Raw genomic sequence first — 144,179 nt, 5'->3', positions numbered from 1 at the left:
CTCTGCCCTTGAGCGGTTCCTGCTCCTCTGCCCACAGCAGCAGTCAGGTGTCCGTGAAGGAAATGTTTGAGCGGAAGAAGCCAATTTCGGCCAGTCACCCCCTTGCCCGGTGTCTGACAGCTGGCGTGGCGGAACTGTTAGCTCGGCAGCTGTTACCATACCAGCTGGTGGACTCTGAGGCCTTCCGTAAATTTGTGGCCATCGGAACACCGCAGTGGAAGATGCCAGGCCGCACTTATTTTTCGAGAAAGGCCATACCCCAACTGCACCGTGAAGTTGAGAGGCAAGTGGTGTCATCTCTTGCGAAGAGCGATGGGTCAAGGGTACACCTGACCACGGATGCCTGGTCTGCCAAGCACGGGCAGGGCCGCTACATTACGTACACAGCCCATTGGGTGAACCTGGTGGTGAACGATGGCAAGCAGGGCGCAGCGGACCAAATTGTGACACCTCCACGGCTTGCAGGCAGGCCTCCTGCCACCTCCTCTCCTCCTGCTACATGCTCTTCGCTGTCCTCCTCCTCCTTGGCTGAGTGGCAGTTCTCCTCTCCAGCTACACAGCCCCAGCTCCGCAGGGCCTATGCTGCATGCCAGGTACGACGCTGTCACGCCATCTTAGACATGTCTTGTCTCAAAGCGGAGAGTCACACTGGAGCAGCTCTCCTGGCTGCTCTTAAAAAACAGGTGGATGAGTGGCTGACCCCGCACCACCTGGAGATAGGCAACGTGGTGTGCGACAACGGCAGCAATCTGCTTGCCGCTTTGCATATGGGGAAGCTGACACACATACCCTGCATGGCACATGTCATGAATCTAGTTGTTCAAAGATTTGTGGCAAAGTACCCTGGCTTAGCATATGTCCTGAAGCAGGCCAGGAAGTTCTGTGGGCATTTGAGGTGGTCTTACACAGCCATGGCACGATTTGCAGAAATTCAGCGGAAAAACAACATGCCGGTGAGACGCCTCATTTGCGATAGCCCGACTCGCTGGAATTCGACCCTGCTCATGTTCTCCCGCCTGCTAGAACAGAAGAAAGCCGTCACCCACTACCTCTACAACTACAGTAGAATGAAACAGTCTGGGAAGATGGGGATGTTCTGGCCCGACAACTGGACACTGATGAAAAATGCATGCAGGCTCATGCGGCCGTTTGAGGAGGTGACCAACCTGGTGAGCTGCAGTGAGGGCACCATCAGCGACTTAATTCCCTACGCTTACTTCTTGGAGCGTGCTGTGCGTAGAGTGGCGGATGAAGCTGTGAATGAGCGTGACCAGGAACCGTTACGGCAGGAACAGGCATGGGACCAATTTTCATCAGACCCAGCTGTTTCCTCAACACCTGCGGCAGCACAGAGGGGGGAGGAGTTGGAAGAAGAGAAGTCGTGTGCAGAAGACGAGTCAGACTCAGAGGATGATGAGCAAGGTGTTTCTTTGGGGGGGGGAGGAGGAGGAGGAGGAGGAGGGGACGGCGGCAGGGGGCTTGTGCTGCTCAACCTTCCCGTGGTATTGTTCGCGGCTGGGGGGAGGAGGTTGACTTACGTGACGTCACTGAGGAAGAGCAAGAGGAGATGGAGGGTACTGGATCCGACTTCGTGCAGATGTCGTCTTTTATGCTGTCCTGCCTGTTGAGGGACCCCCGTATAAAAAACCTCAAGGGGAATGAGCTGTACTGGGTGGCCACACTACTAGACCCTCGGTACAGGCACAAAGTGGCGGACCTGTTACCAACTCACCGGAAGGTGGAAAGGATGCAGCACATGCAGAACCAGCTGTCAACTATGCTTTACAATGCCTTTAAGGGTGATGTGACAGCACAACGCCAGCAAGGTACCACTGCCACTAATCCTCCTCCCGTGTCCACGCAGTCAAAGACAGGACGCTCCAGCGATCTCATGGTGATGTCGGACATGCGGACGTTCTTTAGTCCAACGCCTCGCCGTAGCCCTTCCGGATCCACCCTCCACCAACGCCTGGAACGGCAGGTAGCCGACTACCTGGCCTTAAGTGTGGATGTAGACACTGCTGTGAACAGCGATGAGGAACCCTTGAACTACTGGGTGCGCAGGCTTGACCTGTGGCCAGAGCTGTCCCAATTTGCCATCCAACTTCTCTCCTGCCCTGCCGCAAGCGTCCTGTCAGAAAGGACCTTCAGCGCAGCTGGAGGCATTGTCATAGAGAAGAGAAGTCGCCTAAATCACAAAAGTGTTAAGTACCTCACCTTTATCAAAATGAATGAGGCATGGATCCCGGAGGGCTGCTGCCCGCCCCAAGACTAAGTCAGTCCCCGCACACACAGCATCTCTGCCTGCACGCCGTGTGACTGGCTGCCTGGGCTGCCCCAAGAAGACTAAGTCGCTCCCAGTCCCTCCACACAGCATGTCTGCCTGCAGGCCGCTTGACTACCTTCTCCGCCACCACCAACAGGGTCCGGGACTCCAGGCGGATTGCTGAATTTTTTAGGCCGCTGCTAGCAGCGGCCGCTGTAATAATTTTTCTGGTGCGTGTACATGACTGCCTAATTTTTCTGGCTGCACTGCGGGCAGCTGCAACAACAAAAGAAAAGGCATGTACATGCGCCCATTCCCCTTCGTGATCATTACCTTGCCGTGGTGAAGGGGCTTGCGTATCACAATGAAGCAATGACCGGCGCCTAGATGAGTGTCTCGGGGGGCACACAAAAGATAATAAGGTCGTTGCTTCATTCTGGTCAGACCAAATTTGATCAGCTGGACAGTCACTGTTCTGTCATTCAGCTACATCAGCCAGGCGACCATATGGGCTGTGAAGCCACCAAAACCTGCACTCTCGCCATGGTGCGCACCAGTCCAGCACGGCCATCACTACACAAACAGCTGTTTGCGGTGCGTTACACGGTGAGTTTGGTGTGTCAGTGTGAAGCAGTACCTTAATTACACTACCTGATTGATGTATACACATGCAAGATGTTTTAAAGCACTTTAGGCCTGTCATTTAGCATTCAATGTGATTTCTGCCCTTAAAACGCTGCTTTGCGTCAAATCCAGATTTTTCCCCAGGACTTTTGGCATGTATCCCACTCCGCCATGCCCCCCTCCAGGTGTTAGACCCCTTGAAACATCTTTTCCATCAGTTTTGTGGCCAGCATAATTATTATTTTTTTTCAAAGTTCGCATCCCCATTGAAGTCTATTGTGGTTCGCGAACTTTAACGCGAACCGAACGTTATGCTAAAAGTTCGCGAACCCGGTTCGCGAACCTAAAATCGGAGGTTCGGCCCATCTCTAGCTGTGGTTGATTCCTGTGCGAATCCTGAAGGATTCGCTCCTGACAGTGTGCAGTTTGAATCTGTGTGATCTGATGCCTGTTTCTCGGATGTTCCTGCAGATTGTGATCGGCATGAGTCTGCCGGTTTCCTCAAGGATGTGTGGGATCCTTTGTCATTTAGAAACAGATCTTCCGTCTGTGACCCTGCTATGGGGAAAATTTCTCGACTATGCAGCGTCAAAAGTAAAATTAATATGCCTAATAAAGTTTATCCTGTTGATGTCGCTATTTCTTCTGCAGATGAGTCTCTGTCTCACACTGTTCACACCTGTAAGGGCCCGTTGCCTGGTGACAGTTGCCCCAGTGTTTCTGTCCTGAACACCTTACAGTCTGCCCCGCAGATCGCGGAGGTTTGCGCTATGGAAGCATCAGTTTCACAACCTAAGGTGATTTTTGATTCCCAGTTTTTGCTTTCTGACTCCTCGGATTCTACATTGTTAGGCGAATCTAAGAGTGAGACAGCGCTTCGGTTTTGCGAATCTGATGCTGAACCTTCTTTGCCTTGTTCAGAGACGCTTTCTCTGAACCTGCCCTGTACCATGAATGAAAACATGTTTTCCTTTCACACTGACGTTTGTGAGCCCCTTTCTTGCTTTGAGGGAAGTGCTGATTCTGCACCCTGTGCTCTGGACAGGGGAGGAGTGGGACCATTCGGCCTGGGGGGAAATCCCAACCTAGAGGCCCGGTCACGGAATCCCCAGCCAAAATACATTTGCATGCAATAAAGATATGTTTTTAATGGTAGTTTAAAGCAACGATACATTTTGCAGTTACGTTAAGCATTTCAGGCTGGGGGTGTAATTGCGTGGGGGACATTTACTTGGTGCACTTTGGGCCTTTGAGGGTACAATCTGGATTAAGTTTGTATGTTCTTCTTTTGTCTACGTGGGTTTCCTCTGGGCACTTCAGTTTCCTCCCACATTACAAAAAAAATACAGATAATAAATTGGCTCTAGACTACAATGGACATATGTCTATGGTAGTTATTAGCTTGTGATCTCCTCTAAGGACAGTCAGTGACATGACTATGTACTCTATAATGTGCTGCAGAAGATGTCTGTTCTATATTAATACATAATAATAATAATATGGTAGGACATTATACTATGTTGATGGTAGGATTAGATTGTGAGCTCCTCTGAGGACAGCCAGTGACATGACTATACTGTATATTCTGTAAAGTGCTGCAGAAGATGTCAGTGCTATATAAATACAGAATAATAATACGAGAGGACAATGGACAGGCTATGGTAGGGATTAGATTGTTAGCTCATCTGAGGAGTCAGTAATATGACTATGTACTCTATAAAGTGCTGCAGAAGATGTCAGTGCTGTATAAATGCATTATAATATAGTAGGACATTAGACTATGACTATGGTAGGATTAGATTGTGAGCTCCTCTGAGGGCAGTCAGTGACATGACTATGTACTCTGTAGAATGGTGCTGCAAAAAATGATGACACTTTATAAATACTAAAAAAATCTCCCTCAAAGTATTCCCTGGGAGTACATTTGAAATCGGCGCTGGTAGACTTGGGCGCAGGATACAGCGATATATGGCTGATCCTGCTTCTGCACAAGTCCGGGCCGATTTAATTACTATTCCCCCTCCAGGCCGCCATGGATAGTGGGGGAATGAAATAATTCGGCTTCCAGCGATTGCTGGAGGCCGAATTATTATGTTCTTAAGCAACCTCGGCTCCGTCTTCAGACGGAGCCGACTTTACTCACTGAACGCTGCAATAGGAATGATTCCTATTGTAGTCTATGGAGGCGTCGGCTGCGCCCACATCTAGCAGCGCTGAAAAGCACTGCTCCGTTCCCTGGTGGTCTTATGGTCCCTCAATCTCCATATAGCATTCCCTAGTGATCTTGAGGCCCCCCCCTCCCATTTACAGCAAACCCTGGTTTGGTTGTTTAGTGGTCCCCTATCCTTATTTAGCTCCTTTAGTGGTCACCCTCCTACTCTCCTCCAGTATAAACAGAGTAGTGGTGCAGTGGTTGTGCTTGACAGTCTTACCTCCTCCAGCAATGTGTCCATCCTCCACAGCCAGTGGCCACCTGCTTTCTGCCTATCTCCATCTCCAACACATCACGTGCAATCAGGCGAGATGCAGGATAACCAGGTCAGAGAGCAGGTGTATAGCTGGATGAGCTGAGACTGCTGTGCTGCTACACTGCATACAGGGGAGCACAGTGGTATAGCATTGAGTGTCTCCTCCTCTGCTCAGTGTAGTGTTGGGTGCAGCCGGGGTCCCCTCACTCATGGTGCAAAATGCAGCCATCACCAGCTGTGCCCCTTAAGTCCCTAAATGAAGCAGGTGCCACAAGCTTTATAATGCCTGGTACACACAATGCTATTTTCCGTCAGATTGATGGATCAAATTGATAATTTACAAAATGTCTGATCTCTTCCCGATAAAAAAAAAAAAATCGATTGGGAGCATATCAGACATGCCAGACATTATTAATTCGACCCGTGGATCTGATGGGAAATAGCATTGTGTGCCAGCCTTAATGTAGCCACACTGCCTGTCCCCTCCCTTCAGTATTTCACAATACCCATCTGACAGCAATGACCGTACAGGGAAATGGTTGCATTGGTTTCTTCAGTGCACAAGCTTGACCGTATGCAAGCGTGTCCATACTGGTAATGGGCAAATTAGATCCACACATGCCCAGTAGAACTAAGGTACTTGTACATGGCTCTTTTCCTTCATGCAAAAGCACTTCATTTGACTGGGCATGTGTGGATGTTACTTGCGCATGCCCAGTACAGATACACTCGCCCACATACTACTCGTATACTGAAGGAACCTATTCAACCAAAGATAGACCCAACACCAGACTAGCTACGGCCAGTGTTACCATAGGGGCAAACTGCGAACAGCTCCTAGCATGCCCCCCATGCTCTGTATAGAGGCAGTACAGCTGCCAGCATGCCCCTCCGCTTCTCTAGAGGCACTACAGCTCCTAGCATGCCTCTTCCACACCATTGAGGCACTTCAGCTCCTATCATGCTCCTCCCCTTCCATAGCGGTGCCACAGCTTCCAGCATGCTTCTCTTCCTCCATATAGTATTAAATTGTCCCCTAGGGCTCCCCAGGCTTTTTTCAATGTGAATAAATGGTCCCCTGGTGCCCCTGTATTTTCAGTGGAGCGCACTCACCTGTCCTCCCTCCATCTGTGTGCTTCATCCTCATAGGCCCCTCATCTCCGTGACCTGGTGACATGTACACACCCATGTGCTGCTGGGTCACTGTGATGAGACGCCTGTGAGGATGGAGACGTTAGCACGCAGATGAGTGTGCCAGCTGGACCAGTGAGTGCCTCTGCTATATACACTGCAGAGGCTCCGGAGGTCCACTATTCAATTTGGGGAGACCAAGGGGGGCCCAGCAACCAGCTGTGAGGCCCTGGGGACAACCCAACAATATATGGAGGAGCGGTATGCTGGGACTTGTAGTGCCTCTTTGGAAGGGAAGGAGCACAATGGGAGCTGTATTGCTTCTAGGGAGGGGCTTGCTGGGAGCTGTGGTCCCTCTATTGAGGGAAAGGAGCATGCTGGGGCTGTGGTGCCTCTATGTAGAGGTATGGGTATGCTGGGAGCAGTAGTGCCTCTATGGTGGAGAAGGGCATGCTGGTAGCTTTAATGTCTCCATAGGGGAGGGCGGGACCTTTTTGGGGCTGTGGTGTCTCTATGGAGGGGGATGGCATGCTCGGAACATTAGTGCCTCTATGGAGAAGAAGGGCCTGCTGGGAACAGTAGTGGCTCTTAGGGGGAAGACTTGCTGGGGCTGTGGTGACTCTATAGAAGGGGGGAGGGGCATGATCGGAGCAGAAGTGCCTCTATGGAGAATGGTATGCTGGCAGCTTTAGTGCCTCTAAAGTGGAGGGGGAGACTTCCTGGGAGCTTTGGTGCATCTATTGAGGGAAAGGGGCATGCTTGGACTTGTGGTACCTCTATGGAGGGGAAGGACATGCTGGGAGCAGTTGTGCCTCTATAGAGGAAAAGGGCATGCTGGCAGCTATACTGCTTCTATTGGGGAAAGAGACCTGCTGGGTCTCACTCTATAGAGAGTGAGGGGAAAACGGGCTACCTAATGCTGTGGAGTGGGGAAGGGGTGTCAAACTCACAGGCATGCAGCAGAAGGAATTCCCAGCCAGGCACCTGATCCTCTTCTCTGCACTGGGGAACTGGCTGCACTGAGAGCCCTGGCTGCCTCTCCTCATGTGTGCATACAGAACAGCCAGGCATCTGATCCTCTCCTGCAGCCAGTGCAGTGTGGTGTCTCTCTGCACTGGGGAACTGGCTGCACTGAGAGCCCTGGCTGCTTCTCCCCATGAGTGTATACAGAGCAGCCAGGCAAGTGCGTCTCAGCGTGGTCTCCACAGGCCGGGGGCGGAGCCTACACACAGTACCAGAGAGGATGCCGGGAGGAGCAGGAGCCCTCAGCCAATGCCCTGCTCCCTGGCCCTACAGGAAAGAGCTGAGCTTAGCCCATCAGAACAGCTGTGGGCGGGGCTGAATCCAGTGGCTGTGGAGCTGCTGATTTTTAAAGTAACTAATTCACCACCGCAGCGGCCCTGATTGTTTGAGGTGGCGGCGGCCCGGGGGGAGAATGCCTCCCGTCCCCCCGGGCCAGTCCGCCTATGACTCTGGATGAGTCAATGTGGCCTTGCTTAGAATCCCCTGCAGTGTCCCTAGAGGCTCGTCTAGGTATTCCCACTATACTCACGTGTTTTTCTGAAGTTTTGGAGTTACAAGCTAGTTTGACTGCCACACAGAATTCTGGGTACAGTGAGAATGAAGTTAGGGAGTCAGTGTGTGTTCCAGTAAATATTCCTGTACATCCCGCTAATTATGATGACGTTCAGTCTCAGGTTATGGTGGAACCATTCCTGGGACATCTGTCCTGCCTGCAGGAGGTATTTAATGTTCAGCCCTGTAACATGGATAGTTCAGAATCCTTCTTAGAAAACCTGGAAAATGATGTTCCTGAGGTCTTGTTTGATGTTCTGGAGGTCTCCGAGTTCCTCCCAAAGGGTGCAGAACTTGTAGGAGATGTCTCCTGCCCCCCAAGTCTTTCTGAGGTGTTGCCCTCTTCCGTAGGCATTGCTGCCTTGCTGGCTACCTTTTTTAGCTCTGGTGGAGCTTCAGTCATGGGTAGTCAATGATTTGAATTTCTGTCAGATACCATTACAGTCATTGAGATCTCTAAGCCTGAGACCGAGTCTTCTTTTGAAATACCAGTACCTGTGACCTCTACTCGTGATGATTTTCTGCCCGGTCCTGGTTTTGGTCTGGTCGTGCCGGACTCTGAGGTTGGCAGTTCCCCGACGTGTCCTGAGGTTTCTCCTGTGCTGGTGTACCCCAGTGTGCTCTGTGACCCAGAAAGACCAAGTGTGCCTCGGTTGCCAGCGTACTCAGATGCTTCCTCGGTGGAGACATGTTCTGATTTAGCCTGCCTGCTTGCATGCCCAGAAGTAGTCCCTGAAAGTCCTGATCTTGATGGGTGTCCTGCTAATTCTGAATCTGGAACTGTCATAGGTTCCATGGGGGTGCTTGGTAGCTCTCCATGTGAGCCTGGTGAGCGTTCTGGCTTCTTGGAATCTCTGCGGAGCTTCAAGGCGTTCTGGGAGATTCCGAGAGAAGTTTTGCTTGGTACTAGTGTTGGGCGAACGGTGTTCGCCACTGTTCGGGTTCTGCAGAACATCACCCTGTTCGGGTGATGTTCGAGTTCGGCGGAACACCTGATGGTGTTCGGCCAAACCGTTCGGCCACATGGCCGAACTAAGAGCGCATGGCCGAACGTTCCCCGAACGTTCGGCTAGCGCTGTGATTGGCCGAACGGGTCACGTGGTTCAGACCCGAACGCGCTCTGATTGGCCGAACTGTCACGTGGTTCGGGTAAATAAATACCCGAACCACGTCATATCTCCGCCATTTGTCTGTGGGTTTAGGTTTGGGTAGGCAGGCAGGGTAGTTCGCGCTCCAGCCACGCTAGCCAGGGTCCCCCCAGTCATTGTGTCGCTGCTGGGAATAGTAGTACACCGCTCGCTCAGCCACACTATATAGCATTCTGTTTACTGCCACTCTGTGTACCTCGCTCAGCCACACTATATAGCATTCTGTTTACTGTTCTGTGTCTGCTGGGAATAGTAGTACACCGCTCGCTCAGCCACACTATATAGCATTCTGTTTACTGCCACTCTGTGTACCTCGCTCAGCCACACTATATAGCATTCTGTTTACTGCCACTCTGTGTCTGCTGGGAATAGTAGTACACCGCTCGCTCAGCCACACTATATAGCATTCTGTTTACTGCCACTCTGTGTACCTCGCTCAGCCACACTATATAGCATTCTGTTTACTGCCACTCTGTGTCTGCTGGGAATAGTAGTACACCGCTCACCCGCCACTGTATAGCATTGTGCTCTGTGTCGCTGCTGGGAATAGTGGTACACCGCTCAGCCACACTATATAGCATTCTGTTTACTGTTCTGTGTCTGCTGGGAATAGTAGTACACCGCTCGCTCAGCCACACTATATAGCATTCTGTTTACTGCCACTCTGTGTGACTGTGTACCTCGCTCAGCCACACTATATAGCATTCTGTTTACTGCCACTCTGTGTCTGCTGGGAATAGTAGTACACCGCTCACCCGCCACTGTATAGTATTGTGCTCTGTGTCGCTGCTGAGAATAGTGGTACACCGCTCACCCGCCACTGTATAGCATTGTGCTCTGTGTCGCTGCTGGGAATAGTGGTACACCGCTCAGCCACACTATATAGCATTCTGTTTACTGTTCTGTGTCTGCTGGGAATAGTAGTACACCGCTCGCTCAGCCACACTATATAGCATTCTGTTTACTGCCACTCTGTGTACCTCGCTCAGCCACACTATATAGCATTCTGTTTACTGCCACTCTGTGTCTGCTGGGAATAGTAGTACACCGCTCACCCACCACTGTATAGCATTGTGCTCTGTGTCGCTTCTGGGAATAGTGGTACACCGCTCACCCGCCACTGTATAGCATTGTGCTCTGTGTCTGCTGGGAATAGTGGTACACCGCTCAGCCACACTATATAGCATTCTGTTTACTGTTCTGTGTCTGCTGGGAATAGTAGTACACCGCTCGCTCAGCCACACTATATAGCATTCTGTTTACTGCCACTCTGTGTGACTGTGTACCTCGCTCAGCCACACTATATAGCATTCTGTTTACTGCCACTCTGTGTCTGCTGGGAATAGTAGTACACCGCTCACCCGCCACTGTATAGCATTGTGCTCTGTGTCGCTGCTGGGAATAGTGGTACACCGCTCACCCGCCACTGTATAGCATTGTGCTCTGTGTCGCTGCTGGGAATAGTGGTACACCGCTCAGCCACACTATATAGCATTCTGTTTACTGTTCTGTGTCTGCTGGGAATAGTAGTACACCGCTCGCTCAGCCACACTATATAGCATTCTGTTTACTGCCACTCTGTGTACCTCGCTCAGCCACACTATATAGCATTCTGTTTACTGCCACTCTGTGTCTGCTGGGAATAGTAGTACACCGCTCACCCGCCACTGTATAGCATTGTGCTCTGTGTTGCTGCTGGGAATAGTGGTACACCGCTCACCCGCCACTGTATAGCATTGTGCTCTGTGTCGCTGCTGGGAATAGTGGTACACCGCTCAGCCACACTATATAGCATTCTGTTTACTGTTCTGTGTCTGCTGGGAATAGTAGTACACCGCTCGCTCAGCCACACTATATAGCATTCTGTTTACTGCCACTCTGCGTACCTCGCTCAGCCACACTATATAGCATTCTGTTTACTGCCACTCTGTGTCTGCTGGGAATAGTAGTACACCGCTCGCTCAGCCACACTATATAGCATTGTGTTTACTGCCACTCTGTGTCTGCTGGGAACAGTAGTACACCGCTCGCTCAGCCACACTATATAGCATTGTGTTTACTGCCACTCTGTGTCTGCTGGGAACAGTAGTACACTGCCGCTCACTCAGTCACCCCATTACTATATAGCATTGCTGGGATCTGTAGTACTCTGCTCACCCACCCATACCATTGTACTGCCAGTCACTGTGTATATTGCTGGGATCTGTAGTACTTCACTCACCGTCAACCACTATATAGCATTGCGTACTCTGCCAGTCAGTGTGTATATTGCTGGGATCAGTAATACTCCACTCAACGTCAACCACTATATGAGCTCACCATGAGTTCCTCAGAGACCTCCGCTGTGAGCAGCACTCCCAACAACAGCAACAGCCAACGCCCCACGCAAGCTATAACATCCACCCCAGCAGCCAGTGGTCAGCAGCAGCCCTCCCCGGAGGAGAACGTTGTGTCCATCGGTCTGGCGCCAGAGCGATTATTGAGGGCTGCCATTGAGGAGATGATGGGGCCTGATGTGGAGGAGGAGGTCGGGCTCAGGCCAGCATCCCAAGTTAATGTTGAGGACGATGAGGGGTCTGTGTCTGGGGATGTTGGGGTGGCAGAGGTGGTGGGTGGGTCAGACTCAGGAGAAGAGTTGTATGATGAGGATGATGATCGGGACCATCTGTATGTGCCTCAGAGTCCGACCCCGGAAAACATGTTGTATCGTGTGTTTAGGTACTAAAATCTGCGTTCCCACTTCCCAGTACTGCCCGGGTCCACGGATCCATATAATTTTTTGGGCAGCACTATCAAACTGTGGTACTATGAGTGAGTTGCCATGGTCCTTCTGTGCTGTCACACTCACAGTCTGTCTGCAGATGGATTGTTCAACACAGCTACGCCATCTGACATGTAGTCCTTGACCATCTTCTCCAGGCGATTGGTGTTGGAGGACGTGGAACTGCCCGATTGCTGTTCTGTGGGCTGCTGCATGGGTGTCAGAAAATGTTCCCACTCCAAGGACACTGCCAATACCATTCCCTTTTGGGCACTAGCAGCAGCTTGTGTTCTTTGCTGCCCTCCTGGTCCTCCTGGGTTTGCTGAAGTCAGTCTGTCGGCGTACAACTGGCTAGAGAAGGAGGAGGATGTCAATCTCCTCTCTAAAGTCTCCATCCTCAAGGGCCTGCTGGAATTGTTCCATTTTTGACCTGTCTGACACTTTCTTCAATCAGTTTTTTAACATTGTGTTTGTATAAACTGGGTATAAACCCAGTAATTGGTGTTGTCCAGAATAATGAATAATAATGAATAGTGAATAATGCGCGGGCCGCGTTCAATGCAGTCTAGCATGAATTGAGCCATGTGTGCCAGAGAATCCTGCCAGACTCCTCTGTCTTCATGTTCTTGTGAGCGTTGTGATTGTTGTGATGCACCATATTCGTCACCAGCATCACTTTCTTCCTCTTCTGCTGCCCATTCCCGCTAAATTGTGGAAGTCCAACGTGCACCGCTCTGTCCCTCGGCAGTGGGGGCATCCAATTCCTGCTCCAACTCCAGCTGTTCCTCGTCCTGTTCTTTGTCATAGCTGGGACCAGCGTTTCCTGAGGCAGGTTGCCTGATGTTGGTATCATCACGCTGATCGTTTTCATCTTCAGATTCCCCCACTTGCATCATGCCAGCGGTTTCCATCTTCAACATTGATTTCTTCAGTAAACACAGCAGTGGTATTGTAATGCTGACTGTCACTGCTCAGTCACAAGCAACGTGGATTGCTCAAAATTTTGGAGGACTTGGCAGAGATCCAACATGGTGGCCCAATCAGATCCACAGAAGCTTGGTAGCTAGCTGCTGGAATGCGCCTCGGCACTGCGCAAAAGCGTGCTAGCATGTGCAGCGTAGAATTCCAGCGCGTAGGGAGGGACATCACCCAGCGAGCGATGGTGCGCTAGATTGAAGCGCTCCTGCATCTCTTGGTGAGTCCTTCAGAAGCGGTACTGGACTTTTAAAAATGTTTTTTTTTTCCTTCAACAGAAGATCTGCCACGTTGGAGTGAGGAGGACGCCGCCGACCCCGACACCAAGCTGAACCCCGGCGAACTCCAAGCAGAGGATCTTCAGGAACCCTCAAGGCTTTGAGCAAGCTGAGGAGGATCAGCAGTCCCGATGAGACCTCTCCTCATATGTGACTGTGTGCAGTGGAGTAGAGCTCCCCAGAACAACCTCTCACTTGTCACTTTGTCACTGGTCACTTTGTCACTTTGTCACTTTGTCATTTTGTCACTTTGTCACTTTGTCACTTGTCACTTTGTCATTTTGTCACTTTGTCATTTTGTCACTTTGTCAGTCACTTTGTCACTTTGTCACTTTGTCACTGGTCACTTTGTCATTTTTCACTTTGTCACTTGTCACTTGGTCACTTGTCACTTGGTCACTTGGTCACTTGTCCAGATGATCTCGGTACACCTCCTGCGATTCAAATTCCTGCACATATTGCTCTGGGATTTGGGGGTGATGAATGATGCATCTAACTGGCCACCGGAGGCAATTAAGGCCTTCAAAACATTGAAAGCAGCTTTCTGTTCCGCCCCCATTTTGCGTCATGTTGAGTTGTTGACGTCATGTTCATCCTCGGCCTCGCCTTGCATTTCAGTGCGAGGTGCATTTTCCACAGAAAAAGGTTGAGAATCCGGGCACAACATTTGTGGCTGTTCCATTGACCTTTCACAGGTAGAAGATTGTGGGGGTGGGAATAGCTCCTCCGAATAGCCCATTGTGTCCTGAAAACTACTCATTGCATTGCTTTGCGCACGCATTTTTTTGTCCTCATGCAAGGCCTGAGTTGCGCCTGAAAGCGTGGCCTTCTCCTCCTGCGCCTCCTCCTGTTCCATCACGTCTGCTGCTGCTGGGTTAGCGTTGCCGCCCGGTCCCTGTTTATTGAACCTCTTATCTTTATTACATTTATGACTGCATGGCGGTACAAAGCATGCTATCTGCACGCTTCTTGTCCTCATGCAAGGCCTGGGTTGTTGTGTCTCAAAGCGTGGCCTTCTCCTCCTGCGCCTCCTCCTGTTCCATCACGTGTGCTGCTGCTGCTGCTGGGTTAGCGTTGCCGGTCCCTGTTTATGGAACCTCTCATCTTTATTACATTTATGACTGCATGGCGGTAAAAAGCATGCTATCTGCACGCTTCTTGTCCTCATGCAAGGCCTGGGTTGTTGTGTCTCAAAAAGCGTGGCCTTCTCCTCCTGCGCCTCCTCCTCCTGTTCCATCACGTGTGCTGCTGCTGGTGCTGGGTTAGCGTTACCGGTCCCTTTTCCTGGAACCTCTTCTCTGTATTACATTTATGACTGCATGGCGACAAAAAGCATGTTACCTGTGCAAAGAAACATGACATTTTCCACATTTAAAAGACAGTTTTTCCTTTGAAACTTTACAATCAATTTTCTCAAAAACTATAAGCTCTTTTTCAAATATTTTTTTTCCTCTTGTACCCACTCCCAAGGTGCACATACCCTGCAAATTTGGGGTATGTAGCATGTAAGGAAGCTTTACAAAGCACGAAAGTTCGGGTCCCCATTGACTTCCATTATGTTCGAAGTTTGGCGCGAACACCCGAACATCGCGGCGATGTTCGGCGAACGGTCGCGAACCCGAACATCTAGGTGTTCGCCCAACACTACTTGGTACTCTGAATACGATCAACAGCGGCTTTTGTTTTGAAAGAGACACTTCGAACAGGTTTTGTGGCGAATTTGGTATTTTCGGACGCTCCTTGGAAGGTGGTGGGTATTGTCTGGAGGGTGTCGGTGGCTTCTTCTCTGGTATCTACAGTCCTGATGGGTGTTACGCTGAGACTTGTAGTGCTGATGGGCATGTTTCGGTGGCTTCTGTTTCCGATGAGGTCGGTTTCGGGTGGACTGACTCTGGAATTGGACCTTGTCGGGCTGTCCCGACCTTCATGAGTCTTCGGTTGGAGTCTTTTGCTAATAGCAGTTTTGAGGGTTCGTCTGGAATTCGACCCTGGGGGGGGGGGTACTGTAATGATCTGCTCAGCTGCCTGTGCAAGCAGGCAGCTTTTTGACCATTGTTTAGGTTTGCATGCTGCAGGACTCTGGGAAGGAGAGCTTCTGTCAGTTTTGCAGCTTGTGTTTGCTGAGGAATTTGCATACGTTGTCATGCAAATTGCCTGGCCACATTCATTGGAGGCGTGTACTATAAGTACTATGTGTTTCCCACAATGCTTGGCTGGTCATAAGGATTCCTTCCTGTGAAACACTCCTGGAGGAGTGTCAGCCTTTCTCTTTGTTTGAAGTTCAGCTTAGAGTAATTCCTGAAACTGCGCTAGGCAGGTTCCCCTAGTGCAGTTAGGATTGCTTATCTGTTTTGTTTGTTTTGTTGCGATTGTCCTGTCCCAGCGGTGGCCGACAGGAAATCGTTCTGATCTCTGTTCTTGGAGTATAGCTGGTGCAGCGGTTGCTACCAGCTATCTCTTCTGATCTGTCTCCTTGGATCGCGCTAGTCTCTTTTCGCTAGTGCTGTGGATCCTTCTGTTCTGCCTCCCTGGATCGCACTAGCATCCTGCGCTAGTGCTGTGGATCCTTCTGTTCTGCTACTCTGTACCTGGATCGCACTAGCATCCTGCGCTAGTACTGTGGATCCTTCTGTTCTGTCTTCCTGGATCGCGCTAGCCACTTTCGCTAGTGCTGTGGATCCTATCTCTCGCTTGTCCCTGTTTTCGTGTGTCTGTCTTGTCTGCTGCGAACGCTTGCTGGAGGCTCGGTGAGGTAACCGTTAAGCAAGCGCTCGCGTCCTCTGTTTCATGTTCGTCTGTCGACGATTAGTTAGGCGTGCTTGTCTCTATTGTGCTTATCACGTGGAGACCGTGCATGAACGTGTGCACTGTTGCGAATGAGTGCGGTGTTCGCGTTCAGTTAGCGTTTGTTATTTTCCGTATCTCCTCATTGTATGATTTGCTGTGCCTTTGCTATCCTCGTATTCTGTTCTGATCTGCCTTGTGTCACTTCTGGCAATCGCCTTTCTTGCGGTTGCGTTTCTGTTTCGCATCTGCTGTTGTGTGTGCGCTGTCGCGGGGTGGCGACTAGATTGGCGCACACACATACAACCTGTCCCTTTGCTCGTTCTCATTCGCAATCGCTTCTCTTGCGATTGCGTTCTGCGTTTCGTACAATTCCTGTTTGGCATTTGTGGAGGTACAGAGGATTGGTTCCTCTGCACTCCCCAGCGCCATCTGCCGACAGGAATTTCCCTCTACGGGTGCGTAGCACCTTTTGCTGGGTTCCTGCAATTATACTCTTGTGGAGGATTTCCGCCGTATCAGCGCACGCGTTGTGCGCTGATCACGGAAAAAGTTCCACAATCGTTACAGTACCTTACAGAATTGATACTGTTCTAAAGATAAACAGTTCTGTACCTGTGTAAAGCAAGCATTGCTAAGATAATGCATGTCTTGCATTTTGCAATTACGGTGTTGCACAATTTGCTACCTCTGGCTGCCGGTGCTCCAACACTTCGTCGGTACACCGGGAACGGAAGAGAGAGTTACCACTGAGGCTGCGGAGGGGAGGGGGGATGGGAGAGAGGAGACTGCGTGTTCGATTAAATACAAAAAGGTTGGTCTCCCCCCTTCCCTTTACACATGGTGCAGGCTGAGTCAGTAGTACAAGTACACTACAGTGACAGGCAAGGGGGGAGTCACAGAGCGCTGCCTGTGACATATGGCCTCCTCAGGAAGATAGCTGCACAGCGTGTGGGCTACAGCTCTGCCCCTCCGTGAGTCAATTGGTGCAGCCTGAGCAGATCTTTTGCAGATGGCAGTGCTGATCCTCTACATTGCACTTGCACAATTAACTTGCAGCGACAGTCACACAAACTACTTGCCATTCTACAGAGTAAGTGACTGAGTGATGCAGAGGCTTGGGACCCTTTTGATCCACCCCCTCCTAGCAGAGACTACAAGGCTCCCCCTCCCCTTCTTTTGAACAGTGTCCCTACTCAGGCACTCCTGAGAACATGCTTTGCAGTGTTTCCATGGGGCAATACTTCAGCTCTGTCCAGCTGTCACCTGACCTGATCAGATGTTATTACTGCTCTGATCAGGTCAGGTGACAGCTGGTCAGTGCTGAGGTATTGCCCTATGAAAACACTGCTGGAAGCCAGGCCATAGGTGTCAAATCGGGAGGGGAACCACTTGAAGAATAAAGGGAAGGATAATAGGATTACCTCAGCAGGGAATACTGTTCAGGAGAGGGGGGGGGGGGGCAGTATTGTAGTCTCAGCTAGAGAAGTGGGGAGATCCAGGGGCGCCTCTAGGCATAGACAGTACAGGCCATTGCCTGGAGTGCCATTGGTCCTGGGGGGTGCCATGTTGCAGAATTAAGCCCCGCCCCCAAATTAAGCCCCACCCAAGATTAAGCCACACTCCTGTGGCTGTTCTATTACTTGCTTCTGCTGAATCTACTTGGCGTAAGTTGCAGGCAGCTGACACCTCTGTGCCCTGTGCATCCTTCTTTCCTCCTTCTGTGCCCTTTGTGCCTCCTTATGTCCCCTTTGCCTTTATTTGTCCCCTTGTGCTACCTCTGCCCCCTATTCCTTCTTCAGTCCCACTCTGCCTCCTCCTGTCCTCCTGTGCCTCCTTCTGTGTCCCTTTGTGCCTCCTTCGGCCTCCATGTGCCTCTTCAGTCCCCATGTGCCACCTCTGTCCCCTGCACCTTCCTCTGTCCCCATGTGCCTCTTTTAGTCCCCCTGTGACTCCTTCTGTCCCCCTTTGTGCCTCCTTCTGACCCATTGTAGAGGGTGCCAGGCTGACCAGGCGGGCATGAGTGCTGTGAAGGGGGGACCGTGATCACCCTCTGCCAGATGTTGTGTCCCCAGGTGGTGAACAGGCTTGTGGCGTCAAATAGTCAGTTCACTGGCCCACAGCCCGTAAGCTCACTTCTGCAGCCTTACATTACGTGTATTTTCTGGTGTCACTAACTGTCCCTCACAATCTAATCCCTGCCATAGTCCTATATCTATGTATGTATGTATCATAGTCTAGGGCGAATTTTAGGGGGAAGCCAATTAACTTCTCCGTATGTTTTTGGGATGTGGGAGGAAACCCGAGTGCCCAGAGGAAACCCACACAGACACGGGGAGAATATACAAACTCCATGCAGATAGTGCCCTGGCTGGGATTTGAACCAGGGACCCAGCGCAGCAAAGCATGAGCTGTAACCACTATGCCACTATTCTGCCCACTACTCCACCATGTCAGTGTCAACAGTAAGGATCAAGCCAAACACACACCATACAATCGTTGTACAGATTTATCAAATCTAATTAGTATAAAGTCCAATCTACACGCTACGATTCTTTGTGTATTGATTCTATTTACGATCCGATTAGATCCAACATGTTGAATCACACAAATAATCGTATCGTTTAGATGGGGCTTAAGGGCCAACAGATTGGGCAGATAAGGGCCAAAAATAAACTCTTGCTTAGCTGAGCTACAGGCATGGATGAATGATAACTGGTTGAAACTGAATGCTGACAAAACTGAGGTCCTCTTTGTCCAAAGCCAGTGCTCGCCATCAAAACAGCTCTATCCTAAAGCAACACCAATCAGGATTGGGAATTCGGACATAAACAGCTCCAACCTTGTGCGCAGCCTTGGCGTACTAATCGATGGGGATTTAAGTTTCAGAAACCAAATTTCATCTGTAGTTAAATCTTCCTACTTTCATCTGAAGAACATTGCAAAGATTAATTATCTGATTCCCCCAGAGGATCTTCCAACCCTAGTTCACGCCTTCATCACATCACGGCTGGATTACTGCAATGCCCTTTATGCTGGCCTCCCCAAAAAGGACCTGCGTCGCCTGCAATTAGTGCAGAATGCTGCTGCCAGATTGCTAACAAACCAGCCTCGCCACTGTCACATTACACCGATCCTTCGCTCACTGCACTGGCTACCAGTAGAATGGAGAATACTCTTCAAGATTGGACTGCTGACATTCAAATCCCTGCACAATCTGGGCCCTGGATACATGAAGGACTTACTGAAGCTGCACCACACCTCTCACAACCTCAGATCAGCTAGTTCTATAAACTTGGTCACTCCCAGAGTGCACTTCAAAAAATCTGGAGATAGAGCCTTCTGTCATGCTGCCCCTACTCTTTGGAACTCCCTGCCACACCCAGTAAAGACAGCACCATCCCTGGAGCTATTCAAATCCAGACTGAAAAGCCACCTGTTTAGCCTGGCATTTCCGGACTTATAAAATTCTTCCTCTGTACCACAATGGTCTGAGCCATGCTTATGCGCTTTGAGTCCTATGGGAGAAAAGCGCTCTACAAATGTTATTTGTTGTTGTTGTTGTTGTTGATTGATTGATTGGATAAGCTCTTATACTACATGAAAGTGGTAAGATTGAACAACCAAGATTGTATGGTGTGTGTTGAGCATTAGTGTGACATCAGTTGGGTATACCCAAACAGTTTGCTGTTTCTATGGAGTTGGGGGGAGGCAAGACACGAGTAGCTTCCCACTGGCTGGGAGGAAGGGAACAATGCATCAATGTAATGCCTACCTGCTGCTAGATTCAACCGATTACTGCCTGCTAGTCACTTGAATCAACCAATCACTACCTGTCTGCCACTAGGATTGACCGATCACTACCTGTTTGCCACTAGGATTGACCGATCACTACCTGTCTGCCACTAGGATTGACCGATCACTACCTGTCTGCCACTAGGATTGACTGATCACTACCTGTCTGCCACTAGGATTGACCGATCACTACCTGTCTGCCACTAGGATTGACTGATCACTACCTGTCTGCCACTAGGATTGACCGATCACTACCTGTCTGCCACTAGGATTGACCGATCACTACCTGTCTGCCACTAGGATTGACCGATCACTACCTGTCTGCCACTAGGATTGACCGATCACTACCTGTCTGCCACTAGGATTGACTGATCACTACCTGTCTGCCACTAGGATTGACCGATCACTACCTGTCTGCTACTAGGATTGACTGATCACTACCTGTCTGCCACTAGGATTGACCGATCACTACCTGTCTGCCACTAGGATTGACCAATCACTACCTGTCTGCTACTAGGATTGACCGATCACTACCTGTCTGCCACTAGGATTGACCGATCACTACCTGTCTGCCACTAGGATTGACCGATCACTACCTGTCTGTCACTAGGATTGACCGATCACTACCTGTCTGCTTCTAGGATTGACTGATCACTACCTGTCTGCCACTAGGATTGACCGATCACTACCTGTCTGCCACTAGGATTGACCGATCACTACCTGTCTGCTACTAGGATTGACCGATCACTACCTGTCTGCCACTAGGATTGACCGATCACTACCTGTCTGCTACTAGGATTGACCGATCACTACCTGTCTGCCACTAGGATTGACCGATCACTACCTGTCTGCCACTAGGATTGACCGATCACTACCTGTCTGCCACTAGGATTGGCCGATCACTACCTGTCTGCCACTAGGATTGGCCAATCACTACCTGTCTGCCACTAGGATTGACCGATCACTACCTGTCTGCCACTAGGATTGACCGATCACTACTTGTCTGCCACTAGGATTGACCGATCACTACCTGTCTGCCACTAAGATTTACCGATCACTACTTGTCTGCCACTAGGATTGACCGATCACTACCTGTCTGCCACTAGGATTGACCGATCACTACCTGTCTGCCACTAGGATTGACCGATCACTACCTGTCTGCCACTAGGATTGACTGATCACTACCTGTCTGCCACTAGGATTGACTGATTACTACCTGTCTGCTACTAGGATTGACCGATCACTACCTGTCTGCCACTAGGATTGACTGATCCCTACCTGTCTGCCACTAGGATTTACCGATCACTACCTGTCTGCTACTAGGATTGACTGATCACTACCTGTCTGCCACTAGGATTGACCGATCACTACCTGTCTGCTACTAGGATTGACCGATCACTACCTGTCTGCCACTAGGATTGACCGATCACTACCTGTCTGCCACTAGGATTGACTGATCACTACCTGTCTGCCACTAGGATTGACTGATCACTACCTGTCTGTCACTAGGATTGACTGATCACTATCTGTCTGCCAGTAGGATTGACTGATTACTACCTGTCTGCCACTAGGATTGACTGATCACTACCTGTCTGCCTGTCTGCCACTAGGATTGACCGATCACTACCTGTCTGCTACTAGGATTGAATCAACTGAATAGAATCAACTGATCGGGACCAGCTGGCCATTAGAATAGCTGATCAATCAAGGTAATCGGGTCACGTAAGTAGTTCTGAAGCTGTCTGAATCTGATTAGCCACATGGAAAGTAGTGGTATAGCCCCAAAACTACACGTGGCTTTGAGTTTTCTCACCTGAAATGATCTTTGGTATATGGTCGCCTCTCCTCCAATAAGGTCTCTTTCAGATCGGCAGCTGACAGGCAGTGAATTTACCGCCTGCCATCTGCTCTCCTGCACCGGCTAGGTGCTTGCTTAAAACCTGCCTGTAATTAGAAACTGTCACAATTTTTGTGTTATTAGGATTACTTTCTTGTGATTTGTATTTTCTGCTTGTTGGTCAATTCGACATGTCATTGGTAATATCTGTATATTGTTGTTGGTATTCTCTATTTGTCTTAGGTAATATCTACAGTAACTTGCGTAAGAAAAGGAGGCGTGGCCTGGGGTGTGGCCTTTGCTGATGGGTGGGGCTTAGGGCGCCAGAATGTCTATGCCTATAGGCTCCTGAGCTGTAAATCCGGCCCTGCCAGCTACTCTGCTGCAGTAGCTACTGATGAAAATGCACTGAGCTATCTGCATACAGCAATTTTGCTGACTTTTAGCAACTCAGCCCCAATGTTGCCATTGAATCTGACTCTGATCTGTTGAAAATAAATAATAGTGCACGATGGCTCTTAGATTGGGAACTTCTCTAAGGACAGTAAACTGTATGTATACATGAATTGATCTATGTATTTTGTAAAGTTCTGCAGAAAATGTCAGAAAAATAATAATAATAAAAATTTTTCAGAACAACTGAAAAGTAGGGATGGTCAATTACCGTATTGTTCAGACTACAAGACGCTCTTGGCCACAAGACGCACTTATGTTTGGAGGAAAAAAAAACAGGGAAAAAAATTCTAAATCTGGTGCATCCATGGTACAGGGGCATCTTGTGTTGAGCCAATTTTAAACAAATCCATCGAACACAATAACATCAGAATAAATGCAGTTGGCATTGAACATAGTACAGCTTTCTGTTGTTGCAATTCTTTGCTTAGAATGCACACGCTCTTTTTGCAGCTGAATGATATAACAGCAAAATAGCAGAATACTGCATATAAACATGCAAAGCATGTAAATTAAAATCCATATGTAACATGCAATTAAGATCAGACATGTCATAAGCTCCATAGTGATCGAATTATCTATAAGTGTGGTAGAGCTGGAGGGACATTTAATATTGACCTGGTCAGGGTCCCCAGCAGCAGCTGATAGCAGTTAGCACCCAGGCATAATCTCTGATGGCTAAATGAGGCCCAGCCAAAGCAGGAAGGGTATAGCATACACCGCAGGTCCGACCACAGAGTTGCAGCCTACTTCGGGTTCAGAAGCCGGGACCTAAATTAGGAGCCGCAGGATGCCTGTGTGTGGGGTCCAGTGTATGGTAGCCACCGCTGCTATGTGCCTGGGATCGGTCCTCAGCAGTGGGAAGGTAGGGGACCCCCGTAGACTTACTGTATACCAGGAGGAGGGCAACAGAAGAGCTCTGAAACGTGTTGCTGTTCAGACCTCATTACTAACCATGCCTCCTTACGCATTAGCAGCACTTGCTGCCTTGATTGAGACCACCAGGAAGGGAGTGGGACACAAGACACGGAGTGCACTGGCTTTGCTCTTGCTGCATTCTGCGACACACACCTGGCCCCACATTTGGACCATAAGATGCAGTGACTTTTTCACCTCACTTTTGGGGGAGAAAAAGTGCATCTTATGGTCTGAAAAATACGGTAATTCTTAATTATGTTAAGTTGATGTAAAGTTTATACTAATGCCATAAAAATGTATGCAGATTGGAAATGGATAAACTGCATGAATGTGCATACAATTAGCATAGACATCTTCTTGGAATTATTAGCATCTTATTGACCATCCCTTCTAGTAAGAATGGTTTAGGAGGTACACAATAGAAGACTGTCGTTCTCATTTGTTTGCCGTTATACATGGCATTTGTTTCACTATAGCTGTTTTATGTCATCTGTAATGAAATATTTTGTATATTTTCATATTTTCAGGGAAAGGTGAAATACAATGAACATATCACTAATGGATTCGATAACATGCCAGCAGGCTTCATTGGAATGTTGAGTGGAGAAAACATTGGGAAGGCAGTTATAAAGGCATGAGACCTTATGAGCACCTGTATAAGGATTGGTGTGTTCCAGTATATTGTTGGACAGTCTTTAACAAGCTACCATAAATGTTGTTTGGTTTGTGAAAAATATTTTTTTTTGTTCCAAAAAAAACACAAAAACAAATAAATTCCTTGGATATTTTTAAATATTTTATTTGTATACCAGCCTAGTGGTGTTACTTGTCCAGTTTTACAGCCATGGCTACAAAGGATTGAAAGTTTGGGGATATCTACTGTAAATAAAAGGTGTCATAACATGAAGACCAGGCAATCCTACCTAATAATTTCCCTGGGTATCCGTGCCCACAAGCTGTGTCTGTGTTAGCTGAGTTTGCTGGGGTCATGGCACTGCACGCTGGGTCACAGGCACATGCGCGCTCTGGTTTGCAGATGTGCGCGCAAGGGTTGGGCTACAGAGGGAAATTGAGTTCTCTAAAGAGAACCCGAGGTGGGGATATGGGGGGCAGATGGGACACAGAGCCATGTTTTCTGCCTAATGACATGGCTCTGTGTCCCCTAACCGCTGCACTCTACCCACCCCCCCACCGCTGCGCTATAGCCCCCGAGTTTAGTGACAAGATTTGTCGCTAACGCTAAGGTAAACAGAGGGGAGAGGAATTGCCTATTTAAAACATAACATTTTGCATGCTAACGTGAATTTTGGCACACAAAAATGGCCGCGTTTTCATGCCAAATTTTGCGTTCTGCGTGCTACAATTCGTGTTAGCGCGTGGAAAATGTTATGTGAGTTATAATGCGCGCAACACGCTAGCGTGACCATGATATCAGTGATATAGTCAGTTCTTGAATCCGGGTCACAACAGGAACAACCGATCCACAACAGTCTAAATAATCTTAACAGTTATACAAGCAGAACAGTGCCATCTATTGGCCAGATGTATGGACACCACAATAAGGTAACCATAGAACCCTTACCCCACTGATGCAGTGAAACTTTAGCACCCTGCTCCACCACAGCGTCTTAATGAGCCAACACTGAAACAGATGTCGTATCTCTTGCTGCCAATTCACATATCCTAAAAGCTACAAAACAACTAACAAAAAATAAGGGGAAACAACAAACATCTCTTAAAGCGGAATATAACCCTGCATTTCATCTTTGCTCTAAAACATTATTTACAGTATATTATATGCAACCAGCATTTTTTTTTTACTAGACCAGCATTGGAAGGGTTACACACAGCTTTAAAGTTCCTGGAGATTTCTGCAGACGCATCCGAAGCTGACAAAGATACATTTTGTTTACATAAATGTATCTAAGTGTTGAATGTGACTCACTCTCTCAGGAGCTGGAGGACAGCCAAAGAGTGTGTAACATTTCTCAATAGATACGTATAACTAAATAGAATGTAACAATCTGAACTTCTGCATATCTCTCCCGGAACCTTCTGTGTTTAACCCTTCCAATGCTGGTCTAGTAAAAAAAAATGCTTTTTGCATATAATATGCTGTAAATAATGTTTTAGAGCAAAGTTGAAATGCAGGGTTATATTCCGCTTTAAAACCAAAACCAAGTGACCCAAAGAAATAGGCTCATAATAGCCACTGCCTCTAAGGAATCCTTTTTTGTAACCCTTAGACTATGTTCATAATGGTCCTTTGTAGTGCGGCATAAAGGCCACTTAACATGGCTTGCCGAACCACCTATGCAACGTTCACCGTGTGGTGGGTGCATTGTAGTATGCCGTGCGTTACCGGAAAACTTGCGCGTTAATAGGCACAGTGAAACATACTTTTCATTGACTGTATGCTTCACTGTATACGACGCAACACGATTGTGTTCTCCTGGCCGAGAATGTTTATGCTTGTGCAGGTGGTCAATCACTCACCAATCACTGCCCAATCACTCACCAATTGTACCACTCCCATGTAGTATGAGGGTCAATAGATTTTGTATACTATGGCCTTGATTCATAAAGCATTACCGCATATGATAATGCAGAAAACAGCTGACTTACCGACCTTAAAATGTCAATTCATCAAGGCTGTTACTGCATTGAAAACTGAAATTACCGAGCAGTGAGGTAAATTACTGAATTGTTCGGTAAATACCTCAACAAATGTCAGTAAATGTCAATTTATCAAGGTTATAGCATGTTCGATCAGTACCGGCAAAAACCAGCTTCGAATGTCTTCCATGTGGATATTCCAATGATTGACAGGAGCAGGGAGCCAATAGAAACAGCCCCTGTCTCCTGCAAGTCCCAATTATTGGATCTGATAAGACCCGTAGGCTTTTCCGGCGGGTCTAAATTTTCTACCCCCCAGGCAGTGAGCAGAGAGATCACGGAACAAAAGAGGCTTCCCCTGTTTAGCCGTTTATCCTCTTAGGTTCCTGTTTGAAGATGCGGAGGAGCTAGTGGGGAAATCACCTAAGCATGGCATGTGTAATTTCACCTGGAAGTTCTTCTAAGCTGTGGCAAGTGGCAACTAAATAAAATGCTAAGAAAAACTGATGGACAGATTCAAAATGAGCAGTGGCAGTATAACAAACAGTATAACAAACATGTAGATCTAAAGGGATGTCGGGATGCCTCTTACTATTGTAATTCTGTCTTTGCACAGAGAACAGCTTGTAACAGAGACTTTTCTGCTGTTACTGAACAGGTTTTTGTCAATGGGCTTTGGCAAATTACCGAACTTCCACCGCACCTGTGAAAATCTTGATGAATTATCAAAAAAAGTCTAAAATACCGAATGCGGTATTTTAAGGACTTTTTTTTATTTTTTATTGAACAGCCTTTGATGAATTGTAGCATATGGACAGATTGTGTAGGTAAAAACTATCATATTACATGAAGGTGCTAAAATTGGTCAATCAAAACTGAAGGTGTGTACCCAGGGCCGGCCCTAGACTTTTTGCCGCCTGAGGCAAACTTAGAAAAAATCCCCCCCCTCCTCAAGCCATGGGTGGGGGGTCGCCGAGCTGGAGGGGGTAGCGGGCAGGAAGGGGATATTGGGCAAAGCGGCGGGGAGGGGAGTCGGACCACCCCCTCCTTCACCTGGGTCCCCCGATCTGCGCTCCCCCTCCAGATTTAAAAAGTTAAGTAGCAGCTTCTACTAGTAAGGGGCAACGGGCGGGGATCACTCACCTCTTCCGCTTTCCAGCGTGCGCTCCACTGTCGTCACTTCCTGCAATGCCGTCCACTTACTATACAGTGGGCGGCGTTGCAGGAAGTGACGACAGTGGAACGCGGAAGAGGTGAGAGATCCCCACCCGTTGCCTCTTACTAGTAGCGGCTGCTACTTCACTTTTTAAAACCTGGAGGGGGAGCGCAGATCAGGGGACCCAGGCTTCGCCAAATACCCCCTTCCTGGTTTTATTCTTTATTGAATCATCAATATTGTGATTATTATTATACCTAATGTTGAATAAAGATTTTTGTTATACTTTTTCAAATTTTGCTGTGGGAGGTGCTATTTTTTAAGGGCTTTCTTCTTCTACCATATAATTGCTCTTGTTTTAAGCCCTAGCACACACGGTTGTTTGGTTGAGGTGTTGCAGACACTTCCAGAAACAATACCCCCTACCTGCCCGCTACCCCCTCCAGCTCGGCGGCACACACCCATGGACAGGCGGGTGCCGCCCCCCCAGAAGTGCCGCCTGAGGCATTTGTTTCACCCCGCCTCATGGGCGGACCGGCCTTGTGGTCACTGTGTGTACCAGTAAAATTTTGCATGCCAACTCATTGCCCAAATAATTCTCTAGACCTGTTCACACTTCTGTGCAGTGCAATGGAGACTGGACATATACTTTCATTCAAAGCTTGCATGTAGTGAATTAGAATAACGCATCAGATCACCAGAGCCAGGACAAGGTCCTCCAGCACCCAAGGCTGAGACACCAAAGTGGGTCCCTCCATCCCTCCCACCCCAGCCATCACTCCAATGAATGTCTATGGGAACATCTGCATCAGAAAAATCAAGTTTAGTGGAAACAGGCCCATAGGCATTCATTCTGCATCCAATCTGCGTGTAGTGGAAAAAGGCCCTAAAAGGCGCCCCAGGGCCCCCAACCTCCCCAACACCTTAATCTCTAGTTATCTGGCTTGCAGTCACTGCCATGTATCCCCTTTTCTTATTTCTCTCTGCTTCAAACACAATAGGGGATTGATAGCTGAGTGAGTTTTGCGCCCCATCCTACACTGCATCCTGAGGCTGGAGCCTCTCTTGCTTCTGCCTCGGCCGGCCCTGCAGATCGCATCGCTATGCGTTTTTTTTCATGATTTAGCAATTCAAAATATTTTCCCACCCTATTTTTGTTCTCCCATTGCAAGCGTACTGCAATTTTGCTGTACACCCGAATAATCTGACGAAAATTGAGGTGGAATCATTGAAGTTAAAAACGGGAGAAACACAATTGAATCGCAGCGCAATTGCAAGTTTCATTCTAGAGATGGAGATTTTCTGTCTGTACCCCATATTCTAGTCAGACTTCAATTAGAGCCCCTGATATATATGCTCGTTCAGGGTGTATGGCTAACAGTATATAGCCTGGTACACCCTTTTCATTATGATTGGCCAATCACTTTTACCACCTCCATGTTGTATGAGGGTTTGCATACACAAGTCAGAGGATCAGCAGGACAGCCAGGCAATGGTGGTGTAACTATAGCCTCCAGCGTCACTGCAGCGGCGGGATACCCGTGAGCTGGGAGGGGCCCCAGAGGCAACCCTGGGGATGGTCCTGTACTTATCTTTATGCAGAATACACAGCAGAAGCCTTATTATACATTACCTGCTCCCCGCAATCACATCTCCTCCACTTCCTGGTTAGTTAGCAAGTGCTGTGCAGACAGCCAATCACCATGCGGCTTCAGTCCCTGCATGGTGATTGGCTGGTTGGATGGCACTTGGTAACTAACCAGGAAGTGGAGAGAACACGATGATAGCGAGGAGCAGGTAATGCATAATAAGGCTTTCACTGCACATCTGCATAATGACATTAGGTATAAAACCGCCCCCCCCCCCCCCCTCCCAGCTCTAGGTCCTGCTGCCTTCCCCCCCATTCCTTGGAGGGCATGCGACACATCTTTGTGGGGCGACCAGCCAACTATAGGTAGACCCTTGTCAGACAATTTACATTGTTTAAAAGGAAGTAAATGCCGGACTCCATATTTCTCTCACTTCAGGTGTGCTTTTATACAGAAAAAGGGGACTCACAATAGTATAGTATTTTAATGCTAAAATCACTCCTTTAGGGCCCTTCTCCCCTTCCACACAAAGTCCGTTATGTTAGGCCCGGTTCACATCTGCGTTTTTGGCCAAACGGATCCGGTGAGCGGATTCGGTCTCCGCTCAGTCCGTGGCCCGTTCACATAGTGAAAACAGATCTGATCAATGATTGATCGGATCCGTTTTCACACAGCACATACATACCTTATCTTCATAGGCAGCCGGCGGTAGAGGCTTCCTCTTCTTCCGCTGTGACTACACAGCGCGCCATGTGACTAGTCACATGATGCGTCATGTAGTCACATAACGCGGAAGAAGACGAAAGCCTCTACCGCCGGCTGCCTATGAAGATAAGGTATGTATAAAGCCTCCCTAGCCCACACGCCCGGCTGCTGCACCCTCCCGTCGCTCAGGATCGCGTCGGCCCTTGGCCCCATCCCTCGTGGAACGGTCCGTTTCTTTACTAGAGTGAAGAAATGTTCCGTTTCTCATTGCCCCCAATGTTGCAGTATTTTTTGTCCGGATCTAGGCAGAACGGTCCGGAAAATTAGGGCCTGCGGCATTTTTTGGATCCGTACCAACGGACGCATGTGAATGGATCCATAGGTTAACATTGGATTCATTCACATCCGTTCCGTTTGTACAGTATACGTTCCACTTACGTTCCAGAAAAAAAAACGCAGATGTGAACGGGCCTTAAACAGAGTCTGAAGCCAAAATAATTTCCCATTTTTATTGCCCACTTATGTTAAGCAATAAGACCATAGCTGATTCGCCGCAACAGCGTGTCAGAACAAGGTTTTATCTCCGGGGCAAAATTCCATGACTTTCCAGGTGGTGGATTTTGCTGCCCGGGGGAGGCAGAGCTTCGCGCTGTACCTCTGCCTCCAGTCCAATCAATCTCAGCCGATTTCCACCTCTCTCAGTCTTCTTTCACTGAGAGGGGCAGAGAAAGACAGCGATCAGCGGAGATAGACTAGACTGGAGGTAGAGCTACAGAGCAAAGCTCTGTCTCCTCCAAGAAGCGAGGAGAGAATTTTGCCCCAGGGATTTCGGGGGGATAAAACCTCATTCTGCTGTGCTGTTGCAGTGAATTAGCTATAGTCTTATTGCTTAACATAAGTGGATAAACTATAAATACATAAAAACAGGAAATTATTTTGGCTTCAGACTCTCTTTAAAGAGACACTGAAGCGAAAAAAAATAATGATATAATGAATAGGTTGTGTAGTAAAGCTAAGAAATAAAGCATTAGGAGCAGAGACATAAGTCTAATATTTTTATTATTGTTTCCAGTACATGAAGAGTTAAACAGGAATTGAACTAAAAAAAGTCACTAAATTTAGACTCTTTATCCCTTAGTAATTAATTATTAGATAAAAAAAAAAACACTTGTCACATGCAATATAAAAATATATATATTTGCGCAATTCAACTTTGAGTAAAAGGTTTTTTGGAGACTGGCAGGATCCATCTTGCAGCTCTCACTCCATGGGAGGTGCAGTCAGATTCCCTGGGCGGTGTTAGTTGTCCCATTCACGCCCACTGAACGAGATTAACAGCCCTGTGTCATGATGTCATCAGCAGTCGCCCAGGCTGTCACAGGACACTGACACTGTAAGGCTGCTGCACTGTACTGTCACACGACTTCACATGTAAAGTAAGCTGTTTCAGCTGATTTTCTCAAGCTTCCAGCTGCCCTGGTCTACCCTAGTTAGCGAATCCTGTCTCATGTCAACCATCTCTTGCCCCCCCCCCCCCCCTCCTCCTGTAGTTAGCATGGTAGGCAGGGGCAATCCCCTTATGTGATCCAGCTGCCATAGTCTCCCCTATAGGTAGTGCTGCAGAGGGAATCCCCTAAATTGACACTCTGAAGCTCTGACCTGTGAAGCTGCAGCGTGATGTATGATAGTCATACATCACTGTTGTGTCCTCTATAGCTGCTGCACTCTGCTCCAGGAAGTAGAGACATCCTGATACAGCCACTGGGTCTTTAAACTGATGTCACCTCTGAAGCTGCAGCACATCATTGTGCGTCTGATAAAAGTGTACACTGTGTACAATGCTCTATTTCCTGGAGCAGAAAGCATGCAGCAGCTACTGAGGACACAACAGTGATGTATGACTGTCATACGTCACTGTGCTGCAGCTATACAGGTCAAAGCTTCAGAGTTTTAATTTAGGGGATTCCCTCTGCAGTGCTATCTATAGGGGAGACCAGGGCAGCTGGATGATGCCAGAGGGGATTCCCCCTGCCTGCTGCAACCTACCTATGGGAGAGTGCTGACTGTAGTGCTGAGTCTGACAGCACAGCTCTTCGCTGTATTAGCTGATGCAGGCCCCTTCTCCCCCTTCCTTCGTCTGCTGGGCTCTGTGCTGTGAAGGGGGGGAGGAGGGGGGATCCTCCTCTGTGCACTCAGGCGTGAGTCTGCTGGGTGAGTGCTTTGTTGAGCACTGTCCCTCTACTGCGCTTCCCAGTCTCTCCTCCCCCTCCACCATCTACTCTGCTAGGCTCTCCCCTGTATCCTTCCCTGTGATGTCTGTGGTCGCTCCTCCAAAAGCTCTCTCGCCCTCCTCTCCACTCCTCTAATCTCCTCTCTCTTCCCTCCGCTGTCTGCTTCACTGAGTCCGCTCTGCCTGTCATTTCCCCTTCTGCCTTCCGAGGAGACGCCAGCTGAGGACGTCACGTAAATAGTAAACAAAACATGCCTGCAAGAACTCTCGCGAGCACAATACATAGGTGGCATTTACAAGATTTCCCAGCATTCTCTGCAAGCCTGCCGGGAAGTTATCAAGTGATTGCCGCAGCATCCAACATCACAGGTGGGAGGGGATGAATTCAATTGTTTATATTATGAGTTTTATTCACGTTTTTATCATATATTGCACAGTTTTTTGACTATGATTTTTAAAAAGGATTCCAAAGTTGTTGTTTTTTAAATTACAGTTCAGGTCCACTTTAAGAAACTCCAGTTGTTATCTATGCAAATAGCCATTGAGCTCTGTGACTTTGAAAGTCTGGAGAGCTCTGACTTATGATTAGGTTATCTCAGCTGTATTGTGTTTTCCTTTTGCAGAAAACAGTTCAGGACATGTCAAAAGTTCACTGCCTGTTCTGCAAAAACTTTTAGAATGCTGAGTAATGTGTAAACTGCAAGGATTAGAGAATGATGTAATGTTATAAAAAAAAGCTGTATAACTGAAAATAAAAATATGAGAATATTTTTTTTTGCTACCAATGTTCTAGTAATTATCCTTACTACACAACCAATTCATGATATCATAATTTTTTTTTCGCTTCAGTGTCTCTTTAAGTCGCGTCGGACAGTATCACCGCATCACTACACAATGCAATATTATTCCTATGGGGCTTTATACATCAAGTGCAGTGTGGCGGGTTCCGATACAGCAACGCACAGCATGCTGTGAGTTAACTGGGTAACGCATGCGTTTACTGTGGCAGTGAGGTGTACTTCCATTGTACTGTATCCCTCACTCTATAGTGGTACTGCAGCAGTAATGAGCTGTGAATTTTCAGTTAGGGCTGGTGCACACCAAAAGCACTTTTGAGCGCTTTTAAAAACGCTAGCGCTTTGAAAAGCACTTGGCTAATGTATTTGAATGGGATGTATCACACATAAGCGATGTGCTTTTCTCCCAAGCACACACCCGGGTCCTGCAGCATTTCTGAGGCAATTCAGCCTCAATGTTAAGTATAGGAAAGTGAAAAATCTCTCTCTAGAACAGAGCGATTTTCCAAACGTTTTTGTTACAGACGCTGTTTAGTGCCAGCTCTACTGTAACAAAAATAAAAAACGCTACACCAAAACGCTCCAAAAATCACTAGGCATGATTAGAAAATTGCTAGGCACATGCCTAGAATCGCTCTAAAAAATCACCTTTTTTTGCGATTATGCTAGCGCTTTTTAGTTCGCACTGGCCCTTACATTGCATTTTGGTCACACTATAGACTCGGTGCGAAAGGGGCATCCTTAGTCTCTTCTAGGCTGCATATTTATTCAGCGTCACTTCAGGCAGTGCTGACAACATCATAATTACATTTCATAGTTTATTATTTGTTCCTGCCTTGTTCTGGACTTTAATAATCAGTTTGAATGAAAAGTAAAAGAGCTATTGCATAATGGAGAGACTGCATTCCTATCACATCACCATGAGTTTGCTGCTTATGAGAGGAGGGGACAGAGAAGGGGGAAGCTGCTGTGAGAAGGAGGAGGAAAGGGCACAGAACGACGTTCCTCTCGAGGTGACAGAGATCTGATACATTTGCAGAAAAGGAAGCTCAGTACTACACAGGAGTGTTCAGCAAGTAAGTTTCACCTGTTACATTTACTATGCTAAAGTGGCAGGAGTGTGCATACAGTGCCAGTGCTGCAACAATAGGCAGAATTTAACTATCACTACTAGAATACAATGGCATAGAGATTGCAAGAGACTGCACTGGGGCACACATGGGCCAAGGCTTTCTCAAGCTATAGTCCACAACAAGCAAACTGCAGTGAGTCCCTGTGGAATAGGCCTAGTCAGGTCTATGTTGCCGATGCACAATCCCTCTGTGGGTCACCACTCCACACACAGTTCAATGTAGTAAATACGAAGGATGCACTCAATTGGCTTCAAACTTGCGTTTTATCAAATGTTGTATTACTGTAGGTGTATTACCGGGATTTGATAAAATGCAAGTTTGAAGCCAATTGAGTGCCTCCTTCGTATTTACTACATTGCTCAAGCTATACTCTAGAATTAAAGTGATTTAAACACTGGCGTAACAATAGGGGATGCGACCCCTGCCTCCGCAGGGGGGCCCAGGGCCCTCGGGCCATTTTGGGGGGCTGGAGGGGTCGCAGCCTGAGGTACCCTGACCGGACGTCCCATTTTACCTGGGACATGTCCCAGGTTCAGGGTCCCCTGTCCCAGGCTGCAATGTGTCCCAGGTTATGTCCCACTTTTATCAGTCATATGGGGGCTGTCATATTTACAGTATATCCTTTTAAACAATACCAGTTGCTTGGCCGCCCTGACGATCTATGTGGCTACAATAGTGTCTGAATAACAGCAGAAACAAGCACACAGCTAATCTTGTCAGATCTGACAATAATGTCAAAAACACCTTATCTGCTGCATGCTTGTTCAGGGTCTATTGCTAAATGTATTAGAGGCAGAGGATCATCAGGATAGCCAGGTAACTGGTATTGTTTAAAAAGAAATAAATATGGCAGCCTCCATATCCCTCCCATTATAGATACCTTTGATGTAGGGTTTGAGCATTTGATTAGGGTTTGAATTCCAGCTCAAGTTAGTACATACAACAATGAGGCCTGGAACCCACTACATATCGCTAGCGCAATTGCTAGCATTTTTAATGAGTTTTGTAAGCGACTTCATGAGCGTTTACTGGCGATTTTGGTAGCGTTTGGTGGTTACAGTAGCCAAATTGTGATTGCTCTGGGAAACCCTGTGAAACCAGGAAAACCTTTGAAGTTGTGTCGGTTTACCAAAACGTGAGTGCTATACGATTGCTGCAAAGCAACTGTAGTGGATCCCAGCCCTTATCAAGTTTTGAAGTTGCTGATAGTAGTTGGACCTCCCAAATCTAATTTGCAAATACCAAAATAAGAGTGTGTTGATGTATCATACCCACATGTAGTTGCCCTTGTTGATGAAATGCTGAGTGTGACTTTGGAGGGGCATTGTTTGGGCCCCAGCTGCATGCAACCAGAACAAGATCCTCCTTTGTGAGAGCTGCATTAGCTTCAAATCCAGTGAATATACTGTATGTCGCAGCTAATGGCCTATGTGGTCAGTGGTGACAACAAACAGGGCTTTTTGTTAATATTGCTTCAGATATACTTTGATAATACATGCTTTGTATATCAAATCTATCTCACGTTTTATAGGTGAATAAACATGGTGTTGTCTAAGTCATGGATCATGGTGAAGCACTTTGTTGGTGCCCCAAAACCAGAGGACTTTAAGATAGTTGAAAAGGAGCTGCCACCACTCAATGATGGAGGTAAGGAACTTATAATAATGATGTCTGACTGCATAAGGTTTTGTGTTTTTTTCAGTAATTTCCTACAACCATTGGCTTTACTGTACAGTATGTTCTGCCAGCTCCATACCACTGTTTTTAGTTGGCATTTTTTAAAGTGGATATGTCTCCTAATAAAGATGATTGCCCTTTATTGAGTTTCATTTATTGACATTTTTTCTTAGCCAAACATGGATGTCTTTGTTGAGTATTTGTAATGATAGCTATCCATGGTGTCACACATTTTGGTGCCACCCTTCTCAATTGCACACTGTTCTGGCATTTGCACTGAGCAACTGCCATTCAGTATGTGATTTTGAAAATAAGGAAAACCATGAGAATTCTCAATGAGAATTTCCAATAGGACTACTCAGAAACCTGTTAGATCTGTCAGATATTTTACTGCATATTGTTAGCTTCAGGAACTTAGGGCCTGTTCACACACAGCGCTAGTGTGATCCGCACGGACATCAGGCAGTGTATAGACAGCATGTCTGATGTCTCCACCCATATGCTGCATAGCAGAGTGTTCCTGCATTTGGTGTGCTGAGAAGTTTGAATGAGATCAGCACTGCAATGGCCAGCAACACAAGTACCATGCATTTCTGTAAAATAAGCGGCCACCTGCATTACAAGCTGTGCCCTTAGGAAAAAAATAATTTATTGTGCATTTTAATCTGGGCAAAATGCACTTAATATACTGTAAGTATGTATACACGTGTATTTTAATTGTTTTGTTTTACGATAGTGGTCCTTCAAGCCAAGTAAGCGGTAGTTAAAAAGTAAAACGGAGAGAGAGAGAGAGAGAGAGAGAGAGAGAGAGGCGTTAGAGCAAGGCATATAATAGTACTTCTTCATTAATTTACAGTAAGTCATGGTAAGTCACCACCTGAAAGAAATATGTGTTTTACAGGCCTTGAAATATGGTTGTTATGGGCAACAAAGGGACTTTTTTAACAATTTGAGAGCCAACAGAAATCTCTAATAATGGTGGAATCTACTGTTACTGACCTGTCTTCTTGTCTAATACTGATTGTACATTTAATATCTCATGAAACATTTTTATATCTATTTTTAGAATTGTTGCTGGAATCTGTGTTTCTGAGTGTGGATCCGTACATGAGGTAAAAAATACAAATGAAAAGCAAGTCAAGATTTTATTTCTTACATTTTTCAGCAAGTGATGCAGGGTTTCGGACGACTTTACTCATGTTTGGTTGCCCATGACAATACAGGAAGTGAAAAAATATAACAACCTTACACAGGAGGGAAAATGTACCTCTAAAATTAAAAATTGTAACTTTCCTCATGCTACATAAAGTGCGAGCGTTCTGCACAGGCATCTGCAAAGAAGGGGACACCGGAGCTGGCAGGGGCATGAAGAGCCCTCGGGTAAGTAGAACTTGTTTTTTTCTTACCTCGGACATTCCCTTCAAGGTAGGCTTGGCTTACTAAAGCCATCACCAGGCTGGAGATCATCAGGTATTTTAAGTTGTCCTACAAGCTATTCTGGAGTTATCCTCTATAATAAAACCCCTTTGTCTCTGCGTCCCATTCCTGTGTGTGTGTGTGTCCCGTGTTTTGTGCTACTGCGCATGTGCAGGGAGGGACTCATACACTGAGGAGAGCTGAGGGATGACAGGACCAGAAGGGGCGGGCGCGCAGTGACTGTGCGGCAGTCACGGGGGAGGATGAGAGGGAGGGGAGGAGAGGGAGGTGGGGTTTCAACACAGACCTAGAGCCCGTTTTGAAACGGGCTTAGGTCTACTAGTTAGAAATAATTCATTATTAGGTAGCAAGGGTTGCATTCATCCTGGGTCATATTAGATTCTGCATACAAAAGAATCTAAGCAATATGCTGTGTTAGTTTGCTGAAAAAACTTTATTTTTTTTACTCTTCATACTCTCTTGTGTTTTAGTGTTGTATTTTATTTTGAATTAAAGATGAGATTTTAATTATGCAATGTTTATGCAGTGTCTTTCTGAACTGTGTTTCACAGACCATACAGCGGTAGAATGATGAAGGAAGGGGATGTCATGATAGGATCCCAAGTTGGCAGGTAAGGCTGATTTGTAAAAGTAGATTCATTTTAAAGGGAACCTGAAATAAACTGAATAAAAAGTTTCACTCACCCTGCAGCTGCACTGTGTTCCCACCATCTTGAAACGATCCTATGGTCCCCCGGAGTGGCTTTCAATTTCGGTGACAGCTTCCAGCTCCGGGAGCGTGATCGAGGATGCCTGGCCAGGGCCACGTAGGTGCAGTGGCCGGGGACTAGCTTTGTCGCCAAAATCGACATTCAGCCACTGCAGGGAACCTGAGGATCATTCCAGGACGTCGTGGGCACAGGGTGGTCTTTTTTTCAGTTCAGTTTAGGTTCCCTTAAAAAAAATTCAAATGTAAAAAACTCTTGCAGAATAGGAGTTGAGGATGAGGAGATTTGTGAGAATGAAAGAGTGGCCTTCTTCCCCTGCAAAGTTTAGACGTAGTTCATATCTAGGTTCCTGACACTGTGTTTAAGTAGTTCATATCTGGGTTCCTGACACTGATTCCTTATAATGTGTGATATAACATGTTGTTAAAAATCTGTCTTCCATCTACTACTTGCCTTTATAGTTAACCCCCCGATGTTTTGCCCAAAATATTGTCATCGGTGTGGTAATCACAACTGTTTACCTAGTCACAGATAGCTAGTCCTATAAACATCCTGAATAATAATGTAATACCCAGTTCAAAACAGTTTTCAGTCAGTAATATAACAATATAACAGTGTGCTGTTTACACCAGCTTGCATACAGAAGGTTCATGGTATAGATCAAGCCCTATCTCCTGTATAGGTCAGTACAGTATGGAGAGCTCAGTAACAGTAACTGGTAAGGCTCTTGCAGTAAAATAAAACTATACCTATAAACCCTTTTCAGGCACTGTTGGTGTGAATAATCTATTGGAGCAGAGGTGACATTTTACCTTATTGGTAAGGGGCAAGGAAGTAATTGCCAAACATCTCTGCCCCCTAAAAAAAGATGTTGGGATAAATTATTGCATCACTTTTACCTAGTCTAAACACGCACGCACGCACGCACGCACGCACGCATATACAGTATATATCACCTTTAGGATTAATGGCACATATTATGTCAAATGCTTTTGTGAAATCAACTGTCCAGTCACTTCCTGCTAGTCACTCAGTTTATACAGGTGTGGAAAAGAATCCACAATTGTTGCCAATTTTTCAGCACTGCAAACTATTGCTGCACAAAGTGCAAATTCCAGACTAGAAAAGAAATGCAAATTTTGTTTGTTTAGAAAGTTCATATTTGTCTGAAAATTAGCGTACTGCAACTTGCATTTTGCGATCTGCAAGCGATTGGAATCGGATCTCAAAAATGCTGCTAGTGAAAAACATCCATGAGCTAGGCTCTAGTACCAGTGCTAACTACATACAGTGTATCCATGTGATCCACTACCCAACCTATTTTGCCCTCTAACATAACTTATTGCAGCAGCACCGCTTCAGTTTGGCGCTGGCATAAGCCAATATGAGTAAAATATCGACCTACCCAGCACCTATCCTTACCTTAACCCTCTGGTTAAGGTGCCTAACCTTAAACCCCCCCCTAGAGAGAACTAACCTTAACCACCCTCCCCCGCATCCCGTGCCCAGAGGTACCTTACCCTAACTCCCTCCTTAAAGTGGAATGAAACCCAGCATTTCTACTTTACTAAAACTGCATTCAATAGGTTAACACAGGCTTTAGAAGCTTCCCTTCCAGCAGAGCTGGCTGCTTCCGAACTTTACATAATGTTATCTTGTGTTTAATTGTATCAAGTGAGAAATGTAAACAAAGCCTTCTCTCACACTGCCGGGTCCCCTGTACAAAGTCAGACAAGCATAAATGCTTTCTGATGCTTTCTGATTAACTCTCCTGGCGGTCTATTAAAAACTGCCAGGGGGCAGCGCAGCAGTGGTTTTTTTAATTATTTTTTTTTAAATCATGTAGCGAGCCCAGGGCTCGCTACATGATAGCCGCTGTCCAGCGGCATCCCCCCACCCGCTTCGATCGCCTCCGGCGATCTGCGATCAGGAAATCCCGTCCAAAGAACAAGATTTCCTGGAGGGCTTCCCCTGTCGCCATGGTGACGTCATGACGTCAAAGGGAGTCCCGATCCACCCGTAAGCGCTGCCTGGCACTGATTGGTCAGGCAGCGCATGGGGTGGGGGGGGATGGGACGGGGCGGCGAGCAGCGGCTAATCGGCGCGTAGCAGTGGCGATCGGAGTACACACACAGCTAGCAAAGTGCTAGCTGCGTGTTGCAAAAAAAATTATGCAAATCGGCCCAGCAGGGCCTGAGAAATCCTCCTGCCCGGCGTACCCCGAACTACGTTCGGGGTTACCGCCAGAAGGGTTAAGTTAGAGGATGAATAAAGCAGTTATAAATAAAATTAGGGATGGTACGAATCCACAATTTCTTCGAATCCGAATCCGGATCCGAATCTAAAAAGGTTCTCGAATATCTCGAACCTTTCGAATCCCGAATCTAACGAATCCTGCACATAAGAATTGTGCGATCCGTGGTATAGTTGCCCGCAGTATAGGTACCTAGGCATAGGTAGCGAGGTAAAGGTGCCTTCAGTATAGCTAGCTAGGTATGGGTGCCTTCAATATTGGTAGCTTTCAGTATAGGTAGCAAGGTATAGGGGCCTGCAGTATAGTTAGCAAGGTATATGGGCCTTCAGTATAGGTAGCAGGGTATATGGGCCTTCAGTATAGGTAGCAGGGTATATGGGCCTTCAGTATAGGTAGCAGGGTATATGGCCCTTTAGTATAGGTAGCAGGGTATATGGGCCTTTAGTATAGGTAGCAGGGTATATGGGCCTTCAGTATAGGTAGCAGGGTATATGGGCCTTCAGTATAGGTAGCAGGGTATATGGGCCTTCAGTATAGGTAGCAGGGTATATGGGCCTTCAGTATAGGTAGCAGGGTATAGAGGCCTTCAGTATAGGTAGCAGGGTATATGGGCCTTCAGTATAGGTAGCAGGGTATAGAGGCCTTCAGTATCGGTAGCAAGGTACATGTGCCTTCAGTATCGGTAGTAAGGTACATGTGTCTTCAGTATCTGTAGCAAGGTACGTGTGCCTTCAGTATAGGTAGCAAGGTATAGGGGCCTTCAGTATAGGTAGCACGGTACATGTGCTTTCAGTATTGGTAGGTAACTAGGTATAGGGGCCTTCAGTATAGGTAGCAGGGTATATGTGCCTTCAGTATAGGTAGGTAGCAGGGTATAGAGGCCTTCAGTATCGGTAGCAAGGTACGTCTGCCTTCAGTATCGGTAGCAAGGTACGTGTGCCTTCAGTATAGGTAGCAAGGTATAGGGGCCTTCAGTATAGGTAGCACAGTACATGTGCTTTCAGTATTGGTAGGTAACTAGGTATAGGGGCCTTCAGTATAGGTAGCAGGGTATATGTGCCGTCAGTATAGGTAGGTAGGTAGGTAAAGGGACCTTCAGTATAGGTAGCAGGGTAAAGGGCCTTAAGTATAGGTAGGTGGTAGGTAGGTAGGTATAGGGGCCTTTAGGTAGGTAGGTAGGTAGGTAAAGGGACCTTCAGTATAGGTAGCAGGGTATAGGGCCTTAAGTATAGGTAGGTATGCAGGTAGGTAGGTATAGGGGCCTTTAGGTAGGTAGGTAGGTAAAGGGACCTTCACTATAGGTAGCAGGGTATAGGGCCTTAAGTATAGGTAGGTATGTAGGTAGGTAGGTATAGAGGCCTGTAGGTAGGTATAGGGCCTTTAGGTAGGTAGGTAGGTACGTATAGGGGGCCTTTAGGTAGGTATAGGGGGCCTGTAGGTAGGTAGGTATAGTGGACGGTAGGTAGGTAGGTATAGTGTCCTGTAGGTAGGTAGGTAGTTAAAGGGACCTTCAGTATAGGTAGCAGGGTATAAGGCCTTAAGTATAGGTAGGTATGTAGGTAGGTAGGTAGGTATAGAGGCCTGTAGGTAGGTATAGGGGCCTTTAGGTAGGTAGGTAGGTACGTATAGGGGGCCTTTAGGTAGGTATAGGGGGCCTGTAGGTAGGTAGGTATAGTGGCCGGTAGGTAGGTAGGTACATATAGGGGGCCTTTAGGTAGGTAGGTATAGTGGCCGGTAGGTAGGTAGGTAGGTAGGCGTCGCTCCCCACCCCCCCCCCCCCCCCCCCCCCGTGCCTCCTCCGCTCACCCGCACGGCCTCCTCCATCCCCGTGCCTCCTCCGCTCACCCCTGCATAAGTATCATCTCACCTGTCCAGTGGAGCGCAGAGCGGCAGACCTCGTCGTTACTTCTCGGTTCCCTCTAGTGGCCGGACCGGCTTTTACTGATGACGTCATTGTAAAAGCCGTCACTAGAGGGAACCAGGAAGTCAGCGAGAGGTCTGCCGCTCTGCGCTCCACTGGACAGCTGAGTTGATACAAAGTATGCGGGCGGGCGGAGGAGGCGTGGGGCGGGCGGAGGAGACGCAGGGGGGGGGGTCGGAGGAGGACGAGTGCGAGCAGCGGATGCGCGGCGATGCAGCGTCGGGATTCGGCGGATTCGTAAAGTGGAAAATGGCGTCGGGATTCGAATCCACGAATCTCGAATATTTCCCAATATTCGAGGGATTCGTGGATTCGCCGGATTCGTCGTCCCATGCCTAAATAAAATGCAAAGTCAGCTCTCAGAGTAAAATAAGTGTACTTTAGGAACGTATAATTTCTAAATGAATAATAATACTTATGCACAAAAGCAAATATGATAACCGTATGGCGTATCAAAAGTAGGAAAACATGTTTTTATTGAATATTATGTCAGGGTGTTATACCGCTTTAAGGTGCCTAATCCTAATTACTTTCGGGCGCCGAAATTAATGATGGGCTACTGCTATTTCCATGAGGTAGCCTATAGGCTACTACTCACATTGGCCGCCCGAATGACCAGCTGGGTACCCGATTGCCGATAATTAACATTGGCATCTATATTGGCATCTATAAGATGCCTGCTGATAGTGGCCCCAAAAGACCTGATCCACTTCCACACGGGGTTCAGAAAAGTGTTCCATTAAATATGCATATCTTTCATTAACACATTATACCGACAATTTGTTGAAGGATTATTCCTCAGCCAATGTCATGTATAAATTTCAGGAGCTGCGGCAGCGAAACACTGTTATCATAGCTGACTGTTGGGAATCACTTAATGAATTACTGTACAGATTTGTCAGGCCGCATACATGGTGCACACCAGTTTGCTGCTTAGTAAATGAGTCATTGCAAGTGGCGATCATGCTTTTACTGCAACACTGTTTGTTGTACTGTATAACCCAGGTATACTCATATTGTGAAGTCTGGCCACATGCTTTGGACACGTAGCTACTGTGAACTAGGAAGTACTATCCTCAAAGTTATTATGCATTCACTAACTGGAATGTGTATTATCCTGCATATTTGTCAGTCTGGAGTCTCAGTATTGTATAAAAGCTCTTGACATCACCAGAAGTTGGATGTAATTTAACCACATGGCTTAATTTGAATCAAACTCCTAATCAGTTTTAGTTTTAAGGTTGTTTATTGAGAAAAAAACACAACATGACACTCAAGGTTAAAGCATACGTGTACTAACCCCCACAGGAGGGATCAGAGATGGTAACAACACTCACTACATTTAAGACATTGGCTGACATCGATGTAACAAATTTTAATATAACTGGGGCGGGGGGGGTATGATAGGAAAGGGAGTGAAAATGGTTCATGGACGTTATCTATTGCATTCCAACTGGCCCGGGGAAGGTTGGGAGGAAAGGGAAGGAAAAAGGAGAGGGGTACAGTTGGTATATATATTACTAATCACATAATAACATAATAGATGATAAGAGGCATCATAGAACATGGTACAGTTTTTGGTCACAATATCACAATATAGGCAAGGAAGGCCTGAAAGGAAAGTAGAACATATGTTAGCCCCGCATTGTCTTGCCAGTCCATCCACAAAGACCACTTCTTAAAAGAATGAGGCAGGGTGTCTTTAATTTTATTCAGGATATGTTCAGAGAGAATCATCTGGTTTAAATTTCGAAGACTATATCAGGGGACAAATTAGGAGGCTTCCAAATTGGCGGCCAAATGTTTTTTTGGTGGTAGCCATGACATGCTGGATGAAGCGTTGGGTGGGATATTTCACACCTGGTGGTTTATTGCCTGATAAAATGACAAATTGGTCCATAGATAAAATAGGCATATATGACGCCATATGGAGTCCCACAAAGATTGGGCTTTAGGGCATGACCATAAGATGTGCCACAAGTCACCAATGGCTTGGCAACCTCTGAAACACAGCTTAGATGTTGAGGGTTGAAAGGAGTGAACCCGGGCTGGCATATAATCGCACCTCTCCTTATCAGTTTTGTAGTGCGCTCTTTAATGTGTACTGTACATCGTTGTTATTCTTTATTTTATAGGGTAATAGAAAGTAAAAATTCTGAATTCCCAGTGGGAGGATACTATGTTGCCCAGGCTGGCTGGAGAACACACTTCATATCAGATGGCAAAGGACTAGTGCCACTACCTTCCAGCTGGCCTGAATCTTTACCAAGATCCCTGGCCCTTGGAGCAGTGGGCATGCCTGGGTAAGTTGCAAAATGTAACTAGAATCGCAACTAATTGCTTCAAAATGTTCTCATGGCACAAAACTCTATAAAAATAAAAGGAAACTCATTTTTAGCAGAGTAAGTATAAGACAACAAAACAACTATAATAATAATTCTAACATCTGTATAGTGTTTTTGGACTTAAAGCACATGAAACCTGCAGCCACTAAGGGCGCACTCAGTAGGCCACCCTGTAATGTTAGGTCTTGTCTGGTCCAAGGCTATGAAAACCGCATATGCAATTCTGCCTAGTGTGTTCCTACCCTGCATAGGTACTGGCTTTTTGAATAGGAAGAGACTAGATTTGAACCCTGGTCTTGTGTAAATAAAACACATACTTAAAGGAATACTATCGATTCACATATTTTTTCAATTGACACAGGAATTGTTTGGGAAGTGCTGCTAAGTACTGGTGTGTACATTTTAGTAGCAACTTCTTTATTTACTGTTAGCAAAATACTTTCAGAGTTTACTGACGCCAAAACTGACGGCTGACTGAGCCATGAGGAGAGGGGAAATTCCCCTCACACTTGATCAGTTAACTCTATGTGTAGCTCTGTGTGTGACAGAGAAGAGAGCTCCCAACAGCTGCAGATCCTGTGTCCTGTGTTTCTGACTGACGTGTCTGAAGAGAGCAGAGCAAATGTAACTAATTGTCACAGCTTTTCATACTGTTTTTGCTTTCAGAGTTTGATATGTTTGATATTTGCTTTCTGTAGTCTGATATGCAACTCTGGCTGTGCATTGAAGCAGACACCCCTTCTGCAATTGATTTGTCCCAATATAGCTAAATCCTACCCTCAATAAATAACAGTTTTTGCCTCTGATATTTAACATGAAAAGTAGGAAAATGTTTACACAGCTACTTAGACATTATTTGCACACTGTCATTTTAGAACACTTGGGCATCGATAGTATTCCTTTAATAATGTGTTGGCTTATTTATTAAACATTCATCTAAAACATAGGGATATGAATCTGTCATCACAACCTAACAATTAAATGTAGACCAGCACAAAGGCCTTAAATAAGCAAATCACCATACTTCAGAAGGGGCTCCTTCAAAATTATTACACACATAGGTAACTACTGACTACTAATATGTAAACAATCATGCAGCATCTTAGAAGTGTTCATAGCACTGAAGTATAATGAACCATAAATGGTACTGAGAGAGGAAGTGTACAAAACACAGTGTAAAGAACGCTAGAGAAATGATGTCTGATGCAGCTGGGGAAAGAGAGAGAGAGAGAAGAGCAGAGTACTGAGAGGGTAGAAAGGAGTATCTTTATTTACAGCAATATTTTATTGAGACACTTTTCAGTGTGAATTTACATTTTCTTTAATTGTTATGACGCTCTGAACTGAGCCTTATTTAAATAGGCATCACCACATCCACAAATGCAAATGATTGGTGTCTAAATTGGGAGTATGAGCTTGCTACTGTATATACAGAAAACTGTAACATATGAAAGGTGTTTTGGCATCTAAATATGAAAAATAGATTAACCTCCTTAGCGGTAACCCCGTGCTGGACACGGGGTAAGCCGCCGGAGGGTGCCGCTCAGGCCCTGCTGGGCCGATTTGCATAATTTTTTTTTTCAAACATGCAGCTAGCACTTTGCTAGCTGGGTGTTTGGTCCGATCGCTGCTGCCCGCCGCAGATGCGCCGCTACCCGCCGCTAAACAGGGCCGCTCCCCCCCCCCGCATGCCTCTTGCGCAGCCTGGCAAATCGCCACCAGGCTGCACTATGGGGTGGATCGGGACTCCGTGTGACGTCACGACGTTGATGACGTCGGTGACGTCACTCCGGTCGTCGCCATGGCGACGGGGGAAGCCCTCAAGGAAATCCTGTTCAGAACGGGATTTCCTTATGGGCAAGCGGCGCCGGCGGCGATCGGAGGTGACGGGGGGACGCCGCAGGGAGGGGGGAAGCATGTAGCTAGCGCTAGGCTAGCTACATGCTAAAAAAAAAAAAAAAAGTTTAAAAAAAAACCCTGGCGGCCGCGCAGCCGCAGCAATCATACCGTCAGGGGGGTTAAGGACCATGTCACATATATGACTTAGGGCCCTTTTCCACTAGCAGCGATTGCGATGCTGAATCGCAAAATCGCAAACCGCTAGTGATTTTTAAATAGCTACGGTTTGCCAAATAACATAAGAATCGCGGTAGGTAATTTCCACTACCGCAATTCGTTTTTTACTTAATCGCGTTCGCGACGCAGAGCGATTTTTGCCGCAGTTTTGCTATGCATTGCATAGCAAAATCGCTATCGCAATTGCCGGGAGAATTTGGAACTTTGCTGAATCGCAATCGCTAGCGTTTAGCGCGAACGCTAGGGATTGCTAGTGAGAAAGGGCCCTTAGTGTCAACATCTAGTCACAGCAAATTGTTGCTATCATTGGCAGTTCCTTTAAAATGTATTTATGTCTAATCACAGCCACTAGAAGATGTTGCCAGCCTGGTGCCATTGGGGACATGCCCCTAAAGCTTTCATAATGGGATAATTCAGTTAGAAACATGTGAGTTGGGGCTGTAAAGTCTTGCATAAATGTCTTTCCATAGATTTATAATTGGTTTACATTGTCTTTCCAGCCTGAAAGTAGCTAAAAACAAACAAAACACAAAAAAAAAAGAACAAGAAATTATAAATAACAGAACAAAAATATGGGAGGTCCAAACTACAAAACATTTTTGGAGGATTTTCAGGGACTAGTTTCAGATATGTCCAAATTAATATCGATGACAAGTTTGTTTTTCTTCCCTCCTTTTCCCCCCTTTTTTTAAAATCTTTATCTATGTACTATGATTTTTGTAGATATTTAATGTCCCCTTAAAAATGAAGAAGGCAAATTCCAGTAATGATGACGGGGAGTAAGATGCAAACAGTTGATGCAGGAGTATGCAAATTTTGAAGGCAATGTTATGCAGTTTGATAAAGTACCAATCGGATTCCATCTCAGGGGGATTCAATTGGTCCATTATATAGCTGCATACATTTTCCACATTTATTTTTATTTTTTTCCTCTTGCCACTAGTTGACCCTATTGCTGCCATATGGCTGCATTAAAATTGGAGCCCAAAGATGCTTGTGGACAGTAGAGGAAGACTGAACTATCTGACAGGTGTGTGGTTCAGTCGTCTGTCTGAAAGGGGCCTTAGTTTCATCCAAGAATTGGTTTGTTGGTTGAAAACTTTTGATCTTTTCTATAGGAATTTTAAGTTGTGCACTCTAGAAATTCTAAAATAAAAACTAAAATGGTTAGATTTAATACAGTTTAAAACACAAGTATGGAAGGTAACACAATGTAATATTTTCATTTAATTAGCAGTTTGAATATAATTATTGGAAAACATGGTGCTCTTGTCCAGCTTCATGTTTTATGACACTAACCCCACCCCTCCCCTGGCTGTAGAAAATATAAAATATTCCACACAAAGGGCTTGATTCACTAAACTGTGATAACTCAAATATCACACCTTATCAAAGATCACACCTCATGTAAAGATATGACACCTTATCAAAGATATCACACCTTATCAAAGATATCACACCTTATAAACGTTAACAAGCCATATCAGAGTTGCATAGCGAGCGCTACGAACTTATGCCTTGTAATTGGCGATGACACTTGTCCTGCCTTGAGCCCCTGTGGGTTCGTAGTGCTTGCTGTGCTACTCTGATAAGGCATGTTAACTTTGATAAGGTGTGATATCTTTGATAAGGTGTGATATCTTTTCATAAGGTGTGATATTCGCGTTATCACGGTTTAGTGAATCAAGCCCAATATGAATTAAAGAAAATAGTTTCTTTAGTTAATGGTTTTAACGCTACATTCTCATTGTGCTGTGACTAAAGGTAAATCCCTTGGTATTGTTGTGTATATTTAGCACTGTACTTTTTTTCAGTCTGACAGCGTATTTTGGGTTTTTGGAGATCTGCAGACCCAAGGAAGGAGATGTGGTTCTGGTAAACTCTGCTGCTGGGGCTGTTGGAACCATAGTAGGACAGATTGCAAAGATAAAAGTATGTTATTTTTTCAATAAATGTATTTCCTGTAAACTTTTTCAACTTTCCCAGAAAAGATAAATGACATTGTAAACCACCCACTTTTTTAGAACTGACCTCAGGTTATAGATATTCAGATCTGGGGGGTTTCCTGGCCACAAGTCCACTTTTGCCGTGTGACACATTGCTCCATCATGCTGGACAATACACAGATCATAACCAAATTACATCTGTATATATTAATGGCAGGGTTCTTGGGCAGAACTGTGTTTCCATTTCCTTGGATGAGAAACAACCTTACACATGAATTGTCTCTGGGTGCTTCACTGGTGGCATGACACAGCACTCATGGAAGTGTCCCCTTCTTCTCCCGACAGCTAATTTTCCAAATGTTCCAAACAGTCTGAAGGTGCTTTTCAGTCCTTGTTCCTGTAGTATTTTCATGATATCTTTCTTGAAGAATTGGCTTCTTGACAGAAGGCCCTTGTCTAAATGTTTTCTCTCTACTGTGCATGCAAATTAACTCACACCCACCAGCTGCTGTTACTGACCAAGCTCTGCAATGATGGCAACATGATTCTGTAGCTGACTCCATAGGAGGAATCACTTGCTAGCTGCCATCAGAAATTTCTGGTCCCCATATTGGGCAAACCTACCCCCCCCCCCCCCACACACACACACACACACACACACACTGGGAAATATGGGCGCCGGAAATAGCCGCTAGTAAAATAACGGTAAATGCACACCTAAACTTTAAAGACCCCACCGATGCCTAACCTTAAGGAATCTGAGCTGGGGGGATTAGATTTACTTACCTGGAGCTTCTTACAGCCTCTAGCAGTCTATCTTGTCCCTCGCTGTAGTTCAACTGCCTTCCAGGGTAACGCTGTCCCCTCTGAAAGATCCCCGACCACTGTGGTGACGGACAGCAAGTGCGCATCTGCTTGCCTCTCCCAATCATGCTCCCTTGACTGGGAGCATTCTGCACTTAAAGGGAACCTTAACTAAAAAAAAAACCATGAGTTTCACTTACCTGGGGCATCTACCAGCCCCCTGCAGCCATCCTGTGACCTCGCAGTCACTCATGGCTTCTCCGGTCCCCCGCTGCCAGCTAGTTTCGTTTTGCCGCCATGTGTACATTTTTACGCATTGCCGCTGGTGCAGAAAGATATCGCTTACATTAACAAGTACATTTTTAGGTGTTACAGGTGCAATGCATAAATTTTTACGCATTGCACCCGTAACGCGTAAAAATGTACTTGTTAATGTCCACGATAGCTTTCTGCACTAGCGGTAATGCGTAAAAATGTACACATGGCGGCCGACCGACTTCCAGTCGGCAAAAACGAAACTAGCTGGCAGCGGGGGACCAGAGAAGCCATGAGTGACTGCGAAGGCACAGGATGGCTGCAGGGGGCTGGTAGATGCCCCAGGTAAGTGAAACTCATCTTTTTTTTAGTTAAGGTTCCCTTTTAGCAGTTTACAAACAATTAAACTGTGCAAGTGCAGAACTCTTCCAGCCTTGGAACATGATTCAGAGAGGCGGGCATATGTGCCCGCACAGTAGCTCTCCACTCTTTCATGGAGACAGCAGCACCATGGAGGTCAGCGGAACTACAACAAGGGACCTGATAGACTCCTAAGGGCTAGTAGAAGCCCAAGATAAGTAAATCTAATCTCCTCCCTTCAATGCCTAACCATTACTGACCCCTTGCCGCAAACCTGATATACGCACAACATAAAAGCGAAAAATATCAGGTGCTGCAGACAGGTCAAGAAGAAGGATTTATTTGCCAAGTACGGTGGAGCCGTACTCGGAATTGCTTGTGGTACACATGGCTTAGGCAAAGTACAACAACAGCTGTCCATGTTACATACATGGCTACAATTACATATACTGACAACAATTAACAATAGAGTACATTTACAGCTACAATTAAACAGCAGCATAAACAGTACGATAACATCAGTATGGTATTAGTGTCAGAATTGCAAAAGAGAAGGCGGAGAGTGATGCTGAAGACAGGCAGTGTGTGTAGGGATGCAGAGGACAAAGCCGAAGAGCCACTGCCACAGACCGCAGGGCCGGTCTGCGGATGGGGTAAATCGATCAGCGTCAGAAATCCTCTCACACCGTCATTTGTTCATCACGAAGGGTAACCCGTGTTCGCAATTTGATGAACTGACTCGCGAAGGGAGCGTTTGGATGCCAACGGATTTACCTCACACATACAATTCAAAGATCTGCCACCAAGCGAGTTACACAGCCCGCTACTGTAATTATACTAGGACTTGGAGAACGCTCTATTAACCCCTAGCAGTATGTAGGAACCTGGGTCGGATCGTTATATCTGGGCCGGGTTCTCGCATACGGGTTATAAAGGCACACTTCTATTAAACACAGGGTAGCGATTTCAGGAGAATAGGTACGATTGTGTATGTTCAGCAACAGGTCATAACCGCTAAATGATTTTTAAACGTTTAATAACAAAAATGCATTACATACAGTTATATACACCAATTAACATATATACACAGAGCTTAAAAATAAAAAGGAATAAAATCAGAAAATTCTTACTTAGTTAGCTGAGCAGTCCATTTGAAGAATGAAGAAAAATAGTCCAGTTTAAAAGTAGGCATTCAGGTTAAGAGTCCTTTGAACACAGCATGCGCCGATTCTCCTTGAGCACATGCTTGGACTTCCCTGGTCGATGAAATTTGAAGAACTGGGCAGGTTTGGTCCCGCCCCACTTTTATAGGACTTGAGTTCTGGGCTGTCACTACCTGGAAAGTAGGTGTGTTTAAGGCAGGGTTATCTCCTGGAAGCCAGGTTGCCACCCTCAGACTCAGAGCAAGAAATGTACCAATTTATTAATAATCTGTGTGACTCCGCCCCAGATTGGCGCATCGCAAATCCGAGACTATATTCATAAGCGGCTTGCGACCCTGTATCAAACGAGGCTATACATGCCTATTCTATTGCATTCGCTCTACGCAGGCCGGATAAAGTGGTTTCTCTACAGATTCCTGATAGCTAGAAAATTGCAATTCAAGTGAATGATAGAACTGATTTCAAGGTATCAGGAAATGTAATTCTTTTCTTGCTGTGCCAAACCTATTTTGAATTATTAATAAATTAAAGTTCTCTTTGTTTGAAGCTTATGAGTTTGGAGGGAATCTTCTTATCTTACTGGTTTGAGCTGGCTTGGGGGACATGAGCTGTGTGCCAAATGGCTCTACCCAGGGGGGGTTGACCAGGTGTGAAATTCTTTGCTGACCTGACACAGGATGTGCGGGTGAGGGGCTGTGCTGTCAGTGGAGGAGAGCAAAGGAAAGATATTTGTGTTTTATTCTACCCAGGACTGACAGTATTGTGCAGGACCATACGAAAATCGTTGGCGATTGCGCACGACTTTCCGTAATGTTCGTCACAACCACACCTGAGGCAATCATGTTGATTGCAGACTAGGAGGGGAGAGTCAGGGGTCGTGTGTTGTCCAGCAACAGAACTGCCTGTGGGAAGGAGTTCCTGCGCCTGGTGGTCTTGGATGGAATAGTTCGGAAGCGCCGGCCAGGTGGGAGAAGCTCAAAGAAGCGGCTGCCAGGGTGGGAGGAGTCGCAGGAGATCCTGGTGGCCCTCTTCCTCATCCTGGCCGTGTGAAGGAGTTCAAGCGGTGGCAGGGGCGATCCGATGATCCTTTCCGCCTCACCAATGACTCTATTGCAGTTTATGCCTGTCGCTAGCCATTGCACTGGCATACCAGACGATGACTGAGGAGCAAAGTATAGATTCTGTGGTGGCGGTGTAGAAGGTGGTGAGCAGCTCCCGAGGCATGCCAAATTTTTTAAGTTGGTGCAGGAAAAATAACCTCTGCTGTGCCTTCTTCTGAATTTTGATGGTGTTCAGCTTCCATCTTAGATCAGACGATAAGGTTGTGCCAAGGAACCGGACCGATGAAACTCTGGAGACTTCGGTCTCACCTATGTAGACTTGTATGTAGACTGGTGGGTGAGTGGGAGGGTTCTTCCTGAAAGCAGCAATCAGCTCAACCGTCTTTGTTGCATTATAGGAGTCATCAGGCAATTCTAACAGAAATAAGTGCTACTTACCGGGGGCTTCCTCCAGCCCCAAGCTCCCAGCATGTCCGTTGCTCCTTCCCAGTCCCCGGCAATGACGTCAGGGTGACCTCCAGGTCGGCCTGTACTGCACCTGCACGAGCGGCGCTGTCAATCACCGCCACGTGGGCCGGAGCGGACTGCACAGGACAAGGACAAGGTTGTTGCTCTTGCACAGGACAAGGACAAGGTTGTTGCTCTTGCACCAATTGCAGATTCTCTTTATCTCACTGCGGTAGTCTTGCTCTCCGTTGCTGCCGATAAGATCAATGATTGTTGTGTCGCCAGACAGAGTCCGAGGAGGAAGTGCAGTTATTTGTGTACAAGGAGAACAGAAGCGGGGACAGTACACACCCTTGAGGTACCCCCGTGTTGGTAGTTCTCACGCTTGAGAAGCAGTTGCCAAGCTTGACCTGTTGTGTCCTGTCTGAGAGGAAACTCTTGATCCATGCACAAAGCATGGGATCGACACCGAGTTGCGCCAGGTTATCGACCAGGGTGTCTGGGCAGATTGTGTTGAAGGCCGAGCTAAAGTCCAGGAACAGGACTCTGACATAGGAGTCAAGCTTGTTGAGGTGCTCCATGATGTATGCCAGGCTGACATTTATGGCATCCTCTATGGACCTGTTGGCCCTGTATGCGAATTGGAGTGGGTCTAACAGTGCATCGGTGGTGCCTTTGAGGTGAGCAAGGACTAGCCGTTCTAGAACCTTCATGATGGTAGGTGTTAGGGCCACGGGTCTGAAGTTGTTGAAGTCGGTGCTGCCTTGCTTTTTGGGGACTGGTATGATTGTGGACCTCTTGAGAAAGGAGGGGACTGTGCCTTCCGCTAGCAACTTCCTGAACAAAGTGGTAAGCACTGGGGCCAACTGATCCGTACAGGTCCTTAGGCAGTTTGTTAAAACACCATCCGGGCCTGAGGCCTTCCTGGGGTTGAGCTTGCGAAGCAGCCTGAGAACTTCCATTTCCTGGACTGCAACCGGCGCTGTGATGTCTTGGTCTCTCGGTGCAGAGGGTGCCACTAGTCTCATCAACGACACCTGGGGCCCGAGCTGCTGGGGCTGTTGCTCAAACCTGCAACAGTCCAGGACAAGGTTCTCCAGCACTAGAGTCAGAGAACAAAAAGTGTGCGCACCTCGTGCTATGCCTCACCAAATGTGCCCCTGGAATCGGCTCCCTCCCGAGTACAATAGTCATATTTGTTCCCATACAGTACTAGGCAGCCCCCCTCCCTAGTAAAATAGCCAGATGTGCCCCCTACCAGTATAGTAACCAGATGTGCTCCCCTCTCCCCAGTATAGTAGTCAGATGTTTCCCCCTTCCTCCCCAGCAGAGTAGCCAGATGTGCCCTCCCTTCCTTCCCAGTATAGCAGCCAGATGTCCCCCCTCCCCAGTATAGTAGTCAGATGTGTCCCCCTCGTCCCCCCCTCCTTTCCTATAAAGTAGTCAGATATGCCCCCTCCCAGTAAAGCAGTCAGATGCCTTCCCCCACTACAGCAGTCAGATGTGTGCCCTCCCTCCCCAGCATTATGGAATACAGTGTGGGGAGGATTATAGGCAGCAACACACATATATACCTCCTCCAGGTTCCTGGCACTGAAGGTCCCGTCTGTCTTCTCTGTAGAGGAGACATATGGGACCTGCATCGATTGGAACGCAGAATAGGGGACTGTGTGCTGCTGCTTGTAATCCTCCCCACACTGTCTTCCATAATACTGGAAGGGGGGCATGCTTGCCACACACACAGGGCCCCTTTGATGCCCTAGTGGTGGCCCTGACTGAACCTCTCACCTTGAAATTCTTTACAATCCAGGGCATGGTTCTTTCATAAGCAATATTCCTAGCAGCAGTTTTCTTTCATGCAAGGCCATTTCATGCAAAACCATAATGGCTGCATGTGTCTCTTTGTTAGTAACCACTGCTAACACAAGAGGGCAGCGATTTCAAGCACATCTACCCATCTTGTTTTATAGCAATCAGTCTGTAATAATTAAATTAGAAGATTATGGTGATTTCAGCTGTACCCGTGCACACCTGTGCTGATGTTATCACAAATACAGAAATTAAGTGAGCTGATCATTGTGTCAGGGCCAAAGTACACAAAATTGTACTTTTTGTGATAGTTACAGTAATGTTTCATACCAATAAAGCTCTTTGCAGTTAATGAACGTGTATCTGATCCATCTGCACAATAATCAAAATCTAATTTTTGCAAAACACAACATGCATCACTGACAAAACTTTGGCTTTTACTGTACGCTATTGGTTACATTACTTCAGTCACTCATCTAAAGGGGAAGGGGGAGGGTATCAGGGTCTATGTTGAAGTCTTTGATTTCTGCTTTCATGTTAGGCAGATTGATAAATGGTTAGTCTGTTTTGCATAATTGCTTTATTTATGAGACTGGGGCTTGATCTATTATTGGCTGGACTGAACTGGTAAAAGGTGAAACACTGAAGAGCATAAGCTATTGTGCAAGCCTAGACTGGTGATGTTTGCAATCAGGAAGTGAGTAAGGTTTCTGGAAGTTAAATAAGCAGTTGTGCAAATGCAAAAAAAACAGTGTGAACATTATTAATAGCGCTAGCTTGTTCTGTACCAGTGGCGTAGCTAAGGAGCTAGGGGCCCTGGTGCAAGTTTTACATGCCCCCCCCCAAGCACTCTATACATAACAATTGACACGGCCCATCAAAACCTGCCAATGGCAACCACAGTGTCAGAGGTGCCAGAAGGGGAGGGGAACAGTTTGTTAATGATTACTACTATTTAAAGCACCTAGAAGTAAATATTACCAGCACAGGGACAATAGTGACCTCTCTGTTGGTGGGGTCTGATCGCCCCCAAGTATTTTTTTTAAAGAAATATTTATATCTTTATTTTCTTATTATTTTTCCCTATTTATCAGTACAGCGCTGCTGCTGATCGGAACGCTGTACATGTAAATAGACGGCGCTTTCGCCGTCTAACAGTCTCTCGGAGACTGAAGGCAGGGCGGGACTCCACCCCTCGAGCAGGAGATGCGCGCGCAGCCTGCGCGCGATCTCCTGCAAAACAGAGCCCCAGGACTTGACGTCAATTGGCGTTAGGCGGTCCTGGGGCTGCCGCCGCGGCTACGCCCATCGGCATTAGGTAGTCGGCAGGTAGTTAAAGGGAATCTAAACTGAGAGGGGTATGGATATTTCCTTTTAAACAATACCAGTTGCCTGGCAGTCCTGATGATCTCTTTGATTGCAGTAGTGGCTGAATCACACACCTGAAACAAGCATGCAGCTAATCCAGTCTGACTTCAGTCAGTGCACCTGATCTGCATGCTTATTCAGGGCTATGGCTAAAAGTATTAGAGACACAGGATCAGCAGGAAAGTCAGGCAACTGGCATTATTTTAAAAGGAAAAATCCATATCGTTCTCAGTTTAAGTTGCCTTTAAAAATAAACTAGTCCAGGTTGTCCCGATCACTTATGTTCTACAATCCAGTAATCTCCATTGTTCTATGGTTCAGGGTTACATTAGTAAATTTGCCCTTATTCCTATGGCAGCCTGTTGTGCTGATTCACCAGGCCTGGAAGCCAAGCAGTGCCTTACACAATGCTGGAATGGTATGCATTATCCCAAATGAAAGAACATCTTCTATAGATCAGTGGCATTAGAACACATAGGGCTTGATTCCCTAAACCGTGATAACTCATATCATGGCCGCGTTAGCGTTTTTGTGCACGTTTTTGCATGCAATCGCTTATTTCCGCAATTGCACACGAAAACGCTGGCGCGGCCATGCTGTGAGTTATGACGGTTTAGTGAATCAAGCTCATACAGTAATGAAACAGGAAATGATTGTGTTTGGTTTCTCCTCAGGGCTGTAAAGTTGTGGGATCTGCTGGTTCTGATGACAAAATAGCCTATCTGAAGGAAATAGGCTTTGATGAAGCTTTCAACTACAAGACTGTGAGCTCTCTGGAGGAAGCGCTCAAGGAAGCATCTCCGGAAGGCTACGACTGCTACTTTGAGAATGTAAGTTTGAATGTGTGCTCCAACCTCAGGGCTCAGATTGCACCTGAAAGATGGATGTCTTTCTATGTTAAGGCTACTTGCACACCAAGACATTGCGTTAGGTGCTACGTTAAGGTCGCATAACGTGCACCTAACGCAAGGCCTGGTGCGCTTCGATGTGGATGTCAGAGTGAGCCGTGTTGTGCAGCTCACTCTGGCGTCCGTGATGCCGTGATGCGTACTCTTGGACGCATGCGGCATCACGTGGTCCCGCCAGCCAATCGCCGCACAGAGCGGCCGCACCAGGAAGTAAACACTGCACGTCACAACGTGCAGTGAATATTAATTAGCCATGTGCCTGGCCGCTCTCCGCTCCTCCCCAACATGACTGAGCATGTGCAAACAGTCTAACGCGGCTTAAGCCGTTCTAACACCGTAGCATGCTGCACTTTCACTACAACGTGCAGCGTTACATGTAACGCAACGTGGGCAGTGTGAACAGCCCACTTGTGTTACATTGCTGTGCGTTGGGGGAGCGTTACAGGCTGCACTAACGTGCGCCTGTAACGTTCCTGTGTGTAAGCAGTCTAAAGGAAATTTGTGAGTACTTCCCTGAAGCCTGATAGGCTGCATAGCTTTACTTTATTTCTATGAAGTCCCATACCTCAAATATTCCTATTTCCTGCCAGCTCTACTTCCAGTCTGCAGCTGTAGGAAGTAGGGATGATCAATAAGATCAAATAATTCTGAGTTGATGCAGGATTATGCAAATTATGCATCTTGAATTATTTCAAGGTAGAATTGTTTTGGTCCATTTTCAAGCTGCATACATTTTCATACTAAATTTGCATAATTCTCCATCCATCTAATCCTCCCGTCAATCTCCCATTGACTGTTTTTCTCACCCAAGATAATCTTGCAGATGTTCCACAATAACTAGCTGTTATTGACCCCACTGCAGTTTGCCACCTGCCCGTCTTACCCTTGCCATACAATAGATCATGCTGTTCAGCAGCAATAGCTGAGTAGTACTGTCACTACAAACAATAACCAATGAGCATTTTGAGCAACGTGAAGGGCCCTTCCACATTGAATACATTGATCGCAATGTAGCCAAATGGACACACCATGCATTACTGCTGCGATGCGACTGTTTAGTGAGGCACACTGTAGAATGAAAGGATGCCTAACTGTCACATGTGTTACTGCATCAGAACCAGCTGCACTGCACGTGATGTGAAATGCCTGTATTGCAATGCAGTCATATCGTCCGTTACGACACAACTCAATTGACTTGGTCCTGATGAAGCACCCCAGATTTGGGTGCGAAACAGCTGTAGACTCTTAAACGTTTCTACTCTCTCTCCATGTTTTGTGCCCGGCGAAGTATGTATGGAACTTTTTTAATATTTTCAAATAAACCAGGAGTTTTAGACTGGATGTGCTTAGCTACTTCTACTTAATATGAGCATCTGTCCCTGCCTTTGTAGGCAAAATTACCTGTTTAGAGTCAGAAAAAGAATGCTAGATGCAGCTCTGTCTAAGTATGTTAGATGACAATGTGCATTCCTAAAACAATGTTGCTCAGGTATGAAAAACATGATAAATATTACATTAATTAAGGTTTAGTTACTTTAGTTTAGATAAGAAATCACAGCTCATCCTTGATATATTCAGAGAACCATAGCCACAGAATTCCAGGTCTGGGCAATATATATGTATAGCCACCTATGGTTAAAGCAGTAGGATTAGCCATACTATGCCAGGGAAAAAACACGTATATAAGCAGATAATACTTGATCTACTTATATAACATGTATTGTACTGTCCACGTTTTGATTTCAGTGAATGTTTTTATAGTAAATGAAGAGAATTCTGTTCCTGGTGGGGAACCATGTATTTTGCCCACAGTTTAGGCTAAATCCTGATGTCATTTCTGCCCTTTACTTTTTTTTTTCTTTTGTTCTCCAATCGCTGAGTCACCTCAGCCTTGCTTGTAAACACAAGTGAGCAGGGGATAATGTTTCAGATAGGCAGCTAGGCAGGGAAATAAATGTAAGAGGAGGACTATATTATAGATAAAAAAAACCCAGCATGCAACTGTTTGGCATGGACTCATGGACTACTAAAGGGCCAACGCTCCTAAAGTATGTGATAACTCCAAATCATAACAGCAGAAAAAGTTTTGAATGCAGGATTAGCATCTTTATCACTTAATACACTCAGACCAGTTGCTGTTGAAATTTGATTTTTATGGTGACAATCCTGCTTTAAGATCTAGCCAGGTGGTTCTCAAGGTTTTCTCACAGCTAGCGTTAACCTTCTCTCTGACCTTGTTATTATATCAAAGTAATCTCATAAGTCCAGGCAACCTTGACTGTTCCTGCAGCTGCCCAAAGGGTGATCTGATGCGGAGAGATTATCCTCAGTAATGTAAAAGGATGCCCACCTTCCTCCTCATGAGGGGAAGTTGGGTGGAAATTGATGTCACTGTAGGGATGGGAGGAGTACGACTCTGATCCTTGTCAATGTCTGGACAGTCAGGTATGCCCAAACTGTAGAGAGGTGAAATTACTGCCAGAAATGTAGAACACTGACTGTCAGTACAGTCACTCCTGTACACCGTGCCGGGATCCGTTGAAAAGGGCTCCTGAGCTGCCTGTATAAAAAGGGCTCCTCCATAGACATCAATGTTATTTCTGCAAATATGGGCTACAAGGTGGTGAAAAGGGCTCCGGAGTTTTGATATAGGCTACAAGCGGGCGCCCTTTTGTAGCCCATATTTTTTTTTAGGCTACTGTAGGGCACCGCTTTGTAGCCCATATTTTTTATTCAACTACAAGGTTTTCGGCTACAAAAGGGCACCCCTTTGTAGCCCATATTTTTATTCGGCTACAAGGTTTTTGGCTACAAAAAGGCACCCCTTTGTAGCCCATATTTTTTATTCAGCTACAAGGTTGTAGGCTACAAGGTTTTTGATTCTGCTACAAAGGGGCACCCTTTTATAGCCGAGATTTTTGATTCGAGGGTGCAGGGGAGGTTAGGATTAGCCATCACAAGGGGGCAGGGGGGGGGGTCTTAGGGTTAGGCACCTCCTAGGGGATTAGGGTTAGGCACCATCGGCGGAGGGTTCTGTGTGAGAGTAGGAAGCAGTTGGGTCATAATAATCACTTTTCTTAGCTATATCTAGAGCCCTTTTATAACCCAACTAATTTTGCCTAATAAACTAAATCTAGCTTTTTCGGCTACACCAGGTGCCCTTTGTAGCCGAATTAGGCATATATGGGCTACACCAGGTGCCCTTTGTAGCCGAAGTTGGAATATGGGCTACACCAGACTCCCCTTTGTAGCCGAAGTTGGCATATGGGCTACACCAGGAGCCCTTTTTTACAGGAGCCCTTTTCAAATAGACCCCACGGTGCCATCTTCACTTCATTACTACTCATGTCTTTTCAGGTGTACTTTAATCTAATTACAGAGTGTGGCAAGGGGCAAAATTGAGCAATGCGAGTTAAAATCTCCACATGCAGGCGTCCTTTTGGGCCAGGGCCAATCAAAGTGTTGGGATCACATCATAGAAAGTCACTGGACTGGATAGGGCTCAGGGCTGGATTAAGGGAGCAGCCTTCATTTCAAAGGAGTGCACATAAGTTACCAGCACACGCTACGCAACAATACCGCGCATAATTTTAAGACTTGATTTTAGCTTGCATTGCTCAATTTAAGCTGTGCTGCTTTAGCAGATCAGATCTCACTTGAAACGCTTGTGTAGGCCGAAACACTCACATGTTTGGCTTAAAGGGGTTCTATGGAGTCCTGCAATAAACAAAAACAGACACTTACCTAGGGCTTCTATCAGTCCCCTGTAGCTGTAATGTCCCGCTCCGTCCTCTTCCGATCATCCGTTCCCCGCCGCCGGCACCAGTTAATGATTCATCTAACAAAACGAATAATGCACGCTTCTGCTCGCGTCTCCGGGAGATTACTGTGCAGGCGCAGTACGAGGTTTTCTTGTACTAAGCTCCCAGAGGACGGGAGCGTGCACACGCGCGGCCGCGCAGACGCAGACTCGTGACACGCGTAATTAGACAGAAGCCGGCGGTGGGGAACAAGTGATCGGAGGAGGACAGCATGGGACATGACAGCTACAGGGGGCTGATAGAAGCCCCAGGTAAGTGTCTGTTTTTTGTTTATTGCAGGACTCCACAGAACCCCTTTAAGATATTGAGGGAGCACCTATCCAGAAACAGTCATTACCCAAGCTAACCACAAATGATTGAATTGGGCAATGAACATCATATCATATGTCTGTCCATAGTTTTCAGTTAGTCTGGCAAACAGTTTGCTAACCAGGACCTTCTGTAAACCAATAATAAGTATAAGTGGAGTTCTTGCCTAGAACATCAGTTCCTTCTTTGCCTTTCCAAACATGCTGCTAAACAATATTTGTTTCTAGTGGTGGAGAATATCACAGATTTTCATTTTTCTCTAGACTGCTCTATTCACATACACATTCTTAATTCTAATCAAAATGATAAAACTGATCATATTTCCTATGCTGTAGGTTGGAGGAAAGTTTGCTGATGCTGCTGTACCACAAATGAAGGAATTTGGAAGAATTTCAGTGTGTGGCTGTATATCTGCTTACAATGAGTCAGTGCCTCCAACAGGTAGACAGATGTTTGATGTTTTCCACATAAGTATTATTTTAACCTTTGCACAAATATTACTCAAATATTCCAAAGCAGGTCTTCCCCGTGCTGTGCCGGACCTGGGTGCCACCATTAACATAGTATTATGTCTATTACTCCTCCTTCTGAACTGCTACAACTCCGAGGGGGAATAGTTATTTACGCCGCCTGAATTTTGTGCGGCAGCAGGGTGAGCCTCATACACATGCACAAATACTGTCACCCACAAGGATTGGAGCTTGATCCCTCGGACATTAGTTCAGGGCCAAATGATGTAAAGATGTGTCACACTAGTCTAGAGGCTAGTATCATGTTTGCTGCTATGGACGGAGAAGGAGGGATGACAGGCAACACACGATGGAACGGCTTCCGGCAACCTGTGTAAGGAGGTGAACGATGCTCTCGGAGGTCAGACATCATTAAAAATCTTTAAATGATGTTGCTGGGATCTCCTGTACACATGCCAGATTCTTGGTCCTTAGCATGAACAGAGTTGCCATGTAAAATGCTAATTATCGCACACAGTATCCAGAAATGCACAGTAGAAAGTGTGTTTGGGTAACATGGCCCATGATAGTGTCAGTGGCCTAGCCTTCCCGGATACTAACCCCCCCCCCCCCCCCCCCCCGAATAAAACCCAATAAACACAAGGACAGCCAGCTGGATTTAATAGGCCAGAGCAGCCCATTTATTTAACAATATTAGAACTAAAACAGATCAGAGAGCTGAGGTAAGGGGTCCGTATAATCACCACCTGTAGAAAATCCAGGATAACTGGCAAGCGGCCTGTAACCAGCCCCCGCCGCGTTCACCGGCTCAGGGACAGCTGCTTGCCCACCGAGTCACTCTCACTTGTCGATAAACACCACAGGTAGATTTTCCCCTAAGGCAAATCGCCCCAGCATCGATAACTTTTGGAGCCCTTACCCCTCCACCACGAACCGGCGTGACCCCTCATGCCAGAGAGGCCCACACCCTCAGCCCCCTCTGAATACCCTCTTCTATCCCTAACGCCCACAAATCCGTCCCTATGTCATTCAATTGAACTCCATCCCTACTAAGTAGCAAATGGAGGTCACTCTCTAGTTCGACGTGCCTGACCGCCACTCCCCCATTCTGAGTCACAAATTTTGCCACCTCCTTATTTAGCTTGACTCTTGCTCTATTGACTTTCTGCACTGATCTAGCCCCCCACCAAGAGGATCTGGCAACCACATCTGACCACACTAAAACCGTGGCCGGAAACTCCCGTCTAAGTCTAAGAAAGTCAAATTTAATATCATGTATAATGCACCTAGTTGATTTTTTAGCCACATCGTTCCCTCCTACGTGCAACTAGAGTGGGGCCGAACCTCCAATTTTAGGTTCGCGAACCGGGTTCGCGAACTTCCGCGTAAGGTTCGGTTCGCGTAAAAGTTCGCGAACCGCCATAGACTTCAATGGGGATGCGAACTTTGAAAAAAAAAAAAAAATTATGCAGGCCACTAAAGTGATGGAAAAGATGTTTCAAGGGGTCTAACACCTGGACCCCCAGGTGGAGGAGTGGGATACATGCCAAAAGTCCCCGGGAAAAATCTGGATTTGACGCAAAGCAGCGTTTTAAGGGCAGAAATCACATTGAATGCTAAATGACAGGCCTAAAGTGCTTTAAAACATCTTGCATGTGTATACATCAATCAGGTAGTGTAATTAAGGTACTGCTTCACACTGACACACCAAACTCACCGTGTAACGCACCGCAAACAGCTGTTTGTGTAGTGACGGCCGTGCTGGACTGGTGCGCACCATGGCGAGAACAGGTATGCAGTGGCGGGTTCACTGAACAGAACAGATATGCAGTGGCAGGTTCACTGAACAGAACAGGTATACAGTGGCGGGTTCACAGAACAGGTATGCAGTGGCAGGTTCACTGAACAGGTATGCAGTGGTGAGTTCACAGTACAGGTATGCAGTGGTGGGTTCACAGAACAGGTATGCAGAGGTGGGTTCACAGAACAGGTATGCAGTGGTGGGTTCACTGAACAGGTATGCAGTGGTGGGTTCACAGAACAGGTATGCAGTGGTGGGTTCACAGAACAGGTATGCAGTGGTGGGTTCACAGAACAGGTATGCAGTGGCAGGTTCACTGAACAGGTATGCAGTGGTGGGTTCACAGAACAGGTATGCAGTGGTGGGTTCACTGAACAGGTATGCAGTGGTGGGTTCACTGAACAGGTATGCAGTGGTGGGTTCACTGAACAGGTATGCAGTGGTGGGTTCACTGAACAGGTATGCAGTGGTGGGTTCACTGAACAGGTATGCAGTGGTGGGTTCACAGAACAGGTATGCAGTGGCAGGTTCACTGAACAGGTATGCAGTGGTGAGTTCACAGTACAAGTATGCAGTGGTGGGTTCACAGTACAGGTATGCAGTGGTGGGTTCACAGAACAGGTATGCAGCCAGGAACAAGCCAAGCCTAACTAATCTTTCCCTATGAGAGACAGTCTGCAGCAGCTCGCCCTACTCTCACTAACGCAGGCACACGAGTGAGCGTAATGGCCGCCGCTGCCTGCCTTATATAAGGGGGGTGGGGCTCCAGGGGCTAGTGTAGCCTAATTGGCTACACTGGGCCTGCTGACTGTGATGTAGAGGGTCAAAGTTGACCCTCATGGTGCATTATGGGGCGAACCGAACTTCCGCAAAAGTTCGCCTGCGGGACGCGAACGCGAACCACTGAAGTTCGCATGGAACCGTTCGCAGGCGAACCGTTCGGCCCAACTCTACATGCAACACCAACACATGTGGTGCCCTATCCCACTGAGCATACTTCCTGATTTCGGGCAAAACCCGAGCCCACAACATGCTAGGAAAACCCAGCCACCGGATCCGGACCTCCTGCCTCGGGAATCCTAGCTGGCGCCCCTCCGGGTGAACCGCCACTCTTCGCGCCCGTCTAGAGACATAAGAATGCCCGAATATCCACACCAGGGCTGGTTGACCTGCAAAACAAGTAAAAAAACAACAAAAAGGGGAGAAACGGAACCAAAGAAAACCGGTCTTCATTAACATAACTACTTTACATCAAATGCATTCTAACATAAGACCTGTATCTCATGGAGTCCCAACGGCCTATTCTTTTCACCACTTCCTCACTGAGCCCCCAACGCGATGCCTGTTGCTGCCCCGATGCAAAAAGAGTGGGGGGCAAATTCGCTGGGAGAAAACCCCGCTTTAACAAGGCACTTCCGCAAAACTGAGGAAAACTGAAATCGGGTAAGCGGCAACCCGTCCCCGTGTGATAGAAAAACCGGGGAAGAGGCCAGCCGAAGAGGCAGAAAACGTAACACATTTTCCCTGGGGCAAAGTAAACCCCCAACTTTAAAAAGTGTGACAATCCTGCCCTTTCCCAACCAATCTGTTTTTGATTTCCTCAATAATATGGAAACCGCTTCATCCTGAACTGATACATCCTCAGCGAGTATGCCCCCCACCTGAACTTTCGACCTGCTGACCAGCTCTCCCACCCGAAAAGCCCCAAAGAAGGCTAACACAAATGCCGTGCTGAAAAGCACCACCTCCTGTTGGCAATAGCAAAACTCCCTGCAGCGCCACCACCAATTTTCCCAATATCTCGAATGAAACCGGGCGCCTGGAATCCCTCGTGATCGATCCGGCCCTGAATCCCTTCATAACCTGCATCACCCTAAAATCCTTCGTCACATCCCTTTGATTCCTGGATTAAAACATAAAAGCCAATGCTGCCAATTTTTTAGCCATGGCCGTAGCTGACGTGCCCTCCGCAAAATGTTTCCCTACTAAGTACAGGAGCAAGCACAAGCGATCTTCATCAGACGTACAATCGCCCACCTGAGCCGTCAAAGCATCCCACGCCTTCCACACCGGCGCTGCCCATGACGACTCCGACAACGATCCCCGAATCAGCAAGGAAATCATTTGAAAGGAATCGTCCACATCATTTCTGGACAAGGAACCCCACTCTCTTCCGCCGTAGGAGCCGCCTCCCGAAACCTGTCCCACTGGAATCGAGAGAGGGCATCAGCAATGATGTTGTCAACCCCAGGCAAATGCACTGCAAAAATACAAATATTGAACTGCAAGCACAAAAGAACCAACTGCCTCATTACTCGAATCACTGGCGGTGAGGAAGCCGAAAATTTATTTACGGCTAATACCACACCCATGTTGTCACAATTGAAACGTATGCGCTTGTTAGCCAAGCACTGTCCCCACAATTGAATTGCCACAACAATAGGGAACAGTTCCAATAACACCATGTTGGACGTAAAGCCAGCCTGAACCCATGACGGATCCCATGGTGCCGAACACCACTCACCAGCCATGAACACCCCGAACCCGTGGGCACCGGAGGCATCAGTAAATAACTCAATCTCAAAGTTACTCACCTCCTCCTCCATCCAGAAAGCTCTACCGTTAAAGTCCTCCAAGAAGGTGAGCCACACTCTTAAGTCCTCCCTCATCTCCGCCGTCAGCCAAATGCGATGATGAGGGGAAACCGCGCCAGCCGTCGCGTTCGCCAAGCGTCTGCAGAAGATGCGACCCATTGGCATGATCCTACAGGCAAAATTCAATTTACCCAGCAGGGACTGGAGGTCCCGCAATGTGGTTTTCCGTCTACCTACCATTACCTGCATAGTAAGCCGAAGGTCACCGACCTTGTCTAATGGAAGGCTGCATTCCATGGTATCCGTATTGATTTGATTCCCCGGAAATTTTAACGACGTGGAAAGACCCTCCATCTTGGAAAGGGTGAGAGGGATCCCCAAATCACTACAAACCTGATACATCGCATCTAATGCAGAAGAACAATCAGCTGAGCCAGCCGCTGCCATGAACAAAAAATCGTCCAGGTAATGTATAACCGAGCAGACCCCGGAAACTTCTCTTACTGCCCACTCCACGAAACAGCTGAACTTTTCAAAAAATGCACATGAGATGGGAATGCATAGGTCAACAAAATACTTTTCCTGCCAGTAAATTCCCAATAACCTAAAACTAAAAGGGTGCACTGGTAACAATCTGAAAGCCGACTCAATGTCGGTCTTGGCTAAGAGGGAACCCCGCCCCAGCCTTCTAACCCATCTGAGTGCAACGTCGAATGACGTGTACACCACAGATATGTCTTGCTCCGCCAAACCGTCATTGACCGACGACCCTTTCAGAAAAGACAGGTGATGTATAAGGCGAAAGGACCCTGGTTTCTTCTTTGGGACGACACCCAGGGGAGAAACAATTAAGCCATCTATCAGGCAAAACTCAAACGGACCCGCCACTCGTTCCGCCTTGATTTCCTTCCCTAGTTTAACTGACACGACCTCCGGCAATGCACGTGCAGATTTTAAATTTCAATAGGGCCCATCACCCCGCGATGCACATTGGCTGGGAATAACGAAGCCGTCCGTGAAACCCAGCCGCAAGAACTTAGCATCTCCCGTACGCGGGTACTTACATAGAAACGGCTCCATCCTTAGAACTCTCACCGGCGTCCTCCCTCTTGTTACCAGCCTCCGAAGTCCTTCCTCGTTTCTGTTTGTAGCACCTGGACACCGGGTGTGACCCTCCGCAGCCCGAGCACTCGTGCTTGAACCGGCTGGATGACCCAAACTTACATGTGGCGTCATTGAATTGCCAGCACAGTCCTTTTGTCCTGCTGACTGATTTACCCGAGGACCCTGCAATTTCTTGGCCCCGAAAGGACTGCTGCCCGGAAGATGGGATCATCAGGCTCATCCACAATTCGATATCTTTGTGGTTCCAGCACACCGAAGGGCGGACCGCCTTCCTCTGCCTGAATGCCTCATCGTATCTCAGCCAGGCGTCCCCTCCATACCTCCTATACGCCTCACCCAGGGGCGTAGCAATAGGGGGTGCAGAGGTAGCGACCGCATCGGGGCCTTTGGGCCAGAGGAGTCCCGAAGGGCCCTCCCTTAACTACAGAATTGGCTCTCTATTGGTCCTATGCTCATAATATTGACTTCTGTAGATACTTTGAATAGTGGTAAACATTAACAAACTGTTCCCCATCCCCTTCTTGCACCTCTGACACTGTAGTTGCCATTGGCAGATTTTGGTGCGCCGTATAAATTGTTATGTATAGAGTGCTTGGGGGGCCCCATTGTAAAACTTGCATCGGGGCCCACAGCTCCTTAGCTACGCCACTGGCCTCACCTATAGCATTCTGATAACAAAAAAGGGCTGAACAACACTCCGGGTTCTTCTCCCCAATAACGCATGCCAGGATCTCAAAAGCCTGCAGCCAATTCTGAAAGGTGGGCGGAGTCAAACGATATCTGCGCCTTTCCTCCTCCTCTTTTTTGGATTCGGTAGATTTTACCTTATCCAAGTTAAACTTGGCCAGGTGCAAAAGGGAGAAAATTTCAACAAACTCTCCCTTCCAAATTTTTTCGCGGACTTCTGCCTTTAAATGAACACCTAGAGGACCGCTGAGGCACACATACATTTCTGCTTTTGACGCATCAGCCAATCTTATAACCTCAGCCTCCCTCGCCTTCTCCATCTCCACTTCGCCCTCACTGGTCTGCACTGCGACCTCAGAGCTTCCTGCCTCTACCAGTGGCAACGTCACCCTGGCCTGCGCCTGCTGCGCTGCGCCCCCCCCCCCCCCACAACCCCCAGGGAATTAACCGTACCCGTCTGTTGGCTAGGCACTCCGGCTATTGCTCCGCCGGGGATGGCGGACTGCCACTCGGTCAACTGGCAAACCGCAGGCACCTGTGCCTGCAATGGGCCCATCCAAACCCCCGCTGGTGGCACCTGAACCGCTGGCGCCCCCCCCAACAGGAACCTCATGCCTGCTAGGAATGATTCCAGCACAGGGAGAATCCCGGCCTGCGCATTGCCTGGCACCACCCCCACGGCCTGCGCCCTCCCCGCTTGCCATCCCATCCCCCCACTATCCGGCATACTAGTAAAAACATTGCTGGCGTTGGCCTCACCTTGTGGCGCGGGGGGGGGCGCCCTGCCCGACCGCTTGTCCGGATCCTGCTGGGATTTCTGGTGCTCCCATGGTCGCTGCTGCCATGCTGCTGCCTCCTCCCGCATCACCAGCTTGTTGTCCGATCCCCTGCCCTCCCTGGCTGGAGGGGGGCGCAACATTCTGTGCCTGGCTGCTCCCAGAGCTGCTCCCTGCCACCACGTCCTGGCTCCTGCTTCTGGTGGCCGGAGCGTCCATCTGGGGTGAACTGAGGGCCCCCTCCCCGCTCTGCGATGAGGCGGTGTCCGTGCGGCTGGAGCTCTCACCTTTTTTCTTCCTGGCCGCATGAGAGGCCTGCTGCATAGCGGCCGCCGCTTCCGCCTTCTCCGCTGCCTTCCCCCGCCTGCTGCCGCTCGATCCTCCGCTCTTGCCTCTGGGATTCCCCCTGGCCGAGCCCCCAGTGGAATGCTTTTTAGCAGGGGGCGCCTGGGTATCCCGCGCTGCACTCCCGTTCCTCCTATGCGACCCTCCGGTCAGCTCAGGGCTGAGGCGATTGGGCGGTCTGGATGCCCTCCGCCCGAGTTCCTCCTGTTGCCCGCTAGGGCCAGCGGACATGGCGGCGATCTGTCCGGCTACCCAGTCTGGTCCCCTGGAAGCCGCCTCCTCTCTAATCCGGGTCACCAAGGCCTCAATCCCCTCCATGATGCAGGCAACAGGGTGCGTCCAGCCAGCTTCCTTTCCTAGCGCCTGACTGGCAAACTCCGCCCCCTGCCTCCTACTCAACCTCGCACTACTCCCTGTAACCACCCCCCCATTCCATTAACCCTATCCTTACCCTGCAGGCCACACTATCATGTGTGGCCTTCCAGACTGCGCTTTTCTACGCTTCCAGGCCTGTTCTTTACAAAGGGATGTCAGCATACCCAAACCATCTTATTGCAGTGCACGCACATGCAGCAATGCTACATAAAGCAACACACATAGTGTAAACTCACTCTAAGGTTAGGTTCACACTGGGGCGCTGCGTTTCCAGTAAAAACAGGATCTCAATGCAACAGAGGGAAAAAGTCACATTGCATGTTAAACATGAGAAGCGATGCATATAGTAAAGCTCAAGGTCAATGTAAAAATATGCTTCACTACAATTGTACTATATATACGCATGATGTCTGATAATGCACAGCATGCTTTGCGTTATGCCAACAGATCCATCACACTGCATTGCTAACATGCCAATGTACCAATACAATATAAATAGCATCACATTAAAGATGTGATTATACTGTCTGACGCAACGCACTAGTGTGAGCATAGCCTAAGGCCTAGATTCACTGCCGGACACCTGGTTTGCAAATGTGGAATTCCTATGTGCAAGCATTTCACTACCGCTAGTATACTGGAACCTTGAGAATCTCCAGCTGCTGTCTGGTCAGAGCTCTGATTAACTGGAGTAAAGTTCTGTTGTGCTTTCTGCCATCACACAGTACCTGCTGTATTTTGAAATACATTTGCCTTTCTTATCTTTTTCTTTTTTTCCAATTATTGCCCATTTAAAGGACCTTACTTACAGCCATTTCTGCTCTTCAAACAACTCTGCGCGGAAGGATTCATAGTGACGCGCTGGCTAAACAGATTTCAGGAGGGACGAAAGCAGCTACTGGAGTGGGTTATACAGGTAACTATTTTGTGTAGTTAGTAGTCCAGGCATTGACACACACAGGGCTTGATTCACTAAACTGTGATAACTGATATCACGGTCACGCTAGTGCTTTGCGCATTATAAGGCGCTTAACATTTTGCATGCGCTAATGCAAATTTTGCGCATGAAAATTCGCGTTAGCGCGCACAAAATGTTACGCGCAACCGTGATATCAGTTATTACGGTTTAGTGAATCAAGCCCATACTTTGTACCGCAGTACTACGTTACCACTTAATCCTATCTGGACGACTATTCTCATCCAGATAGGAGCTGTTGAAGTCTAAATGGATGTGTATTCACGTCCAATGTTTCTGTGGTGGGTGCGTGTGCCCGCTGTTCATTCCCGGCAGCATTTACATGCCAGTGATTGATGACAAACAAGTGTTCCCCAAACCAATTGCAGTTCCTGGAATAAATAGACATGACCCCGATCAGGGGTCCATCCTACCTAATAAAACCTAAGTGTCTCTGCTTCCCATGTCCCTGTGTGTGTGTTTTTTCGCTCTGCGCATGTGCAGGGAGGTAGAGGCACAGACACGCGGCTTGTAGGGGAGAATGGGGCCAGGAGGGGTGGGCAGTGTGCGTGCGGTGGCGGGCGGCGGACACATGCGCACTGACATATGGCAGTGACAGACCTTGAGCCTGTTTTTAAAAGGGCTTAGGTCGCCTAGTTAATAATAAAGGAAGTAAAGTGTAAAACAAATAATTGAGCACTTCCTGCTGACGCAGAATAGTGTTTTGTAGCGCCATCTAGTGAAAAAGTAAAATTAAAGTCACCATACATTTTTAACAAAGAATTAATTAAATTAGTCACTTTATTAACCACTTCAGCCCTCAGTCGTTTTCACTTTATACATCCGAGCAATGTTCACCTCCCATTCATTAGCCTATAACTTTATCACTACTTATCACAATGAACTGATTCATATCTCGTTTTTTCTGCCACTTATTAGGCTTTCGTTGGGGAGTACATTTTGCTAAAAGCCACTTTACTGTAAATGCATTTTAAAGCGGAATATAACCCTGCATTTCAACTTTGCTCTAAAACATTATTTACAGCATATTATATGCAAAAAGCATTTTTTTTTTACTAGACCAGCATTGGAAGGGTTAAACACAGAGGTTTTAAGTTCCGTGCAGACATTCAGATAGTTACATTCTATTTAGTTAGTGTGTAACTGTTTATCAATAGATACATCTCTTTGGCTGTCCTCCAAGCTCCTTCTCAGTGAGAGAGATGAGTCATAATAAACACATATTTGTAAACAAAAAGTATCTAACTCAAGTTCGGATTCGTCTGCAGAAATCTCCAGGGACTTTAAAGCCCTGTGTAACCCTTCCAATGCTGGTCTAGTAAAAAAAAAAATGCTGGTTGCATATAACATACTGTAAATAATGTTTTAGAGCAAAGTTGAAATGCAGGGTTATATTCCGCTTTAACAGGAAGAATAAGAAAAATACGGAAAAAAATCATTATATCTCAGTTTCGGCCATTATGGTTTTAAAATAATACATGCCTCCATAATTAAAACCCACGTATTGTATTTGCTTATTTGTCCCGGTTATTACACCGTTTAAATTATGTCCCTATCACAATGTATTATTTGGAAATAAAAGTGCATTTTTTCCGTTTTGCATCCATCACTATTTACAAGCTTATAATAAAAAAATAGAAATATTTCATCTTTACATAGATATTTAAAAAGTTTAGACCCTTAGGTCAATATTTATGTGTTTTTTTTTTTTATTTTTTTATTGTAATGTTTTTTTTGTTTATTTTTTAATTAAACATTTTATGTGGGTATTTTTGGGAGGGTTGGGATGGAAATAATTGTTGTTGTTTTTTGGAAATATATGTGTATTTTTATATTTTTTTACATTTAGATGTAGTTTTACTTTTTGGCCACAAGATGGCAGCCATGAGTTTGTTTACAATGACGTCACTCTAAGCGTAACGTGTACGCTTAGGGGGACGTAGGAAGCAGAAAAAGCAAAGCTTCCGAGAGAAGCTGTCGCTTTTTCTGCAGGGGAGAGGAATCAGTGATCGGGCACCATGGCCCGATTCACTGATTCCCTGGCTAACAAACCGCGGGGCGGCAGCGCGCGTGCACGCGCACGATCAGGCAGGGGAGCGCACATTGCCTCCTGGACGTAGCTTCTACGTCCAGGAGGCGAAAGTAGTTAAATAATGTTATTACTAAAAACAAGTATCGCCCACAAAAATCCTAATTAGTGATGAAAAAAACAAGATATAGATCATTTAGGTGTGATAAGTAGTGGTTATGTTATTGGCGAATGAATGGGAGGAGCGTTGACAGGAGGAAATTGCTTCCATCCTTGAGGTGAAAACACCTTAGGCTGATGTGGTTAAAGGAAAACCCCACTTTCATTATAAAAGGGGCATAAACATAACATTGGTACTGCACTCTTTTCCATTTAATGTTATTGAAAATCCCCTTTCCATTTCAATCTGCAGTGAGTAACAAATGTCTATTATGGCAGTATGCTCCAGTGCTGTCTCTGAAAGCTTGTCAGTGTACCGTGTTTGCATATTTTTAAAACCAAAAAGAAAATATCTGGTGCACCAGTTTGTAGATCCTAATGTCTTTTTCATAAATATCCAGTTGCCAGCTAAAGGCTTGCACATACACTCAATTACTGTTGCCTGGAACCATCATTTTTGATAGCAGTATCAGGAATGATTGCTCTACAGACACACTACTGGGAGGGGCAGTGGCCACGATTGGCAGACAATCGAGAGGTGCCACACCGTAGGTCATTTGTCTCAGTCATTTAAAAATTCAGACAATCTTCCAGAGAAAAGGAATCTGGCACCAGCTAAGTTGCAAAAGCTTTCACCACTTTATTTCATCCCCACAGCAAACGGACACATGCAAGTATAGGGCATTACACTTGCACGTGTCTGTTTGCTGTGGGGATAAAATAAAGTGGTGAAAGCTTTTGCAACTTAGCTGATGTCCAGATTTTTTTTTCTCTGGAAGATTGTATGAATTGGTTGCATCCTGGGGCACAGTAAGTCACCCTACCCCCAGAGGCTGCCTGGGAGCATCTAGTGCTGATTACTCTACACATATTAACCACCCTGGCATTCTATATAAATTGCCAGAGTGGCGGCGGCAAGGTTTTTTTCCCATAATTTTTTTTTCATGCTGCCAACTGGCGGGGGGGCCCTCTTCCGCCGCTGCATGCGGCGGCGATCAAAGACCACACGCAGCTAGCAAAGTGCTAGCTGCATGTGGCGCACTTTATTTTATGTAAATCGGTCCAGCAGGGCCAGAGATATCAGCCTCGGCGGCAATGGACGAGCTGAGCTCGTCCATACCGCCAGGCTGGTTAAAGTGTAAATAAACTGATGAGATAAACAATTGTATATATCCTCCTACTCCTAAAAATTACTGTTTTAGACATCCCAGGATTTTATTTTATATTTAAACATTGAGAAAGTAGATTGAATGTTTTGTTGTCTCTGCTCAGTTGCAGTATATTAAGTGTCCCTAAATAAAAAATCATGAACTACATTGACCCTTTTCTCTCTCCCTCTGCTCTCAGAAATATTTAGAAAAATGGAATATGTAGAAAAACAAAATATGTAGAAAAAAATAGCTTATCAGTGATGTTTACTATATTCCTGACAAGCTCCTGACAAGACAGAAGCTGTCACTTACATCCTTAAAAATTAACTCTTTCAGGTAGCAAAATAAAACAAGTAAAACAGCCTGGTTATTAATATGTTTAGTACTGTAAATAAACAAGTTTATCTCATCATGTTACATGTCGCGTCGGGTACACTTTAAAGAAAACCTGTAATTAGAAGAATTTCCCCTGGGGGGTACTCACCTCGGGTGGAGGAAGCCTCCGGATCCGATCAATGCTTCCCCCGTCCTCCGGTGTCCCACGGTGGTCTCGCTGTGCCCCTCCGAACAGCGGGGATGTAAATATTTACCTTCCCGGCTCCAGCCCAGGCGCAGTATCGGCTCACCGCTTGGAGACAGGTGGAAATAACTGATCGCTGTTGGGCCGCTCTACTGCGCAGGCACAAGTCTCCTGCGCTTGTGTAGTAGAGCGGACCCGACAGAGATCATCTATGTCTGTCTATTTCCGTTCTGAGAGCAGCAACAGCGCCACCCGCTGGAGCCAGGGAAGGTAAGGACACTTTAACATTAGACAACGCGTACAGCAGCCGTTTCTTGCATGCGTTGAATAGGCTGCGGCATATCGTCGGGATGTTGCGGTGCGACGCTGAGTAGCGGCAGTAGAAATTAACCCGATGGGAAATCGCTGATTCCCAACGATAAAATGTTCCTCCGAAGTCTCCCGTAATGACAAGCTAGATTTATTTAGGGCTCTTTCACACTAGAGCCCTTTTTCGGTGTTTCAATGCAAATTCAAAACTTTGTGTTAACCAAGGTAAAATTTTACTTTTCACACCCAACACTGTGTTTTGATGCATTGCAGTACGACGCACAAATTGTACTGCAACGCATCGAAACACAGTCACACAGTGCAGTGAATATTCATTAGCCATGTGGCTGGCTGCGGAGGAGGAGGGGAGACCTCCTCCTCCAACATTACTGAGCATGTGCAAACAGTCTAACGCGGCTTAGCAGCGTATAACGTACTGCATGCAGCACTTTTGACGTGCAGCGTTACAATGTAATGCAGCGTTCAGCTGGTATTTTACTTTGTTAGGCCCCATTTCCATGGAAGGCTGAAGGCGGGGAACTCATGCTCTGTCAGCTGCTCCCCTGAACCGGCCGGGCACTTGCTAGAACTTGGCACAGGTATTGGAAAGGCGTGAGCCCCCCCTCCCCCCCCCCCTAGAAAAAAAACTGATTTTGCAAAGCCTAATTTGGCATAATTAATTAAAAAAATTAAAAAGTTGTTGTTTGTTTTTTTTTAGCAATTTCATATTCTGAAAAGCAACGTGTCTAATCTGGGGCTTCCAACTGTTTAAAGTGCCTGCAACCCTGTTTTTGTTAGCGTTCTTAAAGTGGACCTGAACTCTTGCACTGGGCAGAAGAAAAACATAGAGAACTGCACCTTGTATGTACTTAGAGAGCTTAGCCTGTCTAATTCCCCCTCATCTGTGACTAATCACAAGTTGTAACTTGAACTCTCAGCTGTGTCACCTGACTGCCACGGCATATAGGCTCATTTGTAAACACAGTATGTTAACAATATGTCAGCTTCCATGAAAGCAGAAAGTAGACACACTGCATATTTATTGCAGAATTTGTATCAGCTGTAACAAAGCAATATTTTTCTTTAAAGGTTATTATGCTGTTGCTTATCTTATACAGCTGAGATGAAGTTCTTAGTTCAGGTCTTCTTTAAGTTTATGGTTACACAAACTGATATAGTGTGGACAATAAAATATAGACAGTCCTTGTGTACTTTTTTTTTTCTTGTTAGATCTGCAAAGTTGAGTTATTGATAAGTTGCTGAATTTAATATGAATTTCAATTGTATTATCAGGGCAAAATAAAATACCGTGAACATATCACCAATGGATTTGAGAACATGCCTGCAGGATTCATGGGAATGCTCAGAGGAGAGAACATTGGAAAAGCCATCATTAAAGTTTAGGAATCCTAGAAAACATTTTTATGCCATTTTTAAATAAATACACTATCATTAACTCTATGTGACGTGTGGTGATTTTGAGTGGTGCTTATGTTTTGCATTTTGTCACTTTTTTCTGGTTTTGTACATACATTGATAACAGAAGCTCAAGAGGAGAATACAATAACATAAAGGCTTATTGATAGGCTACTTACTAACACTTCTCTGCTAACATTTACCAGTCATTTGTATCTGTTCCCTCTTGGCCATCCTAATTAATCTAACTGTTCCCCCATACATGTTGTGTAAGATTTGATTTGTTATCCCTGTATTGATATAGCAGAATGTAAAATTCCCCCATTTACTCGGGGTAACCGAAGAATTGTAAGAAATTGTACAGGTGCACTTAAATAAAACATTTTATTTAACAAAAAGAAAGAATCAAAATAAACATTAAAAAAACACTGTAGTGACATATAGTAGAATGTAGCAAATTATTTAGGATACCCACTTTTACTGTATCGTAATTCTCCTGGTTTTAGTATCAGAAACACTTCCTATATCTACACTATATATTGCTGTATATTGGTATGTAACCCTGCCCTCCCAGTAATGCTTAGCCTAGGCTGTTTAGCCATGCAGAATTCTCCTCCCAAATCATTCTGGGAGACCAGACATTATTTTCACTGGCTTTTGGAAATTTCAGAAACAAACATTTTGCAGAGATCTGTGATAAATTTCAGAATTTCAGGTTGAGGAAAGCTTCACACATAGTTAATTTGTAAATAAATATTGTCAAAAAAACCTAAGCAATTTAGATTGAATAATGAAACAAAACCACTTGTATAATCTGTATAATCACATTTTGGATCAATAAGTGAAGGGCAAAAGATGATGAACTTTAATATGAAATAAAAATAGAAAAATAGATTAATTGTCATAAAAAGCTGGCAAAAAATATATAAACACTTATAAAATAAAAACACAAATTATAAAGTTCATCCCTAAATGGCAAAATTAACCAAATCTATTATAAGGTAAAAAATAGATTAGTAGCCACTGGAATCATAACCTTTTTTGCTTGTGTAACATCAGAACACCTGTGTAGATGATGAAGACTGAAATAAAGATTGTTCTACTTACAATAAATGTTGGTTCTCTTCATCCTTTCCCTCTACATGCAGCTGAAGCTGTCCTGACGAAGCTCTAAGTGGAAACCTACAGGACACAACTGGTAGAGAAACACAAATAAACAAAAGATAATACCCTTTAGGGCAGGGGTCTCAAACTCAATTTACCCGGGGGCCGCAGGAGGCAAAGTCAGGATGAGGCTGGGCCGCATAAGGGAGTTCACATGTCCCCGCCGCAAAACGAGGGCTGCAGAGCCCCCAAATCGCCCCGGGGGGCAATCCGCCGGCATTTCCTGGAAGGGGCAGAGCTTTCAGCTTCAGCTCTGCCCCTCCTGAAGTCAATCGCGGCGGATCGCCGCCTCTGCCCGCCCACTCTAAACATAAAAAAAAAAATTGGGAAAATAGGAAAAAATGCCAGGAATCTTCATACAGCCATATTACGGCTGTATAGCGATCCCTGGCCAAAGCGCTGCGGCTGCGTATGGACCCCCTGGAAACCCCGTCAGGAAATGTATTGCTCTTTCTTTTGATACATGTAAAATTACACTACCGTTAGGCTTGCTACTAAAAGTGACATTTACCGCATTTAAAAGTATACTATTTTCCTTTGAAACTTTAAAATCGATTTTCTCAAAAACTATAAGGTCTTTTTGAAAAATTGTTTTTTCCTCTTATTCCTAATGATCTCCTTAACATATCCTGCAAATTTAGGGTTTCTAGCATTTAAGGTGGATTTGCTATTAACCATTAAAGTCGGCGGGTTTTTAAATGTGTATTTTTTTCCTTTGCAACTTTAAAATCAATTTTCTCAAAAACTATAAGGCCGATTTGAAAAATTTTTTTTTCCTCTTGTAGCCACTGGGGGCCCCTACAAGCTCTGGAGCCCTGGGGCCACAAAATATTGTATCGCGGGCCGCAAATGGCCCGCGGGCCGCGAGTTTGAGACCCCTGCTTTAGGGGATAGATAGAAATCATAGGCCCCCATAGCACAATAGCAAGAAACTGCACTTTGCTCCACTGCAGTTTCAGCATCATAATATGCAGTTTATACAGCATTCATCTTTGCTCTGTTTCACTAGTGGCATTTGTTCACTCATGTGCCCTTGATTTATGGTTATGCACTTCATTATTTATGTGGACACTTATGCACTTTTATAAATGTACTATTTTGTACTGTCTATATATAAGCTTTTGCACTATTCACTTTAGCTCACATGAGCACTTTTGAACCCGGGTTCTTCACTGTGGGAGCTCTTATCTGAGCACCATAGGTGAAAATATTGATTCTGATATATATATGCTATCTATTTTAGGGTGCTAGTAAAAAAGGGCGCACAGGGATAGTGGACAAAAAGGCCGCCGCCATAGACTGCAATGCAAAATATCGGCTATTCGACGCCCCACAGGAAAAAAAGGCGCCCGAGAAATAGCGGTTACAGGGATCGTGTTAACAAAAGTTTTCGTTTACAGAATAAGGTTTATAACAAATATCGTTTACAAGTTCGTTTTGAATTTGTGTTGTACTTATTTTTTCGTTTTAAAATTTCGCTTATAGCAGTTTTTACTTATTTTTTCGTTTTAAAATTTCGCTTACAAAAGTATAACTAAATTTTCGTTTACACTTCTTTGATCATTTAAAAATTCGTTTTTCATATGTATAATCTTAAATACCGTTTTCAACCTTATTGTATTAGAAATACATCGCTTTAGGTATTAACTTTGTTTTTATACTTATAATGCGTTGATTAGTACAGAGGCGCTATTTGTGACCTTGAGACCATACTGTGTACTCCTATCTGTTTATTGCCTGAGGAAGCGGGAACATACCCGTGAAACGCGTTGCACTGTTTGTTTTGGAGTATATTAATAAACCTGTTGTCATAAAACTGACGGTATCTTGTCTGCTTCGGGAAGGCGAGTCCACCACCACCTCCTGCGGGATTTTAAGCCTTTTAGAACCTTTTATCCTGCTAGCGCCTCTGTTCACTCTTACATTAATGCGTTGATTATAGTTACTAAAATATCGTTTTTAATATTACTGTTATTTTAAGATTTCTAATGCGTACGTGATTGTAAGGCTATCTATTGTATTGTATATATTTATATATACTTTTCTCTATTTATAATATTAATGTATACGTGATTTTAAGGCTATTTATTCTATTACAAATATATAAATTATTTTATTCATGTTATTTGCAGTGAAGTATTTTAAGGATTAAATATATTATTGTTTATATGTGTTTAGGGTGTTTGTGCGGTGGGGATGGTTAGGTTTAGGCATTACCAGGGGGGTCTAGGGGTTAGGGATAGGTACAGGGAGGGTTAGGTTAAAGTTACAGTATAATATACGCAACCAGGGGGTGGTTAGGGTTAGGCACCACCAGGGGGGTCTAGGGGTTAGGGTTAGGTACAGGGAGGGTTAGGTATAGTTACAGTGCAATATACACCACCAGGTGGATGGTTAGGGTTAGGCATCACCAGGGGAGATTTAGGTTTTGGCACCACCAGGGGGTGGTTAGGTTTAGGCACCACCAAGGGGGTGGTTAGGTTTAGGCACCACCAGGGGGGTGGTTAGATTTAGGCACCACCAGGGGGGTGGTTAGATTTAGGCACCACCAGGGGGTGTTTAGGTATAGGCACCACCAGGGGGGTGGTTAGGTTTAGCCACCACCAGGGGGGTGGTTAGGGTTAGGCACCACCAGGGGGGTGGTTAGGTTTAGGCACCACCAGGGGGGTGGTTAGGCACCACCAGGGGGGTGGTTAGGTTTAGGCACCACCAGGGGGGGTCTTAGGGTTAGGCACCATCAAGGGGGTGGTTAGGGTTAGGCACCACCAGGGGTGGTTAGAGTTAGGCACCACCAGGGGGGTGGTTAGGGTTAGGCACCACAAGGGGGGTCTTATGGTTAGGCACCACCAGGGGAGTTTTAGGGTTAGGCACCACCAGGGGGGTCTTAGGGTTAGGCACCACCAGGGGGGGGGGGTCTTAGGGTTAGGCAAAACCAGGGTGGTGGTTAAGGTTAGGCACCACCGGGGGGTGGTTAGGGTTAGGCACCACCAGGGGGGTCTATGGGTTAGAGATAGGTACAGGGAAGGTTCTGTGTGAGAGTAGGGTTAGGTATAGTTACAGTACAATATACACCACCGGGAGGGGGGGGATGGTTAGGGTTAGGCACCACCTGGGGGGTCTAGGGGTTGGAGATAGGTACAGGGAGGGTTCTGTGTGAAAGTAGGGTTAGGTATAGTTACAGTACAATATACACCACCAGGGGGGTGGTTAGGGTTAGGCACCACCAGGGGGGTCTAAAGGTTAGGGGTAGGTACAGGGAGAGTTCTGTGTGAGTGTAGGGTTAGGTATAGTTACAGCACAATATACACCACCAGGGGGGTGGTTAGGGTTAGACACCACCAGGGGGGTCTAGGGGTTAGGGATAGGTACAGGGAGGGCTCTGGTGAGAGTAAGGTTAGGTATAGTTACAGCACAATATATGTAATATATACAATTTATTAAATTATGTATATTTAAACAAAGAGGGGGTCTAGGGGTTAGGGAAAGATCTGTGTGAGCCTACAGTTCAGTATAATTGCAGTAAAATATCTGTAAAATCTACCATTGCATTGCTATGCTTCATACAAGGGTAAATATCGTTTTTGTTATAGACGCTATTTGACGTTTCATTTCAAAATTCGTTTGTTGTTATAGACGGTATTTTGCCATTTCATTTCCGTTTATTTAACCTATTTAGCACTAAATTTTCGTTTACAACCTCTTAAACGAAAAATATGGTTTTGCATTAAAACTTACAATTTCGGCTATACCCCGCGCCCTTTTTTCCAGGCGCCCTTTTTTGATACACGCCTATTTTAGGTGTCATGATGATTATGCTTTACATATGAGGTTGACCAACTGGTGTGTTTTTAATGGTTTTATGTATAGTGTGTAATATGTTCTCAATAAAATTGTGGTAACCTTTGCTTACATATGTATATGGTGCTGCTTTTTGGTCATAACTTTTCCTAGATGTATATATATCCATGACCTAGCACACATTGATTGACACAGCTGTGCAGAATCTTCCTCCTTTTCACATTAGCCCTTGCTACATGGGTCTGAGAGTGCCAAGGCACTGGAGAAGCTGTTGGCGAGGCTTGTTTAGTTTATAGGGAATTCGAGTATTAGAACAAAGAAAAATAGTATTTTCTTGAGGAATGCCCTATAAACTATATGAAAGGAACACAATTATGCAATGAGTAAAAGATTATCTGGGTTCCACTTTAATTGGCGCAATGGTCCTATAGTACTATGGTAAAGATGCAATGTGGCATTGCTAACATGCCCATCACATCTTTATTGATAGCATGCCCAGCATTTTTGCCTCAAACATGCATACACTACTACCAGTTCTAAAAATATTTCCCTCAATTTTATAATGTTGCACAAAGCAATTAAAACATTTCAATATTTGTCATGCTGAGTCCTTAGACACACCTTGCACAGCCTGCCAACACTAACTTACCTGGGCAAATAGCAGAAGCTGCCTGAAAATTTTGCCATCTCACAGTGATCAGGAAGTTAATAATTTACCTATTTGAAAGCATATGCCAAACACATCCACAAAGACACATAGTACCTGGCAAATGAGAACATGATCAAACCTTCCTGAATAGAGCAGGCATTTGCCTCACAAAAGTGACAGAATCATGTGTAGTCACAATTGCTCTGCACAATACAATTTCATACAATATTTCAAGGTGTGAATACAAAGGAAGTATGAATTAATATGCATTTTACCTTTTGTCAGAGTGTTATGGATGGAGTGTGTTACAGCCTGAAGGATCATGTACAAAAATAGTTTATATGTTTACAATTTTTACTGAAAGCCAAGCTCCAGGCACACCGGGTTGGAAATAGCCTCAGATGGATAAAGGCATACACAGAAATACTCCACCATTAAGCACCTCATAATAGAAAATATTATATTATAAAATCAGCTGCTGCAGTACTTGTTTTACTTCCAGAAGAAGAGCGAGCGGTGACATTATAGTGGAGACAGACGGGAACTGGAGCACTTGGCTCCCCCGAGGAGGAGAGTAAGTGGGGGCTGTAATCAGGGCTGTGGAGTCGGTGCAAAAATCCACCGATTCCGACTCCTCAGGTTAGGATTCCTCCGACTCCTCGACTCCGACTCCTCTAATTTGCATATAACAATCTTGTTGATTGAAAGTATGTAACATGAAATGCATCTCTTAACCTCTTGCTGACCGCGTCACACCGATGGGCGTGAGCCAGTCTAGCGTAGTGCGCATGCACACACTCCACCGCTGGAAGTGTACTACACTTGCGCAGCACTATTGCTCCTGGCTGTGGGAGCAGCACGCGGCCAGACTGCGCTGACTGGCTGAATTACCGGGACTCATAGAAGATCCAGGTGGCGGAGGAGGACAGCGACTGGATTAGCCTGAAGGGGGCTGGAGGAATCCCCAGGTATGTCTAAAATTTTTCTTTTCATCCGTCTCAGGTACCTTTTAATTCGTAGTCACCAAACCAAATTTTAATAACATATCAAATTATTTGATTTCATGAGCAATACATTTGCATAAATCAGCATCAATGCAGAATTATTTCCATCTCATTGACCATCTTTATTAGTGACACAGCTACACATCAGGCTTTATTCTTACAGCATAGATTTTATTTAGATGTTATTTAGTATATATATATAAAGATTCCTGTGTACACATCATATATACTGTACGGTCACAATCAGATATGTATATCTGACTTTAAAAATACGGTGACTGCTAGGCGCATGCGCGGCGCACTAGCGGAAGGATGCCTTCTGCGTGAGCTCCGTGACTGAGCTGAGCAAATGGGCAAATAATAGCCAACAAAGGAGCCAGAGCTTGCTATCTTTTGCGAGAACCGATGCCTGAAAACCACAGGAAAAGGAAAAAGCACTCTCGGTCTCATTCCCAGACAGCCAAGAAGATTCTACAAGAAGTTTTCAAGAAACCTCGTTCCAAGATGGCGTTGATGGCGGAGAAGGCCTCTACCTCCTCCGAGCGTGATCCCAGCCCGGCCAGAAAGGATGTACCCTCACCTTCGGACACCAGGAAAAGGTCACGCGAGGACGACGAACTATTCCAATCCATCCAGAAGCTCTTTCGAGCTGAGCTATCCGCTGCAGTTGAGAACTTCTCGGCGCAGATCCGCGACATAGGTACCCGGGTCAAAGTATTGGAAACCAAGTACGACAGCGTCTCCGACGCCCTCACAGATGACAAAAAAAAACTCCAGAAGCATGACGAGCGGTTTGAAATGCTCGAATCCAAGCTAGAAGATTTTGAGAACCGGGCTCGGAGATCTAACCTCAGGATCCGAGGCCTACCGGAAACAGTATCGGATCTCAAGACAGCGGCACTCAACATCTTTTCCGCCATGATTCCACAACTAGACACCTCGCAGTTCAGGATGGACCGTATACATAGGGCCTTGGCTAAGCCACCCAATCCAACACTTCCACGGGATGTGATTCTTAAAATGCACTACGCAGATGTCCGAGACCAACTTCTTGCAGAAGCCAGGAACTTAGAATCACTCCCCGGAGCGGCAGAGTCGGTCCACCTGTTCGCAGATCTCTCCCCCATTACACTACAGAAGCGTAGAGCTCTACGACCTATTAACCTCACACTACTTCGCGAGAAGATCAGATACCGATGGGGGTTCCCGTTCCAGCTTCTCTTCACACTGAATGGCCGTAGCTACGCGGTGAAAATGGTACAAGAAGGGAAAGAAATCCTCCAAGATGAAAACATTCAACTTGAGGAGGTCGAGGCCTCGCTACCACAAAGATCGTCCAGGCAGCAAAGAACCTGGTCGACAGTGGGACGCGCTCGCACAAATCCACAGTCATCTTCATCGGACGCCTAAGGAACGATGAGTATACCCTAACCTGTTTCTGAACTGAACTTATGCCGCATTGTTTTAAAATGTTTCTGCCTTCACCTCCTTACCAAGTGAACATTAGGCTGTAACTCTACTGAGTCCTATTATGGGCCCATCCATGTGGCACCAGACTGTCTCGATTAGCTTCACGATCCGCTCTACTGGGCATAACAACGAGTATACTGTCACTCACTTACATTTATTTTTGGCTGCTTTAGCTATATCAAGCCATGACAGTTCAATAATGGACGCTTCCCTGCTGAGACTTTGATGTATTTCACCTAATTCTATTATCCAACGGATAAAAAAATCTAGGCAGTCATACCACCATACTGTATACAGAACGTGAATCTTCTAGTCCCTATATCTGATTCAATGGAGGGATTTTCGCCTCGGCGCGCCATCCTGGGCCGATCAGTAGCCATGCAGGCGGGCGATATACCACCCGCCTCCACCTGAACAGAACTACAGAACATAAGATATCTTTTGCTTGATCCCACAAATTAAACCTTACGCGCTCTTTTAATGGAGGGATTTCAGCCTCGGCACGCCATCCTGGGCCATTCAGTAGCCGTGTGGGCAGGTGCGCCGATGCACTCTCTCCAGTGATTCTTTGTGGGACCACAATACGCAAGGTAAACTAGGCTGGACGCCATAATTTGTGCTGTTGGAACTAATATTATGCATAATGTATGTTGACATGGGACAAATGTTTTGACTATACCATTTATCCTCGACAGTGTCTCAATTTAGAGACATGCCACCGATACCCTAAGGTTTGACCCCGGGTTTGGGCCCCGTCGAGCAAAAAGTCCCCCCCCCCCGCTATAGATGGAGGTGTACAGCATGGCGGTCCTTGCGGACCCTCACTCCTCCACGACGGGCCCTCCGGGATTGCAACCTACAGTAACAATCTAAAATTCTCCCGCAACATCTCTTGCCGGGGGCGGGCTCAGGTTGGCCGTAGGTTTGAGTATGGGACCGGGCTCCGCCATGCCGAGGTGGGGACGTACGGCATGGTGGCCCCCGCACTCCCTTACATTTCCTCCCAGGGAGCTGATAGCCTGATAATGCCACCCCTGACAACCTTCGAATAGATATTCAGACTACACATCGGAGCTGAACAATAATAAGTACAATTTTTGCCAATATACAGCAGGTTCTATAGCCAATGCCCTATAAACAAAAGAGGGCTTGCTGTATTTGGGGCCCCTGAAGTACTGGGGGTTCCTCGTCGCAGTAACACCCCCTGACTGCTCTACCTGAACACTACCCCGCAGGCACTCTGATAGGTGAAAAGACACCCACTGACATCAGTTTAACAGACCCACTATAAAACTATACATGAGCAATTTTCAACCCGTCAGGTTCCCGCATACCAAAAGGTGACATAAGCAGCAAGCTTTGCATCTCCCCAACACCTAGTGACCAAGGCTCGCCCCCCCCCCTCCGGGCTGGTTGGGGCGGCCTGAGGAGGGGGGGCGCCCCAGCAGAAGCCCACTATAGAGACGAGGATTAGAACTAAACGAGGCATAAACAAACACAAGAGACAGAGCTTATACCCAGACAGTAAGCCTGGCCACTATTCTCCTGCAGTCTTGCCCAGCTTGCTCAGTATTACTATGTTGCCCCCTCATACGCGGAAATGCCTGGACCAAGTTTAGGCAATTCTCTGCATCTTCTTTGCACTAAAGTGCACCCTGTTATTGCTATGTTAATAATATTAGAAAAGTTTTGTCAACCTTACTCCCCTATTCCCCTGTTGAATCGGCAATGCAAAGGTAACCAAAAAGCAGTCATAAACCATCCCCAAATACAGCTGTTCCCACTCTTTGATCATGGTTAAGCTCCTGTCATGCAATGTCAGAGGCTTTAATGCCCCTGCAAAGCGCAGCAAGGCTCTAATAAATATCCTTCACCACCGTCCTGATATTATATGCCTTCAAGAGACGCATTTCTCACAAAACTCCACACCTCGATACTTCCACAAGCACTACACTACCTTTTATACGGCCAGAGCAGACTCCAAGAAGAGGGGAGTTATCACACTCCTAAAAAATAATTTCCCATTTCAGGTCAATGACACACACTCTGACCCAACTGGTCGATTCCACATAATTCAGGGTGTCATACACTCTAAGCGTATCATATTGATAAATGGATACGCCCCACCAGAACAGGCCCTCAAGACGTTCCAAGACATCTGTAACTATCTACTGACAGTTCCAAGCGCTCCCATTATCTGGGCAGGAGACTTTAATCTCACACTAAACGACACTCTTGATAAATCATATCCATCCCCGGATAGACTATCCAAGCGAGACAGGAATAAACTCCAGTCACTACTCTCAGACTTTGCTCTCACAGACTCCTGGAGAGAATTATATGGCCCCAAAAGAAGCTACACCTTCTACTCAGCCCCGCATAATACCTACACGAAAATAGACCACATCCCTTTCTCAAATATCCTCATACCAGCCCTTCTATACACAAGACATATCCCCGACAGCTGGACTGACCACGATATGGTACTCACATCATTTGACTGGACCAACCTTCACTCCCCTAAGCCTTCTTGGCAACTTAATGACTTACTACTAATAAATCCATCCTCTAAACTTCAAATATTAGACATGCTACAACAATATTTTGACACCAACCTAAGTGATGACACCTCACCTATAACTAACTGGCTAGCACACAAAGCTGTCCTTAGGGGCAAAATCATACAACTTAATGCCAAACAAAGAAAAGAAAGATCTAAGAGGATGTCTGACTTAACCTACAGACTTCATCGTCTTATCATCTTGAACCATCAGAACCACACAAGATTTATTGCTAAGCAAATACAAGATATCAATCTTCAAATAAATCTCATACTAGCCCAGCAAGTCGAGAAAGCAATTATCTGGACGGAGGCAAAATACTATAAGAAAGCCAACAAACCTGACATATGGCTCGCCCGGAGGTTGAGAGCAAAAGAAAAAACCAATTCAGCATTCGGAATACGCTTAGCCTCTGGGGATGTCACTAGCCACCCCGACAAAGTTCACCAAGCATTTTATAATTATTATTCTGAACTATATAAAGCTGCCGAAAGCCCATCAACTCCCACATTAAACGAATTCTTGAGCCCCCTCAAGCTCCCCAAACTAAATGCAGATTCTATTAAATCCCTTAACTCTACTATAACCGAAGAGGAAGTCTCCAATTGCATTAAAAAGCTGAAGATAGGGAAGGCTCCAGGCCCAGACGGATTCACAACTCTCTACTATAAAAAATTTCATCATACCCTCGCCCCACATATAACAAAATGCTTTAATCACATTCTCAAAAACAATTGCCCTCCTCCAGAGTTTATGGAATCCCACATCACTCTGATACCCAAACCTGCTGGGACCATACTAACGTTAAGAATTTCCGCCCCATTTCCCTTTTGAATTTCGATTACAAACTCCTTACAGCCATCCTAGTAGCTAGACTTAACAAATTCTTACCCTCTTTAATATCTAACGACCAAGTAGGTTTTATCCCCCACCGGCAAGCCTCTGACAATATCAGGCGAAACGTGCTACTAATTAATCAGGCAAATATCACCAAAACTCCCTTGACTATCCTTACCATTGACATAGAGAAAGCATTCGATACTCTTGAATGGCCCTATATGTTTAAAGTCATAGAACACGCAGGAATCATAGGCCCCTTTCTCAACCTTATAAAAAACCTATATTCCCATCCTACAGCTTCCCTTAAAATTCCAGGAGCCACCCCCACTTCCTTTCCTATCCTACGAGGGACCCGTCAAGGATGTCCACTGTCCCCCGCCCTGTTCGCACTTTCCATAGAACCCCTAGCAGAGCACATCCGACGCCACCCTAACATTCATGGTTTCCATATAGGAAAAACTGAACCCAAACTGACACTTTTTGCAGATGACGTTCTTCTCACACTAACAAACCCCACAAAGTCAATTCCCTTCACTCTTGCACTAATGACTGAATTCGGTCACCTGTCAGGCCTTAAAGTTAATGTCAATAAAACTGAAATTATGTTTTGCCAAACCCCCGCAAATATTGGGAAGGAATTAGCCACCAAGTTTATTTTCAATATAGAGACCAATAGGTACAATATCTGGGGATCAAACTTACTAATAACTATCACACGCTATATAAATGGAACTACACTCCCCTTATCACCAAATTACAACAAGATCTGATCGACTGGGATGTCCCTTCTATTTCATGGTCTGGGCGCATCACAGAAGTCAAAATGACCCTGCTCCCTAGAATCACTTACTACTTTAGGGTCTTACCTATTGATATCAAAATGTCAGCTATACATAAGCTCCAAAAACAGATATTCCAATATGTGTGGAATCACAAAAAAACACGTATCAAAAAGAGTCTAATGATGAGACATAAAAATGACGGTGGACTCTCAGTACCCAATTTAACAGTGTACTACAAAGCCTCCCAACTTGCTCAACTTCCTTCAATTTATGCAAACTTCTTTACCCCCTCATGGGCAGAGATAGAAAATAACATTCTGGCCCCTTACTCACTGGAAGGCCTGCTCTGGTCGCATAAGCCAACCCCACATCAGGTGGTTTCAAAATCACCAATCACATCACATACACTCTGGGTCTGGAGAAAATCTAGACTTAAGTACAAATTACAATCTACCACTCCCCCTCTCACTTGCTTTACAGGCAACCCAGATTTCCCAGCAGGTCTGGAGGCGGGAGCTTTTCACTGGTGGAAAAACAAAAACGTATACTACCTCAAACATATTTTAGTGCACAATAAAGTTCCTACTCTGGAAGATCTACTCTCCTCATTTCAACCTCCCATATCTGAGCACTTCAGATGCAGACAACTACACCACTTCGCATGTTCCTTGAACAACCCCTTAATAGGCATTAGGACCTCCACCTTTGAGAACTTCTGCCTAACAGACCCTCTAATGAAAGGAATGGTTTCATACTTATACTCCACCATAAACGCACCGCCCAACGACTTTATACCTCCCTATAGAACAGCATGGGAATCAGACCTAGGCATCCAATTTGATGATGAGGATTGGAAACAGTCCCTCGAAGTCCTATCCAAAGGAAGTTTACAATCTTCCACAATGGAAGTATCCATACGACTACTTCACAGAACATATCTTGTCCCCTCGAGACTGGCTAGAATATACCCCTCTCAATTCCCTTATTGTTTCAGGGGTTGCACCTCCCCTGGTTCTATGTACCACATCTGGTGGGAGTGCCCAGTAGTATCTGATCTCTGGTCCAAAATTGCTAGGTTAATAGGCAGAATCTTCCACGAATCTTTCACCAAAGACCCTCAGATACTACTCCTAGGCCACAGACCGGACTCAATGCCGCATGCTACCCACAAATTGATCCAGCATATAGTCTCATCCGTAAAACTCTTTATAGCATCCAAATGGAAACAAACCCTACTATGCTACCAAGAAATAATTGCACGAATAGACAAAAAAATGATGTATGAAAGAATCAATGCTAGAGTTCAGGACACAATGCAACCCTTTGAAAGAGTCTGGAGACCATGGATAGACTATAGAGGGAATATCCCCATGTATAACATTCTCAATGACTAGCTCACCACTGGACCAATCAAAAATAGCCCTTAACACGTTAGACAGGTTGGTTGAGGTTTATTCTACTGAACTGCCAGCTGCAGCCAAAAACTAGCTGAAACTGCAATACTGCATGCACACTATACTCTGAAGTATGGGTTTGTGAATTATGATGCCCAATGGTACCATACCTGGTTGCAATGTTCCCCACCCCCCAGGTTGCCGATTCTCCTTTCATAAGTATTTTTATGTACCAAAAGCGTACTATTCTGTTTATGTACTGTTTTCTCTTTATATGTTCTCCAAATACCAAAGTACATTGTTAAACTATATTTGTTAATTCTTGTGGTTTTCAATAAAGCTCTTTTTGAACACTAAAAATACGGTGACTGCTTTATTGAAGCAGCACAAGTAACTATTTTTTAATTGGTTTATTTCATTTTTGTAGACTAAGCACAGCTTTTACTGTGTATATAAATTATTTATGATAACTATTATCTGAGAAATAGGACATTTTATGATATTTTCTATTTTAATTACAGTTTAAATTCATTAGGAGTCGGAGTTGGAGTCTCGGAGTCAGTGCATTTTTTCCAGACTCCGACTCCAGGTACCCAAAAATTGGCCCTACTCCTCGACTCCACAGCCCTGGCTGTAACCTTCGCCCGCTGCTCTCTATACTTACAGCAGCGGCAGGGGGGCGAGGCACAAACACCGGAGTGCTCTGTGGTTGAGAAGAGGAAAGGAGAAAGTCTAGCCTCCCTCGAGGGGGTTGGGAACTTTAATGACTGTTGTAAACTTTGCCCACTATTTATTATTATTATTAAGTATTTATATAGCGCCGACATATTACGCAGCGCTGTACAGTGTGTATATATATATCTTGTCACTAACCGTCACTCAAAGGAGCTCACAATCTAATCCCTGCCATTGCCATATGTCTATATTATGTAGTGTAAGTACTGTAGTCTAGGGCCAATTTTTTTTTTTTTTAGGGGGAGCCAATTAACTTAATCGTATGTTTTTGGAATGTGGGAGGAAACCTGAGTGCCCAGAGGAAACCCACGCAGACACGGAGAGAACATACAAACTCTTTGCAGATAGTGCCCTGGCTGGGTTTCGAACCAGGGACCCAGCGCTGCAAGGCGAGAGAGCTAACCACTACGCCACCGTGCTGCCCACTATGCACTATACACTTGCAGCAGCATACATTCCGTGGCACAGTGTGGCTGAGAAAGGGGAGGGAAAAGGTTGGGCATACTCGTGTGTGTGTGTGTGTGTGTGTGTGTGTGTGTGTGTGTGTGTGTGTGTGTGTGTGTGTGTGTGTGTGTGTGTGTGTGTGTGTTGGGGGGCTTCTTGTAATGTCCGCCTCTAGTGCTAGAGAACCTCGTTCCAGGCCTGCTTTACACATCGAGTGCAGTGCAGCGGGTTCTGACGCAGTAATGCACTGCATGCTGTGTATTAATTGAGTAATGTGTGCATTTATAGTGGCAGTGAGGCACTCTTTGTACTCTATGGCTCATTGTATAGTTGCGCCGTAGCGGTAAATACGCTGTACAACTTTCAGTTACAATTCCGCAGCAGACTCGGTGTGAAAGGGCCCTTAGTCTCTCCCAGGCTGCATGCATTTTTATATTGAGTCCAGGGCCACTTCAGGCAGTGCTGATAACAACATCATAATTACATTTCATAGTTTATTATTTGTTTTTGCCTTGTTTTGGACTTTAATGATCGGTTTGGATAAAAAGATTGTAAAAGAGCTATTGCGAAATGGAGAGTCTGCATTCATATCGAATCACCATGAGTTGCTGCTTACTAAAGGAGGAGACCGAGAAGGGAAAAGCTGTGAGAAGGAGGAGGAAGGGTCACAGAACCACGTTCCTCTCGAGGTGAAAGATCTACGGATACATTTGCAGAGTGCACAGAAAAGGAAGCTCTCTACTACACAGAAGTGTTCAGCAAGTAAGTTTTACGTGTTTTACATTTAAATTTACTATGCTAAGGTGGGAGGAGTGTGCATACAGTGCCAGAGCTGCATGTGCTGCCACAATAGGCAAAACTGAACCATCACTAGAATTCAATGAAGAGTCTAGGGATGGTCAATGATATGCAGGAATATGCAACTGTTGTATGCAGCTTGAAAATAAACCAATCAAATTTGATTGGTTAATTTTCAAGCTGCATATATTTGCATACAAAAATTGCATAATGCTGCATCAACTCAAAATTATTTGCATCGCATTGCCCATCCCTAGAAGAGACTGCACTGGGGCACACAATGGGCTGAAGCTATACTCAAGAAGTAAAGTGGTTTAGAGCCACATATAAAAACAAGACAAATAACATTTATGATTTTTCTCCTGGTGGACTCAAAGCGCTTGAGCTGCAGCCACTAGGGGACGTTCAGTAGGCAGCAGTGTTAGGGAATCTAGCCCAAGGACTCCTTACTGAATAGGTGCTGGCTTACTGAACAGAAAGCTGAGATTTGAACCCAGGTCCCCATGAATCATTACACTATTCAGTGACACATAAACACTTGTCTACTTTAGTCCTCAGTGACCTATTGCATTCGTTTTTTAAAGTGCACCATTATCTCATATAATCACTTTATGTTGTTTCTTGTGGTGCACCTGGTTAGACTTTCTATTTTTTTCCCCTATCACTCTGCTCACTTTCCAGTTAGGGCCCTTTCGGAGTTATACAAGCAGTTTGACCCATGTGATTCTAATAAGAGTGATCCCTTGGAAGGTTTGCAGCTTAAGCTGATGCCTTTGATGTAGGGTTTGAGCCTTTGATCAGGGTTCGAATCCTGGCTCAAGGCAGTACATAACACAGTAAGGAGTCTTTGGGCAAGGCTCCCTAATGACCCTGATTGCCTGTAGCGCTTGCCCTAAGTGGCTGAAGGTCTTTGAGTCCATCAGGAGAAATGCATGATATAAATGTTGTGTCTTGTCTTGCTTGTGATAAACACTTAGGGTTGGGATCCACTAGGAACACTTTAGCTGCAGTTGCCGTGTGCCAGTGAACGTCATTTCGCTACGCCTGTGGATCGTTATGAGGGTGGTCCCACTAGTAAAGTTGTAATCGGAAAGCGCTGCTTGCAGAATTTGTAAGTGATTGCATCAGTAGCTACAGTAGCCAGGTGCGTCTCTAGCCATTTTGTCACTCCAGGCGAGAAAACCGGTGGCACCCCTTCCCCCCTGTGTGGTGGGCCCTGATGAAAATAATCATAATGCAGCAATGTTTCACCATAAAATAATCATAACGCAGCAATGATTCACTTAAAATAATCGTAATGTGGCAATCTTTCACCAGAAAATAACCATAACGCAGCAATGATTCACCATAAAATAATCATAACGCAGCAATGATTCACCATAAAATAATCATAACGCAGCAATGATTCACCATAAAATAATCATGGGAAGCGTTCACCAGAAAATAATCATAATGTGGCAATCTTTCACCCTAAAATAATCGTAATGTGGCCAGCGTTCACCAGAAAATAATCGTAATGTGGCCAGCGTTGACCAGAAAATAATCATAATGTGGCCAGCGTTCACCAGGAAATAATCGTAATGTGGCCAGCATTCACCAGAAAATAATCATAATGTGGCCAGCATTCACCAGGAAATAATCATAATGTGGCCAACGTTCACCAGAAAATAATCATAATGTGGCCAGCGTTCACCAGGAAATAATCGTAATGTGGCCAGCATTCACCAGAAAATAATCGTAATGTGGCCAGCGTTCCCCAGAAAATGATCGTAATGTGGCCAGCGTTCACCGGGAAATAATCGTAATGTGGCAAGCGTTCACCAGGAAATAATCGTAATGTGGCCAGCATTCACCAGAAAATAATCGTAATGTGGCCAGCGTTCACCAGAAAATGATCGTAATGTGGCCAGCGTTCACCGGGAAATAATCATAATGTGGCCAGCGTTTACCAGGAAATGATCGTAATGTGGCCAGCATTCACCAGAAAAGAATCGTAATGTGGCCAGCATTCACCAGAAAATGATCGTAATGTGGCCAGCGTTCACCAGAAAATAATCGTAATGTGGCAATCTTTCACCCTAAAATAATCGTAATGTGGCCAGCGTTCACCAAAAAATAATCGTAGTGTGGCCAGCGTTGACCAGAAAATAATCATAATGTGGCCAGCGTTCACCAGGAAATAATCGTAATGTGGCCAGCATTCACCAGAAAATAATCATAATGTGGCCAGCGTTCACCAGGAAATAATCATAATGTGGCCAGCGTTCACCAGAAAATAATCATAATGTGGCCAGCGTTCACCAGGAAATAATCGTAATGTGGCCAGCGTTCTCCAGAAAATGATCGTAATGTGGCCAGCGTTCTCCAGAAAATGATCGTAATGTGGCCAGCGATCACCGGGAAATAATCGTAATGTGGCAAGCGTTCACCAGGAAATAATCGTAATGTGGCCAGCGTTCACCAGAAAATAATCATAATGTGGCCAGCGTTCACCAGAAAATTATCGTAATGTGGCCAGCGTTTATCAGAAAATAATCTTAAGCACTTCACCACTGAGGGGTTTTACCCCCTGACCACCAGAGCAATTTTCACCTTTCAGCGCTCCTTCCATTCATTCGTCTATAACTTTATTATTACTTATCCCAATGAAATGAACTATATCTTGTTTTTTTTGCCACCAATTAGGCTTTCTTTAGGTGGGACATTATGCCAAGAATTATTTTATTCTAAATGTGTTTTAATGGGGAAATAGGAAAAAATGTGGGAAAAAATTATTATTTTTCAGTTTTCGGCCATTATAGTTTTTAAATAAAGCATGCTACTGTAATTAAAACCCATGAAATGTATTAACCCATTTGTCCCGGTTATAAAACCATTTAAATTATGTCCCTATCACAATGTTTGGCGACAATATTTTATTTGGAAATAAAGGTGCATTTTTTTCAGTTTTGCATCCATCCCTAATTACAAGCCCGCAGTTTATAAAGTAACAGTGTTATACCCTCTTGACATAAATATTTAAAAAGTTCAGTCCCTAAGGTAACTATTTATGTTTTTTTTTTATTGTATTTTTTTTTTTTAATTACAAAAAAAAAAAATAAAAATTGGGGAGTGTGGGAGGTAATGAGTTAATTTATTGTGTAAATGTAATGTTTGTATATGTAAAATGCTTTTAGGGTGTAGTTTACTATTTGGCCACAAGATGGCCACAGAGTGTTTGTTTACATGCGACCTGTAAGCGTCCGGAAGGACGCTTACGGGAAGCAGTAGGAGGCTGGGAGACTCACAATGATCTCGCTGTTTCTGAAAGAAGCAGCAGATCATTGCGGGGGCTAGATCAACGAACGGGAATGGATTTTCCCGTTCATTGATCTCCGGGCGAGCGGGCGGCGGCGTGCACGAGCGGCGGGTGCGCGCGCACGAGCGGCGGGAGCGCGGACAGCGGCGGTAGCGCGGAAGGTACGGATTTCTCCGTCCCTGGTTTTTTAGGAGGGAAAAAAGGGGCGGAGAAATTCGTACCGCTGGGGGTAAAGTGGTTAATGTGGCCAGCATTCACCAGAAAATAATCCTAATGCGGGCAGCGTTTCACTAAAAATTTATAATTACCTGTAAAAAAAAGCATTTACTCACCTGCAGAAGACTTCTCTCCCTAGGCGCAGCTCTAACGACGATCTTCCCGCAGCCAGCCCAGCCTGCGAAAGTCCCGTGCTGACAGGCAGAGCAGGGCTACAGGAAGATGGCGCCCCAAGGCCCTGTACTGGAGACACAAATAGTCTCCAGTGCAGGGCTTCGGACGCCATCTTCCCGTAGCCCTGCTCTGCCTGCCGGAAGACTATGCAGGCTGGAGCAGTGAGCTGCGGGCATTAACTGGCGCAGTGTCTATTGGACGCCGCGGCCAGTTCACCACAGGGGTCGCACATTCTGGCGGGGGAAGGTGGGCACTTCCCCCCCGTGGTGGTGCCCCTCCGCCACCCGGCGCTCCAAGCCACCATTTGTCCTTGCCTGGTGGCTGGCTGACAGTAGCCAAATAGCAATTGCTATCAAGTGCACTTGAAAAAGGACACCTCCCCCGAAACGTTGTGCTGGATATGTTATGCTGTAATTTCCGATATATTACCTAAATAAATAGATATCGTTGGATAAGCATCCGCTGAGGGTCGAGTTCCTTATGGGATATTCATAGAATTGTCACATGCAGTTGATGAACACAAAGTTGAGGAAAAGTCCGGCACTATGCAGTTTATTTGCAAAATACAGCAATACAAGTGCAGGTGCATTCAAATGTAACAAAATGACCAGTATGATTGTGACCATGGTCAGGAGAAGATAGTAGGAGCCTATGGTGCACTGCCTTACGACTGTTTCGCAGAGTTAATCCCTGCTTCTTCTGAGGCTAGTGCACCACATGTAGTTGCCCTGGACCACAGATATACTTCGATACTGGAGGCTTTGTATGTCAAATCCATCTCATGTTTTATAGGTGAATAAACATGGTTGTCTCCAAATCGTGGATCATGGTGAAGCACTTTGATGGTGTACCCAAACAACAGGACTTTAAACTTGTTGAAAAGGTGCTGCCACCACTCAAAGATGGAGGTAAGAAACTTATAGATAATGATGTCTGACTGTATATGTTACATTGTAATGCTATAATTTCCCACAACTGGCTTTACTGTGCAGTATGTTCTGCCAACTTTGTCCCACTGTTTTTTTTTATGATTCTACTGAGTGGATATGTCTTTTAAAAAAATGATTGTCCTTCATTGATGTTCAATTATTGACATTTTTTCTTAGCCAAACATGGATGTCTTTGTTAAGGCCCCGTTCACACTTGCGGTTTTGCTAAAACCGCACCGGATGTCCGGACCGCACCGGAGCCGGATCGGACCTGACCCGTACGGTTCCAGTCCGGATCCGGTCCGGATCCGGTCCGGTTGCATGCGGTTTCCGTGCGGTATGAACACGGTTGCGGTCCGGATCCGGATTCTTAAAGAGATAACAACCTGTATAAATACCTGGGGTTCTGGGAGGTCAGCAGAAGCTCTGGGGTCATTGTTGGAGACAGCTGGACGTGTGGAGACCATCCTTGGATACAGAGACAGCAGTTGGGACCATGGATCCAGTCATTTTTTACGCTTATTACCTGGGAATTCTCTCCTTCCTGTTGTTTACCTACTACTATGTGGGGAGAAGGCGTGCTCCTCGCAGGAGATGGTGGGTGCACCCTCTACTAGCCAGGAGGCAGAGGAAGGGAGAGTTCCAGGCCCTCTACCGGGACCTCAGACGACACCCACAGAAGTTCTACAGCTACACTCGGATGTCTATTCCCCTGTAAGTATCTAGGCCTAAATACACCAACCCCCACCATCCCTAAACACCCCACCCTCACCCCCACAACACCTCATCCCTGTATACCTAGCTAAACACACCACCCTGACCCCCACACCCCTGTATACCTAGCTATACACTACACCCCCACCCTCCACAACACTCCCAAACCTCTGTAAACACACCTCCCCCATCCTCCACCCAACACCTTGTCCCACAACATAATTTACAGCTTCTTCCTTTCCATCTCCTGACAGGTTTGATACCCTTTTGGAGATGGTGAAGGATGACCTTAGGAAGAAGGATACCACGTTCAGGAGAGCAGTCACACCACAAGAACAACTACTCATCACACTGAGGTATGTAAAAACAAATTTTTTTATTGCAAAAACAACCACTTTCCAACATGGAAACATTCTTCCAACATGGAAGACAAAAAATAACATATCTATGGTATAGCCCGGTCAGTTTTAAGGAACACCAACCACCAACTTTGTGCTGGAAGAGTTGCAGGGCATAGCTGCCCAAGTGTCTTTCGGGGACACCAGTCCCTAATATTAAAGTGCTTCAAAAACCTAACCACTGGCACAGGACCCTCTGAGCCATGGATGAAGGACACAGGTCAGTGAAAAGGCTAGGCCTCTCACCGACCAGTGTAGGTGTCCTTCATCCATGGCTCCAAGGGTCTTGTGCAAGTGATTAGGAACAAGAACAAAGTGAGGAGCAAGAGGAACCGATGGCAGAGGAGCAGGACTACAGGTAGTGTCTTTCGGGGACACCAGGCCCTAAATTTTTAGTGCTTCTAAAACCTAACCACTGGCACAGGACCCTCTGAGCCATGGATGAAGGACACAGGTCAGTGAAAAGGCTAGGCCTCTCACCGACCAGTCAAGGTGTCCTTCACCCATGGCTCCAAGGGTCTTGTGCAAGTGGTTAGGAACAAGAACAAAGTGAGGAGCAAGAGGAACCGATGGCAGAGGTGCATGACTACAGGTGCAGTGCAACAGGCACAAGGTTGTGACCCAGGTAGTGTCTTTCGGGGACACCAGGCCCTAAAATTGAAGTGCTTTAAAAACCTAACCACTGGCACATGACCCTCTGAGCCATGGATGAAGGACACAGGTCAGTGAAAAGGCTAGGCCTGTCACAGACCAGTGTAGGTGTCCTTCATCCATGGTTTCAAGGGTCTTGTGCAAGTGATTAGGAACAAGAACAAAGTGAGGAGCAAGAGGAACCGATAGCAGAGGAGCAGGACTACAGGTAGTGTCTTTCGGGGACACCAGGCCCTAAATTTTTAGTGCTTCTAAAACCTAACCACTGGCACAGGACCCTCTGAGCCATGGATGAAGGACACAGGTCAGTGAAAAGGCTAGGCCTCTCACCGACCAGTCAAGGTGTCCTTCACCCATGGCTCCAAGGGTCTTGTGCAAGTGGTTAGGAACAAGAACAAAGTGAGGAGCAAGAGGAACCGATGGCAGAGGTGCATGACTACAGGTGCAGTGCAACAGGCACAAGGTTGTGACCCAGGTAGTGTCTTTCGGGGACACCAGGCCCTAAAATTGAAGTGCTTTAAAAACCTAACCACTGGCACATGACCCTCTGAGCCATGGATGAAGGACACAGGTCAGTGAAAAGGCTAGGCCTGTCACAGACCAGTGTAGGTGTCCTTCATCCATGGTTTCAAGGGTCTTGTGCAAGTGATTAGGAACAAGAACAAAGTGAGGAGCAAGAGGAACCGATGGCAGAGGAGCAGGACTACAGGTAGTGTCTTTCGGGGACACCAGGCCCTAAATTTTTAGTGCTTCTAAAACCTAACCACTGGCACAGGACCCTCTGAGCCATGGATGAAGGACACAGGTCAGTGAAAAGGCTAGGCCTCTCACCGACCAGTCAAGGTGTCCTTCACCCATGGCTCCAAGGGTCTTGTGCAAGTGGTTAGGAACAAGAACAAAGGGAGGAGCAAGAGGAACCGATGGCAGAGGTGCATGACTACAGGTGCAGTGCAACAGGCACAAGGTTGTGACCCAGGTAGTGTCTTTCGGGGACACCAGGCCCTAAAATTGAAGTGCTTTAAAAACCCAACCACTGGCACATGACCCTCTGAGCCATGGATGAAGGACACAGGTCAGTAAAAAGGCTAGGCCTGTCACAGACCAGTGTAGGTGTCCTTCATCCATGGTTTCAAGGGTCTTGTGCAAGTGATTAGGAACAAGAACAAAGTGAGGAGCAAGAGGAACCGATGGCAGAGGAGCAGGACTACAGGTAGTGTCTTTCGGGGACACCAGGCCCTAAATTTTTAGTGCTTCTAAAACCTAACCACTGGCACAGGACCCTCTGAGCCATGGATGAAGGACACAGGTCAGTGAAAAGGCTAGGCCTCTCACCGACCAGTCAAGGTGTCCTTCACCCATGGCTCCAAGGGTCTTGTGCAAGTGATTAGGAACAAGAACAAAGTGAGGAGCAAGAGGAACCGATGGCAGAGGAGCAGGACTACAGGTAGTGTCTTTCGGGGACACCAGGCCCTAAATTTTTAGTGCTTCTAAAACCTAACCACTGGCACAGGACTCTCTGAGCCATGGATGAAGGACACAGGTCAGTGAAAAGGCTAGGCCTCTCACCGACCAGTCAAGGTGTCCTTCACCCATGGCTCCAAGGGTCTTGTGCAAGTGATTAGGAACAACAAAGTAAGGAACAAGAGGAATCAAAGGCACAGGTGCAGGACTACAGGTGCAGTGCAACAGGCACAAGGTTGTGACCCAGGTAGTGTCTTTCGGGGACACCAGGCCCTAAAATTGAAGTGCTTTAAAAACCTAACCACTGGCACAGGACCCTCTGAGCCATGGATGAAGGACACAGGTCAGTGAAAAGGCTAGGCCTCTCACCGACCAGTGAAGGTGTCCTTCACCCATGGCTCCAAGGGTCTTGTGCAAGTGATTAGGAACAACCAAGTAAGGAACAAGAGGAATCAAAGGCACAGGTGCAGGACTACAGGTGCAGTGCAACAGGCACAAGGTTGTGACCCAGGTAGTGTCTTTCGGGGACACCAGGCCCTAAAGTTCAAGTCCAGCAAAAACAAAAGTTCCCTGACATGGTCATCTGAACACCTCTGAACCTTGGTTGAAGGAGATGGGGCAGGGAAAAGGTTGGGCTAAAAAGCCCTGGGATGGTATCCTTCCTCCGAGGATCGGAGGTATTCAGAGGAGCATGTCCAGGAACAATTTGACTTTTTTTTCAAATTGTATCGGCACCACTACTAGAAAAGGTGGGAGTTGCTGCCTGGAAATCTGGACTCTCTTGGGTGCTGGTCGTGGATGAGCTGGACCCTGACAGCGGTGGCCCATATTGACTGCCTCTGTAGCCGGTGTACATCTGTGATGATTGCCAGGTGGGCACCGCTGTTGGTTGTGGGGGTCTAAAAATTGGTGGTTGCAATAATGGCGTGTCCATGTGTTGTTTGATCACCTCCAGCAAAGTGGAATGGCACGCCATCATGTTTTGGGAAGGCACCTTTTCCAAATATGGTATTAGAGACATCACAGTGTGAAAACCTGCAATTTCAGTAGTTCCTTGCTTTGTTGATGCATTTGCTGCATCATGTTCTGCAGCTGGCCCACCGACTGATGATGCTGCGCACGCAGTTGGTCGATTTCTCCTCTGTGCATCTCATGCATCATTTTAAGCTCGTCCCTGTAGTGCCCATGTACAGCGTCGAGCTCACATTGCAGTGAAGTGATGTGGGACTTGTACTGCTCCATGATATGGCCCCTGTCCTCATCTTGCAACTGCCGGGTTATGAGAGTTTGGTGGCTCTGAAGAATCCCGAGAAGTCCGGAGACAGCCCCGGACATCTCGGACTCTGTCTCTCTCCTTGTTGGGGGGAGGGTACCTCGACGCCTCACTGGTGGGGTGGTCCTCACTGGTGGTGTGGCAGCATCTTCCCGTCCTCTGGCCTGTGTCGGGGTTGCCCTGCGCGCTGGTTGTGCTGCAGTCTCTCGGTGCTCCTCACTTTGTTCTTGTTCCCCTGGATCTTCCATAGCGGTCGATTGTGGAGGTGCAGCTTCTTCCACACTCGGTCCTGCAACCTCAACATCCAAGCTCTCTTCTACCAAGTCATCATCAAAGGAGAGAGCTGGGATAGCTAAGGACTCCCTCCTCCTACTCCTCTCCTCGGGGCAATAGGTTACATCGGCGACGTCATCATCCACCAAGCTCTCCTCACTGCTGAACCGTGCCTCCTGGGTCGGTTCCTCTTGCTCCAAATTGTCTTCAGTCCTGTAGATAAAAACAATATTTATTGGTGTGCCAAACAGCATGTGGCGTCAATTCACAGAGCTAGCAAACACTAGCAAACACTTTATCAACCGTTTCTACCAAACATTTGATAAAGCTTGTGAGAAAAGTTCGCTAGCCATGGGAATTGAGGCCAGTTTATAGCAATACATGGCCGAAGTCATGGTAGTTGTCTGCTAAAATGAGCTCTCAGTTCCTGCCCACAGTAGTGGTACTTACAGTCTAGGTTCCAGGCTTGCATTGATGAAAGACAATTGCTTGGCAAATTGGTAGTCTTTTTGTCGCTTTCCCCCGCCACTGCCACTTCGTTCGGCAAGTTTTTTCTTCCGTAGCCATTTCACGTATGCATCACGTATATTGCGCCACCTTGTCTTGAACCTTTCTCCTGTAACGACATGAAAAATTGATTTCGATTATTTCTCTTGTAGGTACATCGCAACTGGACAAACATATACATCGCTACATGTCACATTTCGTATTGGGAAGAGCACGGTGGCAGGCATCGTCGTGAGGACTTCGAGGATCCTTTGGACGCGACTGAGGGCCAGATACATGCCTGTGCCGGACACCACGAAATGGGAGGAGATCGCCCAGGGCTTCTGGACCGAGTGCAAGTTTCCTAATTGTGTTGGCGCACTGGATGGGAAACACATCCGGATTCAGAAACCCGTGGGGAGTGGCAGCCATTATTTCAACTATAAAAAATACTTCAGCATTGTTCTAATGGCAGTGGCAGATGCGGACTACAAGTTTGTGTACGTGGACGTGGGGTCGTACGGTAGTTCCAATGACTCTGGAATTTTCCAGCGTACGACCCTTTGCCGGCTGATGGAGGAAGGCAGACTGCGTCTCCCCCGTGACAGACCCTGGCCTGGGACAAGGGCACCGGCCTACCCCTATGTGTTTGTGGGGGACGAGGCCTTCGCCCTGTCCGACCATGTAATGCGTCCGTACCCAGACAGGGGACTTGATGCCAGCCAGCTACACTTCAATGCTCGGTTGAGCCGTGCAAGGAGAATGGTGGAGTGCACATTTGGGATCCTGGTGTCAAAGTGGAGGGTGTTCCACACGCCCATGCTGCTGAAACCGGGCAACGCAGTTGTCGTGGTGAAGGCAGCATGCATCCTCCACAACTTTGTGCGGCAGGAGGAAAGAGAGACTCCGGAACCCCCGAATGTGCTTCCACTAATGCCCCTGCGGAGGTATGCAACCAGGCCAAGGGTAGTGTCACTGCGGAACAGGGACCAACTGAGACTTTATTTTACCACACCACCAGGACGAGGGTGAATGTTTGGTTTTTAATATGTTTTGTTGAAATGTGTTTATTTTGGAGTTTCAAGTTTTTAAGTGATTTTAAATGTCTTAATTTTTTACAATAAATTGATGTTTAATAATTGGTCATTGTGTATGTTTTATGTGCACAGGTGGGGTACATCGCAGGTGGGTGGGAGACATCACAGGTGGGTGGGATACATCACAGGTGGGTGGGATACATCACAGGTGGGTGGGATACATCACAGGTGGGTGGGATACATCACAGGTGGGTGGGATACATCACAGGTGGGGTACAGGTGGGTGGGATACATCACAGGTGGGTGGGATACATCACAGGTGGGGTACAGGTGGGTGGGATACATCACAGGTGGGTGGGATACATCACAGGTGGGGTACAGGTGGGTGGGATACATCACAGGTGGGTGGGATACATCACAGGTGGGTGGGATACATCACAGGTGGGGTACAGGTGGGTGGGATACATCACAGGTGGGTGGGATACATCACAGGTGGGTGGGATACATCACAGGTGGGTGGGATACATCACAGGTGGGGTACAGGTGGGTGGGATACATCACAGGTGGGTGGGATACATCACAGGTGGGGTACAGGTGGGTGGGGAACAGGTGGGTGGGCCACGGGTGGGTGGGCAACACGTGGGTGACACAAATCCATAGCAAAAGTGGAATACATCACAAGCTAACCACAAGCCCCCCCAAAAACTTCTAGTCAACATACCCTCTGTGCCTTGCTGTCTCTTGCTCAAGTGCTCAAAGTCCTCCACATACAGCTTGGCAATTTTTTTCCACAGGCCTCTGCATTTTTTGATGTTGCTGTGGTCCGCATCCCCCTTGTCCCACAGGGCTGGTACCTGCTGCACCTGTAGGATGAGGTCTTCTGATGTGTAGGGCCTCACCCCCTCGTTATCAGACATATCGTCAGACATGTTGCTGCCAAAGAGCTCCAGCATGAAGTCACTGCTGCTCCACTCTGTGAACGCTGGTGCCATGTGGTCCCCATCCAAAATGGCCACCATACCATAGAGTCAGCATAGGAAGTGTGGTATAACATCTGGTTTTTATAGCCAGTGTGTTGTGCGCTCTCCGGTTCTCATTGGTTTCCATTGGCCGGATGCAACATTCCGGCTCCGGTCCGGATACGTCAGCCGGACCAGCCGGACCAAAAAATAGCGCATGTTGGAACGGACGCCGGAGTCCGGATCCGGTCCGGCTCCGGTCCGGACGAAACGGACGCATGTGAACGGTCGCATAGACTTTCATTGCTATGCCGTGCGTCCGTTTCGTCCGGTCCGCATGCGGTCCGGCTCCGGCACGGCTCCGGCACGGCGATTCCGGATAGCAACCGCTAATGTGAACCGGGCCTAAAAAGGCACTACAGCGAAAAACTGTAAAATTTAAAATATGTGCAAACATACAAATAAGAAGTACATTTTTCCAGAGTAAAATGAGCCATAAATTACTTGTCTCCTATAATGCTGTCACTTACAGTAGGCAATAGAAATCTGACAGAAGTGACAAGTTTTGGACTAGTCCATCTCTTCATAGGGGATACTCAGCAAGGCTTTTATTCTCTATAAAGATATTCCCGAAAAAAGGATTTAAACAATGATGCTGGGCAGCTTCTCTACTCCCTACACAGTTTTTTGGCAGTTGGACAGAGCAACTGCCATTCACTAAGTGCTTTTGAAAATAAATAGATCCCTGAAAATGTTAACATTTAAAGCACATACAAATAAGAAGTACATTTCTCCCAGAGTAAAATGATCCATAAATTACTTATCTCCTATGTTGCTGTCATTTACGGTAGGTAGTAGACATCTGACATTACCGACAGGTTTTGGGCTAGTCCATCTCTCCATAGGGGATAGAGATGTGAGTGAACAGTTCACCCGCAAATCTCTATGGGGAAATACTACAGGCAGAGCCAGATTAAGGCTAAATGGGGCCCTAAGCAAAGTAACTGATTTGGGCCCCCCATCATGTCGTAATAGAATCAGAAGATGCAGCTGCACAGCAACATGCTGCACACACCGGGGCAGCCGAGCTACTGGTTGCTATGGGCAACAGCCCTCTTTCCTCTGTGAGTGCACAATGCAGGGAATAGCAGAGGCAAAATGCAGAGTGAGAGATGAATGGCTGGGACATTTGCACTCAGGGGCTGGGGCACCCCTGTGAAGAGGGCGCCAGATATCACAGCAGCAGCACTTTCCCCCTGCATCTCCAGCCTGGCAATAGCAGAAAGCTCTGGACACCGCCAAACCGGAAGCCGTTCCCCAGACAGAATTACATAACCACCCCCACCACCGAACAACCGATTTCCTCCCAAACTAGTCAGCCACCATGCAGCCTCCATCCCAATGAATACGATAGTCCAGCAGAGAAGGCAGCAGCAGCGGGGGAGAATGACAGCACCAGATGACTCACATTCACCAATTGCGATCCAAGCAATAGAGGTCCCGTCATCCGGAGCCCATCTGTCTCCTCTAGAGTGCTGTCGCTCTATTACTACTACTATTACTACTTCCTGTCTGATCTGAGAATCAGGAAGTTCAGAGCGAGCGGCTGCACTATAGAAGAGACAGATGGATTTCAGATGGCGGGATCTCTATCGCTTGGATCATGGATAGGTGAGTGAGCGTTTGCTATCTGCTGCTATCATTCTTGCTGCAGCTGTGGTTCTCTGTGGGAAGGGAGGGAGGAGTGGGCAGCGGCAGAGTGCACAGTAGCAGGAGGAAATAACATTTATATCGCACTTTTCTCCTGGCGGACTCAAAGCGCCAGAGCTGCAGCCACTAGGACGCACCCTATAGGCAGTAGCAGTGTTAGAGAGACTTGCCTAAGGTCTCCTACTGAATAGGTGCTGGCTTACTGAACAGGCAGAGCCGAGATTCGAACCCTGGTCTCCTGTGTCAGAGGCAGGGACTCCGAGCAGTGCCTGTGGGTATGCCTTTAAGCATACCCACAACTAATTAATTACATCCTCACACCTACCAGCATGATGTTTGTAATTATATCCCCCTGGGTTCCTTATATTTCATTGCATTGTGCTGAATCGAGCTGCCGACTTTGGAGAAAAGTCATCCTGTGTAATACAATGTAACTATGGAAAGATGCATATCATTTTGAAGCTCTCTTTCTCCTCTTTCCAATGATAGATAAACTGCCACCCTACGCCTTTTAGTTTTCGCTATTTTCGCAAAATTGCCGCGTCCGTGATTTCGATCGCGAAAATAGCAAAAACTAAAAGGCATAGGGCAGCGGTTTATATATCATTGAAAAGAGGACAAAGAGAGCTTTAAAATGATATGCATCTTTCCATAGTTACTGCACTGCTCAGAGTCCCTTTAACCATTATACAATCCAGCCACCGCTGACAGGATGGCGAGGGCTGGTTTATGTGCTGATAGGGCCCCTTTGACTCTGAATGGGGCCCTAAGCGACTGCTTTTGTTGCCTGGTCGGTAATCCGGCCCTGACTACGGGCACTCTCTGCGCATGAGCGTGACATCACTCATGACGTCACACACAAGCGCAGAAAGTGCCCGGCAACAGGCGCGCGATCAAGGATGCGCACCGCCGGCCCAGCGCAGCCATAATACTAAGGGTCATAGCGACCCGGAAGTAGTAAAGGGTGAGGGGTTCGCCAGTGAATGGTTCGGGAACCGTATCAAATAGTTGTTTTACAGGCCTTGAAATATGGTTGTTATGGGCTACGAAGGGAATTTATTTGACAATTTGAGAACCAACAGATATCTCTAATAATGGTGGACTCTACAGTTACTGACCTGTCTTCTTGTCTTATACTGTTTGTACATTTAATATCTCATGAAGCATTTTTATATCTATTTTTAGAACTGTTGCTGGAATCTGTGTTTCTGAGTGTGGATCCGTACATGAGGTAAAAAATACAACTGAAAAGCCAAGATTTTTTTTTTCTCTTTTTCTTAGATTTTTCAGTAACTGATGCAAGTTTGGTTGCCCATTACAATACAGGAAGTGAGACAAAATACAACAGCCTTACAAAGGAGGAACAAATATTCCTTAAAATTTTAAAATGCAAACTTTCCTCATGCTACTAAAGGCAGGCTTAGCTTACTAAACATCACCACGCTGGAGATTTTCAGGAATTTTAAGTTGTCCTTCAAGCTATTCAGGAGTTATTAGAAATATTTAATTATTAGGTAGCAAGGGCTGCATTCTTTCTGGGTCATATTAGATTCTAGTAACATTTTTTACATAGTAAGTAAATAAGTTGTTGTGATGTGACAGTATGCACATACCAATGTTATCAACTCCTTGCTTTCAATAAATTCAGGTTAGCCTGCCCTGGATTTAAAATGAACCTGGATTGAGAAAAAAAGTAAAAAAATATAGATACCCAGTAGAAGGAAGGCTCTGTTTAATCCATTCTCCTTGCTCCCACTCCCACTGACTGCTCCCACTGACTCCCAGTACTGGGACTCTCTGAACAGATTTGACAAGGGCTTGTTGAATAGGTTGTGCCCGTGTAGGAGTGTGGCTGCACTGTGCAGGGACAGTGACGGCCCAGGAATGTTACCTCTTGTACGAATGGCTTCATGCCACTTTGCACAGGTGCATGTGCGCAGAATGGCCAAGCTGGTACACAGATAGGAACAAGGCCACAAAGAAGAAGAGGGTCCCAGCAAACAGGGGTGGGCTCAAGAAGGATCAGGGAAGCCTCTGGATCATCCAGAGGATATTATCTGACTTTTTGTTGGGGGGGGGGGGGGGTCCCCACAGGTTTGCGTTAATTTTTCACTGTAGACCTATGGATGATTCCTGCAGCTGCTAAATTATGTAAACTGAAACTCAAGTAAGAGAAACATGGGGGCTGCCACCTTCATTCCCTTATAAACAATGCCAGTTGCCTGGCTGTCATGCTGAACTTCTGGCTTGAGCTGTTTTTGAGTCACACACCTGCAACAAGCATGCAGGAAGTGGGGTCAGGGCAGAGTGAAAGCATCTGATCTGCATGCTCATTCTGGGCCAGTAACTTATTAGTATTGGAGGCAGTGCATGAGCACAGGAGTCAGTCAACTGGCATTGCTTGAAAGGGAATGAAGATGGCAGCCTTCATGTTCCTCTCACTTTAGGTTCCCTTTAAATGCAAGTGTGAAGGCCAGCACACTAATAACAATGATCAAGATGATTCTACATGACATACTTTTTAGTCCAGATCAGCGGTGACCTGCAATGAGGAGGAAGTGAGTGGGCCCATTATGGCACTGTATACAGGAAGTGGCATCTCTGTTTACTTCCTGTATACGGCATTGGCTGTTACTGGGCAACGCTCGCTGCCTCCTCATTGCAGGTCACCACTAGTGTTGGGCGAACAGTGTTCGCCACTGTTCGGGTTCTGCAGAACATCACCCTGTTCGGGTGATGTTCGGGTTCGGCCGAACACCTGATGGTGTTCGGCCAAACTGTTCAGCCATATGGCCGAACTAAGAGCGCATGGCCGAACGTTACCCGAACGTTCGGCTAGCGCTGTGATTGGCCGAACGGGTCACGTGTAGTGTTGGGCGAACATCTAGATGTTCGGGTTCGGGCCGAACATGGCCGAACTCCGAACATAATGGAAGTCAATGGGGACCCGAACTTTCATGCTTTGTAAAGCCTCCTTATATGCTACATACCCCAAATTTACAGGGTATGTGCACCTTAGGAGTGGGTACAAGAGGAACAATTTTTTTTAGCAAAAAGAGCTTATAGTTTTTGAGAAAATCGATTTTAAAGTTTCAAAGGGAAAATTGTCTTTTAAATGCGGGAAATGTCTGTTTTCTTTGCACAGGTAACATGCTTTTTGTCGGCATGCAGTCATAAATGTAATACATATAAGAGGTTCCAGGAAAAGGGACCGGTAACGCTAACCCAGCAGCAGCACACGTGATGGAACAGGAGGAGGGTGGCGCAGGAGGAGAAGGCCACGCTTTGAGACACAACAACCCAGGCCTTGCATGAGGACAAGATGCGGATAGCAATTTGCATTTTGTCGCCATGCAGTCATAAATGTAATACAGATGAGAGGTTCAATAAACAGGGACCGGAAACGCTAACCCATCACAGATGTTCATTGTTCATGTTACTTGGTTGGGGTCCGGGAGTGTTGCGTAGTCGTTTCCAATCCAGGATTGATTCATTTTAATTTGAGTCAGACGGTCTGCATTTTCTGTGGAGAGGCGGATACGCCGCCGATCTGTGACGATGCCTCCGGCAGCACTGAAACAGCGTTCCGACATAACGCTGGCTGCCGGGCAAGCCAGCACCTCTATTGCGTACATTGCCAGTTTGTGCCAGGTGTCTAGCTTCGATACCCAATAGTTGAAGGGTGCAGATGGATTGTTCAACACAGCTACGCCATCTGACATGTAGTCCTTGACCATCTTCTCCAGGCGATCGGTGTTGGAGGTGGATCTGCACGCTTGCTGTTCTGTGTGCTGCTGCATGGGTGTCAGAAAATTTTCCCACTCCAAGGACACTGCCGATACCATTCCCTTTTGGGCACTAGCTGTGGCTTGTGTTGTTTGCTGCCCTCCTGGTCGTCCTGGGTTTGCGGAAGTCAGTCTGTCGGCGTACAACTGGCTAGAGGAGGGGGAGGATGTCAATCTCCTCTCTAAAGTCTCCACAAGGGCCTGCTGGTATTCTTCCATTTTGACCTGTCTGGCTCTTTCTTCAAGCAGTTTTGGAACATTGTGTTTGTACCGTGGATCTAGAAGGGTATAAACCCAGTAATTGGTGTTGTCCAGAATGCGCACAATGCGTGGGTCGCGTTCAATGCAGTCCTAGGCCGAAGAGGTCATAGCCTAGGGTCACAAAACCTGTTTATTTGGGCAATTTCAATGGTGGCGAGTCTGACGTACATAAATCGCAGCAATGGCCGTTAGCAACGTCTGAATCTCACGAAATGTCTCATGAAGGTAGAAGACATATTGTTAGACTTGGGCTCCAAAGATGGGTTCCCTACATCTCTGCAAACCAGAGTTACAGGGCTCCAAATTTGGTAAAATCACCCATAGGCTTTCATTGGGCCTCCTATTTACAGTTCCAAAATCTCACATCTTTTCAAAGGGCAATTACTCAGCAGTGGCAAATTTTCTAGCATTGTAGGGACCCTTAGGGGGAACATGACTGGTGAGTTTCGGGCCCCTAGGCCAAAGAGGTCATAGCCTAGGGTCACAAAAACCTGTTTATTTGGGCTATTTCAATGGTAGTGATGGTGACGTACATAAATCGCAGCAATGGCCGTTAGCAAAGTCTGAATCTCACGAAATGTCTCATGCAGGTACAAGACATATTGTTAGACTTGGATTCCAAAGATGGGGTCCCTACATCTCTGCAAACCAGAGTTACAGGGGTCCAAAATTGGTAAAATTCCCCATAGGATTTCATTGCCTCCCTATTTCACTTTCCAAAATCTCACATCTTTTCAAAGGGCAATGGCTCAGCAGTACCAAATTTTCTAGCATTGTAGGGACCCTTAGGGGGATCATGACTGGTGAGTTTTGCCACTGCTGAGCCATTGCCCTTTGAAATGGTGTGAGATTTTGGAACGGTAAATAGGAGGCCCAATGAAAGCCTATGGGGGATTTTACCAATTTTGGACCCCTGTAACTCTGGTTTGCAGAGATGTAGGGACCCCATCTTTGGAATCCAAGTCTAACAATATGTCTTCTACCTGCATGAGACATTTCGTGAGATTCAGACGTTGCTAACGGTCATGGCTGAGATTTATGTACGCCACCATCACTACCATTGAAATAGCCCAAATAAACAGGTTTTTGTGACCCTAGGCTATGACCTCTTCGGCCTAGGGGCCCGAAACTCACCAGTCATGTTCCCCCTAAGGGTCCCTACAAGCGTACGAGAGAGAACGGCGCCGGAGACTTGGGCGCAGGACACAGCCAGTATATGGCTAATTCTGCTGCCGCACAAGTCCGGCCGTGTTAATTACTATTCCCCCTCCAGGCCGACATGGATAGTGGGGGAATGAAATAATTCGGCTTCCAGCAATAGCTGGAAGCCGAATTATTGTTTTAAAAGCAACTTCAGATCCGTCTTCTGACGGCGCTGAAGTTACTCCATGTGCCTGCGATAGCCGTAGTTCCTATTACGGCCTATGGTGGCGCCGGCTGCGCCCAAGTCTCCTGCGCTGCTGCGCCCAAGTCTCCAGCGCTGGATTTACCGTGTTCGCCCTACAATGCTAGAAAATTTGGTACTGCTGAGCCATTGCCCTTTGAAAAGATGTGAGATTTTGGAAAGTGAAATAGGGAGGCAATGAAATCCTATGGGGGATTTTACCAATTTTGGACCCCTGTAACTCTGGTTTGCAGAGATGTAGGGACCCCATCTTTGGAATCCAAGTCTAACAATATGTCTTCTACCTGCATGAGACATTTCGTGAGATTCAGACGTTGCTAACGGCCATGGCTGAGATTTATGTACGCCACCATCACTACCATTGAAATAGCCCAAATAAACAGGTTTTTGTGACCCTAGGCTATGACCTCTTCGGCCTAGGGGCCCGAAACTCACCAGTCATGTTCCCCCTAAGGGTCCCTACAATGTAGAAAATTTGGTACTGCTGAGCCATTGCCCTTTGAAAAGATGTGAGATTTTGGAAAGTGAAATAGGGAGGCAATGAAATCCTATGGGGGATTTTACCAATTTTGGACCCCTGTAACTCTGGTTTGCAGAGATGTAGGGACCCCATCTTTGGAATCCAAGTCTAACAATATGTCTTCTACCTGCATGAGACATTTCGTGAGATTCAGACTTTGCTAACAGCCATTGCTGCGATTTATGTACGTCACCATCACTACCATTGAAATCGCCCAAATAAACAGGTTTTTGTGACCCTAGGCCATGACCTCTTTGGCCTAGGGGCCCGAAACTCACCAGTCATGTTCCCCCTAAGGGTCCCTACAATGCTAGAAAATTTGCCACTGCTGAGTAATTGCCCTTTGAAAAGATGTGAGATTTTGGAACTGTAAATAGGAGGCCCAATGAAAGCCTATGGGTGATTTTACCAAATTTGGAGCCCTGTAACTCTGGTTTGCAGAGATGTAGGGAACCCATCTTTGGAGCCCAAGTCTAACAATATGTCTTCTACCTGCATGAGACATTTCGTGAGATTCAGACGTTGCTAACGGCCATTGCTGCGATTTATGTACGTCAGACTCGCCACCATTGAAATTGCCCAAATAAACAGGTTTTGTGACCCTAGGCTATGACCTCTTCGGCCTAGGACTGCATTGAACGTGACCCACGCATTGTGCGCATTCTGGACAACACCAATTACTGGGTTTATACCCTTCTGGATCCACGGTACAAACACAATGTTCCAAAACTGCTTGAAGAAAGAGCCAGACAGGTCAAAATGGTAGAATACCAGCAGGCCCTTGTGGAGACTTTAGAGAGGAGATTGACATCCTCCCCCTCCTCTAGCCAGTTGTACGCCGACAGACTGACTTCCGCAAACCCAGGACGACCAGGAGGGCAGCAAACAACACAAGCCACAGCTAGTGCCCAAAAGGGAATGGTATCGGCAGTGTCCTTGGAGTGGGAAAATTTTCTGACACCCATGCAGCAGCACACAGAACAGCAAGCGTGCAGATCCACCTCCAACACCGATCGCCTGGAGAAGATGGTCAAGGACTACATGTCAGATGGCGTAGCTGTGTTGAACAATCCATCTGCACCCTTCAACTATTGGGTATCGAAGCTAGACACCTGGCACAAACTGGCAATGTACGCAATAGAGGTGCTGGCTTGCCCGGCAGCCAGCGTTATGTCGGAACGCTGTTTCAGTGCTGCCGGAGGCATCGTCACAGATCGGCGGCGTATCCGCCTCTCCACAGAAAATGCAGACCGTCTGACTCAAATTAAAATGAATCAATCCTGGATTGGAAACGACTACGCAACACTCCCGGACCCCAACCAAGTAACATGAACAATGAACATCTGTGATGGGTTAGCGTTTCCGGTCCCTGTTTATTGAACCTCTCATCTGTATTACATTTATGACTGCATGGCGACAAAATGCAAATTGCTATCCGCACGCTTCTTGTCCTCATGCAAGGCCTGGGTTGTTGTGTCTCAAAGCGTGGCCTTCTCCTCCTGCGCCACCCTCCTCCTGTTCCATCACGTGTGCTGCTGCTGGGTTAGCGTTACCGGTCCCTTTTCCTGGAACCTCTTATATGTATTACATTTATGACTGCATGCCGACAAAAAGCATGTTACCTGTGCAAAGAAAACAGACATTTCCCGCATTTAAAAGACAGTTTTCCCTTTGAAACTTTAAAATCGATTTTCTCAAAAACTATAAGCTCTTTTTGCTAAAAAAAAATTTCCTCTTGTACCCACTCCCAAGGTGCACATACCCTGTAAATTTGGGGTATGTAGCATGTAAGGAGGCTTTACAAAGCACAAAAGTTCGGGTCCCCATTGACTTCCATTATGTTCGGAGTTCGGGTCGAATACCCGAACATCGCGGCCATGTTCGGCCTGTTCGGCCCGAACCCGAACATCTAGATGTTCGCCCAACACTAGTCACCACTAATCTGCAGTGTGAAGCATGCAGGGCAGTGGAGCAAGGGGAGCCACACTTTCTGGAGGAGACTCCGGGAGCAGAGGAGATAAATCAGCAGCGGGGGGGGGGGGGGGGGGGGGGCGGATTCTGGGCAGCCATAACCCCCATGTCTGCACCCTCGGGGTTCTGATTACTCATACTAAGTAATGGTGTACCTATGTGCTAAGTATGCTGAAAAAACTTTAAGAGACTCTGAAGTCTCTTTTTTCCCTGATTTTCTCATATAGTGCTGTTAAAAGTTAATGCCTAAGTGAAATCGCCGCATCCCCGCGGCAGATAACAGATTTATTGCTGAGGATTAGCCCTGCAAAGCTCCCGGGCTCACAGGGCTTTACTTCCTCAATGAGGCAGAGCTGTAGGCTGTAGCTCTGCCTCCTCCTCAGTAAATCTCTGCAGATCGCCGCCTCTCCCCACCCCTCTCATCTTCTTTCACTGAGAAGGGCGGGGAGGAGGCGTAAACCCACGGAGATTGATTGCAGAGAGGCAGAGCTACAGCTGAAAGCTCTGCCTCTCCAAGGCAGCACAATCTGGACCAGCAAAGTCGTGGAACTTTGCAGGTCACTTTCTCCTCTACCGTGGGGATGCGGCGATTTCACTTAGGCATTAACTCTTAACAGGATGATATGAACAAAACAGGGATTTTTAATTATGCAATGTTTATGCAGTTTATTTTTAAATTGTGTTTCACAGACCATACAGCCGTAGAATGATGAAGGAAGGGGATGTCATGATAGGATCCCAAGTTGGCAGGTAAGGCTGATTTGTAAAGTAGGTTCATTTTTACAGAAAATCAGACAACAAAAAATCTTGCAGAACATGGTTGAGGAAGAGGACATTTGTGAGAATGAAGAAATGGTCTCCTTCCCCTGGAAAGTTTAGACAAAGTTCATTTCTTGCAAACCGCTGCAATTCCTTGTAAAGTGGATATACAGTCTGATATAACATGTTGTTAAAAATCCGTCTTCCATCTACTACTTGCCTTTATAATTATCCCCCCAATGTTTTGCCCAAAGTATTCTTATCTGTGTGACAATCACAATTGTCTTCCTGATCACAGTCTCACAGATAGCTAGTCCTTGAATAATAATGTACGGTAATACCCAGTTCAAAACAGTTTTCAGACAGTAATATAGCAGTGTGCTTTTTACACCAGCTTGCACACAGAAGATCAAACCTTGTAATGCTCTTGTATTTAGAGATCAATACAGCATGGAGAGCTCTGTGACTAATAAGGCTCTTGGGGTAAAATGAAAATATACCTATAAACCCTTTAAGGTACTGTTTATTAGTGTGGCTAATATCCACACACACACACACACATACCACCTTTACATCTAGGATTAACCAGTTTCCCACTGAGGGGTTTTTCCCTTATAGACCAGAGCAATTTTCACCTTTCAGCACTCCACCCAATCATTTGCCAATAAATGTATCACTACTTATCCCAACAAAAAGATCCATATCTTGTTTTGTTTTAATCACCAATTAGGCTTTCTTGGGTGGTACATTTTGCTAAGATTTTTTTTTATTCAAAATGCATTCTAATGGGAATATTAAGAAAAAAATGGGAAAAATTCCTTATTTCTCAGTTTTCAGACTTTATCATCTTAAAATAATACATGCTACCGTGGATAAAAGCTGCTGCTTATTTGCCCATTTGTCCCGGTTATTAAAACGTTTAAATGATGTCCCTAGTACAAAGTATGGGGACAATAGTTTATTTAGAAATAAAGGTGTATTTTTCAGTTTTGCGTCCGTCACTTATTAACCTCTTGACGACCAGCTAACGCCGATTGGCGTAAACTGGTCGTCTGCGGGTTACCATGGAAACGGCCGCTCGATCGAGCGGCCTTTCCATGTCAGTTCACGGAGGGTGTCTCCATGAACAGCCGGAGAGCCGCCGATAGCGGCTCGCCAGCAAAATGTAAACAGGCGGGGAAGAAATCCCCGCTGTTTACATGATACGGCGCTGCTGCGCAGCAGCGCCGTAAGTCAGATCGGCGATCCCCGGCCTCTGATTGGCCGGGGATCGCCGGCATATGATAGGCTGAAGCCTATCCCACAATGCGCAGGATGGATATCCGTCCTGCGCAGCCCAGGAAGGGAGAGGGAGGTAAGGGGAGGGAGCGCACAAAACGCTGCGGAGGGGGGCTTTGAGGAGCCCCCCCGCTACCCACTAATGGCCGGCGGCGATCAGACCCCCCCAGCAGGACATCCCCCTAGTGGGGAAAAAAGGGGGGTAGTCTGATCGCCCTGCTGCACTGCTGATCGGTGCTGCGGGCTGTAGAGCCCACGCAGCACCGATCAGTGAAAATTCCCCTGGTCGGCAAGTGGTTAAAAGCCCTTATGTGCAGAAATAATAGTAATATACCCCATGACATACATATTGAAAAAGTCCTTAAAGAGTAACTGTCAGGCTGCAAAAGCTAATATAAACCTCTATTCTCCTGTGTTAAACAGTTTAGAAGGAAGCCAAAAAGGCAATACTGAAGTTAAAAATCTCTCTTACTTTGCTGTGTGCTGAACAGCAAGGCTCGTTATTCCCAAGCTCCTAAGGAGGCCGGCAGGACACATAACAGATACTGCAAAGAATTCTGGGCCTGCTTCTTCTCCCCACTGCGCTACCTTGTGTCCTCCCCCTTCATTTCCCTATCCCGCCCTAAGACTGCTTTCACAGTGGGAAGTTACAGGCTCATGTTACAGCAGCTTGTAACAGCAGCCTAACTCACAGCACTGAAAAATCACAGGGCACATGTTCCGTTAGAGTATACTGCATGAGTCCGCTATTGTTCCTAGCCACATGGCTAATTAATATTCACTGCACAGTAGTGTTGTCCGGATCATGAACCATTAGGATCTTTTTTGTGAGTCGAATCGTCAGGAAGCATGGAGGACATGAAGACACAATTGGCTTCATAGGAGACAGACAAACATGGAACCTGCCATGAGCTGTCAGGAGCATCGTTCTCTGCAAATACTATATAAAAATTCTGTGAAATCCAAACGTGGACAGTGAAATGCATATGTAATGTAAGTACAGCCAATATTTAGCTACTGATATATGTGTTTTTTCTCTCTGAGACCCTATACCTAACAGCTCCTCTTTAAGGTAACTATTTATGCATTTTTTTTAAATGTCTTTTTTATGCAAATGTTTTATTTTGGTCGCTATGGGAGACAGGAGGAGGTAAGGGGTTCAATTAAATGGGATATGTATGTATTTTTATAAAAAAAAATAATTGTATGTAAGTGTAATTGTATGATTTGGCCACAAGATGTCCCCACACTTTATCATCCTGTGCATACTGTTAATCTCATTGATGCCCGTGGTCATTGATCACAGGCACTTAGATCCGTGAATAGGAACTGTGTTCTTATTCACTGATCTGTGTACTAATGGGCGGCGACGTGAACGTGTGTGGTGATTGGAGCAAGATATGTATATCTACAGCCCTGGTACTAAGATGAAGTCTCCAGGGGTGTCGACAGGGGCGTAACTAGAAATCACTGGGCCTCCCTGCAAAAAATTGGATGGGGCCCCCTCCCCCTTTGCATTCTGCACAGGTAAACTGATAACCAATATTATTCAATTGGCTAGTACACACTTGAATGTGTTTTCCTCCTGCAGATAAAAACAGACTAAAGTGAAGCACTGCACGCATTTTCTCTATCAATAACAATAGTTTATGTTTTCACACATACAGACACATATGGTGTGCAGAGAATGCATACAGACAAAAGCACACAGAAAACTGATAGACAAGTGTGCCCCCAGACTCAGCTTATTACACTCACTCTATCTTCTGATGGAGCAGAACTGGCTCTGTAAATTCCTCCAGTACACAGCACTTGGGGAGGGAGAAAGAGGTTGGGGGCTGGGCCTTGTACACTAGACCCTGCTGGACACTGAATAGGGACTGTCTACAAATCTTTGTCTTCAAAACTTTGTGTGATTCCTTATCAGTAGCTGCACAGATGCAGTCATTAGAACACTTGTGATGAGAGCAGAATTTTTTCTCACCGTGCCCTTAGTTGTCAGTCTCTCAGGACAGGGAAAAGAAACTTCTCTCTCCAATGGGCCCCTGCGGCTTCTGTGCCCCCCTGCGGCTGCATCTTGCAGGGTCTATTGTTATGCCCCTGGATGTTGATATACTGTACCATTTGCATTAAGTGGTTAATGGCACATATTATGTGAAATACTTATGTAAATTTAACTGCTCAGTCACTTCCTGCTAGTTACTCAGTTTATACAGGTGTGGAAAATAAGCCACAATTGTTGCTGCTCTATGCAGCCAATTATTCATCACTGCAAACTAGTTCTGCACAAAGTACAGATTCCAGGCTAGAAAAGAAATGCAATGTGGAGTTGCAGTTTGTTTAGAAAGTTTATAGATGTCTGCAAATTAGCATACCACAACTAGCATTTTGCGATCTGCAGGTGATTTGAATCGGATCACATAAATGCTGCTAGTGGAATACATCCCTGAGCTAGGCTCGAATACTAATAATAACTATATATATGTATGTCATCCACCACCCAATCTATTTTGCCCTCTATTGTAACTATGCCTCAGCCAATGTCATGTAAAAATTGGGCAGCAGCTGCAGCGAACACTGCTGTCAGGCCCAGAGGTACCTCACAGGAGCTTATTGGCACAGATGTCCTGGCACCACAGACTTTGCCATCCATGAACCTACAAACCCCAACCAAACTGTGTGTAGCAAGTGTGCTGGCTGTCCCAGCTGTCACTTCTCTCTTACTTTCCTTTACCATCATAGGTAGTTGCAGGTGTCCCTTTGTAATAGGTAGCCAGAAGTACCTTCAATATTAAGTAGCTAGAGGTTCCGCCAAGTATTGAATAGCTAGAGGAACATCAGTATTGAGTAGCTAGAGGTGCCCCAGACTGAATGGAGATCTCGTCAATGGAATGCCAAGAGCTGGGTGATTAACCTCTCATTTACACTCTCATCAGGACTCTGCATAGGGAAGGAGGGAGTCACTGCCCTAATGTTCCTGCGTCCGTCCCTGTGTCAGTGCTTTTTTGCACTGCGCATGTGCAGGGAAAGACGCAGAGACACTGCGGAGAGCCGGAGGAGGACGGGGCCAGAAGGGGTGGGCGTGCGTGTGCGCACGCAGCAGGCTCACGCGTGCGCGCGGTGGTACTAGTGACAGACCTACCCCTTTTTTATAAAGGGGCTAAGTCACTAGTACTAAAAAATAATGTTTTGTGCACATTCTTAGTTCTATGAACTAGGAAGTACTATCCACAAAGTTATTCTATGTTAACTAACTGGAATGTGCATTATCCTCCATGCTTGTCAGTCTGGAATGTCAGTATTGCACAAAGAGTTCTTGACATCACCAGAAGATAGAGGTAAGTTAATCACATGGCTTAAGTTTGAATCAAACTCCTAATCAGTTTTGTAGTGCGGTCTTTAATGTGTACTGTACATCGTTGTTATTCTTTGTTTTATAGGGTAAGAGAAAGTAAAAATTCTGAATTCCCAGTGGGAGGATACTATGTTGCCCAGGCTGGCTGGAGAACACACTTTATATCAGATGGCAAAGGACTAGTGCCACTACCTTCCAGCTGGCCTGAATCTTTACCAAGATCCCTGGCCCTTGGAGCAGTGGGCATGCCTGGGTAAGTTGCAGGACGTAACTAGAATCGCAACTAATTACTTCAAAATGTTCTCATGGCACAAAACTCTATCAAAATAAAAGGAAACTCATTTTTAGGAGAGTAAATATAACACAAAAAAATCACCTAGAACAATAATAATGCTAACATTTATATAGCACTTTCCTCCTATCAGACTCAAAGTGTAAGAAAGCTGCAGCCACTAAGGGCACGCTCAGTAGGCTGCCCTGCAGTGTTAGGCCACGTTCACATTACAAACGCGGACGGGCAGGCATGTGGAACGCAACGCGTACGAACGCACGCCATCTGCGTTTGTATGCGTTGCATGGCTGATCCCATCACTGAAAAGTGAATGGGACAGCTACGCGTTTTGGCAAAAAATGCGTGCAGCATGCGTTCCCGGACCGCACAGGTCCAGAACGCATGCAGTGTGCACATCAGACAGTGCACTCTATGCACTGTCTGATGTCGTGCGTTTCGGCCACCTGCACGCGTTTCCAAAACGCGGCTGAAAATGCGTGCAGTGTGAACGGGGCCTTAGAGAGTCTTGCCCAAAGACTACTCACTGAACAGACACTGGCTTGCTGAATAGGAGAAGCCAAGATTTGAACCCTGGTCTCCTGTAAATATAACACGTACTTAAAAATGTGTTGGCCTATTTATTAAACATTCATCTAAAACGGGGGTATGTGAATGAATCTGTCTTCACAACAATTAAATGTATACCAGCATAAAGGCCTTAAAGAGAACTTGAACTGAAAAAAAAAAGTCAAAATAACCAGACACAGGTCATACTTTCCTACAGTGTAGTCTACTCCTCATTCTCGTTCTCCTCTCCTGCATCCCATTTGTCCACTGCGACCAATGAAATTCTCCGTCCTCCATTTTAAAAATGGCCAATTACCCCATAACCGTTTCCTGGTCAGCACACTGTTAAACTGTAATATCACCCCCTTGAGCCATAGGAAAACATGGACATTACCTTGCACATTCAGTTGTAACTGACAGCTGCTGAAATATAACTGACAGGCAGCAACTGGTATATTTCAGGGATCACTGTAAGAAGGGATCACTGTAAGAAGAAAATGGTGAGTTTCTGAGAGGAACTGACGGCGAAGTTAGTATGTAATATTCATTTGCAGGTACATCATGTGTTTCAGGTTCAGGTTTAAAAGGCAAATCACCATACTTCAGTTGGGGCTTCTTCAAAGTATTACACACATTGATGATTACTAATATGTAAACAATCATGCAGCATCCTAGAAGAGTTTATAGCACTGAAGTATGATGAACCATAAATGGTACTGAGAGAGGAAGTGTACAAAACACAGTGTAAAGAAAGCTCCAGAAATAATGTCTGATGAAGCAGGTATACACCCATGAAATGAGCCAGAGGAAACAACATAGTGAAGTAAAAGGGATGTGGTAAATGTAGCAACTCCATGTTAAGTATTGAATAAAAAAGGGGGGAAGAGAGAGAGAGAAAAAGGAGCAGAGTACTGAGAGGGACAGAAAGGAGTATCTTTATTCACAACAATATTTAATGAAGCACACTATTTTCAGTGTTAATTTATGCTTTATTTTCTTTAATTGTTATGACGCTCTGTTCTGATCCAGTTCTGTATAATATCTGAAGAAGAAACTTAAAGTTTTGAAAGCTTGCAATAAATCATGTACAGTTAGTCATTAAAGATATTTCCCGAATCAACATTTGTTGGTTTGATGTCTGCATATCTGCTCCTCGACTTACACAGGACCACACTTCCTTAAAGGGGCACTATGGCGAAAAAATGTAAAATTGTATCGTATGAAAGGTGTTTGGCAGATAAAAATAAAAATTAGATTAAGGAGCATGTCACATATATGACTCAGTGCCAACATCTAGTCACAGCAAATCAATGCTATCATTGGCAGTTTCTTTAAAATGTATTTAAAAGACAACTGAAGAGAGAAGTATATGGAGGCTGCCATGTTTACTTCCTTTTAATCAATACCAGTTGCCTGGCAGCCCTGCTGATCCTCTGCCTCTAGTACTTTCAGCCATAGACCCTAAAAAAGCATGCAGCAGATCAGGTGTTTCTGACATTATTGTCAGATCTGACAGATTAGCTGCATGCTTGTTTCTGGTGTTATTCAGACACTTCTGCAGCCAAACAGACCAGCAGGGCTGACAGACAACTGGTATTGTTTAAGAGGAAATAAACATGGCAGCCTCCAAAGACTTCTCACGACAGTTGCCCTTTAAGGCTAATCACAGCCACTAGAAGATGTTGCCAGCCTGTTGCCTTGGTAACATGCCCCTAAAGCTTTCATAATAGGAGAATTTGGTTAGAAATGTGAGCTCGGGCTGCAAAGTCTTGCATAGACTTATTATTGCCTATACATTGTCTTTCCAGCCTGAGAGTTGCTAAAGACTCAAAAAAATAAATAAATAAATAAATAACAAATTATAAATCAAATAACACAACAAAAATAGGCCCAAGCTACAAAAAAAGTTCAACATTTTCAGGACTTAGTTTCAGATATGTATAAATTAATAGTGATGACAAGTTTCTTTTTTATCCCCTCCTTTTCCTCGTTGTTTTTTTTTTGTAATCTTTATTTATGTAGTATGTTTTTATAGAAATTAATGCCCTCTTAGAAATGAATAATTCCAGTAATGAGGACTAGGAGTGGTCAGTAAGATGCAAATAATTCTGAGTTGATGCAGGATTATGCAAATTTTGAAGGCAATTTTATGCAGTTTGAAAAAGGACCAATCGAATTCCATCCCAGCAGAATTGGATTGGTTCATTATCAAGCTTCATTCATTTTGTACCTTTATTTATTTATTTTTTTCCACTAGTTAACTCTATTGCTGCCATATGGCTGCATTAAAATTGTAGCCAAAAGATGCTTCTGGACAGTAGATGGAGGACTGAACTATCTGACAGGTGTCGTCTGTCTGAAAGAGACCTCAGTTTCATCCAAGTGTAACATCAGTGGATTGAGACTGCAATATTTATACCCACCACACGATGGCAACCTCACCCCTCTTGCAGAGTTAAAGGAAGTGGACAGAGGGGGGTGATGGGGGGAGGACAGGAGAAAGGAGGAAGTGAGAGGACAAAGGGGAGAACAAAGGACAAAAGCATAGAGGCTGGAGGGGCATGTGGATCTCTCTGTCCCAGCCTCTGCGTAAGCCATTTTCGTGTGGTTCAGAGGAACGGACCAGGGCAGAAAGAGGAGTACAATCAGGCTCCAATTGATGCGATTAAACAAGGATAGCAGGAGTTGGACGCGAAACAAGCCACCAGCGACCAGACAGGAGGAATCGTCTCACCTAGCCCAGAGGACAAGCCATTCCTGAGTGTTGCTTGCTGCAGCGACGAGACTGGTGAGGGGCCTGTGGCCACAGTACTTTGGGTTTAACTGTTCCTTCACCTGGCGAGCGAGAAGGGGCCCCTGCCCCTCTCAGCTCAGAGTCCTTTGGAGAGCTGGTCGTGCCATGTGGATTACAAATACCTTCTCTTGAAGGTCTGAGCGCTCCAACATTAACTTGAATGGGCCCCATCGCTAGCAGACTTTATAGCAGTTTCACCACTGGCCAGTGGTTAGTCAGGGTTTGAAATGTTTTAGCTAAGTGCAGTAGCTAGTTGCACCTCCTCTGCTATTTGTGTGAATTGCATATAACTGTTTGTCTGTTTGATTGTAAAGAAATTGTACAGCAGTCTGTCTCTCTCTCACCCAGTGCATTAAGGGGCAGAGTCTCTTCACGGGTGGACAGGGGAACAAACTCTATTTATGACTGTTGCACTATTGAACTGCTGTTTCTGCTTCACTAACCCATTGTCACTAAGCTGTTGCTTTTATTTGATGCCATTGTACCCCTATACCATTGTGAATCCTGTTTGCCCACACCCTTCTCACAGGGCATCTTGTCTGCCACTAATAAAACCCCCTTATAGTTATTGGTGTGTCGGAGTATTAAAGGGTCCTTTCACAGGACGGGTCATCACTGGGGACAGTAGGAGAACCCAACTCTTACAGCAGCTCCTGTGGGAGTCAGTGCTACACAAGAATTGTTTTGTTGGTCGGAAATTTTTGAACTTTTCTATATGAGTTCTAAATTATGTATTCTAAAAATTCTACAGTCAAAACTTTAAGGGCTTGTTCACACTGCAGGCATTTTTGTCGCAGGCGATTTTTCAAAATCGCCCTGAAAGCGCTTGCACAATGATTCTCTATGAGATAGTTCATATCTAAACGGTTTGTTTCTCATCCGTCTAGATAAGCGGTGCTTGAGCCATTTTTGAGGCGATTCCGCCTCAATAGAAGGTATAGGAAAAACGCAAAATGCTCACAAAACCGCCTTGTGGAGCGATTGCGTCCGCGTTTTTAAGAATAAATGCATTGTATTTATTCTTTTTCGGATCAAAGAGTTCACTTCCTGACTTGCGTCAGGGATTGAATTACCAAAATGCTCGGGAAAAATGATTCAGAAACCGCTAACCACAAAAAAGAATCGCCCACCCAAGCGCCGGGAATAGGAAAGAAAAAACGCCTCAAAATAAGCCCACCGTGGATGGACACGTGAGCCGAATACAATGTGAACAAGGCCTAAATGGTTAGATTTAATAAAGTTTAAAACACAAGTATGGAAGGTAACACTCATTATTGGAAAACATGGTGCTTAAAAAATGATCCTTAACTCATGGTTTTAAAGGATACCTGAGGTGATGTGTGAAATGATGAGATAGACATGTGTATATACAGTGCCCAGCACACAAATAACTAGTCAGGACTGGATCAGACTACGGTGTGACCCTCACTGCTAAGAAATTACAACTATAAAACACTTTCATAGCAGAAAATGGCCTCTGAGAGCAGGAAAGAGATAAAAAGGGTCAATAGCTCATAGATTTTAGCTCTGGCATACTTCAATGAATGTGTAATTGAGCAAAAACAATAAAACAGTAAAGACTTAAAAATTAGATTTAAATATTAAATACAACTGTGGAATATCTTAAAAAGACATTTTTAGGAGGAGGAAGTTAGATACAATGGGCCTGATTCACAAAGCAGTGCTAACAGTTAGCACGCTAGTGAAAAGCCCTTTATCACGCCTAAACTCTGTTTAGGCATGATAAGTTTAGGAGTGATAAGTTTAGGTGTGATAAGTTTAGTCATGATAAGTTTAGGTGTGATAAGTTTTTAGGCGTGATAAGTTTAGGCACCAACTGGGTTAGCACCGCAGTGCACAGCTGATCAAAGGTTTTGCGCCAGCAAAGTCTGGTGCACTTTGCATAGAGTTTAATGGCGCTGCTTTGCATGCGGGACTTTGCGCGCGATCTAAACTTATCTAAACTTATCATGCCTAAACATATCATGCCTAAACTGAGTTTAGGCACGATAAAATGGTTATCACGCCTAAAGTCTTTAACTGGGCTATCACCGCTTTGTGAATCGAGCCCTATGTGTACGAGAGGAATTGGTGTGGGAGACTTGGGCGCAGTATACAGCTGGTATATGGCTGATCCTGCTGCTGCACAAGTCCCAGCCGTGTTAAATACTATTCCCCCTCCAGGCCGCCATGGATGGTGGAGAATGAAATACTTTGGCTTCCAGCAATTGCTGAAAGTCAATTTATTGTGTTTTAAAAGTAACTTCAGCTCTGTCTTCTGATGGCGCCGAAGTTACTCCCTGTGAGCCCAAGTCTCCTGCGCTGGATTCACTGTGTTCAAGATACAATTGTTTATTTCATTCGTTTATTTTCACTTTGGGTGTCCTTTAAAGCTAAATTATCATGGTGCTATCATGGCTAAAGGCAAATCTCTATACATTGCTATGTAAAGTTAGCACTGTATAATTTTCCATCTTTTTTTTCTCACAGTCTCACAGCGTACTTTGGTTTTTTGGAGCTCTGCAGACCCAAGGAAGGAGATGTGGTTCTAGTAAACTCTGCTGCTGGGGCTGTTGGAACCATAGTAGGACAGATTGCAAAGATAAAAGTATGTTATTTTTTCAATAAATGTATTTTCTGTAAACTGTTTTTGACTTCCCCATAAAGCAGCGCTGTCCAACTGGCGGCCCGCCAGGCCTCCTGCTGCGGCCCGCTCCCTGAGCTGCAGGCATGGCTTCTGCTATAGGCGCCATGCCAGCAACCTCATATCGTGCACTCTCCTGTGTCCCCCGGCTGGCGCTGCCTCAGCTCAGACCTCACAGATCGTGTTGACTGAAGAGAGCAGAGTGCGCATGGTTGTACCCGCATACACGGAGTACGTCACATGCGGAAGTGACATCATTAGTCACTTCCGCATGTGAAGTTCCTCTGCGCGGGTGCCATGCGCACTCTGCCTGCTTCAGTCGCCGCGATCTGTGAGATCTGAGCTGAGGCAGCGCCAGCAGGGACACAGGAGAGGACAGCGCTGATCAAAGGTAACGGGCACTGGACACCTCGCTATCTAACTTGGGGGGCACCTGTCACTATCTAACTTGGGGGGCACCTGTCACTATCTAACTTGGGGGGCAACTGTCACTACCTCAGCTGGGGGGCACCTGTCACTGTCTAACTTGGGGGCACCGGTCACTATCTAACTTGGGGGGCACCTGTCACTATCTAACTTGGGGGGCACCTGTCACTATCTAACTGGGGGGCACCTGTCACTACCTCAGCTGGGGGGACACCTGTCACTCTCTAACTGGGGGGTACCTGTCACTACCTCAGCTGGGGGGACACCTGTCACTATCTAACTGGGGGGCACCTGTCACTACCTCAGCTGGGGGGACACCTGTCACTCTCTAACTGGGGGGTACCTGTCACTATCTAACTTGGGGGGCAACTGTCACTACCTCAGCTGGGGGGCACCTGTCACTGTCTAACTTGGGGGCACCGGTCACTATCTAACTTGGGGGGCACCTGTCACTATCTAACTTGGGGGGCACCTGTCACTATCTAACTGGGGGGCACCTGTCACTACCTCAGCTGGGGGGACACCTGTCACTCTCTAACTGGGGGGCACCTGTCACTACCTTAGCTGGGGGGACACCTGTCACTATCTAACTGGGGGGCACCTGTCACTACCTCAGCTGGGGGGACACCTGTCACTATCTAACTGGGGGGCACCTGTCACTACCTCAGCTGGGGGGACACCTGTCACTCTCTAACTGGGGGGCACCTGTCACTACCTCAGCTGGGGGGACACCTGTCACTATCTAACTGAGGGGCACCTGTCACTACCTCAGCTGGGGGGACACCTGTCACTATCTAACTGGGGGGCACCTGTCACTACCTCAGCTGGGGGGACACCTGTCGCTATCTAACTGGGGGGCACCTGTCACTACCTCAGCTGGGGGGACACCTGCCACTATCTAACTGGGGGGCACCTGTCACTACCTCAGCTGGGGGGACACCTGTCACTACCTCAACTGGGGAGGCACCTGTCACTATCTAACTGGGGGGCACCTGTCACTACCCTGCCTGGGGGGACACCTGTCACTATCTAACTGGGGGGCACCTGTCACTACCTCAGCTGGGGGGACATCTGTCACTATCTAACTGGGGAGCACCTGTCACTGCCTCAGCTGGGGGGACACCTGTCACTACCTCATCCGGCCACACCACAGCATCACCGTCAGCCCGGCCACAGCATCACTGCAAGGCCTTTCAGCCCACACATCATCCCCAATCCGGGCAAAACAGTATAGCCAGGCACAGCAGCCAGTAGAGGAGAATGTAAAAGCCAGGTGAGAGGTGTCTACCATATTAAGGGGGCATTCTGCCTATTTATATGAAATGCTGTCTATGTATGTGCCTCATGATTGCTGAATTTGTCTTGTTGGGTGCCTCATGATTTGTTGGGGGCATCATGATTGCTGAATTTGTCTTGTTGGGGGCCTCAAGATTGCTGAATGTGTCTTGTTGGGAGCCTCATGATTTGTTGGGGACCTCATGATTGCTAAATTTGTCTTGTTGGGGGCATCATGATTGCTGCATGTATCTTGTTGGGGTCCTCATGATTTGTTGGGGGCATCATGATTGCTGAATTTGTCTTGTTGGGGGTCACATGATTGCTAACTGCGAGACTATGGGAAAAGCTGAATCATCATCATATGAGACAATAGCACTAAACCTACTTTTTTAGCTTTTTAAAACGGAAAATAAAACTGGGAGGTTCTAAAAAAAAGAATACATTTTTCAGGAGTAGGATGGATGAAATTGTTTATCTTCACAGTTTATTTTCAACTTGGATTTTCCATAATGTTCATGTATGAGTTAAAACGTTTGTATGTAGTTTAAATTGTTGTTGCCACTTTGCGATAAAGTGACTTTTGGGTTGCAGTTTGGGCACTCTGCCTCCAAAAGGTTTGCCACCACTGTCCTAATCTAATGTCCCACATTGCTAAGTTCATGTAAATTTGTCTCCTCCCGTGGCCACACCCGCATTCTGGTCCATGGCCACGCCATTTTCCGGCGCGGCGCGACGACAGCACTGCCATAAAGGATAAATGACATTGTAAACCACCCACTTTTTTAGAACTGACCACAGATTATGAGTGATATTCAGATCTGGGGGGTTTCCTGGCCACTAGTCCAAAATTTCAATGATATGATCTCTGAGCCACTTCTTATCACTTTTGCCTTGTGATACATTGCTGGACGATATGCAGATCATAACCAGATTACACCTGGATATTGATAGATCTTGGGTAGAACTGTGAGTGTGCCCAAGCCCTTGGATGAGAAGAAACACATGAATTGTCTCCGGGTGCTTCACTGGTGGTATAGCCAGAGCCGGGACAAGGTCCTCCAGCACCCAAGGCTGAGACACCAAACTGCGCCCCTCCATCCCTCCCACCCCAGCTGTCACACACTGATTGCTATTAGACTAAAAAGGCGCCCCAGGGCCCCCAATCCTCCCAACCCTTTTTTTTTAACGGATAAGTTTCATTGAGTTTTGCAAAACCAACACAAATACAACACATGGCAAGCATATCAAAATACATATCATATTAGACATGACTACATTTTATTAGACATCACCCGCCAATCCAAACACCTTAATCTCTAGTTATCTGGGTTGCAGTCACTGCCATGTATCCCCTTTTCTTACTTCTCTCTGCTTCATACACAATAGGGGAATGGTAGCTGAGTGAGTTTTGCTCCCCCTCCTACACTGCACCCTGAGGCTAGAGCCTCTCTTGCCTCTGCCTTGGCCTGGCCCTGGGTATGACACAGCACTCATGGAGGTGTATTTCTCTGAAGGTGCTGTCCAGTCTTTGTAATTCCTGCAGCATTTTCATGATGTCTTTCTTGAAGAATTTGCTTCTTTACTGTCCTACCCTTGTCTAAACGTTTTCTCACTACTGTGCGTGCAAATGAACCCAATCCCTCCTGCTGTGGATACTGGCCAAGCTCTGCAATTATGGCACTCCTTAGGAGGAATCACCCCATCAGAAATTTCTGGGTCCCATACTGAGCAAACCTGCAGCAACCCCCCCCCCCCCCCCCCACACACACACACACACACACACACACAGGCCCCTCCCCAGTAAAATAGCCAGATGTGCCCCCTCCCAGTAGAATAGCCAGATGTGGCCTCACTTCCTCCCCGGTATAGTAACCGGATGTTTCCCCTCCCACCCCAATATAGTAGCCAGATGTTCCCCCTCCTTCTCCAGTATAGTAGCCAAATGTGGCCTCCCTTCCTCCCTAGTATAGCAGCCAGATATCCCCCCTCCCTCCCCAGTATTGTAGTCAGATGTGCTCCCTCCCAGCATTACACAACACATTATGGGGAGGATTATAGACAGCAGTACTCACACACTCACCTCCTCCAGGCACCAGGTCCTGCAGGTCCCGTCCATCTGCAGAGCACAATCACTACAGAGGAGACATACAGGACCTGCAATGCCCAGAACCCAGAAGAGGGGCGTGTGTGCTGCTGCCTGTTATTCTTCCCACACTGTGCTCCATAATGCAGGGGAGGGGGGGGGGGTGGGTAGAGTCTTGTGATGCCCTAGCAACGGCCATGATTGCACCTTCCACCTTGAAATGCTTTATGATCCTGGGCATGGTTCTTTCATATACAGTATTCTTAGCAGCAGTTTGCAGCAGTTTTTTTGCATTTCATGCAAAGTGCTGATGGCTGCAAGTATCTCATTGTCAGCAACCACTGCTAATACAACCATCTTGTTTTATAGCAATCAGTCTATCCTTATAAAAAAGTCAGAATATTATAGTGATTTCAGCTGTACCCGGTCACACCTGTACTAATAATTTGTCTATAACGAAATGTAAAGAGCTAATCATTGTGTCAGGGCCAAAGTACACAAAAATTGTGTTTTTTTGTGATAATTAATGTTCTATACTAATAAAGCTGTACATTTTTAAAAACACAACATATGTCACTGACCAACATTTTGGCTATGATTGTACACTATTGGTAACACTCCTTAACCATTTATGCCACACGGACGTGAGCCTCACGTACAGCCGCAGGGACGTGCTAATCACATCCAGTTTCAGGTGCTTTGCGGGCGATCATGCGGGCAAATGCCCACGTTAGCAATGTTGCTGGTAGCAGGGGGGATTGGCTGCAGGGGACAAAAGTCCCCTGTGCCAATCCATACATGTCCGCCATGAATAAACAGTATTTTTGTTCAAAAACATTGTTTATTTTTAAAAAGAGCCGCCGCGATACCTTCCGCCACCGATTTCTGCTGTTTTCTACTGCCAATCGTTAGATTTGTCAATGGGAACAATGTTCCAATTCATTAATCTCCCCGCAGGCCACCGTAATCACAGGCTTCCATTGAAGCCTGCATCACTTCCCTAGTTACAATGTAGCAACACATTGTTTCCTATGTAGCGACACTTCCTCTTTAAAGTATACATCTGAGGAATAGGTGGTAAAAACATCTGGGGAATAGGTGGTATGAAAACACATACCTAGTAGTTTAAATCCTGTCCAGCAGTGCTGAACCATGCCCCATATACAGTATCTGCTATTTGGTCCGGTCTGGGTCGCAACCTCGGGCGGTTAGGACCTGTCGACCGGAAGTATTAAACTTTGTGTATGCGCAGATTCAATTTTCTAGTCATGCATATGCACAGTAGAGAGGAGGCTGCCGGCAGCATGGCCATGGACATCTATGTCAAACATGCGTATGCATGCGGCGACTAAGTGATTCAAACTGCGCAGACCGGACCTAATTGTGGACATACGGGGCGCTTCAGGGGGAAAAGGAAGACACGATCCAGCACAGCTAGACCGGACTTAAAGCACTAGGGATGTGTTTTCATACCGCCTATTCCCCAGATGTATCCTTTAAATCATCTAAAGGGGAAGTTGGGGTATAAGGTTTTATGCTGAAGTCTTTGATTTCTGCTTTCATGTTGGACAGATTGATAAGTGGCTAGTCTGTTTTGCATAGTTATTTATGAGAGTTGATCTATTAATGTTCTGACTGAGCTGGTAGAAATAGACATACTGAAGAGCATAAGCTATTGTGCAAGCCTAGACTGGTAATGATTGCATTCAGGGAGTGAGGTTGCTGGAAGATAAATTAGCAGTTATGCAAATGCAAAAAAAAACATCTGTGTGCAGTGTGAACATTATTGATAGCGCTAGCTTGTCCTGTACTGAATACTGAGTTCTTGTGGTAGGTCATAGGTGCATGCCACTACCCTGGTGCAAATACTAATAATACACTAATCTTGCAGCACTCCTCAGGCCTGGAAGCCAAGCAGTGCCCTACGCAATGCTGGAAGCTTTGTATGCACAATCCAAGTGAAAGAACATCTTCTATAGATCAGTGGCATGAGAACACATACCATTATGAAACAGGAAATGATTGTGTTTGGTTTCTCCTCAGGGCTGTAAAGTTGTGGGATCTGCTGGTTCCGATGACAAAATAGCCTATCTAAAGGAATTAGGCTTTGATGAAGCTTTCAACTACAAGACTGTGAGCTCTCTGGAGAAAGCGCTCAAGAAAGCATCTCCGGAAGGCTATGACTGCTACTTTGAGAATGTAAGTGTGTGTTCTCTAATTTTTGTGGGCTCAGATTGCACCTGAAAGCTGGATGTCTTTCTTAAGTCAAGGCCTGTTGCAGTGCTACCGCAAGTAATGCGCTTAATGCATTGTACTTGGCATAATGGAAATCTATGGGTGACACAATAAGTTTAAACGCCAGAGCGCAGTGCATCGCGGTGCGCATGCACGGACCGACGGGATTCTCAGTGACGTACTTCCTGCAAGCTCCACTTTAGCCTTCAGCTGTAGGAAGTAGGGATGATCAATGAGATGCAAATAATTCTGAGTTGATGTTGGGTTATGCAAATTTATGCGGCTTGAAAATGGACCAATCATAGCATTCCAAGGTTGAATCCTCACAGGTCCATTATCAAGATGCATACATTTGCATACTAAATTTGCATCATTCTCCATCAAATCCTTCTTCAGTGACCTATTGACTGTTTTTCCTCACCCAAGATAATTGTTGACCATTCCAGGTGAAAATGTAGTATAGCTGCAGGTGTTCCACAATAACTGGCTGCTATTATTAACACCACAGCAGGTTGCCTCCAGCTCGTTTTACCCTTGCCATACAACAGAACATGCTGTTCTGCAATAGCTGAGTAGTACCGTCACCCCCAAACAATTACTAATGAGCATTTAGAGCAACATCAAGGGCCCTTCCACACATGTAGCCAAATGGACATATCACGCCTCACTGCTGCGAAGCAACTCTACAGTGAGGCATACAGTAAATGAAACAGTTGAATAAAATAATAACTGCCATGTGTGCGTCGATATCAGCCACCCTGCACTTGATATAGAATGCCTGTTTTGCCATGCAGTCATATTGTCTGTTACAACGAAACAGACTTGGGGCTTGATTCACTAAAACAAATAGTATGTCTTATCAAGGTTAATACGCCTTATCAGAGTAGCATAGCGAGCGCTACAAACTTATGCCTGCTAATTAGCAATGACGAGAGCTCCACTCGTCCTGCCATGAGCACCTGCGGGTTTGTATGCTACTTTGATAAGGCGCGTTAACTTTGATAAGGCATGCTATTTGTCTTAGTTAATCAATCCCTTGGTGTGGTGTGGAAGGGCCCTAACAGAGCATCTGTCCAGGCCTTTAGAAGCTAAATTAACTGTCATAAAAAATGGCAGATGCAGCCGAGTCCAGCTATGTTAGATGACACTGTGCATTCATAAAACAATGTTGATTAGGTATGAAGAACATGATAAATATTAAATTAAGTAAGGTGAGGTTTAGTTCAGGCTTGTTTTAAGGCAAATAGTTCCTTGTGTAATGTGTAATGAAACATATGAAAGAACTGGTATCATCAGGTCATATGAAACATAGGCGTGTATTCAGTAAACTGCGTTAAGCAGAATTATGTGCGTGAAGTCTTACTGCACAATGATTAGAGCAGTTTAGTGCATACACTGCATAATATATGGGAAGAGGGGAAATCACAGCTCATCCTTGATATATTCAGAGACTCATACCGATAGTCACAGAATTCCAGGTCTGGGCGATGTACATGTATGACCAGTTATGGTTAAAATCTAGCCGGGTGGTTCTCAAGGTGTTCTCACAGCTAGCAGAGGGTGTGGTACCAATGGAGTCCAAGGACCTTCCAAATGCTACAGCAGTGCAGCTTAAAGGATACCCGAGGTGACATGTGACATGATGAGATAGACATATGTATGTACAGTACATAGCACACAAATAACTACGCCGTGCTCCTTTTTTTTCTTTGTATGACTGAAAGAGTTAAACATCAGGTATATAAGTGGCAGTTTACTGTCTGTCAGGACTGGGTCAGACTACAGTGTGATCCTCACTGATAAGAAATTACAACTATAAAACACTTTCCTAGCAGAAAATGGCGTTTGAGAGCAGGAAAGAGATAAAAAGGGTCAATAGTTCATAGACTTTAGCTCTGGCATACTTCCGTGAATATGTCATTGAGCAAAAACAATAAAACAGTAAAACCTTAAAATGTAGGTTTAGATATAAAATAAATCTGTGGAAAATCTTAAAAAGGCATTTTTAGGAGAAGGAGGATAGATACAATTGTTTATTTGATTAGTTTATTTTCACTTCGAGTGTCCTTTAATGAAAGCAGCGCAAGGTAATAATCTCCAGCACATGCTATGCTGCCATAGCGTGCGCTGCTAAATTACGCTATGTTCTAATAGTTTAACTAGTGCTTGATTAAACTTAAAGAGGAACTTCAGCCTAAACAAACATACTGTCATTAAGGTACATTAGTTATGTGAATTAAAATAGATAGGCAATATAATCTCTTACCCACCCTGTTTTAAAAGAACAGGCAAATGTTTGTGATTTCATGAGGGCAGCCATCTTTTTGGATGAAAGGAGGTGACAGGGAGCATGAGTCGCAGATCCAACTGTCCTGTGTCCTGATTACCCCTCCCAGTTGCTAGGCAATGAGAACAACAGCATCAGAAATCCCATCATGCTTTGCACAGTATCAGGGGAAAAAATGCCCGGGTAATTTTCTTTGATGGGGTGGAGCTTAGCTTCTGTGCAGCCAAAAATGATGCTGTGAAACTGTTAAAGAAACACCAAGCCTTTTCAGTTCTGCTGAGTAGATTTTTAGCCTGGAGGTTCACTTTATTGAGCGCTCCACTGAACCCCGCTCTGAGCCCCGGCAGGTCCAGCGGATTCAAAGGACGAGATTTCTGCACTTTGATTGGCCCAATTGGCTGACTGTCAAGTGACAGTCGTTTTAGGCACCACCGGAGGGGGTTAGAGTTAGGCACCATCGGAGAGGAGGTTAGGGTTAAGCACCATCAGGGGAGTGGTTAGTTTTAGGCACCACTGGGGGGTTCTGTGTGAGGGTAGGGTTGGGTGAAACTGTATTGTTAAATTACGTTGTGATTTTTAACATTAACCCATTCAGGTTCCGTCGTTTTCACGTGAGAAATGTTCACTTCCCATTCATTAGCCTATAACTTTATCACTACTTATCACAATGCACTGATCTATATCTTGTTTTTTCCGCCACCAATTAGGCTTTCTTTGGGGGGTACATTTTGCTAAGAACTTTAGGGCCCGTTTCCACTAGAGCGAATCCGCATGCGTTGTCTGCATGCGGATTCGCATAACTAATACAAGTGGATGAGACTGTTTCCACTTGTCAGTTTTTTGGTGCGTTTTTCTGTGCAGGATTTTTCTGCACGGTAGGGCCTGCAGAATTCGCCTGCGTGTGGAATGCAGGCGATTCGCAGGCAATGTATTTAATAGGGGAAAACGCACATGCGTTTTTTGCCGCGATTTCACGTGCGAAATCGCACTAAAACTAATGTACATTGAGCCAGGCAGCGACATGGTTAAAATTGCTGATAGCCTGCCTATGCGAAATCGCATGCGAAATCGCGGCAAAAATCGCATGCGGAATCGCGTCCGCATGCGATTTTGTCAGCGGTGGAATCCCAGCGATTCGCACCGCACTAGTGGAAACGGGCATTTTAACAGGAAGAATAAGAAAAAAATGGAAAAATTCATTATTTCTCAGTTTTCAGCCATTATAGTTTTAAAATAATACATGCCTCCATAATTAAAACTCACGTATTGTATATGCCCATATGTCCCGGTTATTACACCGTTAAAATTATGTCCCTATCACAATGTATGGCGACAATATTTTATTTGGAAATAAAGGTGCATTTTTTCCATTTTGCATCTATCACTATTTACAAGTTTAAAATAAAAAAAAATATAGAAATATTTCATCTTTACATTGATATTTAAAAAGTTTAGACCCTTAGGTAAATATTTACATGTTTTTTTTTTTATTGTAATGGTTTTTTTTTTTATACTAAAAATTTTATTAGGGTACTTTTGGGAGGGTGGGAGGTAAACAATAGGTTTATAATGTAAATGTGTGTTAATTCTGTTTTTTTTTTTTTTTTTCAGGTGTAGTATTACTTTTTGGCCACAAGATGGCGGCCATGAGTTTGTTTACATGACGTCACTCTAAGCGTAGCACGCGCTTAGAGTGACACATCGGGAAGGGAACGGCCAGAAAAGGCGCAGCTTCCGAGAGAAGCTGTCGCTTTTTCAGCGGGGGAGAGGAATCAATGATCGGGCTCCGTAGCCCGATACATTGATTCCTTGGCTCCCGAATCCGCGGCCGGGAGTGCGCGTGTACGCGCACGATCGGCCGCGGGGGCGCGCGGTAGCGCGCATGGTTCCTGGACGTAGAAACTACGTCCAGGAACCATAATAGGTTAATATATTTTTGTTATCAACTACCATCAGTTTTAAAACTGTATTTATTGTTAACCAATTTCATTAAAGATGTTTATCGTTATTGAAATTTCGTTATCCACCAGCGCCATTTCATTATCCAGCCGTGCCCCTCTTTGCTGGCGCCCTTTTTTCATGCATGCGTTTTTTTCCTCTAGACTGCTCTGTTCACGTACACACTCTTAATCCTAAACAATCAAAATGATAAAACTGATCATATTTATTATGCTGTAGGTTGGAGGAAAGTTTGCTGATGCTGCTATACCACAAATGAAGGAATTTGGACGGATTTCAGTGTGTGGCTGTATATCTGGTTACAATGAGGCAGTGCCTCCAACAGGTAGACAGAAGTTTTCCACATAAGTATTGTTTTAACCTGTGCACAATTATTACACAAATATTCTGCTATGCCGAGGTTTATACATAAGTGGTACTTACTTTGCGCACAGAATACTATGTTAATATGTAATTGTGTTGATAACATGATAATTTAAAGGTATTGCATTTCATGTGAAAGCTGCATATAGATAACTCAGAACTCCCTTTTTGTAAGATGTTGAGTACATTTTCAAATTGGACCACAGTATCCTTTTTCAAACATTATAGTCTTTCTTTTTAGGGTATACAAGCAGCTGTATGGCCAGAGACTGATGCATGCTGCTTACAGTGTTCCAAATAGGGCCAGTTTTGTCATTAGACACAAGAGGCATGTGCCTAGGGGTGCCGGCTGGGGTGAAATATTAGGGGTTGGTGTTATGTGACTCTCACACACGCCCATTAGATACAAGAGATGTTGAGTGGAACACATCACTACAGACTCCTTAGTAGGGGTGGTGTTATGTGACTCTCACACATGCCTACTAGATACAGGAGACAGTATCATCGCTGTGCGTCTGTGAAGAGGAGCAAAACACTATGTGAATGGTTAATGTTATCTTTGTTTGAAGCCCTGTGAAGTGTTGGTAGTGATAGTTTAGAAGCTCTACAGAGGATAGATCAGCAGCACTGTCATAAGAGAGCAGTGTGCAACGTAATTTCCTCTTCGTACATCTGCTGTCTGTAATGCAGTATAAAGGTTATGGCTGGGGCATTGTACACACTGACATCTTATGACAGTGTCACTGCACAAATCTAAGCATTTCTTTGAAGATGTGGCCAGCTGGTGCAGAAGAGTCTGCAAACTCCTCAGTCATCAGCCAGTGGGACATTAGTAAGGGAGCAGGGGAGCCTTTCGGTAGAGGGTCCTTTGAATTCCGTGGACCATACTGCTAGCCTAAGGGGGATGGGGGGATCATGAGAAGTCCCACCACGAGAAGTTCCACCACTTTTAACCATAAGACATGATCCCAATCTCCCCCATCAATTACCAGTGACCTCTTTCTTACTCCATCCCCCCATCAACCAATAATGCTCCCTCTAAGTCCCCTCCCCCCACCCAGCAGCAAGTGACCTCTCTTCCTCCCATTGCCCTCCAATAGAAACCAAGACAAATAGCATGCCTTATCAAAGTTAGCATGCCTTATCAAAGTTAACACGCCTTATCAGAGTAGCATAGCGAACTTATGCCTGCTAATTGGCAATGACGAGAGCTCCACTCGTCCTGCCCTGAGCCCCTGCGGGTTCCTAGCGCTCACTATGATACTCTGATAAGGCGTGTTAACTCTGATAAGGCATGCTAACTTTGATAAGGCATTCTATTTGTTTTAGTGAATCAAGCCCATAGTGTAAACTCACTCTAAGGTTAGGTTCACACTGGGGCATTACGTTTCCTGTAAAAACAGGATCGCAATGCAACGGAGGAGAAAAGTTGCATTGCATGTTAAACATGACATGCAATGCGTATAGTAAAGCATACAGTCGATGAAAAGTATGCTTCACTACAACTGTGTATATGCATACACAGCATGCTTCATGTTATGTCAGTGGATCCATCACACGGCACTGCTAACGTGCCAATGTGAATGCACCGTTACAATATAATTGCATCGCATTAAAGATGTGATTATACTGTCCGATGCAGAGCACTAGTGTGAATGTAGCCTGAGGCCTAGATTCACTACCGGACACTAGAGATGGCCCGAACGGTTCACCTGCAAACGGTTCCAGGCGAACTTTCGTGGTTCACGTTCGCCAGCGAAGGCAAACTTTTGCGGAAGTTCGGTTTGCCCCCATAGTGCGCCATTAGGGTCAACTTTGACCCTCTACATCACAGTCAGCAGGCACATTGTAGACAATTAGGCTACACTCTCTCCTGGAGCCCCACCCCCCCCCCTTATAAAAGGCAGGCAGCGCTGGCTTTTACACTCACTCATGTGCCTGCAGACTGCAGTAATTAGTGAAGGGACAGCTGCTGGCAGACTCTCATAGGGAAAGATTAGTTAAGCTCTTGTAGGCTTGTTAGCTTCGTCCTGGCTGATTGTTATTGCTAAAATAGCACCCCTCAACAGCTCTTTTGAGAGCTAATGTCCTTCTGATGTGTTTTTTTTTGTGTTGCCCACTGACACTGCATTATACAGCCCTAGCTGTTGCAGCTGGACCTTGGTAATTGCTATTACTGTGCCAGCCAGGCCCTGCCTAACTATCTGTACTGGGACACCTACCTATGCCTACCTAACTACTTACCTATACGGGGACACCTACCTATGCCTACCAACCTATACTGGGACCCCTACCTATGCCTACCTACCTATACTGGGACTCCTACCTATGCCTAGCTAACTACTGGGGCACCTACCTATGCCTACCTACCTATACTGGTACTTCTACCTATGCCTACCTACCTATACTGGGACTCCTACCTATGCCTAGCTAACTAATGGGGCACCTACCTATGCCTACCTACCTATACTGGGACTCCTACCTATGCCTAGCTAACTACTGGGGCACCTACCTATGCCTACCTACCTATACTGGGACTCCTACCTATGCCTAGCTAACTACTGGGGCACCTACCTATGCCTACCTACCTATACTGGGACTCCTACCTATGCCTAGCTAACTACTGGGACACCTACCTATGCCTATCTACCTATACTGGGACACCTACCTATGCCTACCTACCTATACTGGGGCACCTACCTATACCTACCTACATACAAGAAGATAATAAGGCCGTTGCTTCATTGTGGACAGACCAAATTTGATCAGCTGGACAGTCACTGTTGTTCTATCATTGAGCTACCACAGCCCGGCCACCATATGGGCTTGAACACCGCAACGGCCTGCACTCTCGCCATGGTGCGCACCAGTCCAGCACAGCTGTCACTACGCAAACAGCTGTTTGCGGTGCGTTACACAGTGAGTTTTGTGTGTCAGTGTGAAGCAGTACTCTAATTACACTCCCTGATTGATGTATACACATGCAAGATGTTTGAAAGCACTTTAGTCCTGCAATTTAGCATTCAAAGTGATTTCTGCCCTTAAAATGCTGCTTTGCATCAAATCCAGATTTTTCCCCGGGACTTTTGGCGTCTCATCCATGCCCCCCTCCAGGTGTTAGACCCCTTGAAACATTTTTTCCATCACTTTTGTGGCCAGCATAAATGTTTCTAGTTTTCAAAGTCGCATCCCCATTGAAGTCTATTGCGGTTCGCGAAAGTTCGCGCAAACAGAACCTTATGCAGAAGTTCGCTAACCTAAAATCAGAGGTTCGGGCCATCTCTACCGGACACCTGGTTTGCAAATGGTGAATTCCTATGTGCAAGCATTTCACTACCGCTAGTATATAGGAATCTTGAGAATCTCCAGCTGCTGTCTGGTCAGAGCTCTGATTCGCTGGAGTAAAGTTCTGTTGTGCTTTCTGCCATCACACAGTACCTGCTGAGGCCAGATCAGGAATTGGAATTAAGTTTATGTTAAGATACATTATTATTATTAAGTAATTATTTAGGACTGACATCTCTGCTTTATGCAAACATGGGGATTGTCACTCAGCGTGCAGGGGTGTAACAACTGGCCCCCATGCAATCATCGGTGTTCCGGCTGGCGCGTGCCCGTGTGGCGTATAGCGCGCAGCTGGAGGACTTGCCGTTCTCTTACCTGCTCCCTCGAGTCCAGCGATGTCAGACTTCCTGTCTCTGCTCAGCTATCCTCCTAGTGCTGGCATCCCTTCCTGCACTCGCGTAATCACATGATGCAGGAAGAGCTACCAGGCAGTACAGGAGAGCTGATCGGTGACAGGAAGTCTGACATCAGTAGATTCTGGCAGTGGAGCAGTAAGATATCAGCCCGTCTTCCAGCTGCACTATACTCTGCATGGGCATCTACCAGGCTAACTATACTGGGGGGCATCTATACCATAGCTACCTATACAGTGGGCAAATATACTATAGCTACCTATACGGGGGGCATCTACCAGGCTACCTATATTGGGTGAAGTTATACTATAGCTACCTATACTGGGGGCAACTATTCCAGGCTACCTTTTCCGGGGGGCAACCATTCCAGTCTACCTATACTGGGGGCAACTACTACAGGCTACCTCCACTGGCGGTAACTATTCCAGGCTACCTATACTGGGGGCAACTAATCCAGGCTATCTATACTGGAGGCAACTATTCCAGGTTACCTATGCTTGGGTCAACTATATCAGGAAACCTATACTGGGGGCACTTATACCTGGCATTACCTGCCGTGGTGCATTTAGTACACTGCACTCACTCTTTCTCTATGTTTTTTTTTTTTGGTGGGGGTGGGGGTCATTTAATACCCAGCACCAGGTTTCAAATGCCCTAGGTATGCCACTGTGTGACAGTGCCCTAGCCTAGATTCAGACCTGGGGCTTTAGCACTGCAAGCTGAGAGTTCTGCCCATTACCCCTCTGTGCCACACTACATTATGCTTGTGCCTCTTCTGTATGTTTTACAGACGGCATTTTGAAATGTACAGTATTTGCTTTCCTTATCTTTTTTTATTTTCCGTTATTTCCTATATAAAGGACCTTACGTACAGCCATTAATGCTCTCCAAACAACTCTGCATGGAAGCATTCATAGTGACGCGCTGGCTAAACAGATTTCAGGAGGGGAAGAAGCAGCTACTGGAGTGGGTTATACAGGTAACTATTTTGTGCAGTTAGTAGTCCAGGCATTGACACACATAGTATGTACCCCAGTACGACATTGAAGGAAAATCCTGCTTTCATTATAAAAGGACCATAAACATAACATTAGTACTGCACTCTCTTCCATTTAATGTTATTGAAAATCCCCTTCCTCTTTCCATTTCAATTTGCAGCCAGTAACATACTGTATGTCCAATATGGCAGTATACTCCAGTGGCATTTCTCGTCAAGCTTGTCAGTGTACTGTGTTTGCACATTTTCAATACAAAAAAAAAATATCTGGTGCATCAGTTTGTAGATGATAGATCCTAATGTATTTTTCATAAATCTCCAGCTGCCAGCTCAATGCTTGCCCAGACACTCAATTACTGTTGCCTGGAACCATCATTTTTAACAGAAGTTGCATGATTGTTGTACAGACTCACTACTTGGAGAGGGAGTGGCCACTATTGCACACAAGTGAGAGGTGTCACACCGTAGAGGTCATTCGTCTCTGTCATTTAGTAATTCAGCACAACGGATTATTAAGCAATGTCATAACTCCTTCACTAAAAGTAGATTTTCACTCAATCACCCAAGCAGATTGACAGTGAACAGGCAGCTTTAGCTCACTAAGGAGGAAATGAGGATGTATGAGTTTGTGCAGCTGGTGTTTCCCTGTGTTAGGCCCCGTTTCCACGGGAGGCTGAAGGCGGGGAACTCACGTTCTGTCAGCTGCTCCCCACTCCCCTACACTGACTGGGCACTTGCTAGAGCTTGGCACATGTGTTGGAAAGGCGTGTCCTCCACCCCCCTCCCCCCCCCCAAAAAAAACAGCATCTTATTTTGAAAAGCTTAATTTAGCATGGTTAATCTAAAAATTTAAATTCATAATCTAAAAAGAAACTTCTCTGAACTTCAAGCTGTTTTTACAGTGCCTGCGACTCCGTTTTTGTTTGTCATTCTTGGTGTTTGTAAATTTATGGTTACACAATACTGATATAATGTGGACAGTAAAATACAAACAGTCACCGTGTTCTTTTTTTTTTGCTACATCTGCAAAGTTGAGTTATTGATAAGTTGCTGAATTTAATATGAATTTCAATTGTATTATCAGGGCAAAATAAAATACCGTGAACATATCACCAATGGATTTGAGAACATGCCTGCAGGATTCATGGGAATGCTCAGAGGAGAAAACATTGGAAAAGCCATCATTAAAGTTTAGGAATCCTAGAAAACATTTTTATGCCATTTTTAAATAAATACACTATCACTAACTCTATGTGACGTGTGGTGATGTTGAGTGGTGCTTATGTTTTGCATTTTGTCACTTTTTTCTGGTTTCGTACATACATTGATGACAGAAGCTCAAGAGGAGAATACAATAACATAAAGGCTTATTGATAGACTACTTACTAACACTTCTCTGCTAACATTTACCAGTCATTTGTATCTGTTCCCTCTTGGCCATCCTAACTAATCTAACATTGTTCCCCCAACCTATCAAACCCCCTTATATTCCTATACAGAACTTTGGGATCACATAAATGTTGCATAATATGTGATTTATTATCTCAGTATTAGTGTAGCACAATGCATAGTCCCACATTCCCTTGGGATAACAGAAACATTGTACGAACTTGTACAGGTGCACATAAATAAGACATTTTATTAAATAAAAATGAAGAATCACAATAAGCATTAAAGAGGCACTGTCGTGACATACAGTAGAATGCAGTAAATTATTCAGGATACCCACTTTTCTGGTAATTATCCTGGTTGCAGCAACAGAAACCCTTTCTATTTCTACACTATATATTGCTGTATATTGGTATGTAACCCTGCCCTCCCAGTAATGCTTAGCTTAGGCTGTTTAGCTATTCAGAATTCTCCTCCCAAATCATTTTGGGAAACCAGACATTATTTTCACTGGTTTAACTACCAGAAACAAACATTCTGCAGAGATCACCTGACAGCAGTAAAGATGTTGCCAGCTGTGAGAAATTTCAGAAAGTAAATCAGGGAGAGGAAAGATTCTATAATGGGCAAACACTTGCTAAATCATTTATAAATTAATATTGTAAAAAAAACAAAAAAACAAGCAATTTAAAGACTGAATATTCAACATCACTTCTGTATAATCACATTATGGATCAATAAGTAAAGGCATGCATATGATGAACTTAAATGTAAAAAATAGATTAGTAGCCTCTGGAATCATAACCTTATTTGCTTGTGTAACATCAGAACACCTGTGCTGTGCAGATGATAAAGACTGAAATAAAGATTGGTACTCCACTTACAATAAATGTTGGTTCTCTTCATACTTATGTAGCTGCAGCTGTCCTGACAACAGAGGCGTATCTAGAGGGGTGCAGGCATGGCTCATGCCATGGGCGCCACGGCACCATGGGCGCCTTGCCTGCCCCTTTGCCATACCTACCCCGTGCTGAGCCACCATGCCTGCCCCATGCCTCTCCATCACTCAGATCAGATTAATTCTGTTATCTGGGGAACATGGTTATTTAATGCATGTATGTAGGGCGCACGTGGCTTAATGTTAGAAAAGAGGACAGGGGGGAATAAGGAAAGAAGTATCTTCAGCAATATCCCGAGCCAAAAAACATAGGCAACCATAACACGTGTACACAAGAAAGGATGCTGTTTTTAGATTGAAAGGGGCTCTGACCAGGAAGGAGGGGGGGGGCGAAATTTCAGTGTTTGCCATAGGCGCTATATTACCCAGATACGCCCTTGCCTGACAAGGCTCTAGGTGGGAATCTACTTACAGTTGTTGTATAGAGGTAAAACTATCTATAACATTGCATAAAAAATTCTGACTGTAAGCGATTGTGACTGCATGTTGCGATTTTCAGAGTAAAATAGCCCTTACCTGTGGAAGCCATAATCTGAGATGTCTACGTGTTTTGGGGGAGGTGGGCTGTATAGATTTTTTGACAGGCGAGACCTTGCAAAATGATCATCATGTCAAGTTGTGTGGAAGACCTAAGCATTTCATTTCAGTTGCTTTTCTTTAGCAGCCTTGCCAACGGTACACTGAAGTACAGAATAACTAGAAATCCTACTTTGCTGTTTGTGTAGTTTCCTGCATAGGGAAAAAAAACATTATTACTCATTTTCAGCATCTGCACTAATCCAAAAACTGGCTGCATGTGGATGATCATTTTCATGGCTGGCCAGATACACAAGTGAGCTCCTCCAACCAAGCTGGCACTGACACACACACGTCTCCAACTCCAGCCATAAAATTGCAACCAGTAGCATGTGTGTGTGCGCATGTGCAAATTGTTGCTTGCACATGTTCACAGGAAAATCAAACTTTGCTGTCATATGACAGCCGAGTTACCGCCTATGGTTAAGGACACAGTCTCATTGGCTACTTACCAGGTGATCACTATGAGCCAATCACAGTGATCACTGAACGACCAAATACAAAAAAAGGCTCTGGTGTTTAAGGGGTCAGAGCCTTGCGGTCCTTGATTTAAAGTGTACCTGAGAAGGGGCAGGAGAGAAAATGTTTACCTGGCGCTTCCTCCTGTTTCCTCCAGCCTGATCGCTCCCTGGACGTCCTCTGCCACCTCTCCATCCATCCACTATCGGCCCGGTAAGTTGGCCTTCAGACTATGAAAATAAAACATACAATTATATTTTTATTTATTTTTGAACTAATGTGTAATATGGTACCCAACAAAATATTGTTGTGGTGTAGCCTGTAAGATACATGTTGAGTGGAGATATACAACTTATGGAGATACACATACAAATAAAAGATGATAACCTTGGTTATTATATATGCAAAATACCTGTATCTTTCATTCTGGTATCACTGGTAACAGCACAGCCATCCTGTTTAGCTGATGATATTTCATGCAAAGTTAAAGGAACACTATCAATTAACATGTTTTTTTAACTGGGGTGGGACTAGTTTGTCCAGTGTTCATAAAGACTGCTTGAATATCTATCGGCCTCTGCTTATCTCTTCCTGTAATGTTATCAAATTCTTTCACACTTCACTGAGGGGCCAGCATGACCAGGCTGATGGACCAATGCATCATAAGGGGAGGGCGAATTCCTCTCCATACATCTGTTAACCCTGTGTGTACTTTATACTATTAACAGATGACAGGTCTCACTAGCTTAAACTGCAGCTGCTTGTGTCCCAATTTTACAGCAATTCGATAAAAATGATCAGTTGTCCTTAAAAATTGAAGGCTTTTTTGTTCTTTCATTCGACTGAGAATTCTGATCGAATTTCCTGTTTTTATTCAGTAAAAGAAGATCGGGAGTGTTGGAATTCTCTGATCAATTTATATGAAAATTGAATAGGGTAGACTGCCAATTACTTAATGTACAGGCCCAAGGATTTTTTTCTGAGTTTTCACTCATTTTTTTTCATAATTGGGGAAAAGTTAAACATGTGTGTTGTACATTGGTTAGATTTTTGAAATGTTCCAACCAGTCAGAAAAATTGATTGCAATTTTTGAATTGAAAAGATATTTAAAAAATTGTAAGGTGCGTGACCATCTCTGGGCTGGATTCACACTTGTCTATCAGTTTTCTGTGTGTGTTTTTCTGCATGCATTTTCTGACCAGGCTGCATTGCTGTCAGTTGTTTTTCTGCATAGGAAGAATGCATTCATGTTTGAACTAATCCAGGGTAGGGAACCTATGGCTCGGGAGCCAGATGTGGCTCTTTTAATGGCTACATATGGCTCACAGACAAATCAGTAGGGGATGATTCACCAAGCTACACTGCGCAAGCAGCACAGCTTAGTGTGTCAGCGCAAGTAAAATTTTCACAGTAGGCACGCTACTGCTGTAGCATGCACTACTAACTTACTCACGCTCCCCCCAAAACTAACGGCCGCTCCAATTGTTCCACTCTGGACCCTGTCAGGTTCAGTGACTTTGTAGGACGAGATCCCCACACTTTGATTGGCCCAATAGGCTGTCTGTCACTTGACAGGCAGCCTAAGTGCGGGGATCTTGTCCTACAAAGTGAATCAACCCCCAAGTCAGCTAGCTAATTGTACAAGCTGTTAGTCAGTATTTCTCCTTTCTGGCTTTCGGGGAAAATTGCTGATGTTGCTGAAACCCAAGAGAAGCTGAAGACGTGTCTAACATTTCCGCTGCCCAGAGGATCAACTGTGCACACATCACCATGGCTACAGGGACGCGAACCCTCTGCTGCGCATGCGCACTGTCCAAGTTTGAAACATATTGTAGGGCTCTCACGGAATTAGATATTAAAATAGGTGGCGTTTATGGCTCACTCAGCCAAAAAGGTTCTTGACCCCTGAACTAGTCCATTGATTTCAATTGGTTTTCAGTTTTCCTATGCAGAACAAGAACAGAAAAACAGACAAATGTAAATCCAGCCTTAATTGGCATAA

At 45.9% G+C, this 144,179-nt stretch overlaps 3 protein-coding genes across 15 annotated transcripts in view; all 3 read left to right on the top strand.

Moving 5' to 3' along the window:
• The window catches only part of LOC137516318 (prostaglandin reductase 1-like), a 496,699-nt gene extending 472,911 nt beyond the window's left edge, over nt 1–23,788 (top strand). For all 11 annotated transcript variants that reach the window (XM_068234357.1, XM_068234356.1, XM_068234355.1 and 8 more), the window contains one exon: nt 23,541–23,788. In XM_068234357.1, coding sequence (XP_068090458.1) covers nt 23,541–23,651 — 111 coding nt within the window. In that variant the 3' untranslated portion in view covers nt 23,652–23,788. The remainder of the gene's footprint in view (nt 1–23,540) is intronic.
• A 7,469-nt stretch (nt 23,789–31,257) lies between these two features.
• LOC137516276 (prostaglandin reductase 1-like) lies at nt 31,258–74,680 on the top strand. 2 transcript variants are annotated; one of them, XM_068234349.1, is made up of 10 exons: nt 31,258–31,678; nt 34,771–34,886; nt 35,983–36,028; nt 36,905–36,964; nt 43,371–43,538; nt 47,471–47,588; nt 55,544–55,699; nt 60,243–60,348; nt 68,878–68,996; nt 74,518–74,680. In XM_068234349.1, exons 2-10 carry the CDS (start codon nt 34,781–34,783, stop codon nt 74,626–74,628), a joined length of 990 nt encoding a protein of 329 aa, XP_068090450.1. In that variant the 5' UTR covers nt 31,258–31,678; nt 34,771–34,780; the 3' UTR covers nt 74,629–74,680. The 2 variants fall into 2 exon arrangements, with proteins under 2 accessions (XP_068090450.1, XP_068090449.1); XM_068234348.1 differs by lacking the exon at nt 31,258–31,678 and adding an exon at nt 33,070–33,182.
• A 15,435-nt stretch (nt 74,681–90,115) lies between these two features.
• On the top strand, nt 90,116–140,041 carry LOC137551754 (prostaglandin reductase 1-like). Of its 2 annotated transcripts, XM_068271360.1 has the most exons (10): nt 90,116–90,243; nt 94,760–94,875; nt 105,044–105,089; nt 112,491–112,550; nt 117,278–117,445; nt 123,315–123,432; nt 129,299–129,454; nt 133,956–134,061; nt 138,658–138,776; nt 139,879–140,041. In XM_068271360.1, the coding sequence occupies exons 2-10, from the start codon at nt 94,770–94,772 to the stop codon at nt 139,987–139,989; spliced, it is 990 nt and encodes a 329-aa protein (XP_068127461.1). In that variant the 5' UTR covers nt 90,116–90,243; nt 94,760–94,769; the 3' UTR covers nt 139,990–140,041. The 2 variants fall into 2 exon arrangements, with proteins under 2 accessions (XP_068127461.1, XP_068127462.1); XM_068271361.1 differs by lacking the exons at nt 90,116–90,243; nt 94,760–94,875 and adding an exon at nt 102,873–102,995.
• Nucleotides 140,042–144,179: the final 4,138 nt, after the last annotated feature.

Source organism: Hyperolius riggenbachi, chromosome 1 (assembly GCF_040937935.1).
Source record: "Hyperolius riggenbachi isolate aHypRig1 chromosome 1, aHypRig1.pri, whole genome shotgun sequence".
Classification (NCBI taxonomy): Eukaryota; Metazoa; Chordata; class Amphibia; order Anura; family Hyperoliidae; genus Hyperolius; species Hyperolius riggenbachi.
Note: the sequence above shows the minus strand (reverse complement) of the source record. Positions and strands in the feature narration are given on the sequence as shown.

Bases quoted from the DNA above. Each gene is read 5' to 3' on its own strand.
- LOC137516276 (XM_068234349.1), top strand. From the start codon at position 34,781: ATGGTGTTGTCTAAGTCATGGATCATGGTGAAGCACTTTGTTGGTGCC. The intron at 36,965-43,370 runs GTAAGGCTGATT...TTTATTTTATAG, and splicing joins ATAGGATCCCAAGTTGGCAG to GGTAATAGAAAGTAAAAATT. The intron at 60,349-68,877 runs GTAGACAGATGT...GCCCATTTAAAG, and splicing joins TGAGTCAGTGCCTCCAACAG to GACCTTACTTACAGCCATTT.
- LOC137551754 (XM_068271360.1), top strand. From the start codon at position 94,770: ATGGTTGTCTCCAAATCGTGGATCATGGTGAAGCACTTTGATGGTGTA. The intron at 117,446-123,314 runs GTAAGTTGCAGG...TTTTTCTCACAG, and splicing joins GGAGCAGTGGGCATGCCTGG to TCTCACAGCGTACTTTGGTT. The intron at 123,433-129,298 runs GTATGTTATTTT...GTTTCTCCTCAG, and splicing joins GACAGATTGCAAAGATAAAA to GGCTGTAAAGTTGTGGGATC.